At 37.2% G+C, this 121,896-nt stretch overlaps 2 protein-coding genes across 3 annotated transcripts; both read left to right on the plus strand.

Annotated features, from left to right (window-relative positions):
* Positions 1-60,836: 60,836 nt before the first annotated feature.
* On the plus strand, positions 60,837-105,394 carry LOC115633164 (Down syndrome cell adhesion molecule-like protein Dscam2). Of its 2 annotated transcripts, none has more exons than XM_030530575.1 (20): positions 60,837-61,116; positions 61,209-61,370; positions 62,185-62,331; positions 62,451-62,568; positions 65,794-66,242; positions 66,318-66,462; positions 86,365-86,516; positions 89,562-89,834; positions 91,391-91,678; positions 96,179-96,298; positions 97,071-97,244; positions 97,452-97,602; positions 97,671-97,951; positions 98,010-98,498; positions 98,760-100,076; positions 101,725-102,012; positions 102,067-102,210; positions 102,305-102,465; positions 102,981-103,107; positions 104,060-105,394. In XM_030530575.1, exons 1-20 carry the CDS (start codon positions 60,837-60,839, stop codon positions 104,869-104,871), a joined length of 6,078 nt encoding a protein of 2,025 aa, XP_030386435.1. In that variant the 3' UTR covers positions 104,872-105,394. The 2 variants fall into 2 exon arrangements, with proteins under 2 accessions (XP_030386435.1, XP_030386436.1); XM_030530576.1 differs by lacking the exon at positions 104,060-105,394 and adding an exon at positions 103,708-103,779.
* A 4,852-nt stretch (positions 105,395-110,246) lies between these two features.
* On the plus strand, positions 110,247-110,957 carry LOC115632954 (mitochondria-eating protein). The gene has a single exon (XM_030530254.1). The coding sequence runs from the start codon at positions 110,319-110,321 to the stop codon at positions 110,880-110,882; it is 564 nt and encodes a 187-aa protein (XP_030386114.1). The 5' UTR covers positions 110,247-110,318; the 3' UTR covers positions 110,883-110,957.
* Positions 110,958-121,896: the final 10,939 nt, after the last annotated feature.

Raw genomic sequence — 121,896 nt, forward strand, 5'->3', positions numbered from 1 at the left:
GCAGCCGCACAAGCGTACAACAACAAGAACAGGAACACCCACGTTATATCCAGCAATTTACAAATGTGTGTCAAAATCTGCACACGTATACACATACTACTCGTATATACAAGTACACCCATCTACCTACCTACATATACAGCAACTCACGCCCTTTTGTTGCCTTTTGCCTTAAAGTGCCAGCACATGGGCCCAATTTTCATTGACGAGGTCAGTTCTTAACAAAGCGATAGAGTGAACCAATACTTGAGTTTCAGCAGCAGCAGCAGCAGCTGCCACAGTAACAACAACAACAACAACAGCAGCAGCCAGAACAACAACCACCACCAGCATCATCATCATCATCGTTGTCTGCTTAAGTGTGTCACACACTCTTACATATACGATACATATATGTATATATGCTATACATGTGTATATAATATGTATGTATATGTATGGCCTTTATATATTTGCATTCGCTTCAAGTGCTTTTTTATTTGCATTTGATTATTGCTTTTGCTTTCTTTACATTCTTATTTTTGATGGCCATAATTGATTTTACATTTCATTTGCATGCGCATGAGCTTTCAATTGCGTTAAATTTGGGGCTTATTTTATTAAAGTTCAAGTGTGCCTGTTGTTGGCATCGCCATTCAAGAAGTAACCAACCAAAGAAACCGGTGTTGTTCAAAACTGTTTAATATACAAGTATGCCGGGATAATCAACAAATATGGTAACGAGTTGAGTTATTTGATTAAAAATCACTTTCAACTGAAAGCTAACTCGGTCACAAAAGTAGAATCTATTTTATTATTAAACTCGAAACAAAACTCGAACAAAATTTAAAATATTAATGAGAAATTTAATAGTCCAAGCTTGCATTTCAAACAAATTGATTCCATATCATTTTGAAACAGCTGAATAGACGGACCAGATTTTTCATATTGTAGGACTAAAGCTAGGAAGAAAAACATAGAATGAATAGAAATATATTTCCATTACTTATATTACTAACTTCAAGTCTATTTATCAGGAAACCGCCGATTTCTCACATTTTTTTCCAAAGTCAATAAAATATTTAAAAATATATTTATTTGATTTTGCTATCTTAGGAACAACTTGATAAGGACTAATATAAAAATAAAGAAAAATTAAAAATAAAATATTAATAGTGAAAACTTGTTGCAGAGCTTGTTATTAATATCTGGGCGTAGCTTTAAGAACTCTGTTTAAAAATATTTAAAAAAAAAATGAATGAAAATTTGTACTGGTGCTAAAAGTTTGCCCATTATCGCAGAAGATTGGTTTTTGTGTTGCATACGTCAGACATATTACAAAATTACGGACATTAAACATATATGTTTACGCACATGTTTATACAAAAATGTATTTTGCGTTTCTTACGACACCCAAGCGTCTCATAAAAGGGAGCGTGCGCACAGAAACACACAGAAACCGCCAGTAAATGAGCTTAGCGGGGCAACATTGTGATACGCTTGAGGGGCGGAGGGGAGGCTGGGTACGTAGTAGTAACCAGTGGTTTGAGAGAGGGGGTGTTGGGAAGAATGGAGACATGGGTGTATGGATAAAGTTGCTTGTCAAGTAAGCTGTGGCATTTATTAGAATTTTGCATCGCCAATACGCCGCATAAGCTCATGTCAAACCGTCCGTACGTCGCTCCTTTGCCCGCTAGGATGTGGCAAGCCAAAAGACTTGGACGCCGGCACGATGTCTTATTGTTTTCTCAGGATATCCACCAGCCAGCTAACAAGCAGTCACCCAGCCAAATTCTATTTGCATGCAAGGCGCTTCTTCTTCATTTGCTGGTGTTGCTGCTGTTGCTTGTCTGCCATGCAGATGTCTGCAGTGCGACATGCCTGACTACAAATATATGTACGGGTTGGCCGATACAAGTAGGCAGCTACACTGTTAAGAAAACTACGCGAATTTGACAGCAAGCTGGTAGTATTTTATTTCAGCTACAACTCTCTTCTTGTACAATATAAACGTCCCTTTTGTTTGTGCATAAGTCGACCTGTTTTACGTTCCGACAAAATATCGTACCATTTTTAATATGAAATCAAAAAACAATATAATTATTTATTAAGGTATGAGATGGATGGATGAGATCGTAATATTTTACTGAAATAAGTAATATATTAAAGTGCTCATAATGCAGAATTTTTAAGAAAGGGTACATGCATTAGCTTTGAGCAAAGTATGTTATCGGAAAGTTGAAGTAGCTTCAACCCCAATAAGTATGCGGTCATCTTTATTTCGGATTGACCAAACTTGGTTTATGACTCTTGGAACCCTTAGGCAACACGAGTATATTTTTTCTTTGCTTTTCCCCCTTTTCAATGCTACAGATTTTGTTCAATACGGCTAACAATTCCAAAGCATCATAAAATAAATCGTGCACTCAGAATTTAAATATAATTCTATACCTTATTTTTCATTCAAATAGTTTTAGCTAACTCTTTTCACAACGGGTGACAATCGTTTAATATTTGGGAATCTTTCATTATTTATTATTTACTTAGAGTATTGTATTCTTTATTGTATATGTGTTTTTTTAACAAAAGGCTTCGAAAGTTAAAAGTTACAATTTTCCCCAAAGAGTTTAAGTAGTTATCACGTTTCCGTATTTTTTGCATTAATCAATTTAACTTGTTCTATTTTCCAAATGTGCGATTGAAGGGGGAGCATGCCTTCGATAGTTTTGCAATCACAATGAAATTTATGTTCCGATAATATAATATTGTTGTTGACGCATTTTTCGCTATCTGTGGGTGTATAATGTGGGCAGATGCAGGACCTCAGATACAAGGAATGACAGCAGCAACCTGCGACAATCTGAGTGAATTTTATGTTGAAAAGAGTAAAAAGGGTTGGCAGCAGTCGCGACTCCTAAACGTATGCAAGTTTTGGCAGCAACAAGTGCTTCGAGTATTGTGCAAGTCCTCATCGTTCTATCGTTCTGTCGTTGTGTAGGCGGGCGCCCCACCCACATATTTGCATTCCGTCTGGCAAATTATGTAAATGTGCACACAACATCGGGCGATGCGCCCAACAGGCACAAAACGTCAGTTTTGTGGAATAGCTCTCTGGCTTAAGTTAATTGAAATAACAAATTCACGTAATGGCGGCTTACTTAACATTAACGCATTGAGTGCCGCAGTGCATTTAATAAACTCTCCCTGGAAGCGAAAGTGGGGCTGCAACAAATTGCGTGGCGTCTGCGTAAGCAATAAAAATGGTGCCACCACCAGCAACAACAGCAGCAATAACAACAACAACAACACCAACAACGACGACGACGTCACTTGCGGCAAATGCAATCGCGACTTTGTAGTCAAGCAGCAGCCATTTGGCCAACGATTCGCCATCGCTTGCCATCATTGTATGTAATTAACTGTAAAACTCAATTGCAGTCAAGTACTGCTTGTCTGAGTTTGTGCGTGGCAGTCGTAAAAAGATATGGCGCACACATACATACTATACATACCCGCACATACACTTCTTTATACAGCGATCCATGATGCACTTATGTTCCCCATTTAAGTTTCTGTAGCAAATTATTAAGTACAAGCCGTTGAACAGTTTTAATGTCGCACTGATTCCAAAGCCAAACTAAAGATGAAGGCGATGGTAATACAGATGCTGATGCTTAACCCAACTATATCTTGAATTTACCGCAGAGCTAGGCCAGTACTTCAACAAATAGGGCTAAACGTGGCAAGAAGTTGTTGTAAATTCAACTTTTATTTTCAATTTGAAATGTTCTATTGCGTTAGACCAATGAATTCCTATTTTTGTGGTCTGACTCTAACTAGACAAATAGACAAAGAATATATAAATACATTTCATAAATTTCCTAGATGGTTTTATTTAATGGGAGTAATGGTTTTTTAGAATGCAAAAGCTACATAACAAAACTGTTACTTTGTACATCTATTCAGAAATACTATATATGTACATACATATGCAGTAAAATTGGTTTCAAACAAATGTTCGATTGTATAAATAACATACAGAGACACACACACATACATAAATATAATATATATATATGTATACATTTTTTAAATATTATATTGATTTTTGTTTCTCATAAATAGTGTTTGCCTCCTAACGCTAATCGGATATAAAATAGTTGGCAAAAATTGGCTCTCGTGTCGTTAAACGAAAAAAAAAAAATAAGTAATAGAAAATTGCTGCAAACGAAAAATTTTAAATACAAACTTGAAAAGTTATAATTAGTGGGAACTATTGATTAGTCGCCTATTTTCAAAAGCGGAATTATGAACAACAATCTGTTTTGTGCTTTTAATAAATTAAAAGTATAAGTCATTTTGTTCAGTACTATTTATTTATTCTGCAATTCTGCTTAGCCCACAATGTCCCCAGACGTCTTAGGTATTAATGGGTTAAGCCAGTCAAAACGTCAACCCTTGTTGTTGTTGGCCGCAAGTTGCGTCAATTAGAAATATTTTGCGCCATAAACAACACTTGCTGTTGTTGTTCCTATTTTGTTTTCGAGTTGTTGTGCCCTTTTTATTAAATTACAGCAAGCAACGTTATTTTGTTGCCATCGTCATTGCTTCATAACGTTCATCGTCGTCCTTACAGTCCTTTCTCTTTTCTTTTTTTTTTGTTCTTGTGCAATGCAATAAAATATGAGTCGCACAGCTGACGTTGGCATTTCGGTTTCGCCTGCCCGCTCTACATATTTTGTGGCGTTAATTAGAAAGAATTTTAGCTTTAATGCCACACACATACTCGTACACACACAAACACACCTACATATATCAACTTGAACGTAATGCTTAGTCAGCAGAAACAGCTTTCCTTTTCGGTTCGCTCTCTAAGGCCTTCGCCTTTCGCCTTTGGCACGCCTGCTGCATATTTAATAGAATTTGACAGAATAATCCACATTGAAGACATGACCGAAAATCCTGGCACTGGCCGGGGCTACTTTGTAGGTGTGTGTGTGTGTGTGTGTGTGTGCGAGAGTGCAAGTGTGCCTGTCTGTGTGTGGTGTGTGTGGCTTCTGTTGTGGGTTATGCCTGGAATTTTAAGCATAATTTGGCGCATATTTGCGTTAGTGTATTATTTAACCATTAACGTTCAATTGCCTCAACGATTTATCGTTCAGCTTAGCGGGCAGCATTTTTTCATATCTTAAAGCTGTGCGTGCTGGCATGCAAGTCAGTCTGTCGAGGTAATCGTGGCTGTCGTGGCAGCCGTGGTAGCCGTGGCAGTCGGGGCATTCGGCACGGACACTTAGACAGACAAGGCCTTGTGTCTGGCACTGTGCTGTGCACGAACAAAAAGGTAATTCAATATCTTAATATCCGCATAGATCAAGTGCAGGTACGTGCAGGTTGGCTCAGCTTGACTTGGGCGCCGCTCCGTGTTCTCCTTTCCTAGGGTTTCCTTCTTAGTCTTGGTATGTGCCGTGCTCTGACATGTGGGCTGCTTGCCTTGGAGTTGTGCAGTTGCCTTCGATTCGCCGAACTTGGCTGTTAGTTCGCATTTACTATCAGTATATCACATCTCCTTAAAACTTACTATGGATACCTTCCTGTCGTGTTGACTAAGAATCACAGAATTCTTATTGATTTTCAATGTCTTTTCTGTACCTAAAATATCCGATCCACAGCGAATTTGTTAATTTCAATGCGTTTTCAATCCAATTGTTTTTCTGAACTCTCCGATTCGATCATATTTTAAAACTCGTTAAACTAACTAGTGTTAACTATTTGACCATTTATTTGCTTTTGATTTGAAGTTTCTATGTCACTCCTGACTTATTAGGTTTTAATAGTTTCGGCAATATTATAATAATATATATGATATAATAATAATCTTTTAAAATCTGAAGACATACAAACGGAAAACTTCCGATTGTTGAATCAGTTCTGGTTTTGCTGATTCAATGGCCCCAAAACTTCGACGAACTAATCCTAAGTAAGCTGACACACCTGTGGGTGTCTGGGTGAGTGTCTGTGTTTGTATGAATTGTATAGAAAGCGTCGGAGTGTTGGTTGTAGACATGCCGCTGCGCCTGATTAGAGCCGCTTTGCATTTGCTATGGCTGCTCAAACAATTTTATGGGCAAACAGTGACGGCTGATTACCTGGAATCCAATCCCCTCCTCGCACCTCCAGCTGGCAGCTGTCAACGCTATTTTGGCGATAACTAGACGCCTCGCAGCTAAAGTGAAAGTGTGGGTGTGTGTCTTTGTGTGTGTGAGTAAGTTTTCATAGTTTGAGTTCAAGACAAATTTAATAGCATGCAGGCATACTACTTGAAGGTTTTTTTTTTTTTTTGGAAAACGCTTGCGGTTATGGCCCCCAAAAAGTTGGTCGCTTATTATTTTTTGTCAACGACAAAAATCTCGTCGAAACTTTTGCAATAAAACTAAAAGTTTCAACGTTTATTGTTGCCAACTTGAAAGTTGAAACAATGCGCGTTGCGCTCAGCAGTTCATGAGTAACATTTGGTTTTGGTAGCGCCGAGGGGTGACAGGATAATTAAAAGCCAAACTCAAAAGTGCTTGCTGGCCCCCAGCGGTAGTTTGCGGGCTTCAAAAGTTGATAAAACGTTAGTTTTTGTGTGAACGGCCATTAAAATAAAGCGCTCAATGATAAGCAGCACACACACACATAAAAAAATGTAAGCCGCTTAAATATTATAAATTATAAAAATAAATTAAAAAACTCATTAGAAATAAGGAAAATAAAACTAAAAGCTCGCCACAAACACATTCACATTAATATATGAATTCCATTTAAAAGCGACAAATTCTCTGCTGTTGACATTTTTATTGACCCACATGCGAAAGAGGCCTCTACAACTTTATGTATGTATAGTATATGTGGCCATGCCGTGTGTGTGGGTGTGTGTGTGCGTGTTGGTGTGTGTGGGTGTGTGTCAGGGTGTCGGCGTGGAAAAAATGACAGCTAAAATTGCAATTTGTGGAATGACAACTGTATGTATATACTACATACATGTATATAGTATATACCCACACTTATTCACATATATATAATGTAAAAAGAATTTTATATTTTGTCCGAGTTTTTTTAGCTTAAGCACAAACGATTTATTTATTTAGCTTGTTGTTTGCAATTCATTTAAAATGCAACACACACATACATGTAGTAGATATTTGCATACAAACTATGTATGCATGAATTACATTTGATATTGGTAGCGAGAACAAAAGTTGACTTCATATTAAAACGCAATTTTTCCACTAAAATTTATGCATTTTAATTGATTTTCAACCATCGACTATGTCTTTATAATGGGCAGAGATCTGTGCAGAAACCAAAATAATGCAAAGCCTTCAATCCAATTAAAAACTGAAAATGCAATTAAACTTTTATTAAAAAAAAAAAACAGAATTCATTTTAAATTGTTTTCAAAAATAATTCGGATTTAATTTATTAGTAAGAAGCTTTTGGGTTTTATGCAAAAGTAAAGTAATTAGCAAAATATATTTATACAGTCTTACACGATTTCCCCGAAAATCCATTAGAGTTAGTTAGTAAAAGGTTGAACATTTTGTATTCTAAAACTATTTACTTAACAGTGCATGTGAATAATTTATTTTAATCTAATCTCCGCTAGTAGGTTTATTTTAATAATAAAGGCGTAAATATTATTTTCTCCAATTACAGAACAATTAATTCTACCTGAATGGACACGTAATGAACATCTTTGCATAATATATTAAAAAATCAATACTTCATTTTGTAAATTTAAGATTATAAAATATTAATGGCCATGTAGAGTAAGTGTATTAAACGCCTTTTGTAAAATAAAGTCCCTCCTTCTATAGCTTCACGATTACTGGTTCTTATCCAAATTTCTAGTTATGATTTCAAAATCCAGCTGCTGTAATGAAAATGATGAACTACTGTTTGCATTTTCATGAAATATAATTATCACAAGCACAGATGTGGCTTTTTTAGGTTCTGCTTAAAACTGATAGTTTTTGTCAAAACAATCCTTTGTTCGAAGTTATTGAAGCTGCCGAACGTATATCGAAAATGTTGTTGTTTTACTGCATAATTAATTACACAATTGCAAATAGACCAACTGAAAAATATTGCAGCCAATCATTTGAAATTTCATTTCAACTTTGTATTAAATATCAAAGGCAATTATTAACTTACCAACTACACCAAAAATGTACATGACATGAGTATTTAAATATTGAAGAGCTCGCAAATATAATTGAAAATGTATTGCTTTTAATTATTAGTTATTAAATGTGAGACATAAATATACGATGTGTGTGTGCAAATATCGAACGGCATCATCTAATCTCCGTTTGTAGTCATTATCCACGCCCAAAGAAACAAAACTAATAACATCCGTTGTGGACTTTGTTTGATGCTTCAACATGGTTGTCAATTACACGCAATTAAAGCGAATTTCATGTTCATTGCTGGATTTCATTTCCGTTGGTCGGACCACACACACACACACACACACACACACATACGCACCGCATATAAACAAACAAAATTTCCAACGGTTTTATGTTTTTATGTGCACACAAAACGGAAATTAATTTCATTTTTATTTATTGTTATGGAAAATCTGATTTATTTAGCCAAACAATCGGCCTTTCACATTCAGTGCTTGGAGCTTAACGGCCGCCATTTTAATTTCGTTAGACGAGAGGGCATTGAACTTTCCCCACAAAACTGTGTGTATGTGTAGAGTCTTCAGTTGATAAGCAAATTATTATAACAAGGCCGCAGTGAGGACGATGGCGATGAGACTGATTTCCTTACAAAGCCCAAAAGCACATAAAAGACATTGAGAGAAGGACTGAGAAAGATATCCATGGACTGTATGCCTAACAGACTGAGAGAAAGAGAGGTATGAAATGTTTGTGAGCTGTGGAGATAAGAGCCATGAATGGCAAAACTTTTTGATATATTTTGCAAACAAAACGCCAATAGGAAATTGACAACCGGACAGATGGAACGAATGACAGTCAGTCAGTTGGCTGACTGGCTTAGGCATGAAACGGACACTGGCCAAGATAAACTGACAGATTGAAGTACAAACAGTGCGCGGCGAATACGTCCAAATGAATGAAAGAAAACAGACAGCCAGGCCGAAAGAGTGAGAGTGAGGAAGGCAGAGCTTCGTGTCTCTTGGTCTAAAGTTGCAGCTGTGCTTTGCATTGAAAGCATCGCATGTCAAAGCCGAGACGGACATAACACTGAGGATTACGCAAACACAACAACAACAACAGCACTCTAAGTCCATACCATTATGCTAAGAGCGTGAGCTTCAGTTCGTTCCATGCCCACTTGGTCTAAACAAAAAGTAATACAATAATATGCAGCTTATATACATCGCTGTGCGCCGTTCATGTCCACCACTTGAAAGGCAGCCAGCGGACCGTTTAAGGATATGTTTAGACCAGGTCTGCAGAGTTCGACAAACTCAATGAAACCTTGTTGAAAATTCGTATGAATATTTCCATAAATGATTTTAGATATATGTTATTAATCTTTAGATTTACAAAGCTGATACCAAGAACAACTAATTTTATAGTTTGTAAAAAAAGCAGACTGACAAATAGTTTGCATATATTTTTTAAAAACAATTAAATACATGGTCAGACAGACAGATAATATGTAGATAAATTTGTAGAATTCTACAAGTTTATAATGATTTTAATGTTACTTATACTTCTATACAATAAGATATTTTCCCTATTCGAAAACTTTAAATTCAATTTCAACACTGACTTTCACAGCTGAGAAATTTATATGCCTTTTCGACATAAGCAGTGGCTATCAACAGATTCGCTGCGGATGTGTTCTCTTTTAGATCCTCACACCTGTCTTTCAGACGGATATGCCAATTGTTAGAAACTTTATCAAATTTGTTTGCTCGTCTGAACAAGAAGTTAACAAACATAATGTCTAGATGTCCAATTGAATGTTGTACAGTCCTTGTCTATTTGTATATTTGTCTGTCTAACCCATGGACAGTCTGTCCGGTTTGTGTTTGTATTCCTGCTGCTCAGAAACTTTCGCTGGCAGAATGTCTGTATATAAGTACAAACACACAAAAAAGTTGAGCATACATTAGGGCGTGTTGAAGCGCATTGAATTGTGTATTGGGATTTGTTTACAATGCAAAAACTTTTTACGTTCGCTTAGCTAGCAGCATCAGCAGCAGAAGTCGCAGCAGGAGGGGAAGAAATGCCGACAACCCGGCTGTTGGACAACTTTCTCGAAGTTGCCAAGTTAAGCAATTGCTGGAACGCAGTGTTGGGATCTCAGTTGGCATTTATTAGATGCATGAACATCTTTCCCTAGACCCCCTCCCAATGGGTCTGTCGACTATGGCATAACTTTGTGCCGCAACATTTCGCTTTGAGTCTGTCTGTCGTCGTCTTTTTGCGGTCTTTTTTTAATTTATTTAAAATATTTTGCATGTTCTCACTATACTCTCGAAGTAAACCAACGCAAGCGACATACACTGTTCTAACCAAAATGTCAGCAACAAGTGAACATTGCTGCTCCGCAACGCCCCGCCCCGCTCCCCCCGCCTGATTACTCATTCAATTGCGCTCTTGTTGCTAAGCAAAATTATGCAAATGGAAAACTAATACGTTTCTGCTTTCTGCAGTTTTCCTGCTCGGCCATAACTTGATGGCATTTACCAGCTTCGAACCGTGGCAGCTTCTGCTCGATGCTGTCATCTAGAGTGTCTCTGTTCGCCGCTTCCTTGTTTGTCTATTAAGCAAATTAGCCACCCACTTTTAATTAAGCATATTCACGAAACTCTTTTGGCTACAATGGCCAGTCAACTCTATGTAAAAGGCGACTATCCGGCTAAATCGAGCTATACAAGTATAGAAATACATATGTATATACATATACATACAAGTATATGTATATTGTAAAATGCAAAGTCAATTTGCTTTGCCGGCAGTCAATATCCTGTCTCCTGTTTCGAAAATCGGCAAACTATCTACACTGCGCAGTAAAAGTTTTGTTATGAGCTGTATTCAGTAATTGCAACCGACCATTCATTTAGTTACCAAGAACAAATTTGTATTACAATGTATGAAAATTGTGTGAAAAATAACAGTTTAATTTAAAAATATACTTGGCTTTTGAAGCTCAACAACAGTACGAACGGAATAAGTATTAATAATTTAAAATTTTTAGTTTAGTCGCTAATTGCGTTATCATTGTCACGTTCGATCCATGCTGTTGTTGTTATTGTTTCATGTATTTATTTATTGTTGCATCAAAGGGTGTTTCCTAATAAGTTTTTAAATAAACAATCGATGCTCTTTCTTTGTTTGTTCTATTTTTTTTTTAGCAATAATGGCTGGCCTTGCCATTTAAGTTACTATGATTAGCATAATATAACAATATTATAATTGATTCAATTTGTGCCAATACTTTTGACAATTGGTGTACACTATCAAAATTTTATTTTGGTTTTAATTGCGTTTTCTAAAAGGGCGCCGGTTTCAGATTTCTTGTTTTTTTTTTTTAATCTGCGCAGCTAATTTTATTTTGCACTGCAATATTAATTATTTTTATTGTCGCTAGCTCGGTAATTGTAGTTTTGTTGCCTTTTGCCCAAACTTTGTCTAGTATGCGTCATAAATTTACAAAATTGCTTTTTAGTGTCCTTAATTAGAAATGCAATTTCCTATTTTGCTTATCGCTTAAGCCGTCATTCTCACAATTGTCGTCGGCTGTAGTTTATTTACACGACTTCTACTAAAACAACAACAATGATAGCTGATGCTTGGGGCTTATTTCTGAGGCTGCTGCTGCAGCTTCTTCTTCATAATATTTCTTCATCATCTGCTGGGATTTTCACATCATCTGCTTCTACTTCCTCATCATCTGCTTCTATTTCCTCATCATCAGGTTCTACTTCATCATTATCTGCTTCTTCTGCATCTTCTGCTTCTTCTTTATTTTGTCATGACACCTGCAAAACAAGTCTCAGTAACATCCCTCCAAGCTACCTTGGCTTCTTAGTGTCGAAGCAGCCTGACTGCCTGATGAGATTAATTAAGGAAGGCAAACAAAAGGATTTCAGTTTCATGCACACGCACTATGTAATGTCATAGTTGTTGTTGTTGTTTTTGTTGCTGTTGCTGGTATTGTGCCAGCCTGACAGGCAGCATTGGCGATATGCCTGCTGGCATTTTTATTGAAAAGGACACATTAATTACTCAATGACATTGTAATCAAATGTAAGCATTGCCTGAAACCACTCGTACTTGTCAATTTTGTTGTTGCTGCTGTGGCTATGCTACATCTTCTTCTTCTTCTTCTTCTTCGTATTCCTCTTACATTGTTTAACTAACATAACATGATTGTATGTGTTTGTTTATGTGTGTGTGTGTGAGTTTGTGCGCGTGTAAGTCAAAGTTCCACGATGCCTGTAAATCTTTGCTGCTGTCAATATTGCGCATACGCCACCGTCATCATTAAGCCGCAGCCAGGATTGCCGTGCACTTTACGTCTCCTTGCGTGCGCCATATCTTATTAATTGTGTAATTATGTAACAAATTAAATGCAGGCAGTGAGCCTCGCCGGCATGCTGTGCCCACAAATAAACATTAAAAGGGTTTGAGACACTCAAGGTGATTGCTTAGTGCAGATGAAGGCTTCTGGAAGTTTAATGAGCTTTCAAGGGGCATTGTTCGGAGCTGATACCAAGGCCAATTGTAAAGAGGATAATGAAAAACTATCAAGTTACTGGAATGTTAATGACAACGTAGAGCAGTAAATGATTAAATGTGTTACTTTGTACAAAAAATAGGGATTTTCCAAAATCAGCTTTTTAAATAAAGAGATTTAATTGTTTTATTACGAGCCAAATCAATCAATTATGTTTAAATTATATTCTTAAAAAAATCCAATGTGGCCCCATAAACAAAATTTTCAGTATCTCTTAAAGAATTATAAGCATACACAATATTTTCTTAGTTGCTCATTAAGCATTTGACGTATACAAATCCGAAGTAGAGACAAATAAAATATAGTTATCTGACGTTGGCAATATTTCCAAGTGACATACCATGTGTAGGCATACACAATAAGTATATAATAATATATATACGACTTACCAATGTATGTAACAACGGAATCAACTGAAAGTTAAAATCAATTCACAGTCTGGGCACGAAATGCTTGGTTTTTCCATTTTTTAATTAAGCACAAGAGTTCCGCTGCATTACGAATCATATTGCTAGTCTCACACAAATCCCGGCTGGGTACTACCCATTGCAAAGTTTCCTAATTGTTGCTCGCACCTCAGGTTGGTAGCACACACTGGCATAGTTAGGTGGCAGGCGGGCAAAACGCGGAAATATTTAAAAACTTTGAGCATTTCATACGCCACATTTGTCTCATTTTTGCAGCTGTGGCAGAGTGGCGCCTGCCTTGAGACTTCGAGTCTTCCAGTCTTGGTCTGGGGTCTGGTTCCGTTTCTGGTCTCGCATTACGCTGTGGCACGCATTTAAAATCCAAATTAAATATTTCCGCATGAAACTCAAATCTTACAACAGATTAAATAACCTACGTACTGAATGAATGAGCGGGATGGCGAGAAGGAAGGCGAGTGTTTGAGAAGGCAACGATGTCGTGGCGTCTCTGACGGATGTGCTGGTTGGGGCGCAACAGAGCCGCGAGGTAAGTCAAAAAGGCAGCCACGCAGTATAAGGCAATGAAAATGGCAGCAGCAAAGGCGGCGGTCATGGAAAAGGAGGGGGAGGTGGGGTCGACAGAGAGCAAAAGCAGCGGCGACAGCAACAAGAAACGAGGCAAATAAATTGCGACAAATGTGTTAAAACTATGTAATGTGTGGGCATGTGTGTGTGTTTGTATGCGTGCGTATGTGATTGGTAGCCTTAATATATCGCTACACTGCCAAAATTGTGGGTCTGTAATATATGTTGATGAATTAATGTACCATCAAGAACAAATATTCTCTACTCGGCTAAAGGCTACCAAATTATTTCAAATATTTCAAAACCACTTAATTCTTTTATTCAAATTGTTTTATCTATGAAATATTTGTACAATTCCGATATATTCGTACATTTTATTTGATCGGCAGGCGGCTTTACAGATTTCTAAGACGATTTATTTTCCTTTTTAATTTTATATTGATGCTACAACATATATCGATATAACTTTTTATTTGGGAGGACCCTATTATTATATTTCAAATTCGTTTCACAGACACATTACCATACCAATAATTATTCCATGTGAACATTGAGTTCCGTTAATACATTGGTTGAGATTATACCTAATTTTGCAAGTCTTCTTTGGTACCAGAAAGTGAAAATTGCGGTGATCAACTTTTAATGACACTTTTCATAACTTCTGCACACGCCAGTTGCATTTCCAAATTATTTAGAACTTCTCTAGCTTCTCTACTTTTTTGATTTGCCTTTTCTGATTCGCCGCTAAAACCAAGTCAAGTTAGGGGAATATTTTATTTACAATTTTAATTATAATTTGCTTTAAATAAATATTAAGAAAATGAGTTTATATTTTTCGTATGTATAGGTATATACTGCCACAGAAGTTTTGTAACTACATTTTGATGTAGTGGTTGAACATTATAATTTGTTTTCTCTAATGATGTTTCCGTTCTTCAGTACTATCCCATTGACTGAAGCTAATTATTAACTAAAAATAATATAAAGATTCATTTGTAAATTGGTTCTTCTAAATTACCAATATGGGGTGAAACAGGTGGTCCGCTCTGCCAATTAATTGAATTTCGTATTATATCCAATCAAAAAATTTGCGGTAATTGCTATAAATCAATATGATTTTGTAAGTTGGCATTGAGTTGGGAATTTAAGGTAAATAAGTTAGTGGATCTCGATCTGGAAAATGGTCTCAAAAATGGATCTCAATCGGATTGATTAGTAGCTAGAGGTGAAACAAAGCTTACAAATCTGCTAATGAGGGGAATATCCTTTTCATATACACCATACACTTTATGGTCGGCGCGTTGTAAGTGCCGCTGTATAAATATAATACTAAATGCCACGCATTTGCTGCTTTCCCCCTTTCTTCCAATTTGATCTTAACTGAGCATTACTTCCTACACGTACACTCTACATATACTGGTACACTTACTACACTACCATACACTACTTAACTTAACCTTTCCATAATATTATATAACAATAATAATAACAATACTATTTAGTATATTTTAATCTAAATAACCAATTCAACTTTCATTTCTTTATTTGCATCATTTTGGTTATACTTTACAAGTATTCTTCTAAAAAGGGAAAAAGTAATCGTACATAAACGCTTATTCCGCATATTCTTGAGCACGAAACTGATATTGGAATTATTACATACTCCAGCTCGTATTTGAAATCCTTGGGATTTTCAAAGCCGCTGCTAATGTTGCCTAATTTTCGCACACAGAACTTAAGAACGATTAAAGCGAATCGCCATTATATTTGCGCTATTCTCATCAACTTAAGGCAACCAGCACTCACACAGCTGGCCTGGTCGAAATGTGCAACACTTCCGGTTCGTTAACTCTGATGTAGATGCAAGCAACGTGCGGGTCTGCCACTCAATTACTTTAAAGAGATACTATACTAATTAAATCTCTGTTTTGGAATATTTCTCCAAGTGTATAAATATTTTTTTACGTTAATATGGCTTTATATAAGTAACGTTCTTTCTTTCTGTGGCATAGAGACAGCTGGTCTCAGTGGTGCCTCTTTCTCCTGCTATGTGTTACAATTTTTACCATTTAACAAAATCCTACGTTGGTCCTGTCAGTGTACCCCACTCCCCTCCCTTCCCGCCACCCTATCCCCACGCCCTTTAATTCCATTGTTAACTCTGCTGACTCTCGTGGTAATTGTGTTGTTTGTGTTTGTTGCTGCCTGGAAATTTAAAAAAATCCTCATTTGTGCTGTTGAACAATAAACATGGCTAGGTGCGTTTGCATGATTGTGCGTTTTATGAATGAATTCTTCTTTTCGCCTTGGCTGCAAAAACGAAAACGGAATAGAGGGAAGAAAGCGACTTGAGTATGTTGAGCCCTCTCTCCTTTTTTGATTTTTATTTTCATTTCGTATCTCCTGCAAAAAAAAGGGCAAAATGGAAAATGACAATGAAGCTGAAGCTGATGCCAGCACCAGAGAAAACTTCGTCCTTTGGCCTGGATGGGCGTTTATCTGCCATTGCTCCTGTCGCTCACTCGCTCATTGCTTACAGTAACAACTTTTTGTAGCCCCAACTCGCTTCCCTCACCCTCACCCTCACCTCACCCTCACCTCACCCGCACAGCAGACGCGTTCGTTGTGGAAAAGTGAAAATCATTTGCACGGTAAAACGTTTTTCGGTAAACTTGACTTGACTTAGATTGTGGAATATAAAATAAAATTACCAACAAATTGAAAATTGCATCCTGCGTGTGCAGTGCACGGGTCGATCGTGTACTCGTACACGAAAACTTTTCTATTTCATACCCAAGGATTATGCTATGAATATAAAATCTTGCAAAATTACACGTACACCAACACACAAACACACACAAGATAAATAGATAGATGTAGCCGTACGTATATGGAGTTGAAGTTGCGGCTGTACATTTGCAGCGAGCGTGGCTCAAGTCGGTGGGGTGTATATGTGTGTGTGTGTGTGTTGATTGGGGTTATACTTATGATTCAGTTTGCTTGCACTGCAAGATATTTGGATAATTCTATGTCAATAATTTTGTATAAGTAAGGCCAATTATTTATACTTTTTCTCATAATTGGCTGCTTCAAGAAAAAAGAACAAACTAAAACTATTAAATAAAATATGCAATTTAAAAATTAATGTACTCTAACAAGGAATAAAGTAAAAAAAGTAATCAATTTATTTCATAAGTACTACATATCAAATGAATTATACAAGTAAATATATTTATACATACTTGTATATATAAAGTCGACATAAATATTTTATATGTGATTTTTTAAATAGCTAAAAAACAATTATTATCATTTAAGAATTTTCGAAAAAGATTTTAAAAACGTATTAATTAGAGCTTTAACGATTCCTCTGTTTAAATAAATATAATAAATTCAGTTGGACTGTTTTTCTATTTACTGTTCAATATAACTTTCAAAATAATTTTATTTAGAGATATTTCATGGCCCAAAACTAACAATTATTTCTCAGCCTGCATTTAAATTATGGGGAAACCAAAAGTTCATATAGTCTCTTCCCCATTTATCAGTACTAACGACAACTTCAAATTGTGGGTCATAAAATAAAAAATCTACCTAATAATCTATCGACGCCTCAGCTGCTAAATGAACACAATTTCTGATCAAAATTATGGACCACATTTGTTGGCAAAATGTTGAAGGCGCAGTGTAGCTTTTCAAATTTGCTGCAATTTAAGCAACTTACTTGCAGTTTTGTTGCAATCCACCTAGCCACGTTAACTGGCTGGGTGGTCAGTGGGTGGCTCGCTGGATGGTTGTTGGTTGGCACATCTGCCATAAGCCCAATCATAACCCTAACACCTAAGCACGTCAACGGCAGGCAAGAGTAGGAAAGGCACGACCACGACTATGCTCATCAACAGCAACAAATGCAACAAATGCAACAACTACAATAACAACAACAAAAACAGCAACAACTCACGCTATTTAGTGTGAGGGAGCAAAACTTTGTGCAGCTATAAGTAAAGCTAAAATTTGCCAGATCATTGCTTCCGCTACGTGCAAGGATTCAGTGAGGCAGCAGAAGCAGAAGGGCAAGCAAGTTGCTTGCGTCCTTGTTTCCTTGGCACGGATTGTCGACTGCTGTGCTGCATACATAAGCGACATCTAGCGGCAAGTGCTAGGAATCACACGAGCGTACTACGGACGGGTTTACGTTCCTTCTCTCACCTCTCCCCCCATCCCTCAACTGTAGTTGAGATGTTGTAATGTTATTATGCATATGTACATACCAGTTGCTTTTGTTGCTGTAGCTATTGTTGTTGTGATAGTTTTTGTTGTTCTTGTTGTCATTGTCACCCGTAGAAACTTGCTTGCATTGTTGGCAAAAGTTTTTGCTACGCTTGCTACGTGTTCTGTTCGCTATCTGTCTTTCTATGTCCCGACTTGGCCCAAAAGCCTTTAAGCCATATGCATGTAATTGTAATGCGCTTCGCTGCTTCGCATGTTCATTTATATTCGTGAGTGTATGTGTGTGTGTGTGTGTGTGTGTGTGTGTGTGTGTGTGTGTGTGTGTGTATGGCTGTGTGTTCTCTAAAGTTTTGCAAATTAAATGTTAATTAAATTGTTATCAGACAGCAGTAACAAATTATATAAATTCCAAGCGCTAGTGTCGTGCGTATGCTATAATAATATACCCTGAATAGTTTTTTTTAAAAAAAAGCTTAAGAATTGAAAGCTAATAAAATAAGAACAACTCGTTTCTATTTTAAATTTATCGTTCCTATGGTAGCTTTAAGGTTGTTGGTACGGCACGTACATATGGAAGACAGAGTACTGTAATGTGGCTATGCATTGATTGCAATTAACTCGTTCTGGAATATGACAAGTCCATACTGTTGCCGTTGCCAGCTATTATATCAGACATAAACCGACATTCATACCAGCAGACTAAAGACATTCACTAGGATTTATCTATATAGATTTGCCTAGTCTTAGTGTTCGTATATGTACCTGTGGTCTGCGACGCCCTCTTCTGCCTGTTGCATACGTTACGAACTTATTGGCATACTCTTTTATTTTTTGAGTATAGCGTATAAGAATGAGAAAAGGAGTGCTTAAACATGGAAACTGTTCGAGTCTGTTTGGAGTCGTGCTTGAAATAAAATGCACAAATGTTTGGCAAATTTGTATTTGGAACAACAATTGTTGTTGCTAGATCTCTTTCGCAGTGCTTCCAGTTTTATTTTTATTTTTGTGCGCTTTGCAAGTAAAGTTAAACATAATTTCTGCACGAATTGCCACTCGGTAGTTGGCAAAGCTAAAGCAAAGGCAATAAGCTGCAGCTCATAGCCGACTCATAGTCAAGTCTCGCCTTGCTACTTGAGCGTAAATTGCGCTCCATGCTCCGTGCTCATTGCTCCGTGCCCGGCCAGCGTACAAAGCGGGGCAGTCAGGCGCATAAAGGCAAGGGAAGCTGAGCGTCGAGCAAATGAAATAAATGTAAAAGCCCTGGCAATAAGGGCAGCAGGACGATGCCAGGGCAGGGCATGCCAGGGCAGTCATTGAGGCACTACAAAACTGCAATGAATGGTTAATCAAGCAACCAACTTGAACAGCTTTTGGCTTCATTTTCAGTGGGTGGCAACGACACCCATGCAACTTGAGCTCGAAAATATAAAGCGTCGGAGTGGGATAACCGAAGGAGAAGGAGTGCTGGAATGGTGGCTGCTTAACGCTAGTAAAGTATATAATGTGTAAAACGCATAAACAAAAGTAAGCGCAAAATAGGCCGAGTGCAAAAAACGATGGAAAAACCGGTTGAAAAAGGAGCTACGTTCGAGCGGCTTACTGCGGCGGCTCGGTTGATGACAGAGGGTCAAAGAGATGGATGGCAGTAACTGTAGGGTACATTATATGCCTAGGATTAAGTTGATATGCTAATAAGGGCGGTTTGCAATTGAAACTTAATCGATGTGTCGTTGCTGGGCAAATGAATAGAAGTACATAAGCAAGTACAATGCCCAGGAGAATGGGAATGGGAAGGGGTCAGTCAAAAGTCAATAGAGGTATGTGAAGTAGCAAGCGCAAATTACCAGACAAAAGTGTTGACCCTTTTCAGTGGTAGTCCGATAATGGGGTGTCTAATGAAACCCTTGGCAGTGCAGCTCTTAAAGGAACTTTTTTTCTGCAGTTCATTTTGAACAATTCCCTTTAGGCGTAGGACTTAAATTAGTGTGGGATTAATTTACTCTGAAACTAACACAAATGAAAAATATATGTATTTAGTGTAAGCAAGTGAAAAAAGAAAAATTGATGTTTAAAAAATAAATAAAATGAAGTGGTTTTTGTAAGAAACTTCAATAAAATGAATTACAATGTAATTAATGTAAATAGTTTAATTAATAATAAAATAAATAAAAAATAAAAATAAAATAAAAAGGATTTAGTTCAATTTAAAATTTATATAACATAAAATAATAGCTTGAAAATAATACAACAATTTATAATTATTTTCTGTCAGCTTAATAAAAGTTAATAATACAATTTTAGTTATATTGAATAATTTACAAGTATATAAAAAATATATATCAATAAGTTTTGAATTAAATAAAAATGTAATATACATTTTTAATTAAAATGATTTTATTTCATATAATTATTAAATAAAATTTAGTAATAGTTTTTAAATTTATTAATAATTTTAAAACGAAATTAAATAAAAGTCTTTAAATAAATACAAATACCAGTTTTTAAATAAAATTTAATAATATGTATTTTTAAAATTAATTAATTATTTAAATTAAAAATTGCTTAGTAATATTTTAATATATTTAAAGACATCTTTTTAAGCAAATCTTATACAACTTTCGAAATCAAATAAAACAGCAGCAGTTTTTTTATAATCAATAGATTAAAATAATATAATAAAACCTGTTATCCAGCATTTTACATCCAATCACATGCTCGCACTAAACAATAAGAACTTGGTTGTAAAATTCTTTTAGATTTTTTATTATTAATACGCTATACAGAATGCCCGGCTTTTCATGTCTCAACTCTTGTCTAAACAATCCCAACATCTAAACTAATCCAACAACATGACAGCATAATCAACATGCCCCAACCAATTTTGTGCAAAATTACAGCAAATAATTTACGACTGTTGAAAGCAGCTTTATGAAAGCGAAAAACAAATAAATAAAGCTGCGGCTCAAAACTATAAACTCAACTCGACAAACCTTTAACAGACCCGCACCCCCCAACTGACAGTTTAAATACGTGCGAGAATTAAACAGAAAAAGGAAGAAAAAAATAAAAGGAAAAGGGAAGGGAAGGGATGTAAAGTTCAAAATAAATTTCAGATTTTATGGACTAAAAGCTTCAACGTTGAATTTCTATTAAATATCAGGCTCATGTGCTATCGCCGCGTGCACACGTCGTATACGTAATATCAGATTACGTTGCGGGCTTAAAGCGTACAGCGTACAGCAAACAAAACAAACAAACAAAATAACAAAACAACAAAGGTAAATAGCAGAGCAGCAGATGGGATAGAGAATTGGGGAGGGGCTGGGGAGGCAGTGTGTATAATAAAAAAATCTGCAGCAAACAAAAAGCGCGCATAAAATAAAATGGAAATTACATACCAACAAACACGCATATACTTGTAGGTATGTGTGTATATGCATTTATATACTCGTATATGTCGGTATGTTTGTGCGCAAACACACACATATATAAACAAATTTTTATAGAGAGCACGGCTATGGCCTGAAAACGTTGGTAGTTGGCTGCTGGCTGCCGGCTGCTGGCTAGGTGTACGAAGGTGCTTACGCTTTTTTAATTACCTCGTTTAAGGCAGGGGATTCACAAATGTGTGTATGTATGTATGCGTGTCGATATGTAATAGTGTATGTGGGTGTGTGTTAGTCGTCTCTGTTTGCGCGAGCTTCGCTTTTATCAACTCGTTTCGTTTCGTGTTTTTACTCACTCGCAGACGTTGCCATAAGTTTTAATTAAAATTACTTTGCTGCCTGCCACCGACATCGTTGTTGCTGTCGTTGTTGTTGTTGCCTCATGTTGCCGGCTGAGTGTTTTGCCGTGTGCTTTTTGTTATTTGCTGTTTGTCTGTTTGCATTGCCTTCATTTTACATCCCACACGCTGCCTGTGTGGATTTGTTTTATTCCTCTACCCCTGTTTTTTTTTTCCTCTTCTACTTTTGCGGTTGTTGTAGCCGCTGCTGTTGTTGTACCGCTGTTGCCGTTGGTGTTGCCACTGCTGCGTGCAGCCATCGCTCTGACATTGCCAATGCCAACGACTGCGTTGCAGCAACAACTTTGCAGACAATGGCTTGCAGGACTTTTAGAGTGCTGCCTTTTTATTTTCCCATTGCATACTTTTAGGGCCGCATTTTGTTTTTATCAATATAAGAGTCGCCGCAAATATTGCGAGCGCCATGCATAAAACGCACATTTATTGAAATATGCACGACTTTTTTACGACTTTAAGTAGCAATAAGAATTTAGAAAGCGTTGAAAGGCTTTATGTATTCGGTTGTACAGATAAAGAAATTCATGTTTTTAATCAAATGAGCAAATGTTTGCCTTAAACTTATTTCATGTCTTATTTTAAGGACACGTTCGTAGCCAAGACAATGGCTTTTAATTTGTGTGTTTTCTCAATGATCTTATCATATAAGGAAATCATCAATTTTAAATTGAATCGGTAATGATGCTAATTAAGCGCATTATTAAAATAAAAATTGTACTTACATTAGCTGGACTTTAAAAAAAAGTGTTTACAATCTTTTTTATCAAAATTCATTATAAACTTTCATATTTTTAGTTTTCTGTTAATTGTGATATTGATTCGTATATTCTTACATAATTTAATAGGCCTGAAGGTTAGAGCTCGCTTTTATATCGAGTGATCAGTATTCTCAATCACCTACTTGGGAATTATAGTTATTTTATTCCTCGATTTTGAAAGCGATTCAATTCAATTTTTTGTCACTTTTCTTATTTTCCTAGTGAATGTAGCTTTTGCGTTTGTAGGTAATAAAAATTTGATATGACATGAGAAATTCGTGGTTGTGCATTCTACAATATACATTCCGCTTAAAATGAAACTTTGTAATAAATTCCAATAAAAACATACAACATATATAATGGTATATTGTTATCTTATGAGTTTCCATAAAATTTAAAATAAATGTAAGATTGCAAGATATTTTCATTTTCGGTTTTTCTCCTATTAATGAGAATGAAATAAAGAGTTGACCTCTGCTTAATCCCGTTGCCAATCAACTCTTAACAGTCAGTAATCGCCCGGCAAAAGATTTCATGCGGCAATCCAAATGCATGAGAAACATCAAAGCGGATCGAGGATAAACTCTACCGCCATCATTCAAACAATCAGCAGACTGTGAAGCACAAACGAGCGGCACAAAACAGTTTTTGGCGCTAAGCGCGCATTTCAACGCTCGACTGCAGGCGGCGCCACAGACTTATATGCCACACACCATACAACACGTAGGGGAGAGGACTATTTGCCACATGCTGATAAGCAGACATAATAATAAAAAATGTATGAGTTGCCGCTTCGGGCAGAGGGTAGAAGCACAAGCAGATGTAAAGGCAGTGGCAGTGCCAGTCATAATAAAATGTGCAAAATAAAATGAAATGGCGAATGGAGAACGACGCCGACGACGGCGACGACAACGACGACGACGACTATCCTGACGCCGGAAACCTGCCCAATTTTGCGTTGCACAATTTTGCGGCGACAACGCGCCAGGCATAATGAAGTCAAAGTTGTGCCGCACTGCCAACTAATGGCAGCTGTGCTGTCCGCCTTTCTCCTGGTACCACCCCCCTTCCCTAGTCCCAATCTCTTTCTCTTTTTGTTGGCAACCAGCACAGCAGCACAAAAGCCTTGAACGTTTTGCTAATGAGCCAAAAGACTGTGCGGGCAGCGATTATGCCAAAAAAAGGACTTAATAATGGGTCAGAGCATTAAAAAGGCGAAAGTCCAGGTTTACAGCAAAGGTATTTATTATACATATGTTTGCAACACTAGCGACCACAGTTTAATTGTAATTTAATATCCAAAAACACTAGGAACTCCATGTCAGTATTATGCGAAATTTTATTATAGTATGATATTTAACGGTCCATTAAGTTGAGTTTCAATTTGAGGAGAATGCCTAAAAATGCAGCCACAGATGATAATTTTTTATTAAATAAATTTCCTATTAGCCTCAATTTGATAATTCATGGAGATATCAAATATATACATAGCATATACACATGTATGATCTTGCAATGTTGTACACAAACAAAAATTATTGCACTATATATGGCTTAAAACTATAAATTTCAAATGTATTTAAAATATACTTTAAGTAAATAAACTAAGTAAGAATAATTGACATATTTAAGTTTAAGGAATAAATTGAAGCTGCTATCTTTCGGATGTATATGGAATGATGTACAGTTTACTTAAATCAGATGTATCATACTTGTAATTACGTTTGGGAGGTATGCTATAATATTTATTTATTAGCCAAATTCGTAAATTATATTTCTTACCGGTAGCTCATTTTAAAGGCGATGTTGATGCACTGCCTAGCCACTAGTGGTGGCTTTTGGTTCCAACTAAAATAGGGGGTCCTATAGAAAGAATATATTTTAGCATTTAGAAATAGTCTTTTGTGCGATAGTGTATTGCATGCCCGTCGTCGGCTTTATCAATGTCAACATGGAAATGGCTAGAAAATTGAAATATTTATTAAATAAATAGAAGACGCAGAAGGATAGCAGTGACTAGGGCAGGGAATAAGTGAGAGAGGACTACGGCAGTCTTGCTGCCAAAAAATATCAACATTATGCTGTGTGTTGTCAAAGAGCTGCGGGATATTTTTTTAGCGCTACTCACACTGAAATGAACACCGAGGAGGACTGAAGAAAAAGCAGCGACAAGCAAGCGACAACATTCATGGCCTTTGGCATTAAGAACCTTCATAAATTTCAGAGCAGCGGCATGCCAATGTATTTGGGTGTGTGTGTGTGTGTTGCCATTTTTTTTTTACGAGCAGTTGCAAGAAATAGGGGCAGGAGGTGCTGTGGCTGTTGCTATTCCTGCTCCTGCTCCTGCTCCTGCTGATGAAGACAAGGGCGAGAACGACGCCAGAGCTTGTGTCTGCATTTGATTGATACTTGATGAAGCGTCATCGGAGCGCATAGGGGGACAGGGGGTGGTGGTGGAGGGTGGAGGGTGGTTATGGCATCAGTGGGTAGCCAAGACATCTTGTGTGGGTCAAAAAAATATGCGGGCAGGCGTTGCTGTTGCTGATACCATTGTTGTTGTTGTTGTTCCTTGATTGTTTGTTTGCTTTTCAGCTCTTGGCATCGTCGCTGCCGCTGCTGTTGTTGTTGTTGCCATAAGCAACGCAATTAAATAATAGATTCATTACATACAAGCACAATATTAGCAGCATCGTGCACACAAACACACACATACAATGCCGTTCAGCTAAATAGGTGCAAGGTGGTGCAAAAGTATCATGAAAATAAGACCATAAAATTGAATAATAATATTATTAAGGAAGAAGAAATAAACGCTTCAAAGGTAAGAACTATGAGCAGCTTACCTTTAGCTTTGAAGCCAGCTCTTTCATTCAAAAGGACCAATTTATCAAAGGGTTGGAACACAGCTTCGAATACAGCTTTGTTTTTCAACAAAGCGCAGAAAAACTGAATATATTTTTTAAAACGACATTGCTGGTAAAAGAAATTCAAAGGAAATCTATCCAAAATATTGAACAACAGATCTGCTGCAATCAGCCGTACCCATTGTTCAATTTGTTTCTCATTTCAATACCATTTAGACTAACTTAAACTCAAACTTATGTTTTTTTGATGAACATTTTCTTTCTCTATGACTTAAATTTAAAGTTGTAATAGGAGTATTAAGGCAAATATTTTCATTTGGATTAATTTGGTTTGTCGGTGGGGATTAATGACACCCTTTTTATCTAGGTTTTTTGAGCTAGCGTAAATGTTTATTTCTTTATTTCAATATTTGTTTAAAAATGGTCAAAAAATTCAACAATATTTGAATGCCAGATACTTTTTCATAGAAAGAAAAATATTCTCTGATTTGTTTAATATGCAAACCTGTAGTCCTATTTAGTTGACCGCTTCTGTATGAAATATATATACAGCGCCAAAGCCTGACAACATGAAGGAAAAATAACGCCACATTTTCTGGAGCATTTGAGGGGCTAAAGTATCAAGCGTATCATTATGTCAACAAAAAATAAGCGAGTGTGTCTCTATACTTGTATAATATAATAAATTGAATATATTTTCATCAGCAATAACACAACCACAACAACAACAGCAACATAGCGTCAACAAAAACATGCTGTTAACCAAATGGCAGCAGCAGAAATTTGAATTGGTGTGGGAATAAATAAGCGACAAGTGATAAGCAATATTTGTAAACAACAACAACATCAACATAAGCAAATAATGATTAATATACTGTATATGCGAGGTCTACGAGATGAGTTTATCATCATAATTTCGCGAAATAACAACAATACAATTACTAAACAAAAATTGAAAATAAAATTGATAGCGCTGTGAGAAAATCAATAAATATCCTGGGTAATTGAGCGGATGGAATGTCTGTTGATGTCAAGTTGTTGTGCTTTTTCAAATTGATATTTTCCATTCTCGAGGTTATTTAAGTGATTGCTAATGCTCGAAAATGTGTCAGGTGAAGTAAAGAAACAAAAGATTGGCATCTTCGACCTTCTGTAGTGTGCATACATAAGGAGTACACACTGTACGCAGTGCACTCTTAAGAACATACACTGTAACACTTTATTGCAGTGAATAAATTAATTCAAAAAGCCAAGCATAATTCGGACGCGATGTAATATGATCGCACATGCATTGGGCGACATAAGTGCAGCGTCAGTGCAACTAGTGTCAGCCACCTCAAGTGCACATAACATTCTCCCTCGCGCTCTCGCTGCCAACAGCGCTGAGTACAAATACATAAGTAAAATACATAATGCGGCCGCTCCGCTGCCGGCGTCTCTGGCAGCGCAGCTACGAGGCCTTAGCTAAGTTCATTTTAAGTAAAATGTAAGAAATCAGTATAAGTTCAAGTTTTAAGATTGAGTGTCATAAAAGTTAATAAATAATTAATAAAAACTCATAATAAAAAGTACGTATGTTATTACATGGCGACCGTGACAGTGTCCTACATAGGACCGTGATAGTGGTCCTGGAGGACCAAGGACAGAGGAGCTGATATACCATAAAAACGACCATAATAACGGCAGGAGGACAACTTTAAAATTCGGAAGACGGAGCTTGGCATGGACATCAACACAATAAAAATACTGAGTGAGTAGAGTGCGCGAGTGATGGGTAAACGCGGAGGTGTGCACAATAAAATTAATAAGAGAATAGCACATTTAAAGTGGCTTTTATTCTCAACTGCAACACCACCCGCGTGGACAACGGCCCAAAAATTGCAGGCAGAACTTGACTATTTAAAGTCAATAAGCAAAAATGCGAAACCCGACTCCGCAACTCGCTCCACTCGTATTGAAAATATAAATAAACGTGAAATAATTTTACCGCCTTCACCCAAGCAACTGCCAAGGAACGCAAAAAGCTGCCCAACGGACTGCGAGGGACCATTGCACACCCCACACTGCGAGTACACGTGCCGCCACTGCACGATACGCAATTAGGAGCAGTAAGTGTGAAAGGCATAGGACCGCCTTTTGCACCACCGCTGGAAAAACGCCGACGACAACTGTAAGTGCGGGAGGCAGGCCGCCCCTTGCACCAACGAGGGAGCATCAGCGTGCCACACCGGCGACGCCCAGCTGATGCGGGAATACACCACATCAAATAGCGACAAGTGCGGGAGGCAAACCACCACCAGCGACAACGAGGGAGCATCAGCGTGCCACACCGGCGACGTCCAGCTGATGCGGACGCCACAAGACGACAATCCCAAAAAGGGACACCAGAGGAAAATTTAATGATTAAGCAAAGATAAAAACTTATAATGCAAAATTTGTAATGCATATTTAAGTTAAAATATATATATGTAAGAAAAATTGTAAAAAAAATAGCCAATAAGAAAATTGTAAAATAATTAATAAGGAAAATTGTAAAATTGAGCGGAACCTTTTCTGCCCGATTAGAAGTACAGCCCGTAAAGCTGTACGAACAAATAGGCAGGAAAATTGTCAATCTTTTAATAGTATGAATGAGGAGCAATAGTATAAGTAAGATAGATCAGATAGAAATATATAAGCCATATAAAAGTGGCATAGTTACCGATAAAATAAGTAATATACCCAAAATGGGTTTGATAGACACTAAGGTAGTAGATTCCACTGCAGGAATTGTCAATAAGGTGGAATCACAGAAAGTAGATGTAGAAATGATAAATATCCTGTTGGTAGTAATCGTTGTGTTAATGAGTGCGAATTTGTTTTTTAAGCTGTATAAGCTACACAATAAATGCCTAAAAAAAAGAATTCTGAGTAAGGCAAATGACTTAGATAAAATATAAAAAAAATATACAGCGATTACTGCCAGCAGCAAAAAAAAATTATTAATAAATAAATATAAATAAAAAAAGGACATTTTTCACCAATGTAAAATTATAATATCAGGTATGCCCAAGAGTGGAAAGAAATCCACACCTAGGTAGAACCAACCACTATGCACAATGGGTAGATGACCAGGACAATAGATTTAAACAGTAAATAATAATTATGAAATATAGGAATAGAATAGAAGAAACATAAATAAATAAAAATTAATAAATAATAAATAAAACATAAAAATTAAAAGTAAAAAAAAAGAAAGGGTGTTCAACTTAATTACCTAGGAGTCCAATGAAAAAAAATCTTGCTGAGCATCAAAATTATCCATAATACATGGACTGGAATGCTATATGCGGGAGAGTGCAAGAGCTGAGAGCTGAATTTGATAAATCATACAAAAGCCTCACTCAAAATAGGCCAATACAGATTGGTACATTGAATAAGCACACCATCAAATTGGTGCATTATTATAACGAGATCCGAGAGATATTCCTAGAAAACAAACCTAGGCTCACGGATCTCCATTGGACTCAGGCTTCAGACGTTGTCAAACGTCTAAGAGAACAGCTGCTCGCTGTTAGGGAAAGACATGGCTTGGATATACACTTGCCAAATGTCATAAGTAGCGCGGCGACATATATAGCTGTGGACGAAGATGAAGTAATGTCTATAAGTCCCAGGTCAAAATCGCCAAATACGGCATATGTCAGCATAATTTCGGAAGAAGATTCCAAAAGCGGACTTACTCCCAATAACAGCCCCGCAAGAAGCGAACCGGCTGACAGCCTCAACGCAATAGTAAACAGCCCGCAGTTGCGAAAAATGTCGCAGACACAGATACAATTCTTAAAAACGGCGTCATCTCTGATACCGGAGTTTGATGGCAAAGCCGAAAATTTGAGAAGCTTCTTGGACGCGTTGCAGTTGGTGGACTCAATTAAAGAGACACACGAGTCAACGGCAGTCCAATTAATAAAAACAAAGCTCAAAGGCAACGCACGCAATTTAATTAGCACTGAGAACTCAATTGCTGAAATTGTTTGCAAACTTTCTGCCACTGTAAAAGGTGACTCAGTTGAGGTTATTACAGCCAAACTGATGAACCTTCAACAGAAGAGCAAGACGGCTAATCAGTATACCCAAGAGGTAGAAAAACTGACAAAGTCTCTAGAGAGTGCATACATAAACGATGGACTTTCATTGGAGATAGCCGCTAAATACAGTACGCAACATGCTGTAAAATCAATGATGAAGAATTGTAACATTGACAGGGTAAAGCTGGTAATGGAGGCCGGCCAATTCAACAATATGAATGAGGCTGTCTCCAAGTTTGTCAATAGTTGTACCGATGCAACTGGACGAACAGATACAATTTTGTATTATAAAAACCAGCAAATAGACAGACGCTTCAGTAATAATCATAGAGCCAGAGGTAATAATAACCATCGCGTTGGAAATAGCTATCGTGGTGGAAATAACTATCGCGGTGGAAATAACTATCGCGGTGGAAATAACTATCGCGGTGGAGATAACCATCGTGGTGGTAGAAACTACCAGAATGGCTACCAACGAAATAACAGCAATTATAACCAAGTCCGACTGGTGCAAACCACGTCGGAAAACCAGTAAAAACCCTTGGGATAAAGAAAACTGTGGAACAAACGGTTCACGCAATAAACCTTAATTTCAATCTTTATGTTACACTAAAAAATGAAGCAACACATAAGTTGTACACATTGCTGGTTGATACAGGTGCAGATGTGTCTTTAATAAAGGAAGATACGGACTCGTTTGATAACGTCAATTATAATAATATTACTCAATTGTCCGGTATAGGTGAGGGAACAACCAATTCCAAAGGATCGGCAATGATAGAACTCCTATCAACATGCTATGCCATCCCTCATGACTTTCATATAGTAGATTCAGACTTTCCGCTTCCATGTAATGGAATAATAGGTATAGATTTTATGAAGAAATATAATTGTCAAATAGACTTAAATCAGGAGAGTGATTGGCTCATACTGAGACCTAATAATATTGATCACTCAATAAAAATCCCAATACATCATACACTTCAAAATAGTTACACAATTTTGCCAGCAAGATCCGAAGTCGTCCGAAAAATTTCCATAAATACTACAAGCAAGTATATATTCATACCAAATCAAGAAATTCAAAACGGAGTATACATTGGGAACTCCATTGCAGACTCTAAAAATATTTTTGTCCGAATTTTGAATACCACAGATAAAAATGCAATCATTCGGTTAAACGAAGTAAATTTTGAACCATTGAGTGATTATGAAATAATAGAAACAAATATGAACAGCAGTCACATTGAGGTCTTGGACAAACTAAGTAAAAATTTCCCACCACAGTTCGAACACGCTCTTACGGAGATATGCACCAAGTACATTGACGTATTCGGAATAGAAACCGAATCGATATCAACCAATAATTTCTACAAACAAAAGATAAGAATGAAAGATGATGAACCAGTTTATATTAAGAACTATAGAATTCCACATAGCCAAAAAGAAGAGGTAGACAAGCAAGTCGAGAAGCTAATAAAAGACAAAATAGTAGAACCGTCAGTCTCAGAATATAATAGCCCATTATTGATAGTTCCAAAAAAGTCATTGCCGGGTTCTGATAGTAAAAGATGGCGTTTGGTGATTGACTATCGCCAGATCAATAAAAAAATCTTATCCGACAAGTTTCCGTTGCCCAGAATTGATGATATTCTCGATCAATTGGGTAGAGCTAAGTACTTCTCATGTTTGGATCTGATGTCAGGATTTCATCAGATAGAGCTTGAGGAAAGCTCCAGAAACATAACGTCTTTTTCCACGAGCAATGGCTCTTATCGCTTCACGCGATTACCATATGGTTTAAAAATAGCACCAAATTCATTTCAAAGAATGATGACAATCGCATTTTCGGGTATAGAACCTACTCAGGCATTCTTATATATGGATGACCTGATTGTCATCGGGTGTTCAGAAAAACATATGATTAAGAATCTTACAAGCGTTTTTGATTTGTGTAGAAAACACAACCTTAAATTGCACCCCGAAAAGTGCTCATTCTTCAGGCACGAGGTAACCTTTTTGGGCCATAAGTGTACTGATAAGGGTATTTTGCCAGACAGCAAGAAATATGATGTCATAGAAAGGTACCCAGTCCCAACGGACGCTGATAGCGCTAGAAGATTCGTTGCATTCTGCAATTATTATAGACGTTTTATAAAAAATTTCGCCGATTATTCGCGGCACATAACAAGATTATGTAGAAAGAATGTTAAGTTTGAGTGGACCGGTGAATGTCAAAAAGCATTCGAATATTTAAAAGTCCAGTTGATGAAGCCTACGTTGTTGCAGTACCCAGATTTTAGCAAAGAATTTTGCATAACGACGGATGCGAGTAAACAAGCTTGTGGAGCTGTACTGACCCAAAATCATAATGGGACACAACTGCCAGTAGCGTATGCATCAAGATCGTTTACAAAAGGGGAAAGTAACAAAAATACAACGGAGCAAGAACTGGCAGCCATCCATTGGGCAATAAACCATTTTCGACCATATATTTATGGCAGACACTTCACAGTCAAAACCGATCATAGGCCCTTAACTTACTTGTTTTCAATGACGAACCCGAGCTCAAAACTGACGCGCATGAGACTTGACTTAGAGGAGTATGATTTCACAGTTGAATACCTCAAGGGAAAAGACAACCATATAGCAGATGCGTTGTCGAGAATAACTATAACAGACTTAAAAGATATACATAAAGGAAACAAAATACTAAAAGTCACTACAAGAAATCAAAGTAAACAGAAAAATCTCTGCGCAGAGAAAGACAAAGTAGATTTGCATAAGCAAACTAAAAATAAAGCTTCAAAGCCCAACGTATACGAAGTCATTATAAATGACGAGGTACGAAAAGTAGTGACCTTGCGTACGACAGATTCAACATGTTTACTAAAGCATGGAAAAAAAGTCATAGCAAGAATTGATGTTAGCGATATGTACTCCAATGGAATTCTCGACTTAGGTCAGTTCTTCCAAAGGCTTGAAAGGCAAGCCGGTGTGCTTAATATCAGCCGACTCAAAGTGGCACCGAGCGAAAAGATTTTTGAAACAACTTCAATAGAATCTTTTAAAGAAATGGGCAATAAAATATTGAAATCATTAAGAGTAGCGCTACTCAAGCCGGTGACCCAAATAAATAAAGAAAAAGAAAAAGAAGCAATACTGTTTACATTCCATGACGATCCAATACAAGGAGGCCATACGGGTATAGCAAGAACAATGGCAAAAATAAAAAGGCATTATTACTGGAAAAATATAACAAGAGACATTACAAATTATATAAAAAAATGTCGAAAATGTCAAAAGTCGAAATCGACTAAACATACCAGAGCCCCATTGATAATAACAGATACGCCAATAAAGGCTTTCGATAGGGTAATTGTGGATACGATCGGTCCACTACCTAGGTCAGAAAAAGGAAATGAATACGCAGTAACTTTAATCTGCGATTTAACAAAATACCTTGTAGCCATACCAATAGAGAACAAAAGTGCAAAGACAGTAGCCAAGGCTATATTTGAACATTTTATTCTGAAGTACGGTCCAATGAAGACGTTCATTACGGACATGGGAACAGAGTATAAGAATTCAATAATTGAAGATTTATGTAAAAATCTAAATATTAAAAACATAACATCTACTGCACATCATCACCAGACTGTAGGAACCGTGGAGCGAAGCCACAGAACATTTAATGAGTTCATCAGGTCATACATCTCAGTCGACAAATCAGATTGGGATGTGTGGTTACAGTACTTCGTATATTCTTTTAATACTACACCCTCAATGGCACATGATTACTGTCCATATGAGCTAGTTTTTGGTAGAACCTCAAATTTACCAGAGTATTTCAATAGCATAGATAGAATAGAACCACTTTACAATATAGAAGATTATGCTAAGGAATCTAAGTTTAGGATAGAACAAGCTTTGAAAAGAGCAAGATTAATGCTAGAGTCAAATAAACATAAACAGAAAATTAGTTATGACAAGAATAGTTTAGATCTGAAGTTAAAAATAGGAGACCAGGTTCTATTGAAAAATGAAACAGGTCACAAGCTAGATTTTAAATATACAGGACCATATAAGGTAGAAAAAGTAGAAGAAAATAATAACATAATAATATCAAATAATAAAGACAAAAAACAAACAGTACATAAGGATAGGTTAAAGATTTTTAATTCGTAACTTGAAGTATGGCCATACACAAGCATAAATACATATATATAAATATCAATAAATAAAAAAAAAAAAAAAATATACATCAATTTTCTATGATTCCATCGAAAAAAAAAATAATAATAGAAAAAAAATATATATATATATACATATACATATAAAAAAAAAAAAAAATAAAATAAAATAAAAATAAGATAAAAAAAAAAAAAACAAAATTTATACATACAAATAAGTATATACATACATATATCAATTTTCCCTTTTAAAAACATTATTAAACAAACAAAACAAATAGATTAATAAGAAACGAATCATAAAGATATAAACATATTTCATAACTAGATATACATGAAATTAATAGATAAATAATTTAGAAAATAACTTCATAATATTACGTTATTTTTCAAAAGGAGGGAGATGTAGTGTGCATACATAAGGAGTACACACTGTACGCAGTGCACTCTTAAGAACATACACTGTAACACTTTATTGCAGTGAATAAATTAATTCAAAAAGCCAAGCATAATTCGGACGCGATGTAATATGATCGCACATGCATTGGGCGACATAAGTGCAGCGTCAGTGCAACTAGTGTCAGCCACCTCAAGTGCACATAACATTCTCCCTCGCGCTCTCGCTGCCAACAGCGCTGAGTACAAATACATAAGTAAAATACATAATGCGGCCGCTCCGCTGCCGGCGTCTCTGGCAGCGCAGCTACGAGGCCTTAGCTAAGTTCATTTTAAGTAAAATGTAAGAAATCAGTATAAGTTCAAGTTTTAAGATTGAGTGTCATAAAAGTTAATAAATAATTAATAAAAACTCATAATAAAAAGTACGTATGTTATTACACTTCAGCATTACCTTTATTTAATTATTAATGAAATTACTTGTTCATTAATTTAAATCATGGGCCAGAAGTTATGGGCTTGACTTTGTGATAAGCAAGACTCCTGGGATTTTGTTCGCATTGGCAAACTTAAGCCCGCTACAAACATAGACATGGTGGAAATTCTTTCATTAATATGCGATAACATAATAATTGTGTTTGCATTTGATGAGCAGTGAAGGTGCTTTAATTTAGTTTATGGCATTCAATGTTTAGCAATGGATAACATTTCATCAAAGACATACCAAATTAAAAAAGCATTTTATTTCATATTTCCACCAAAAAACCTAAAAAGAACACAACTAATACATTTCACAATGTGAAACCTCTCATTTTCTATGCATAATCTAATTTACATGTATTTGTTCATATGTATTGTGTAGGTACTTTTTGGATATTTTATCAATAAAAAAGCGTACTGTAATGGTTGCGTGGTTATTCTCATCTTTCCACACAAAAGTAAAGAAAATAAATTAATATTTTTCACACATATACTTTGATACTTTTCTACTTCAATCTAATCTGATATTTTTTAACTCTCAAAAACATGAACTCAATTAGTTTTAATTGAAAATGTATTTATCAAGCTTATTTGCTTTATTGTTACTCTGTGTGAAATTGTTAAACTCTATAGATTTAGTTTCAACAATCACTGATAATGTATAATGGTTGATTAATACGATGTGATGGTAATTTCTTTAACTTTGAGGAAAGGTCATATTTGTTAATCTATGAATTCGTAAGCCACATGCTTGTTATGCGGCAATAAAAGTGTCATGTCACATAATGTTAAGCTGTGAGTCAACCCTCGTTTGAGCTGTCAATTTTCTTGCTCTGGCCTCGAGTATGGTGGCCAAAAGGGAACCAAGCAGTTCAGAGAACTATACACACAAATATTCGTATGTGCATAAGTATGTAGATATGTGGAAGTGTCTGCATCTGTCAGTTTCGCAACGAAATTCAAGGCGATGAAGCGCTAACATTTTTGAAGTTTATTTGGCAGGCCGCTACCCAACCTAACCCATCGACTGCTCGGGAAGATAACGACAAACCGACCGACATACCAACAAAGTCAATGCCACACACATTTCAACGCCACGCCTCCTGTTTATCTGTTCCTGAAGCTTATTATCTTCGACTCGCAGGCAGGCAAAAGGCATTCGTCCATCCGACAGCTTCTTTTCCTTTTCACACGTCCCTGGCGGTTCGGCATACAGTGGGTTGGCAGGCAATTCTATCGCCCAAAAATAATGTGATAATGCCCAACTCTAAAATATGGCAATGTATTGATCACATTTGGTGCTAAATCTTGTTAAAAATTAGGGTGAAAATTATTGCTTAGAATATATCCGTAGTAAGGTCAAGTTTTCTTTCACATAGTATCTAACCACAATAAAATGTTGTAAAAAACGTTTCAACGTTTTTATGAAAAAAGTGTATAAGATTGTTATTATGAAGGATATACACTGCGCTTCATCAGGTTAGCGCCCCCCTTTGTGTTCTCACTTAATGTTGAATATTTTATAAGCCATATGAAATAGAGTCTTATAATTTTTATTCATTAAACTTTTATCTATCCTTTTTAAGAAAAAACAGCAACAGCACCTGTAACATTTTGCAAAAGGTTTTTTTAAATTTTTTTATTAAAGTATACAAAAATAGCGTGGCTTAAATTTGGTCATCAGGATAGCGCCCCCTACACTAAATTCATTTTTTTTTCAATTTTTGAGCTACAAAAGTTTGTCATAATGTATTTATTTTATTCTTTAAATATTTTTAAGCAAAATTAATAGTGTGTAGTCCCGCCTTTGTTAACAATAACTTCATAGATTCGATTGGGTATTGAATCATACAGTTTTCCAATGTTATTTAAGGAAATGGTGGACCAAGCGTGTTTTATGCCTTCGATTAACTCCTCCTTTGTTTTATATTGTTTTCCGGACTCGTACACTTTTCTAGCCAACCATCCCCAGACGTTCTCAATGATATTTAGATCAGGCGAGTATGGTGGCCACTCAAGGATATCTACTTTTTGGCTTTGAATCCACGTTTTTACGATTCGGGCTGTGTGGATTGGAGCATTATCGTGCTGGAACCGCCATACCAGATTTCTTAATGTAGGGAAACGCAGTTTTTAGAACGCTGGTGTAGTTTTCCGCATTCATCCGTGGCGTTAAAAACTGCAGTTCGCACGTGCCATAGTAGGATACGGCACCCCACACCATCACACCCCCCACTCGGCTATGGAGGCGGGCCAAATGATGCTCATCCTTACGGAGATCGTGGAAATAATAATTATAGCCATCGGGCCCTTCCAAATTAAATTTCTTTTCGTCTGAAAAGACCACATAGCGCCACTCAGAAGTCCACGACATGTGCGCGCGAGCAAAATTTAAGCGCATTTCTTTTCGCACCTTATTAAGTGGAGGTTTCTTTTTCAGTTTTTGTCTTTGTAAGTGTGAAGCTCCCTTTATAACTCTTTGGACCGTTGATAAGCTCGCCTTAACACCAGTTTTTTCTCTTATATGGGCGGAAGAGTCGTGCGAGTTTGAGGCTTCTCGTAGTATGGCTCTTCTGTCTGCTTGTGAAACTACTTTTTTCTTGCCGCCTTTGAAGTTATTTCCATAACCCTTTTTATTTCGAAGGAAACTGGAAATCGTTTTTCTATGTCTTCCTATTTTTTCTGAAATTTTATGTATTGATAGCCCAGACTCAGAGTAAGCTTCAATTTTTGATTTTTCCTCAGCTGATAAGACTGTTCTTTTTCCCATACTGAGCCTCAATTAAAACGAACAAATCAATTAAGTAACAACAAAAATTTGGTGTCCGTACGTGCCAAATTAAGCGAGATAACTAAAATTGTATTTGGGGGCGCTAATCTGATGACGCAAAATAAGTGCAAGCTTTTTCGTCGAAAATAAAACAAATCAACAAAATCATATAACGGTTCTTCTGTCGGGCTTCATTTTTTTCTCAGGGAGAGCACATAACTGTATCGTAAACACACAAAAATAATACGAAGTTTCAAGCAAATGAAAAAGAGTTATGACCAATAACAAATAAATACGTTGGGGGGCGCTAACCTGATGACGCGCAGTGTATGTCGCTACTCGTAAACATTTTATATGTACTTTCATTTTATTCAAAGAACAGCAAGGCTTTTCAAGACAAAATATAAAAGCAATTTATTACGTACAAAAAAACACAAAAGTTGATCTTATGGATACCGAAAATTCGTAATTACAAAGCAATCCAATTTTACTTCAAATACCTGCACAAAATACATTATACATAACATAATACATTAACATTTACTCATATTGTCAAACAATTTTGATCCACCGTGCGTCTGATGTTGGTTAGAACTTTCAATAAAAGTTTCCAGCGCTTGGCATAACAATTTTATGCATTGCGTCAAGAGTGTGTGTCTGTGTGTGTTTGTTTGTTTGTTTGTTAGTGTTTGCTCCGATATTTTATTTATTTTTATTTGTGCTCCTTTTTTGTGCGCTCTCTACTTCTAATCAATTCCAAATCATTTAGCACACGCATGAGCTGTCACCCGACATTTTGCGGCTTAAAGCCACAGCGGCCTGGCGAGACGGCGCCTTTAAGTACTATATGCACCACAGTTTGAGTTTGGCAAGCAAATTGCGTTCATAAATCAGATGAGAAATAAGCCGCACAGTGAGAGGGGTTGGTGCGTGACAAGGCACAGAAGCTGACCTCGAAGCTGTGCGAGTAATTATGGCTAATTAACATTGTCGTCGGGCGGCACACGTTGCATTTTTATGGCTTCGACTTTCGGTGCCGCCTCGAGCCGCTCCGCACGTATCGATAGCAAGGTCCAACGGAACAGAATAGAAAATAACACAAAACTTATTTTAATAAAATCATAAAATTTGCCGCTTGCCATCGCATTCCGTTGCGTGCGGCATAAAAGGCATTTGCGGTCGCCAAAAAGGATACAACGTGAGAGCAAAAACCAGGACCAGGAGCTGAAGCAGCAGCCATAAAATGGCAACCCAGTCAATGTCAAACAGCACTTTGGTATGCGACACAACAGCCCAATGATGAAAAAGTGGACAAGGACTGGGACTATGGCCAGGGCGGCATTTATGGCGCACATGTGCCGGCCGGGCACTTGGCCACATTTCGAAATGTAATTTAAGTGGCGTAAATTATGGTCAAGAGCTTGGGTTAGGCGGCTGAATGGGGAGCGTGAAGATTGCTTGATGGCTTGAGGAAGGGGAAACATAGGAGCTGGGGGCATTGAAAATGAAATGTACTTGTATGTGTTGAACAATGGATCTGGTCTCGGGGTGACCAATGCTTGGCACATTATTGCCGACACTGCCGCTGGCGCACAGTATACAGGACTAGAAGGAAAGTGGAGAGGAATAATCTTTTACGTTGTCAGAAAATGGAAATGAAGAATTTTTAATTTTTTTATGATTTATAATAATTTAAGTGACATGTTTATGTTTAAAAAATGCTTGTAATTATCACATTTTCAGCACAAAAGTTCAAAGCATTAAATTAATTAAATTTAATTAAATTTTTGTTTTTTGAAATATGTTCTATTCTCATGGTATCAAGATTGCGTTGTGATCGCAAATCCCATTTTTAATAGTTTAGTCCTTTGTTATCATTTTACTTTGCATTTGAATTATTAAGGACCATATTTCTTTTAAGCAATATTGATTTTAACAGCTCTCATGGGAGAGAATCATCATCCTGTTTGAAAGGAGTGGAAGTAGCCAGATTTGCTGACAAATTTTTCTTTGGATCAGAGACTATCACAACAATTTTTGTAAAAGTATTTGTTGACTTTCTTAGCCATTTTTGATTATTTGATTCTATTTGTTTTTAAATGGTTTGTTTGTATGACAAATTTTGACTACATTGTGCTGTGAATCGGTGCATAGCTGGCCTTTGACCTTTAAATAAATAAATAAAGTTAAAAAGAAATATGCAACAATGCTTATATAATTGGTGTATTCGTTGTTGTTTTTTGCAAATGTGACTATTTAATTCTTCAATAACACAATGTGGTAGTCTTCCTCCTTACTGTGTTTTTACAAAAACTGAATAAGAGACAACGAGCACGACTAAAGTTTTGCGTTTTTCTACCTCATTACAGTATTCTTTGTTTTAATCAACTACGAGGCCGTGACACACTGTGCAACGCCTTGTGGGTTTCAGTGCTTTGTCATTGTTGAAGCTCACACATGAGGAAGACCCGATGTGAATCCTTGGACCTATTCAAAGCAATTTCGTGCAATTTTATGTGCGTGCCAGCAGAAAATATGACAGTCGGCCCGAATACACACACACACACACGCACATACACACATTTCCTGCACTCATATAAAATGTAATTTCTGTTAACAGAAATTATAAACTGGCAAGTGCTCGGAAGGCGAGTGGCGGCGAGTCCTGTCGCATCCTTGCCAAAGTGCGCTCCATGACATTTTTCACTTTACTCTGCTTATTTACTTACTTGTGTGTTGTTGTTTCTTTTTTTCGCACGCTGCGACGATGTCAGTGTTCTGTATCGCATTGTTGTTGTTGTTGCGGTTGTGTTCGTTGTTTGCCTCCAGGGTGTATTAGTTTATTGTCTGGCGATGTCTCGAAGAGTATATCTTGTACAACAGTTTTCTCTCTCTCGGTATTTTTTAGTGGTAGCGGCACAAACACGCAATTCAGCACGTTCGCTGCCTTTGTTCATAATAAATGTTCATAAATAAGTTGATTAGTTTTTTATGTGGTTAATAAAAGTGGAGCTGCGCGCCACAGAGCGGCGTTTTGTTGAGTGGCATGTGGCATCATTCGAGGGCAGGCGTTGTTTTCGGAGTAATGCGACTGCGAACCTCTCAACAGCAACGGCAACAGCGTAAATGAAAATGGTGCTTAGTGATTATTACTTACGTATAGATTTATGTTTGTTTTGTGATGGTGCATATAACAAAAAACAAAAAACACATTACCAGCATGATTTTTTGGCCATTCACGTTCTTTATTATATATTATGAGCTGTGAATTTTACGGAGATGGAGCTTAAAAAATGCCCACTAAGCGGCTTTCTCCTTTGATCCCTAAGGCTTTGCCAAGCAGCGTATAATTGTTATAGTAATTGAACTGAGTTAGGGAAGCTATAATGATGCCTGTGATGCTTTTTATCGCAGTTATGGGTTACATCAGAATTGTTTATTCGATGCTCAAAAAGGAAGCAGGCTCGAAATAATTGTATTGCTAAGGGGAACTTACTTATAGCTTTGTTGTAATTCAACAGCAAACTTAATCCTTAAGCTATCGAGAGAACTCAAGAATCGTTGTGATATCGAAATAAAAGTCTTTTTTTCTGAGAGCGTATGTAACATATCACTTTTGTAGAATATACAGTATTTCATCATATTTCCAAATACTTAAACACTCTAGTTAAATCATCTCTAAACAAACAGATGAACTTCTTTGGTAAAGTTTATGACTTGGCAAGCAATGCAATTAAATTGTTTCTTGAGTCAATAACGATTTAATATTTCATACGTTATATAATTTGTATAAATTACTCTTTACACTAACGCTAAATTAGTTTGTAAACGGCTGCTTCATAATGGCATAATTTCTTTTTATTTCATAGGCTCTGTTGTTGCCTTTAATTCAATTAACAACATCTCTTAGTAGGATCGTTCAATAAAAATGATTGTCATGCGTTTAAAATCCGTTTTAAACGAATTCAGTTGACGATTTGGTAGGACAAACTTTTTTGTATTTAAACTTTGTCTAAAGTATTTTCGGCTCCAGTTCGGCACTTGAGTTGGCGCCATTTGTCGATTTTCGCCTGTAGCCTAAAGCGGAAACTAAGCAGCAGTTGTTAGTCTATGAATCTCTGTATATTTCATCACAATTTCCGCTCGCTGGATTGTTCTTGTTATACGGAAACACGAAGGCCCCTCGATGACCCCCTTCCCACACATACTCCTTCTATCCAAAAACTTGCAAAACTTTCGTAGCCTTACTTCAAGTTTATATGCTCGACAACTACTTGGCAAATTGTTTTGCTATTGCCATTTGCCATTGCCATTTCCGTTTGATATGCTCGTACACAAAATGATTGCAAAGTAATTTGTTTTTTTTTTTTTTTATAGCAGGAGCAGCTACCAGTTGTTTATTATTATTTTTTCTCGTTTTTTGTTTTATGTATCGAACTTTTATAACTGTTGAGATGGCAGGCACAAAATGGCAAATGAAGTGAGCAACAAATTGTTGACTACTACATACTTCATATATTTTTGTGTAATTGCATATTTAATGAGCAACATGTATTAGTACTTATCAACAGCTTACAGGGTAACAAAAATAATGTAACCGATAATATAGGGAGCCATTATGTATAAAAAATGGGAAATTTAAATTATTTGTGGTTATTTGGTATAGAACTTTTATAATGGACTGCTAAGGAAATACTAATATCTTTCTTTTACTAGCTAATCATTTTTCAGCTTTTTTAAAAAAGTCTTCAGCTCATCTTAAAGGAAAAGAATTGAATAGGCAAGGTGAGAATTTTCGAGTTTGAGGCTAACTTTAAATGTAAAGCCACAACTTGTTAATTAACAACTCGCTGCCTTGGCTTAACAGTCTTGTTATAATAACTAACGCCAATTAATTCCATGTTTTATTGAAGGTAGGTAAGGTTGCGATGGCTGGAGTCATGATTCACGCTTCTGTACTTAGGCCTGAGGAGGCCCATTGAGTGCTGGACCTTAACAGTCTCTGCAGCTTATGCAGGAATCATTTGATAGGATGTAAGTCCACAACATTGGATACTCAGTCTTTTTAGTTTGATTTTGAAGTTCACAGATCGAACACACAGATTTGTGTGTGTCCCTGTCGATGCGTTGTTTTGTGCCCAAGACCTGAAGGGAGTCCCCCCTTCCTTCCGCGTCGAATCGCTTGCAATACGTATACAAGTATAACGTTGACATTGACCTGTTGGGGAATCGCGTTAAGAGAACTACGGCAGTCAGTGTTGATCCTCGAGTTGTCTTTATTGGTAAAAAATAAATATAGTAGGCTCCAATTGCCTCTTCTACAGCCATTTAAGGATATGCAGTATACCTTATTGGCTTGTAGTTGCAACTCTGAGTTGGGTTTCAGATTTCTGTTGTATCGTGGATTATTACTGAATATAAATGAATCTTATAATATCATTATTTAAAAGCGAGAAAAGAATAATTTTTAAATTTTTTTTATTTTAGACTATTCAATATTTTTCTTGAAGTTTGATTTAATCACTATTGTAAGTGTACATTTTATAATTGAAATACGTAATTTTTGTTGGGGACGCTCGGTTTTTGTCAAACAATAAAAGTGCTAAGAAAGATAGAATTTAGTTTCAAAAGATTATTCAAATTGGAAGTCCCAAGAAATTCAATCCGATAACTGATTGAAAATTGAAACCTTTTCAATATGATATTTTCCACCACCCTGTAGAAAGCAACAGTCTCTGCATCATTGTCTAATCGTCTACTCCGCGCATTCCTTGGACTGTAAATGCATTTTGCATAATTTGTTTGTGCGCTGAGGCGTAGAAAACGTCCTCATCATCATCAGCATCAACTGACACATTCCATTTGCATGACTGTGTAAGTGTGTGTGTGTGTGTGTGTGTGTGTGTGTGTATGTCGTGCCACAACCCTCGCACTCACACTTGCCACGCATTTCCACTCTCACTTTAATTTGTGTGCCAGGCCCACTCCCTTTGTTCCTGTTCCTGTTGTTGTTGACTGACGAGCTTGACGAGGATGTTGTTGTCGTTGTTGTTGTCCCCAAACAATGTCACTCCCTTTTGTAAGCTCACGTGTTACATGCAAATGCAGAGTCCTGACTAAAGTCCTAACTGCGGATGGAAAGCAGAAGCTGCTAAGAAACTGAAGCACGTCCCCCATTTGTGTTTTTATACTCTCTGACTGGAGTGCGAAAGAGTATGCTTAACAATCTGAGCGTATGTAACAGGTAGAAGAAGGCGTGGCGACCACATGCTATGGGTAATCGATATATAATTCAGAACTATAGCCCCGAGAATAACCTTCGGTGAATCGTTCAATCGTCCATTCAAAAGTCTCACAACAGCTGTCATGGAATTTTTTCTTACAATATACATTGTTATATTAAGATAATTTATGAGTCCAGTACTTATAATGTATAACTAATTTGTAGCGGTTTCTGTTATTCTGGGCAGTTGATTCTATACACGTATGCTGCTTATACACTTTGTAAATCAAACTATCTTTCATGAATCAAGGCATTGAATCTTAAGGAAACGTTGCTAGGTTTATTTTGTGATATTATATTAAAAAGCTAAGCACTAAGGTTCTTTTATGTATATTCTTTTGTGTATCAAATTAAAGCCTTAGCATTAGTCCAAGAATATAAGTTGAGGCGAAATTTCTTTCTGAATATTGTGAGATATGTGCGTTTGGCCCATCTAAACTGCATTATACTTGTATGTTTTGTAAGTATTATAATTAGAACATAATACTCGGAAAGGAAAGGATTGTGCATGGCGTTAAGTAGAAGAGGCAAAAAGTTCCATATTGGCCTGGAAGGTACAGAAAGATGCATACGACTTAAAAACATAGAGGAATCAACATGCAATTTGTTACCAACATTTTTAAATATTTTCAAAAATTTTTTACAAAGTCGTATAGTGTTAAATTTTTGAAGATTTATTGAATGACTAAGGAAAGTACAGGGTATAGAGGAGTCAGACTCATGCGCACTTAACTTTCTACTCGTTTTTCTTTCAATATCACGCCTGCCCTACGGCTTGCGGGCCAAGAGTGCGCGCAAATAAATATTGTAATGATGTATGTGATTTCTTTTGTCTCTGCATGTTTTCTTTCATTCCGTGATGTGGGAGGACTTGGCTGTATGGCTGTATGGCTGGAAGATCGAGTGGTTGCTTTATGTTTTATGTCTTTGCATCTCAATGCAATTGTCTAGCCTGCAGGCAAATTGAAATCGCTTTAGCTCTCTCCAGCTGGCTTAAACGAAATTGCGGACGGTTGAAGTGGCATGTGGTAGCATACGAGTACTTGAGAATTGGTAACATGCGGCAACGTTTTCATATTTAATGAAGTAACAACTTGGCAGACTCATTAGGAGTAATAGCAAAAGAAAAAAACAAATGTTAATGCATGACACAAAAATCGATAAACAATCAGAAATGTCATAAATGCAAAATCTCAAGCTCAAGTCTGTAATTATGTTGATATTTGAAAAACGCCGCGCATGTCAAAGGGAATTTCTTTTTCTTGCTTGTAAACTCATGTAAAAGTTAATGAGTCTTGTCGCACTCAAGTGTCTTGGGTGGGGCCAACATTCAGCCATGCAGCACCCATCCACTTATTCACTGAGTCGTTAACTCATTTGCGTGCTTAAAGTGCTACCAGACAGATGCGCTTTAAAAACGGCAGCGCGGAAAAAAAGTGAATGTATACCAATTAAATGCAGCGCGAATGGACAACGCCCAAAAAAGTATGCTACAAAATGCAAGAGTGTGTGTGTGCTGCTGTGTGTACAGCTGTGTATGTGCGATTGTATGTGTGTGTGTGTGTGCTTGTCAATGACAAAAACAGCAACTGGCGAGCGACAGAGCGCAAAACTGACGTTGTAGGCAAATATAAAACACAAAGCGCTTGTAAAACGCGTAAAAATGAAAATCAATAGTAACGCGAATGGCGAATAAGTGGAAAAAAATATATATGCCGCATAGTATATGTATTCATATGTGTGTCTATATCTCTGAATCCATGGATGTGTTTGATGTGTTGCCAACTGCAATTGCAACATCGTACAGTGATCAAAATAATATCCCCAACTAAACAAAACTATACCTATTTTTGGAAGCTACGTCGAGTATATATATCAATAAATACACATCAGAAATACAAGTACACTACTCACAAATATTTACATTTAATCTAATCATAAGTGACTGCAGAATTGATACTAAAAGTTGACGAAATATAACGTCTAAGCTGACTTTCAAAGCTCAGAGCACAAGTGAGTTTGACGCCGAAAATTATCATCACAAAACTCAAAAATATATATTTTGTTCTAAGATTAACAGCTGCCAAATTTTTTTATCCTTTTTCCTCCACTTGGAAGCTTGGGGCTTCTACAAGAACATTTTTCCATCTTAACTCTCTATTTCTAGCCATCTGTCTGTCTTGGCTGTATCCCATGTGGTGTTGTTTCTGGGTAATAGTACCTTAATAAAATACTGTTTGTGGATTTGAAAGATACTTTTATGTCCTATTTATACTATACTTTTGAAGCTATACTCAAACAAAACGCTGAGAAAGCAACCCTAGATAAAATTTTAGATTTAATTCCTAAATTAATCACAATTTATTTGTGGAATATGCTTATGAGTGATATTTTATAATTATTATTTATATGCGTTTTTTTTTTTTTTTTTTTGTTTGTACAAATAAGGTAACTGAAAGATCTCTATAATAAATTCAATTTAATTATCGAACTAGTGGTATGAAAACTGCCCAGCTTTAAAGTCGTTTATATTTCTGATATCATTGAAGAATTTCTGGTAAAGAATTTTTAAATTTTCTGTTTATATGTTTAAAATTTCATCCCTCTGTATTCGTACCCACGTTAGTATTTATTTTCCTTTTTTTTCAGACAAAAATATGTCTACTTTTGTCCAACGAGCTTTTGAATTCGGGACCACTGTGGGTTGCCCGAAGCGTTTGTTTGTCGCGTCGCACAAATGTGTGCGGCTATGTGTGTCAGTGTGAGTATGAAATTGGTCGGCTGCTGGTGCTGGTCAGCTGCGAGTTATACATAGGCTTGCTTGTCATAAGAAACAACAACAACAGCAATAATGATGCTGCAACAACAAGAGAAACGTTGCAAGCCTGGGAAACAAACACACGGGAAACGGAAACGGCCATGTTGACGTCAGTCAGTGTGCAAATGTTGACCCACATACAAACGCGTCGAGCGCTTGTATGCAAGCAGGCGCATAAATGCCACGGCAACACCAACACCAAGAAGAACAACAACAACCAGAATAGCAACAACAACAACAGTTGGGTAAACTGCAATGCGGCCAAGATAAGTTCGCCAGCTGCCAACTGACAACACGCATTGTTTTAGTGCCAACCATAGCTATATAGTTATTGTTTTTAATGCCCAACAATAATAATTGTTATGTAGATTTATAGAATTGGGTTGACAAGCGGCCAGCAGGCATACAATATCATTATTAGACGAAACAACTAGATGATAGAGCATCACAAAATATTGTTGTGCGCTTCATTGTGGGGTGTGGGACGGCGTGGCCCTCTAGGGTCCACAAAGTCACTGAAAAGTGCTACAGAACAGTGTACCAGTTGGCAAGAAACCCGAACAACTTAGAGTTAATAGACATATCAGATCTGCTAATGAAATACTACGAAAAATATGAAGAAAATAAGGAACACATTTGTTGTTATTGCTACATATATGTTACTTTAAAGCAATCATAGGAGTATGCCCATTCGAAGTTTAAATTAAATAACATAATTTCTTTTTCAATAATATATTTTTTATATATTGGAGCAGATATTAAAAAAATATATGAATGAGCACCAAAGACTTGTGATCCAGCCTGCATTAGCTCTTTTTAAAGTTTATCCTTAAAATATTTTGAATAAAATAAAGAAGCTAATTCGTGTAGGCCTTTAGTGGTCTATCTTCAAATATTCCGTATGCAGATTTAAATTTACTATAAAAATCTGAGTAGATTCCTTCAACGTTTCATTATGGAATGCCTTGTCGAAAGCTCGTCAAGGTTTTCAATTTCATTCTCCAATATGCTGAGAAGCTGTTGCTGCTGCACTCTTTTATTCAGTTTTTTTGTTGCTGTCCCTTTGTGCATTGTGGCTGCCACACTTCATCTTGTGTTTCTCAGGGTTGTGGCAGGCAAGGCAACGGTACCTGCTGCGGCTGTTGCTGCTGCTGTCACAGCACACACAATTGACAATGTCTAATGATGATGAAGCGCGTCGAGCTTCGCACAAAAAACAAAACAGAAAAAAAAAACAACTACAGCAACAAAGGTGGCAGGCAGGCATTGCCTGTCGCTGATGCTGTTTACGTGTAGACACGCACACGCATGTAGAATGGTGTGTAAAAGCAAGCAACCAGCTATCTAGGCAGGACCCAGCCAACCAGCCAACCAACCAACCAAACAGCCAACAAACAAGCGCACGCTGCTTGAGCCAGAGAGAGAGAGAGTGCGGCATTAGTTAGAGATGAGTGCGGGACACGAATAAGTGGACAGATTGCAAATTCAATCACATCCAACAGTAAGAAATGTATGTATACTACGATAAGAAAACTACAACTAATCGTATTTTATAGATATGTACATAGTTGTTAAGTCTCTCAATGCAGAGAAACTACTTTTCCTGTAGCACGTAAAAAAAAGTCGGGCTAAATTAATAGAATGGAATGTAACAAATAGAAGTACATTGAGGATGAAATAAACAAAAGGGTTGTTTACAAAATAAATGTTTGTATTGATTGAAAGAAAATGTAAAAAATGGATCCAGAATCCTGTTTCATCAGAAACATATCTTAACTGCGACATGACTTAGGCCTTAATTTTTAAATTATTAATGGCAAGTATTTATAGCATATACAATCGAGTATAAGAAGGAGTATAATAAACCCCAATTTTATTGATTGCAAATATCTCTGAGTCACTTTGTTTAATAAATTTAATTTAATTTGCAAAGCCTCAACCACCCGAAAAAAGTATAACATACTTCACTTATTTCCGCAAATATAAATAATCGTTGACCATGCAGTCCAATCGTGAATGCATAAATCAATATCAAAATTCTTATATTCATCTCATATTATATGCATTTAATTAGGATAATATATTATGACACTAAGGAATGCAATTCGTAGGAATGCTTTTAATAGTTGGCCATATTATATTTAGTTTTGCATTTTTATAAGGCGTCGCGGCGCTGAGTGTAATTTGTTTAGCATAACACAGTCACGCGCATCTCTACCCTTCGCTAGAGAAACACGCCGGAGGTGAGCTTTGGAGAATGGGAAAATCGCTGCGGCTGGGGCTGCTATAACGTCTGTTGCCACAAAACTCAATGAGTCAATGACTTTTTGGTGTTGTCGTTGATGCGCGCCACAGCGTTGTCATTAGTAACAACGACACACACACATATAAATACATGCATACGTGCATAGAAACATATATATGGACACACCTTTACAGATACTGAGGTATGGCGCCAAATGCTGTGTTGTTTGGTCGGTTTGGCGCACATTGTTGGCCATGTGGGAAATAAACAAGCAACGTGCCGCTGTTGTGTATCAAGTGCGAGCTTGTGTGCGTGCGTGTGTGTGTGTGTGTGTTGGTTTCACTTACCAACAGCAAAAATAAATTTGGCAAACAAACACGTTTTGGTTTATGTTTTATTGTTGCTGTTGTTGCTGCTGTCCTTGGCGCTAATGTTGCACCAAAGTGTGTCAACAGCAGCAGGCATTGCAGTCGCCTCATTGTTGGCTGCGGTTATGCTGCCGCATTTTAGGCTTTTTTACAGCGCTCACAAATTAGCCGCCGCAATGTCAGTACCAACAACCAACACCCAACACCTAAAGGCATCAGCAACAACAAAAAAACAACTTATATGTGAAACATACATATTACATAGTATATACATGCATACGAGTAGGGTAATTAAACGTACTTTACACGAACCTTTTTTTATGCTACATCCTGGTCGCATGAGATACACCCACGGGGCAGACCCACACACTCACGCTCACATTTATAAGTCCACATTTGTTGGAGGAACTTTAATATAACGAACATGTTTCTTCAACAAACATTACGACTGCGCAAATAATTTATGTATCCATATGAAAACCACTTCAATGACTTATACATAAATAATCTAATATGTAAATTATGGCATATACGATTCCTTATTATTTCTCAGAGATATTATTCATCTCTTGAATTATTGATCTACATAGCTCAATTTTTTAATGATTTTGTCCGGTTTTTTGTTAAAAACATATCAGTACAACATTTCTGCAATTTGTACATACTCATGATTTCAATTAATTTTTTCGCTATTTTCTTTACTTTTATAGAACATTGGGAAAAGGGATTTATAGGCCGATACCCCTTAAATAAAAAAAGGTTCATAAAAGGTAATCATGATAGTTATAAATTGTTTTTCTCTTGTTATTTATTTGTTAGGTATTTGGGGCAAATATGTAAAGTATACTAACTAATTGATTGATATGGAAAATTTCTGGAATCAGAGAAAAAATGCTGACATATTGTTTGAATACATTAGCTAGTAAATACGATACATAGTTACCTAATCTATTAGGTATATAAGTTAAATTAAAATGCATACACTTATCAATTCTATTACTCGTTTATCAAGATTTATGCAAAGCTGTTAAGGAGAAGTTAACCTATTCTTAATTCAGGTAGCAACGAAAATTAATGTATTTATGAAATAATACTAAGAGATCTCAATTGTCTAAAATAATTCCATAAACCTGAAGTAATACTTATTGCAAGCTTATAGGTTAGCGGACTGTAGCAATGTTTTGGCGAACTGCAAATGTATTAAAACCATAATCAGCATGTCGATACAGAAATGCTCACCCGCCTGTACTCTCCTAGTCCTTATTATTTGATTTTTTATCACTTCCGACAGAAGTGAAAAAAGAAATGTTATGAACTAGGCTCACAATTTCTTTTTTATTGGGTCAAATTACAGAAAACTTGTTGTGGTTCATTTGACTTGACACTTGCGCTATTTTTACTTTTTTGTATGCTGCCATCCGCCCTTTTTTTTCCCAATTAATTTGCTTTCTGGCATATTGGGCGCGTGTGGCGCCAAAAAGTAGACTAATTTTCTTGAAAAATTATGCACAGACACACGGCACAACAGCAACAAGAACAAGTATAACAACAAAGTAGACGAATAAGTGTGAAATTGTTTGCGAAATTTAAGTGATATTATGTAAATATATTAGAGGCGCACGAAATGTGCGCTGCTTATGTCTAATATATGCGGGCTAGTTAATTTCGATGGCACAGACGACAACGACGCCATAATAACAACTGTTGAGATAGAACAAGAAGAAGAACAACAACAGCAACAAAAGCACGTGCAGTGTGGAAAATGCGTAGACAGGCAAATGATTGAAACATTAAACAAAGCAGCGAAGAGTATGAAAGGCAGGCAGGAAGGCAGGCAGGGAGGCAGGCAGGGAGGAAGGCAGCGAGGCGACAAGGCAACAAACTGGACCAGTGTGTAAGGCGAGGAAGGGGAGGGGACTCAGCTGTTTGTCCATCGTCCTTAACCACAGACAACAAAAAGCGCGCGCTTCTATTCAGGCGCATGCGTCAAGATTTTTGGGACTGTCCACTCGCTGCCGGCGAATCACCACAACAAAGAGGAATGCGAGAGATGGATAGGACATGGCTTTGGAGCCCGGCAACCGTTCCAATCAGTTGCTGTTCGAGGCTCGTAGGATACGCACGGCTCTAGCGGTTCGAAAATGCTGGCCCGGAAATTTCTCGCCGCATTGTTGAGTGTTGTTGAATGTTGAGAGACTGGTCGTGTGGCAAGTTCAAGTGGCAAACACGTGTGGTGTGTTCTGGTAGTGGCAGCTATAAAGAGTAACAGGCAGCTAAGAGCGTGTGCAAAGAGCGTGCGTGTGTTTTGGCCAAGTCGTGTCAAGTTTAATTCGCAGTTCAGTCAAGTTGAGTTTGTGAGCGCGTGCGGTTGGCCAGCGGCTTCGTTCGGCTTCTATGTCCATGTGTGTGTGTGCGTGCGTGCGTGTGTGTGTGTGAGGCGGCACTCAAGCCGGCGGTTTAAGTCAGGCAATGCACAGCATTTCTAACGCTTGATCAATTAAATCAAAAATTTCCATTAAAGTCCGTTAATCAAAAAAAGAAAAGAAGAAATTATCAAAAGTGTATCAGAAAACGTGAGATCAAAAATTGTGCCAAAAAATTATTTATTCTGAAATGTAAAGCTGCTGCAAACAGCAGCAAAACGAATCAAAATATCACAAAAAATTTAGCAATAGCATTGCACAACCAAATTTAAAATAAACAACCAAAAAATTGTAAAAAATTCAACGCCAAGTAAATCAAAACAGAAAACATGTGGATTAGTAGCCGCCTTTTTGTGACTTGTTTGCTGCTCAACTTAAGTATGTTTGTAAATATATATATACATATATATGTATATGTATTTATGTTTAAGTGTGTTTATTCTCACACTCTCTCTTTCTTGGCCGTAACAAGACTCTTAAGCTGGCAGCACCTCTCGGCTTGTCAAACATTTGGTTTTTGATTTGCTCCGTGAAGAATGCAAGGCGAGCGCCTTGAAGTATGCTTAGGTTTCTTTTCTCCTCCATCTCCTTCTCGTTCTCCTCTACTTATACTTCTCTGTTTGTTTCTGCCATGTTTGTCAACAGCTGTCGGCTTTTTACTGCTTTTTTGCGCCCAAGCAAGCTTATTATGCTTCCAACATAATGTGAAGCAAAAGATAGAGGAAAAAGAAGACGGGCCTAAAGCTCAGGAGATTTTCGGCTTTAAGGCGGCTCTGACAAACTGATGAAAATGTCATGCAGATTGTGTCGGCAATTCGTAATCTGCGTGTGTGTGCGTAGATAAAAGTGTTTGCTGTTATTGCGTATTATAATTTATAGCCAGAAGACGCACACTCCAACTAACTGCAAACGACTTTCTGACTTGTCCGCTTTATGGCAGCCACTTAGAAATGCCAAACGTAACTCGACAAACCCAAAACTATATCTGTATGTGCAGCAACAGTTTATTCAGCCCACATATATATACTTGTATGTACACATGAAACCGTTGTGTAAGTAGGTAACTTAAAAAGTTATTCGAAAATAGGAGAAATATTAGACCATTCCATTTATATCAGATTATGCTCAAAAATATTAAATATTTTCCATCTTCTAAAAGTTTTATCATGCAAAATTAGTTTTCAAAATAAACTTCTATAGTATTAAAGAAATAGTATATACAAGTAGTAGTGACAATAAGCCAATTGTCGAAAAGTGATTCTTCTTTCATTGGTAAAAGGGTTTCCTTTTAGTTCCGATGACAACAGCAGTTATCTACTGCTGAGGCCATAAATAATTACTCTTGACTATTAAATTGGCAAACATTAACTTGAAGTTCCACAATGATAATTGATATTTGAATCTTTTCTATGGATGGTCATCATCAGATAATGCAGAAAAGTTTTTATCACTTTCTAGTTAAGAAAAAAAGTAATTGTTTAAAAAAAAACCATAAACATAAAACGACAAACATTACATTATTTTTATAAGTTGGCCGCAATGCTTGATATCCCAGGTAGTAGGTGTGTTTTGATATATACGAAAGATCTAACCTAGAAAATTCCTTTAACATTTTTTTATTGCTTGAACAGGAATACTACTCACTTTTATGTTTATTATTTAAAATAGTGCTTATCGCCAGCTCAGCTATATTGTCTTTATACGCTATTTTTGGGAAAAACATTTTATAGTAAATAACGGTGAACTTTGTATATTTTTTTTAAAGCTTTGATGAAAAAAAATCGTTCTTGCAGATTGAATAATAATTAAGATTCTATGATTTTGAAAAACTATGTTTAAAAGAGGTTTCATCAATAATTAAGATAATGAAAATAAAATAAATAACTACCAGTAAGAGAGTCTAATATTTAAAGAACATTATTTTGTTATTACTATATTATTTGAATTCAATTTAAATTTTCATGCAACACCACTCTGCGCACACCTGATTAGTTTTGTAAAACATTTCCCATACGGCCAATCAAAAATAGTGCTTTAAGATGCTTTCAAATGTGCCATAAATAGCTATGGGAGGAATATTCTGAAAAGCAATATTAAATCGCACAACATTTTGTGACATTTTCTTACTTCTGTAATAACTTTTAGCATTCAAGTGCATTACGTATTATGAATGCCATCCAATGCCAATCAATTGATGCATACTCGTATATGTATTTCTTTATACATATTTTTGTTTGAGGTATAGTCTAATGAAATGTGTCAGCAGCAGAATCGTTTGCACATAAATGGAAAGAGGGCCGTCATGAAATTTGATATTTTCCAATTTTCATTGCCAGCTGCCAGTTTGCATTTTATGTCAATATCTACATATCGTCTGTGTGTGAGTCTTTCTGTCTGTGTGTGTGTGTGTGTATTTCACTCCAAAAATTACACCAGAAATTTCATATGGGTTTTCCATTTATTTATTTTCGCACCCACGCCGAGGTTTAGCAAATGAGAAATATGCAAATGAAATTGTTGATCACATTTTTCTTTTGCCCTTACCAATCTATATACTGTACATAGTATTTCAACATTGTTATTTCATTCCCATGCAGATAAACATAAAATATAATGGCAAAGCATAAAATCTAAAATATAACAGCAAAGAGGATGGTGGTAGCAGCTTAAGCGAAGAGGGCGTTCGGGTTTTTGGGAATTTGTGACAAGAAAATTATGAAAAATTATGCCGAGAACTTTTGGCTTTGATTGATTATGTTTTAAGTCTTTTTTGACAAACGCTTTAATATGCTGCCCTTTTTGCCGAATTAATGAAGTAGATGCCAAATGGTCCGCTTCGAAAACTTCTGCCAGGAAGTCAACTGTGTCCTTTCTTCATTTGTCTGCAAATGGGTAGTCCGGGGGAAATGTAAAAATTAATAGCAAGTATGAATTAAGTCGACAGATGGTTTCTTATTTGTTTGCAATCTATGCTTAGATTATTTTAAACGTGATTCAGTATAATATTCATATATTCAATGGCTATACGAACACATATTAGTAAATTGTGGTAGAAACTATCATAATTAGCAATTTAAATTAAATTTTATCTCCTTCTTAGATAGTTGTTTTGCAAAATATGTTTATTTAAAACGAACTTTATTTAACAAAAAAGAAAAAAAGTCATTTAAGTCCCTGAACAAGAGCATAACTGCAGCCGAAAAAAGACAAAGGGAATGCAGTCGCTCTCACAATTCCTGCCTCAAACAAGTACTGGACTCAAGATTTAGAGTTCGCAGGCTTGGTGTTAGTGATTTTAAAATCATAAATATATAGAAATGGCAATTTCTAATCAAATTTAATTTGATTAGAATTTTGTAATTGATATTAAAACTACTTCACTAAAATAAGTTATTGTTTAGAAATATTGACACAAAAGCGACGGAAAACGCTGCTACTTTAAATCAAGTTTTTGTAGCACAAACAGATAATAAATTCTAAATGACACTCGTTTTGTTCAGCTAAGGGGCGTCCTCTTATATTGTTGACATGATTCTTATTTTTAATAAATAATTTAAGTTATTCATACACTTGTCATAATATTTATTTAGATAATTTACATAATCTATAATTTAAAATTTAATAATCTAAAAACTTATACAATTAACATAATAAAACAAAGTTAATAGATAATGTTTAGATTTCAAATTTGGAAAGCGCTTAGAAAAACTATGAAAACTTTATTGGTTTCCAGTTGATATGGAAAAAGGCTTCAAAAACCAACTTTGTCAGTAAAATATTCTTGTAACATATACTATTCAAAAGCTAATAAATTGCCACTTTATTGAATTGATCGCTTAAAATGTTAGTATTTCATAATAAACTTTCACATTTATTTATAAAGAGTTTAATGGGGGCCTGAAAAACGATACAGAACAAAAAGCATGGAAAATATTGATTTTGCTGTGTTGTTAGAGTTTCTTTGTATTGCGAAAATCGTTTCAAATGTTTATCCTGCTTTGCTTATATTTGGAAAACAATTTGCGACAGCATTCTCTTGTCTTGTTATCCGCTGGCCTTTTCTTAACCTTCTTATTTGATTTTTCTGTGCCTCTTTGGCCGGCCTGCTGGCCTTAAATGTGCTTATGGACGATTGGAAAACATTTTCTTGTTATTGTACCTTTTTTTGTACAACTTGAAGCTGCATAGGGCAACAAAAACGAATCAAGTTATTTACAATTATTATTGTGGCGTCTGTTGTTGTTGCTTCTGTTCTCCATTTTGGCAACACACGTTCAACTGTGGATGTGTGTGTAACTTCTTTCAAGTTTTGGCCGCGAACAGACAGTGTTGACTCAAGTGTGTGTGTTTGACGTTCTCTTTGCTTTCGTTGGCGCATAAAAAAAAATTGAATTTCCTGTATATTCGGCTGATTGCGCAGATCGTTCGGCCCACGATTTCCGTTTAGGGGCGGCACCGGCACTAAATGGCAGCATTTTGTCAGCCAAAGTGTCTTGAAGTGTTTGTGCAACTGCCGCTCGCTATTGACTGGAGCTGTGTTCAAGTTCAAGTGTTGTTGCCCCAAACATAAAAAATCAAAAAAGTAGAGGGGAAAAAACACAAACTTAAAGTGGTTTTAGTTAAGTGTGGACTGCATTTCATATTTCCTTCGTTTTATGACCGAATGAAACCTAAAATGCCCTCGACTGGGCTCCTAATACGTTACTTCATATGCCGTGACATGACTTGCCATTATAGAGATAATGTCTGCAGCGTCATAAATACAAAAATCCACGTACTAAACCAGACAGGGGCAGCACTACAGAACAACAACAACAACAACAGAAACACAAGTGGAAGCCCATAGGCTAAGAAATAATTTTAAAAAGTGCCAAAAGGGCATAATCCAAAAAAAAGTCTGAGCCTTTGCCAAGCTCACACACACACACACAGCCCCTTGAAGAGCAACACCAAGTGGCAAAATACACACACACACACACACACACACACACAACACATACATAGACCCATTTGAAATGAAAGAAGCGAAACGTACAAAACGAGCGGAAATGCGAGACCTAAAAGGATGGGTGGGGATTGTGATTGTGAATGAGAGTGGGAGTGGGAGTGGGAGTGGGAAAGGGCTGCAGCTGAGACTGAAGTGCAGGTGGCATTGCAACGAGGAGCCGAGCAGCCATTTGGAATGGGTTTGCGCGCACTTTTGGTCGAGGTGACAAGTCAATGCGCTTTCACATTACAAAAGAGTTCAAATATGCACCTGACCTTCTAATATTATGTCAGAGCGCTGAAATAAAAACTGGTCACCGTAAGCTTGAAATTTCAAAGCATTGTAAGAGTATATATAAATTCAGTGATGGAATAGGGAATAGGTCCGAAAGAGCTAGTTCACTAAATTAATCCATTGTTAATAATATTGTTAGTTATTAAGTAAATAGCAAAGTGATGAAGAAAAACTCAACAAATATCTGTACAGTATTTTTCTATTACATTATATTCAATTTCAAGATTTTTCTTTCCACTTTTATTAAAATAAATTGAACCTCACAAATGCAAAGAATTTATTCACTTATTTATTCACAAGCTGTGAAGAAAGCTGTCATGATCCCATTTTCCTCATACCCTGTACCTGATTTATTGTTTAAATTGATTTCGGAATGTTTCCTTAGCGATTGATTGAAAATGATAAAGACATAAAAAAACACAGCAACACCCCTCGTTTTCGTTCCAACAAATTAAATTTAGAAGCAACTGAAATACATCTTAACAATCGCTGGAAATTACTTAATAAATGAAATAACATGTTGATGGAGATATCTTAGTATATTTCAGAAAGAGGTTCCTAACTTTTTCCGATACAATAGATACAAAAAGATAAATTCGGCCATGGATATATCGGTAAAGTCTTGTGCCATTTGTTGGAGACAACTTTAGTTTAATAAATGTTAAAGTGTATATGTCTCAATTTCTTTCATCTCTATTTAAGTGTATTTACTGGAGAGACGTTTTAATCCGGTAATTATTTAACAGAAGTGTATAATTATTAGGTAAATAAATAACAATCAGCTGTCGAGACGCATGGAACAAAAATGTGTATGTAAATATTATTATTCGCATTATTATACATAACAGGTGGCAGCCACAGAAAAGATGAGAACAATACGTAATTCTAAAATTTTAATATTCAACTAAATAAGAGTTGTAATATCATTGATCTTAAAATAGGAAGATAAGATAATCGGATATTCCAGTACCGACAAGATTAATTTATTTATAAAATTTGTCTGCTCACAAAACAACCACGAAACACTATTCATTTAAAATAAAAGAACTTAGAGATAAAAATTGTGCTTCTAAGAACAGTGCGATGAAATAAAATTGGAGTTGTTCATCACATATCTATGTGTGCATGCATTTGTGTGACGTGAATTCGCTTTTGTACCTTTAAGATAACTTTTAGATAATTTGTTTTTAATCTTTTTTGCATTTACAACTTAACTGAACAATTCAGCTAAGTATTCCGATTTCATAGCAAAAAGTTAAAGCTTGATGGAAAGTGTAGCGCAACAAAGGAAGAAGAAACAGAAACGCGTGGTCGTGTTGAATTCATCATTTGAGCCGCAAGAATAAGCAGGCATAGGCATGGGATAAAGGGAAGTTGAGGAAACGACCACCCATACATACACACATACACACACACACACACACATCAACACAGCTACACATATGTGTGGGCTTGTAAAGAAACGAGGCACACACGCACAGGGCTTGCGGCGTAGACTTTTTGTTTCGCAGGAAAGCATAAAAAAAGGAACAAGTGGATGTGCACTCACAAACACACACACACACACACAAGTGCGTCCAATATACACATGTCAGCTTTGAGGCACATAAAACACACACACACACATCCCACCATACCCTTTCTTCGCAGCCGAAATGAAAAAAGTGCCAAGCATACTCAAGACATACTTGCAATAATTTTATGGCCTGCCAGAGGAGGCTGATATTTTCAGCCGCACGGAGGCAGCCATGAAATCAGGAGGGAAAATGAAATAGAACTCACAAAAACCGAAAGAAGTAACATACAAATCCGTGCGCCGAGTAAAACAAAAAGAGTCGAACGGCAGCGACACAACAGAAATAAGGAAAAAAATCAAATACAAGAGAAGGCGAAAAGAACAAAAAAAAAAAACAAAAACAACTCTAATTGCAGACACAATGACTTGGTGGGTGGGTTGGCCGAACGGAACGAGTTGCAAGGATTTGCACAGCGCCGCAAGGCAGACGGCGAACAAGGATAACGGAGAGGGACAGAGTGGGACGATGTGGGACAGACGGACGGCGCATTCATGTGGAATATGGAAGCGAAATGTCAATTTGAGTAAAAATATAAAAATGGAGGCGCAACTTCAACCGAACGAAGCCCAAGACCAAAAATGTTATTCTAATTTAAGATAAGGCACAAATCTGTTTGCGCTGCGAATATAAGAAGGAGATAGAGTGTGTGTGCGACGGAGAGGGAGAGAGAGCGAACAAAGTAATGGGCGTACAATTTTCATGCGCGTGTGTGTGGTGGGGCTATAAAAAATTGATGCGCTTATTAAAGCGTGCAGTATTGTATTACACATACACTATGTGTATGTATGTATGTATGTACTATAAAAGCCTCTTCATATTTACTTTTATCCGTATATATGTTCATATGTGTATGTGCGATTTTAGGAGAAAGGGTTTAATATAAAGCATGTTGGGACTCTAATAAAAATATTGTGCTTGAATCACGCCTTTTGGGAAAATGAATTCCAATTTACTGCACAAGAATTACGAAATGTGGAATATACATACTTGAAGAGAACAAGAGGAAAAGCTAAAATCAGGAGCCCCGATTTTGAGATACTCTGTACCTATGTGCACAATGTATATAGAAATGTATGAGCATAATTGCAGCTCAGAGTTAGGCCAAAGCAGCTGCAAAAACAATAGTTACAGGCAGAGCTTGGACCGAGGTTATATATATAGCTGTAACTTTCTTTTCTAATCTTTTCTAATTTCTAATCATGTTGGAAGTTGGAAACACTTAGTTTCTAAATGAGTTCAAAATGGTCAGCTCGGCTATATCGGGTCATTTTGTCATGCTTACCAAATAATTTATATACTTTGTGGCGTCTGCCAAGCCTCCTTCTGCCTAATACTCCCTTCACTTGGAACTCTTGCACCTTTTAATTTAAGAAACATGAATATTGTATCCACAATCACAATTAATCAAACAATTAATCTACTAATTTTAATTAATAAATATAAACAAAAGTACACAAAAATATGCCAACCCATGAACTTATATTTCAATTAGAATGGTAATCCATTTTCATTTCACTTTTAAGGCAACAAGAATGTTTTGAAGTTTTTTAAAGCACAGAGCTATGAACCCATAAGAATGCTTGTGAAAATGGTAATGTATTTTTGGCAGCTACTATGGAATTAGGGTCCAACAAATTAATCCAATGATTGATGATAGCTCATTCAGCTTCTTCATAATTGTTTATTTATAGGACTGCATAAAATAATTAAAATGACTAAGAGACTGACACAGTTTAACAATAATACATATTTTTTAGTGCATGTGTTTTTCAATAAGTAACTTAAATGCGTAACTTTAATTGTTGTTTGACTGATTCATGGGTAGGTTAAAAGATTTCGCCGTTTAATAACGCGTTTCACGCTGGGATACTTGCTGTTCTGGAATCTTATCTCTTCAAAAAGTTTAATTACAAAATGCAATATTTTTTATAATCAGCTCAAAGGATTTTTTTATATTGAGCTGAATATTTAATTTGTTCTTGTAACTAAATTGAATATAAATATGTTACACAGTGAATACTCTCTTAATGGACATCTCTTTTGTCCGGACAATCTCTTCGGCGGACACTTTTTCTAAAACATTCGATCGGTGTATAAAGCATTTAAGTATCCCCTTAAGCGGATACTCCCCTTGGGCGGACTAAAATTGGCATACGAACGGATAGACGAATGATTTACACACATTCGCACAAAACTAGTGTACCCTTTGGTTACAGGGTATTAAAATAGAGCTCAATAACTTACTACCTGTGTTCGGCATATTTCCAAAATGTTGTTCTAATAACAAACAAAATTATATAATCCCCACAAATCCAATCAGTGAAGATTTATCTAAATGGCAAAGAATGTCTCTCAGGAGAAATACAAGTATTGTCGATTTTACATTTAGGGGTCTTCAAATGAGTGTTCATTGTCTAAATGCGCCCCACACAAATATTTCAGCTCTCTTCATATACTTTATATACATTTTTTGTTTCTTCTTGCAGATGCCGCCCTCTCCGAACCCTTCGAGACACATTTACGAGGCCCTGGCTTTGTCATGGAGCCACCGGGTCGCGTGGAATTCTCAAATTCCTCCGGCGGCTGGCTGGATTGCTCGGCCTCGGGCAGCCCGCAGCCAACGATCGACTGGGTGCATGCAGATGGCACGGCCGTGACGGAGATTCACGGCGTGCGGCGAGTCCTGCGCAATGGCACGCTCGTCCTGATGCCGTTCGCAGCGGCTGCCTATCATCAGGACGTGCACAATACGATCTATCGTTGCATTGCCAGCAACTCGGTGGGTCGCATTGTCTCGCGCGATGTGCAAGTGCGGGCGGGTGAGTAGCAGACAGCAATTGAAGAGGACGATGCTGATGCCGAGGGGAGAAGGATTCATAATGATATGAAATGCATATTTCGTATTTCGTAGTTGTGGCCCAAGCGTACAAAGTTGATGTCGAGGTATTATCAGCATCGCGAGGCTGCACCGCCATTTTGCGCTGCGTGGTGCCGACGTTTGTCAAGGAATTGGTGCGAGTGGTCTCGTGGGTTCATGAACCCGCTATCTACATCTATCCATCGTTGCAAGGCGGTAAGTGGCGAGCCAGCGAGCAAACGACTGTCTGCCTCTGCTGCTGACAGTGCAGATGTGTCTAGATGTGTCCGTGTGTGTGTGTGTGTGTGTGTGTGTGTGTCTGCAGCAAACAAAGTGCATTGTTTGTTTGGTGCATTGCCTCATGTGCAAACACTCCGAAAAATGAACTCAATTTAGACTTTGAATGTGAAATATTTGGCATTTTACAACTAAATGTCTTAAGTTCTGGTTTAAAATGAAGAAATTGATTCCAGTAATGTTTCTATTTTATTGAATTACTTAATAAGGCTTTGTTTTTTTTAGTTTCCCAGATGTATGTTATTGATATAAAATAAATGAATGAAGAAATTAATTCCAAAATTTGTGCAGTAATGTTTCTATTTTATTGAATTAAGATGTATGTTAATAATGTGAAATCATCCCTTAAATGATCGTTAAGAACGTTTTTATTAATCATACTTTTTGTTGTCTAAAAATGTCATTCTATATGTAGTATCTTATGGTACAAGAATAGGAAGATTTCCCAATGTGCCGACATTTCGAATTATTTTATTTTGTTTGTGTTGAATTGAAGTTCAGTTTGCTTTTTTTCGCAGTGTATTTCCATGCATTTGTGCAGTGTGGGAGTGCGCGTATGTGAGTGTTTCAGTCGTGCGCTTTGTTGCATAATTAACATTGTCCTTTGGCAAGTTTAAGCCTTTGCTTTTACGTTGACTTATATTGTTTTTAGCGCGGTCTATGTCAGACTTTTCTCCGCCTGTCTTCAACTTTGTGCATTTTTAATCCCGATTCCCTCCCCTGCTGCTTACAGATGGAAAATTCCATTTGCTGCCCACCGGCGAGCTGCTCATCCACAACTTGCAGGAAACCGATGAGTCGCAGTCCTTCCGATGCCGCAGCATGCATCGCCTGACCCGTCAGGTCGTTGTCAGCTCACCCACACGACTGAGAATCAACTGTAAGTAGAGCTGGACCTTGGGCAACAAAAATCAACTGCCTATTCCGTATTGCTGTCATTTTTCTCACTCACTCATACTCCTCTCTCTTTCTCCTCCTCTTTCTCTCTTTCTTGTACAGCACATCGCGGCATCATCTCGCCGAGCGTTGTGGAGCACACAGCCCATGTGCAGGTATCGCAGGACGAGGGGGCAGTGTTGTTGTGCGTGGCACAGGGCTGTCCTTCGCCTGAATATAGGTAAGCTATACTGCCAGGATGATGTAGTGTGGAAGAGAACGGAGGGGGTGGGCGTTGGCGTTGGCGCTGGCGCTGGCGGTAAATGTAGACTTTTGGCACACATTGCAAACTTTCGACGTTGACAGCTGCCTGTCTGGCTGTTTTCCTATTAGTTATTAGTGCCGCCTGCTTGACAGTCTATGGTCGCTTTTGTCGATGTATGTTGCATGTGTCTCTGTGTGTGTCTGTGTGTGTATGTATGTGTGTGTGTGTGTGTGCTAATTGCAATGCACACAGGCACGAACACAAGTGCTCGTTCACATACACCTCTATAGTGCGGTTCAGTTTCATAGATGTAGGTGGTTTGTTTGAACGCTTACCTTTTTATGTTAAACAGAGTTTGGCTTAGAAAAGAAACCAAGTGATTTAATGAAAACTTGGTTATCTAAGCCTCTCAGAATATATCAAAACTGATCGTTTAATATCTAAGTGATAAAATAATTAGTTTTCTCTTTAAACAAGCTTTGTATGCAGATCACAATCTTTATTAAGTAGCTATCAACACTAATTATTATTCGTTCACTATGTCTACTTCAATGAGTCTCCTACCGCTCGTTTTGCCTTAAATCTGTTTCCTTGAGAATTGGAAATCTTATCAAAAGTACTTCATCCGTAGAGCTGAATGTGAAACCAATTTAAATCCCAGTTTTTATATTTTTTAATTAGGGACAGAAGACAAAAATGTTTTGTCTTGCTATTGCGATTTTTTTTTTTTGTAAAAAGTCCTGACCCTTTTCAAAGTATTCAACAAACATAAAATCGGAAATTGATGCAGGTGGACAGTTATGTGATTTGAATGATTTTTCATGTCTCACGCCATAGAATGCTTACCGTGTTTGTTTTTTTATTTTAATTGTAAATGTGACTATTGAACAGTTCTTCTGTTCTATAAGTAGAGCTTGTTTGGGAGAAAACTGAAACCATTTGCAAAAATATTTATTCTATGAGTTGTATATTTATATTATTCGTTTCTAAAAAACTTCAAGTATGCCAAGAAAGTAAATCTAATTAAGTAAATCTATTAACAAACTTATTTCGTCAACGTAAGAAAAAGGGAAATTAGCTTCATTTTCGCTCTTTAATTGGAAAGTAACTGCTTTGTCCACAAATGGCACCCGTGCATATTTTTATGACCTGAAGTGTGTATATACAGGAATGTATGCACGTTTAGCTATTAGTTCGTGTTTACTTGGGCGTTTATGGTTGCAAAGCAAATAAATAAACAGCAACACATTAATTTTTAGAAAATGTGTCAAAAGAGTTTTTCCACACACACACACACACACACACACACACACACACACACACACACACAGAGAGAGAGAAACACACACATACTTAAATTGCTGGCAAGCCACAAACTAACAGACTTTCAACCACTCGTTATGTGCGTGAGTTTGAAGTGAAAGTATGTGAGTGTGTGTCTGGGTGTTGTGTCTGTGTCTGTGAGTGTGTGTCTGCCGCCTTATGTCCATTAATTGAAACGTGAGCTTCTCTAATGAAATTTCTGGAAAACTTTTAATGCTGTTCGCTGCAAAACTTGTTTTCATAATGAAGCGTACAGTGCGTATGTGTAATGCATGTAGTATGATGTATACGCCATGTTGGGCACACATTCAACACAACAGCGGACAGCAACAGCAGCGGCAGAACAAGAAAATAAAGACAAAAGAATAGGTAATGATGTGTGTAGTCGTAAATCTGTATGAGGCGGGGGTCGAAACATATGTGCACACATAATTACGCTTTGATAAGCAGACAAGTAATAAAAACTTTTGCTCTGGCATGGGAATAATACTCCTATGCTGCCTCAGCCGACTTCGTAGCTAGAACAAAAGAATTCAAGCGACCAGCACCAACCAGGGCAGATAGACAACGAGGCGGTGGCAGCCCAGCAGGATTACGAACGCGGGCAGAAAAACGAAGCTAAACAACACAACACAACACAAAAAAAAGTATTGTTGCCATTTCATAATTAATGTGCACAGAGACAACGGAAAATGAGCGACGAGAGGTGGGACTAATGCAGCATGCGCTAATGGGCGAGAGAGCAGTGATAAAGGGGCAGAGGAAGTAGAACCAGACAATCAGACATTCAATGATATGCAAACAGTCAGCTTATCAGACCTTGAACTCGCACATGGGCTTTAAGTTTCAGCAATGGAGAAAGCTGGAATATTCTATAGCACTAAAGAGTTACTGTCGAAAGAATAGTTCTATAACTGAAATGCTGTTAGGCAGTCAGGAAGCCAGGCGTGTGTAGAAAGATAAATCGAACCACTTTAATTATATATGATGTATAATAAATACTACTATTCTTCATTCTACTTTATTCGATATGCATTTAGTTTTAGATGAATCAACAATGATTCAACTTTATTCGATATTACTTTATTCGATAAACATATAGTAAGCTTAGTCTAAAAGTTTGAATAATTAGCTTTTATTACTAGCCAATGATTCTTCGATCTGATATTTCATTAAATTAATGCTGACCATTTTTATTCCGTTCGATAAAAACTTTCCATGAGCGCTTTGTTTAAAAACTCTTTCCAGTTCAAAAACTTTAGTCTGTTCAGGGGTTACTAAGCTCCTTGTTTAATCCAACTTAATAAATACAATTATAATTATACTTGTATTATTTATTTATATGGGCTAGGCCAGAAGTAGATTAAAAAAGTTCAGAATAATCCAATTCTTTGATTGGCTCCTAGAGTTCAAACAAGCAGATATTTTCAGCAAAATCTTTTCTGCTCGTTTCCAATTAATTTCTGACTAGAATTGAGGCCTCAAAATCATATTCTAAGTTGTGGTGGAAATGAAGCCATAATTAAATATTTTTTATCCACACATAACTAACTTAACGAAGCCTGGGAACTAAATCCGGAAGACACAGAGAGGAAAAGGTAGAGTTGAGAATATTAGACATTGAGCAATCTTATCTACATTATTAGTATAAAATAGAAAGGTTACAGAAATTTATTATAAGAACAGGCCTAGAGAATGGATTTGATAAGTCACAGACTATGGCTTAGAGCAAAGTAAATTGAGTCCTAAGTATAAAAAAGGCAATCTAACATAGTTGTTGAGGGGTGCTTGAATTGAGAATTAATGATTTAATTTAAAAGCTATGCCACCAAAGTCTTCAACTCATACGGGCACTGACGAACTCTCCACTCTTTGCAGCTGGTACACCCAAAACGGTCCCGGTCCTCTGCCCGTTCTGAGCGGTCCACGTGTGCGTCTGCTCGGACCCATTCTAGCCATTGAGGCCGTCACTGGTGAGGATTCAGGCGTCTACAAATGTACGGCCAGCAATGTGGGTGGCGAGGCCAGCGCCGAATTGCGCCTCACTGTGGCCACACCCATACAGGTGGAGATCTCGCCGAATGTATTGAGCGTCCATATGGGGGGACAGGCGGAGTTTCGCTGCCAGGTCACTAGTAATGGCAGCCCAGTGGGCATGCAGAACATACTTTGGTACAAGGACGGACGTCAGCTGCCCTCGTCCGGGCGCATTGAAGATACATTGGTGGTGCCACGTGTCAGTCGTGAGAATCGGGGCATGTATCAGTGTGTGGTGCGACGACCTGAGGGCGATACATTTCAGGCCACAGCGGAACTGCAATTGGGAGGTAAGCTAAGCAGGGAGATATTTCAAGTGGATGTGATTTAAATATTTATTACTATATTGTTTTCAATTCCTACAGATGCGCCGCCGGTGCTGCTCTATAGCTTCATCGAGCAGACACTGCAGCCAGGGCCAGCTGTGAGCTTAAAATGCTCAGCAGCCGGCAATCCAACGCCACAAATTTCATGGACATTGGACGGATTTCCGCTACCATCAAACGGAAGGTAATTGAACTTGTTGAAAAGCGGCGCATGAAATGAAACCAAGCGCTATTTTTCCTCCCTCCAGAGAGAGAGGGCGGGAGAGAGAGGGTGAGCGCGGGGGCAGTAGAGGGTTGCAGGGGATGTGGGAGAAAGCGAGCTAAACAAATGCGCGTGGCAATGGCAACGCTGCGGGCGCTCGGTCGGTCTGTCAGTCTGTCAGTCTGTCTGTCGGACGGTCGGTCGGTCGGACGGTCGGTCGTATGTTCGTTCTTCCACTCGGCTTGTCTCGGCACAACTCGGCGAGACGCGCCGCGACGCGCCTGTGGATGTGCTATGAATATTTTTTTCAGTTTTCCCCCATTTTTTTCTATTTATTCTCTTCTTTTTTGTTGTTGTAGCTGCATTGGTAGTGGTAACCATTTGCCGGCTGCATTTATTGCTATACTTCTGTTTGCATCCAGCCAAATGGGTATAATAACTTTAGTTAGTTGTTTTGTAACGCAATGATGGACTTGGATAGTCGGTGATGAGTTCCAAAATATATGATCTACCTATGTATCTGTCGGAGATGAATTTAATTGTGATGCATTATAAACACCTTGCTCTCAGCTGACCTGCTCGACTAATCATTTTGTGGCTTAAAGTAGATTTAAGAAGAAGTTTGCGATCAAAGTATAATGAAAAATAATATCAAATATAATACGAGCTTCTGCAGTGAAATTAAATGAAATCAATTCCATTGACGCTTTGGTTTGTCAAGGAATGTTAACTATCCATCTTCAAAAGGTCTTTGTTATGTTTTCTGTTATTTTATGTCAGGTTTGTGTATAATTTTGTATATGGAAAGCAAGTCTTTGAGAGAGCGGTGACACAATGTTATCTTCAATATTTAAGTCGTTTCTATTAATATAATAATAAATCCCATTGAAGTTGTTTATGTGGTTTTTAGATACATACTGTGAACACTCTAAACGCATTTCTGAATCTTTTAATTTTGTAATAAATTTCCCGCCGTAACAAATAAATAAACAAATAGTAGTAAAATGAAATAAACTAAAAAATTTTAAGTGTTAATTATAAAATAAATAGCTAAAATAAAAAAAGTGAAATGAAATACAATAGATTCTATCGTCACATAAAAGAAAAATACAATTTTAAAAAGGATATATAAATTGACTAACATAACTTCGTGAAACTCAGAATGTACAAATTAAATATTAAATAACAAATTCGCATGTAGGTAAAAGTATTTAAATAAAATAAATAAATAAGTAAATCAAATAAATTAACAACTTTAGAAAAATTGAAAAAAATAAAAAACAAAAAAAATAAATTAAATAAACAAATAATACTTGTATATATAAAAAAAAATAACTAAAACAAGTAAAAAAGCTATAATAATGAAACTTGGCATACTGACACATAATCACTAACTGGGGGTATTTGCCAAATTTGTGGTCGAAATTCGAATCAAAAAAGTAAAACAAACTCGTATAGCGTACACACAGAAGGCATCTTTGTGCAAAATTTGGTGTCTCTAACTCTTATAGTCTCTGAGATCCAGGTGTTCATACGGACGGACGGGCAGACGGGCAGACATAGATCGACTCGTCTTGTCATGCTGATCAAGAATATACACTTTGTGGGGTCTGCCACGCCTTCACACTTTTTTCAGCTCACGCAAACCTGATATACTCTTGTACATTTCATGTACAGAGTATAAATATTAAAAACACATGAAAAAACCAATTACTATAAATACAAAGAAAAGAAATAAATAACTAAAACATATAACTTAAATAAATATATTAAGTAGCAAAACAATAAATTAATTTAAATAAAATACGATTTATTGACAAGTTCTTTTCCATTTGCCCAGAGCTCAACAATTATTGATATCGAAACAGAAATTTATAATGCATTTGTCTAGGGTATATAGTTTTCGGTGATACAAAAGGCGCAGCAGTTCTTGTTTCCTTTTTGCATGTTTTTGCTTTTGGCTTTTAAAAATGTTATACACACACACAAACATACCTCCATATATCTACAACATATAGAAAAGGTCCATGGCGGCAACTGGCAACTGCAGCTGCCAATGTGGTTGCTGCGCCTACCGGGCCCAAACGTCTGCTTCAACGTTCATTCACTCGCTGGCTGCCTTCCTAGTTCCTGTTGCCTGATGGCTGATGCCGGCCTGGTGCCTGATGCCTAGTGCCTAGTGCCTCCTTCCCCTGCCTGCTTGCCGGTTGCCTCTTATAACATGCTCCCAACGTCTGTTGACGTTTGCCTTTGCGCTTTGCGTTTTGCATGTGAATTTGTACAGTTGTGTGTGTGTGTGTGTCCTCTGTCTGTCTGTGTGTGTGTGTGTGAGAGTGGGACTCTGCATTTGTATTTGTTAATTAAGCCATGCAAGTCTATGTTGCCAGTTGGCCTGTCCCTCCTCAGGCCTTCAGCCTTTTCTTACGCATTTAATTGCATTTTTAGCCAGCCTAGTTGAATCGCTCATTTCATTTTGGTTTATTAAATGCAAAGGCTTCTGCTAAGCATCCTGGCTTTAATGACATTGACATCTATGCCAGACTACCAGCAAATGTACTAGTGGCTAAACAAATAGTGGAACTAAAAACCAACAACAACGAAAACAAGCAATCGCGGTGACATCGATTGATTGCCATTGCCACTGCCAACGAGTTAGTGAACGAAAATTCATTTGATTTTTAGTCCACTTCTTTTTTGCTCGTTGTCAGTATCCCAAGTCCCCCTCCCGCAGATCATGGGTATGTTTGCCAACTGCCACTAATTGTTTGACTTGCGACAGTAATGATTTGCAAGTCAAAGTTAGTCGCCGAAGTTGCTGTTGTTATTGCTGTCGTTGATTAAAAAATAGCTGCAACTCTTCTCTATTCTCCTCCTCTTCGTGTCTTCCTCTCCATTTTTTTTATTTGCACGGCTTTGTTGTAATTCCTCGCTGTTTACCATGCAAAACAAATGTCAAAGAGAAATAACAAAAAAGTGGGAATAAAAATGTTGGGAATAAAAAACAAATCAGACAACATCGCCATCATTGAAGAATCACAGTCACTAGTGCCAAAGTCAACAATGTCCTCCGGAGAGAGTTATTGTACAAATTAAGTGACAAAACGTGGTACAAAAGAAGGTTTAGCAAAATCAGAAATCACTCCCAGTCCTTGGTTCCTGGAATAAATACTATAAATTTACTGTGCTTAAGAATAAAATAAAATAAGCACGGCTTATAATCAGAAATTGAGTAACGGAAAAATTCGCCCTCCTAATTTGTTCAGTAAATATGGTCAGTTGTACCTACAATAATGCTTTATAAAGCTCACCGTAAACTGATCACGTATTCTTAGCAATAAGTTTAAGATAAAATATCCAGATCAATCCAGGAAGTGCTTTTAAGAGAGGACCGCAATCTGTTCTATTGTGAGGGTGCAAGTATTTTGACCCAAATAAAATGAGTACTGATTATTATGGACCCTATTGTAAAACTTCCAAGGGAACGTGCTCATTTATTCTGGACGCGATCGTAGGAGTGCAACTCTAAAAGCCTTGCACTCAGCCGACTGCCCATGCGCAGCTGTTGCATTCCAAAGCTTTTTATTTGCCAAAAATAAGCTTTCCTAATCTAATTAGATTTCCGGCTTAAGCAGATGATTTATTTCTGCTCAAGTCTTACTCAAGATCGGATGCACGTCGCTCTAAAGCACTTATAATATTTAATAAGGTCACGTGTTAGACCCAAAATATTTAATCGGAAGACATCGTCTCCATATAAAAACTGTGCGATTTATTCGAGGTGCCGGACTATTTTAATACCCCCACCTAAGCGCGCCGCCGTGATTATTTTGATTGTTTTTATATTTTGGTGCAATTTGGCATTTACACCAGGTAAGCCTCGTGCAATAATGTCAATAATTTAATGCTTCTAACAAGCATCCCTTTACACCAGTGAAACTGCCTCGACATATATTGGTGGCTTTTGTTTTGGGCTACCAACGCATTTGCGAAATTTTGGTACGCTTACCCAGCCCAGACCGCAGCGTCGGTGCTAGGAACACGTGTGTTAAGGCCCAGCATGGGCAGGCGTTAGAGACACTCCCGGCTAGCTCAGTTGCCAGAGCATGAACTGATGCTAAAGCCCAACACCAGCTCTACTGAACCCCAGAATTTGACTCCAATGCGCGCACTATAAGCTGATCTTTCGTATTAAAACATGGCGCTTGCCAAATCCACCTCCAGTTTAAATGGTTTTAGATCTGACCGCACCTAATTGAAAGAGACACACAGACCACAATCTTTGTATCGATGGGATAAGTCATATTTGCCAATAATCTTAATTTAATAGGTTAAATCTAATTCTGTTTTCTTTTTACGTCTTATAAAGCCTCGGTGCGCTATGAGTATATTGTTGCAAACATAATATGCCAATTTGTATCAACAGCCAATCATCGTCAACAGGCCTGCTGACATCGATGGACTCTGAATGTTGTAAGTACGGCACCGTCAAAAATATTAAGTGTAAAAGGTCATAAATTGAGTGCAACAATAGCATAGCAATCTGCTAGAAAACGTGTTTACTTAAAACGCCTATAATTGAATGCGGCGTACATTTTGTTAGTATACTTAACTATTCACCTTTATTCTTGTATATATCACTTCCTAATTATAAGTAATTTTGTAAAAACACTTCTTATTTTCCTTATTTTACTTAAACTTCCTATCTTAATCAATATGAATTGTTTCTAAAGATGAATTTTCTTGAATTATATGCGGTTATTTTTGAAGAAAACATGATATAATTTAATTTCCCTATGGGCACCTAAAGTATCTCACACCTCAATTGCAAAAAGGGTAGGATCCTATAATTTCTCCGATCCTACAGGTAGGGAGGGTATAGAAGAAGAACACTTCCATCTTGGTTCTTCAAATACATAAAGTAGACGCATCTCAAGGTAATACAAGTGGCTTTTTGGATTCATTCCTTATCTGTCTACGAATTTTTATTTATGTGACGGCCATGGAGTAAGCAGCACCAAAGAACCCCCCCATTAGCCCTGAGCACGGCTGGACCCCTATAGTAGACAGAGGTGTTGCCGAGACCGCATGATGTCGTGCACGTTACATAAGATAAAATGGCGCCCAACGCGTGGGGCCCGAAGAAGAAGAAATTTTAGGCTTCATGTCTAAACACCCCGCGCTTCCCAAAATTCCCTTCTAAATTCCCTTTTCTCCGTAAACCACGCCTAATCATCCAACGTTCTTTTATTAGTTTCCGACCGTATATTTTGAATCTAGCTAGGAGAAGCTGACTTTAAGGTTATTGCCGTAGTCAGACCAGCAGTCAATTAATACGAGATTATTGTAAGTTTATGTCTGCTGTAATAAGCAGTCATAAATCTTTCAAGTAAAATATTACGTTAAATATCTCATTGCTTAGGACTATTAGATCTGATTGGTAGTCGAATCTTTTCCAAGTAAAAAGTATTTAAGTATTATATTTCATTCTAAATAGAATCGAGATTGTTCAAGCTGGATATTTTCGGCATGTCCCTCTTCAATTTGGAATGTAATTCTATTTGATTTTTAAGTAGTTTCAGTATTTTCCATTGAGATGCCCTGCTTTATGCATGTATACATAAATTGTTGTGTGAGTGCTTATGGATAAGTCCCATTTAATAAATTTTTCGCAACTATCTTTTATCTATCGATATATCAAGATTGTTATACTCTTATAAGAAAAAAAAATTTTTTTCATTAATTCATAGTCATGGCTGTACGTCGTAGTACCGAGGACTTAGTCAGCTTATCAGGCGTACCGAACGAGTCTGTTATATGTACCATTTGTAATGACACAAGTTCAGAGATAGGTTTCACCGAAACCGTCTGCAAGCATAAGTTTCATAGGAACTGTCTATCAGAGTGGTTGAGTAATAACAACTCATGCCCAATTTGTAGGCAGCCTTGTACGCTCGCACAGAGCTCCGATAATCTCTCGGCACAACCTAGGTCAAATTCTGGAGGTGTCGTTGGGAGACCTCGTGCTCCAGTAGGTAACACTCAGTCAAGTGCCGCCCCTAGAACTCGGCAGGCAACGAGAGCACAAAATAGAAATACTCCAAGTAGAGTAAATATGCAGCCATCATCTAGTTCGCGCATAAGGCATGCACCAGGTGTTCAGGCTTCCGAGACTAATACCATATCCGAAGACCGTATTCAACAAATAATTGCTAATTCTTTAGAAAACTATCGGCTAAATATTACTGCGTCAGTAACTGACCAGATCAGCGCCGCAGTACGGAATTTGTCTTTGTCTGGCCTTTCAAGAGAAGCCCGAGAAGAGCCACAACTTTAATGGGAAAATGATATTCATTTAGGCGGTCCGCGTTCAGTCATTGGACACGACCATAGTCAAAGAAATAGAACGGCCAATGTTCGAGCCACTACACAGGAATTTACGATTGATCGTCCCGATAGAATTTCAAATGTTATTTCTAATTGGAAATTAAAATTCTCGGGATCTGCAAATGACATCCCAATCGAAGATTTTATATACAGAGTAAATTGTTTGACTTCACAATATTTCGATGGAAACTTTGAGTTATTGTACCAGTTTGCAAATCTATTGTTTTCCGGACCTGCTCTTTCTTTCTTTTGGAGAGTTCATAGGACCGTAGGTCATATGGATTGGTTTGAGTTGTGTAACCGCTTGAGAGAGAGATATCAAGATCAGCGAACTGACCGAGATATTAAAAATGCAATGAGGTGTCGGAAGCAAGGCAATAATGAGAGCTTTGACGAATTTCTCGATGCAATGTTAGCAATTGCCGATTCATTAAGAGATCCCATGTTAGAAAGTGACATAATTATTGAAGTTAGACATAACTTAAAGCCAGAATTAAAACTTGAATTATTGCACGTAAATACACCAGACTTAGCCACTTTACGTAAGGAATGTCATCGCCACGAAGAATTCTATCGTCACCTTCGAACGAAACCATATCCCAAGCGATTTATTAATTCTATCAATCATGAAGAGAATTATGATGAACCACCAGAACAAGATTTTGAAATTGTCGATCAGGTCTGCGCGATACACCAAGCAAATAAGTTGAAATGTTGGAACTGTGACGAGCAAGGTCATAGATACCATGATTGTTTAAAACCTCGTCGTGTTTTCTGCTACGGGTGTGGCTTACTTGATACTTATAAGCCCAACTGTGTTAAATGTACACCGATATCGGAAAACTCAGCACAGGATGTCCACCGTGTTTCGATAGGGGATGTCCGACGTTAGCCTTGGGTTCAAATACAGTTTCATCTCAAGCATTACCAGACATACCATATAATACACCAGACGTAACACGTAATTTTCCATTCAAACCATATCATATACGATTACAAGAATTTAGGCAACGGAAAGCTGAGATTTTCAATGCTGTTCCAAAGCATCGTTCTTCATTACGCATGAGTAAATTTTGGCTCAATAGACACCGGTTAAAACAATTTAAAATATCTTCCATTGTATATAAAAGTAACGATATACGCCCTTTTACTAGCATAGAGATATTTGGCACCTCGTATTTGGCACTTTTAGATAGTGGGGCCAACAAAAGCGTAATTGGTGGAACACTGGCGGAACAAGTTATCTCCAAACAAATGCAATTTAATTATATAAAAGGAGTAGTACATACAGCAGATGGCCACAAGCAAAGCGTTGCTGGAACGATAATAATACCCTTGACGTATAACTCAGTTCAAGAAGACTTTGAATTTCTAGTAGTACCGTCCATTCAACAGAATGTGATTTGTGGAATGGATTTCTGGAAAATATTTCACATTTCTATTTTACCAACTTGTTCTATAAGCGAAATTAATGTGGAAATAAACGAAGATTCGAACCAATTATTACTATCCGATGTTCAGAGACTTAAATTACAATCTGTCATTAATTACTTTCCCTCATCTGAACGTGATGGATTAGGGGAGACCTCATTGGTTGAGCATACAATTGACACGGCAGATGCCAAACCTATTAAGCAAAGGTTTTACCCTTTATCTCCGGCTAAGGAGAAACTTTTGTGTGAAGAAGTTGACCGCATGATCAATTTAGGTGTTGTGGAAGAAGCTCCGTCATCGCCGTGGTCCTCTCCAGTCACACTCGTCGTCAAGCCAGGAAAAGTTAGGTTCTGTCTTGATGCTCGTAAGGTTAATGCAGTAACCATCAAGGATGCATATCCAATGCCAATTCTAGAGGGCTTGCTTAGTAGACTGCCTCCTGTGCATTGCATTTCAAAAATCGATCTAAAAGATGCATTTTGGCAAATTCGATTAGATCAGGATTCTCGTGCAAAAACAGCTTTTACTATTCCGAATCGACCCCTGTATCAGTTTAAACGAATGCCTTTCGGCCTCACAAACGCTCCACAAACCATGTGTAGGTTGATGGATCAGGTTATACCATATCAGTTAAAATCACATGTATTAGTATATCTCGATGATTTATTGATAATGTCATCTAATTTTGAAGAGCACTTAGAGCATCTTGCTACAGTATCCACACAACTGCGCAAAGCTGGACTTACCATAAACGTTAGTAAGAGCAAGTTTTGTTTAAATAAAGTTGATTATCTTGGATATGTTGTTGGCGAAGGTACACTTCAAATTAACCCTGATAAGATTCAAGCCATTGAAGAATTTCCAGCGCCTAAGACGCGCAAACAACTTAGAAGATTCCTAGGAATTACTGGTTGGTACCAGCGATTCATTTCCCAGTATTCATCAGTAATTTTTCCGCTCACGGAATTACTGCGTGGCAAATCGTTCGAATGGAATGAGCAAGCTCAAACGGCATTTGTCGATATCAAGCATAGACTATGCACAGCTCCATTTTTAGTCCATCCGAATTATGAAAAAGAATTTATTGTACAATGTGATGCCTCAATGTATGGCGTGGGTGCGGTTTTAGCTCAACTGGACGAAACAGGATGCGAGCGACCTATCGCATATATGTCTAAGAAATTAAATAGAGCTCAACGTAACTATACTGTTACTGAGCTTGAATGTTTAGCTGTAGTATTAGCTATAAAGAAATTCCGTATGTATGTTGAAGAACACTCTTTCAAAGTCGTCACTGATCATTCAAGCCTTCGTTGGCTTATGAACCAAGCTGACTTGAGTGGAAGATTGGCGAGATGGGCAATTAAATTGCAGGGATTCAATTTCAGCATCGAGCATCGTAAAGGAAGCGAAAATGTAGTAGCAGATGCGTTATCTCGTTCATTCGAAGAAAGTAACGAAATTGCCGCAGTAGAGATTGAACTCTTTCCAGAAATTGATTTAGATTCTGAAGCTTTTCGGTCCCCCGAATACAGTAAGCTTAAAGATAACTATTTGTCATCTAATCTACCAGACTTTCGAGTAATTGATAATTACATCTATCGGCGTAGCAGTTTTCATGAAGGAAGTGCAGATAAAGAGGACAGTTGGAAATTGTTTGTTCCAGAAGCATTGCGTAATAACGTGATAAGCTCCGCTCATGATCAACCATCGTCAGGACATTGTGGTATTGCCAAATGCCTTGAACGTATTCGACGTAGATTTTATTGGCCAAAAATGGTTAGTGATGTGCGGGACTATATAGGCAAGTGTGATATATGTAGAACATCCAAACACCCGACATGCGCACTTAAACCACCCATGGGAAATCAAGTGTCGAGCGAAAGACCCTTTCAGCGATTATATATTGATTTCATTGGTCCATTTCCTCGAACTAAAAGTGGAAAAGTCGGAATTTTTATTGTTCTTGACCATTTTTCAAAGTTTACCTTTCTTAAGGCAGTGAAGAAATTCACGTCAAAAATCGTTATAGACTTTTTGAGAGAAGAACTATTTACATGTTTTGGAGTACCCGAAGTAATTGTAAGCGATAATGGCACTCAATTTAAAAGCCATGATTTTGCGGCATTTATATCCAAGTACGGTATTCAGCACATTTGCACAGGCGCATATGCTCCACAATCAAACGCTGCAGAAAGAGTCAATCGATCTATTAATGCAGCGTTAAGAGCTTATATACGAACCGATCAGCGTACATGGGACGTATATTTACCTAGTATTAATTCGTCGTTAAGAAATTCAATCCATCAGTCAATTGAAATGTCGCCATACTTTGTAGTATTTGGCCAACATATGATAACTCACGGTCAAGATTATAAGTTGTTAAAGAAATTAGACTTACTCAGCGAAGGAATTGAGAAATTGGGAAGAGCTGATGATTTTCAGAAAATTCGTTCAACGATAGGAAAACAGTTAACGAAAGCCTACGAAAAGAATCAGCGAACATATGATTTGAGAAGTAGACCACGATCATTTGAGGTGGGGCAAGAGGTAATAAAACGAAATTTTGCCTTGAGCAATATGTCTACTAATTTCAATGCAAAATTAGCCCCAATAGGAACCAAAGCCAGAATTAAGCAGAAGCTTGGCCAATCTATCTATCTTCTCGAAGATCTTAAAGGAAGAGAATTAGGAAAATTTCATGCCAAAGATATTTGGTAAAGAAGATTCGAAAAGCACCCTTTGTTTTTTTTCAGCTTTTATCTTAGGCTGGTAGCCAAGATTAAACCTGTGGTGTGAGGGTGCAAGTATTTTGACCCAAATAAAATGAGTACTGATTATTATGGACCCTATTGTAAAACTTCCAAGGGAACGTGCTCATTTATTCTGGACGCGATCGTAGGAGTGCAACTCTAAAAGCCTTGCACTCAGCCGACTGCCCATGCGCAGCTGTTGCATTCCAAAGCTTTTTATTTGCCAAAAATAAGCTTTCCTAATCTAATTAGATTTCCGGCTTAAGCAGATGATTTATTTCTGCTCAAGTCTTACTCAAGATCGGATGCACGTCGCTCTAAAGCACTTATAATATTTAATAAGGTCACGTGTTAGACCCAAAATATTTAATCGGAAGACATCGTCTCCATATAAAAACTGTGCGATTTATTCGAGGTGCCGGACTATTTTAATACCCCCACCTAAGCGCGCCGCCGTGATTATTTTGATTGTTTTTATATTTTGGTGCAATTTGGCATTTACACCAGGTAAGCCTCGTGCAATAATGTCAATAATTTAATGCTTCTAACAAGCATCCCTTTACACCAGTGAAACTGCCTCGACATATATTGGTGGCTTTTGTTTTGGGCTACCAACGCATTTGCGAAATTTTGGTACGCTTACCCAGCCCAGACCGCAGCGTCGGTGCTAGGAACACGTGTGTTAAGGCCCAGCATGGGCAGGCGTTAGAGACACTCCCGGCTAGCTCAGTTGCCAGAGCATGAACTGATGCTAAAGCCCAACACCAGCTCTACTGAACCCCAGAATTTGACTCCAATGCGCGCACTATAAGCTGATCTTTCGTATTAAAACATGGCGCTTGCCAAATCCACCTCCAGTTTAAATGGTTTTAGATCTGACCGCACCTAATTGAAAGAGACACACAGACCACAATCTTTGTATCGATGGGATAAGTCATATTTGCCAATAATCTTAATTTAATAGGTTAAATCTAATTCTGTTTTCTTTTTACGTCTTATAAAGCCTCGGTGCGCTATGAGTATATTGTTGCAAACATAATATGCCAATTTGTATCAACAGCCAATCATCGTCAACAGGCCTGCTGACATCGATGGACTCTGAATGTTGTAAGTACGGCACCGTCAAAAATATTAAGTGTAAAAGGTCATAAATTGAGTGCAACAATAGCATAGCAATCTGCTAGAAAACGTGTTTACTTAAAACGCCTATAATTGAATGCGGCGTACATTTTGTTAGTATACTTAACTATTCACCTTTATTCTTGTATATATCACTTCCTAATTATAAGTAATTTTGTAAAAACACTTCTTATTTTCCTTATTTTACTTAAACTTCCTATCTTAATCAATATGAATTGTTTCTAAAGATGAATTTTCTTGAATTATATGCGGTTATTTTTGAAGAAAACATGATATAATTTAATTTCCCTATGGGCACCTAAAGTATCTCACACCTCAATTGCAAAAAGGGTAGGATCCTATAATTTCTCCGATCCTACAGGTAGGGAGGGTATAGAAGAAGAACACTTCCATCTTGGTTCTTCAAATACATAAAGTAGACGCATCTCAAGGTAATACAAGTGGCTTTTTGGATTCATTCCTTATCTGTCTACGAATTTTTATTTATGTGACGGCCATGGAGTAAGCAGCACCAAAGAACCCCCCCATTAGCCCTGAGCACGGCTGGACCCCTATAGTAGACAGAGGTGTTGCCGAGACCGCATGATGTCGTGCACGTTACAGTATTTATAGTCCATTAAATTAATAAGTATCTCTCTCTTAATTTATTGTTCAACAAACTAATTCATCTTATGTCGAAAAAAACTCTAATCAACACAAATATAAATACCGACATGTTTAGAAATGTTTACTTACAATCCCGGCAATACTTGTATGCGAAAAGTTGGATTGCATTAATGTTCAGTTGGATGATTAGAATTTTAAAAATTGTTTTTCCCTCAGTTTCAAACTAAAACTTTCTAAATGTAATCCGTTCTACATTTTTTTCTAATTAATCTAAAAAGCATATCAGAAAGGGATTTGAACGTGTTTGGAAGTGTTTGGCATAACCCTTCAATGTTCATTTCTTTTAGTTTAACTATCAAAACGTTAGTTAAATCAAAAGAATCACGTTTTAAACGAATTAGTGTTCTGGATACTGAAATAGAACACCATAATAGTTTATAGATTTTTGGCCTTCTTTTATAAATGTGTATGAATTACTTCTAGACTGTCAAAATGATCCGAGTACTGTATTCTTTCAACAAAATTGTGAAGGTGCACTGAACTTTAACCTCAGAAAAATTCGATTAGACTCGAGCCAGTCGAGACCCACTTTAGACATCTATATATAAAAAAGGAACGGCTTCCGTTTCACAGAGTTAAAATGTAAACGAAAATCAAATAATAGAAGCGGTATGAAGTCGACAAAGATTTACACTGCATTTTTTTAAGAGTACTTGAAAACAACTGTTTGTTTAAAGCAAAACTATTTTGAACAGACAAACAAAGAGAGAATAAAGCATGAGTGTAGACCTCTTCACTTTCCATATTGTTCTCCACTATACATATTTCAGTATTTTATGGCACATTCACTAACAAGTTAAGCTTCTTCTTGCTATTTTGTAATAAAATTTGTAGCTATTTTTATTTCATTTAGCTTAGTGCTCTATTCTTGTACAATATTTAACTGGCTTTTGAACTTCTGCCAGCTCTTAAGCTGCAAAGTACACTAATTTTTGAAGAACTTGCTGTCTTCTCTTACCTACTACTTACATACATACTATATATATATTGGTGCATTGTGACCTGAAGAGTGCAATATTGCGCCAGCTGCATATTTTAATTAAAACTTATGCAATATACAGCATATTGGACAATATACAGCGAGTGGACAATGTAGATGAAATTTGCGTGAAAAATAAAAACAAGCACTTGACTGGAAACTGCGTAGAAAGGATGGACGAAGGATGAAGGGAGGACTACGGGATGACTACGACACTTTATTATGCATGTAAAGTGCAGCAGCAGCTGGCAGTTAAAGCTGCCGGTTTTTCTTTTTTTGCTGTGGTCTTGTAATTTTTACTAGAAAGTTAACGATGTTTCTTTTCACTTACACTTCATCGTTCTTCTTCTATGATTACAAGTGCCGCACTTAACTGACCTAGGGGCAGCGGCAGCCAACCAAAAATTGATTACCAGAAATTTGCAATGTGGCTGGCTTCTGTGAAAATTTGTGTAAAACTCATTGCGGGTGAGTGTGTGTTGGTGTGTGGGTGTAGACATGCACAGTCTGCCCTCCGGCTGTAATTTAAAAGTTATTTCAGCAACACAATTTTGACACTTGAAACCGCAGGCGAAGATGTCGGTGCCTGCAATGAGAAACCTAATTTGCCAGGATAAGGAAATGTGTAAAGTGAAGTGTTTTGCATAAATTTTGTTTAGAGTTTTAAGTGGTTTACATTATTCAGTTTAAAGGTATGTGTCAGAGCTTGGAAAGTGTATTTATTTAATATACATATACGAGTACCTACGCACAAGTTGTAACACATACTACTTCAGACATCTACACACACACACACACACACACCATACACACATACGTAGACGCCCTTGGGCGGAAATTAAATGATTGCGCGCACGAGGTAGCTCAGCGCTCAACACTCAAACGCTCATTTTACGCCATTTTGAAAAGTTTGTCTGTAAGGCAGCCTCGGATGATGTGCATGCATGTGTTGTGTGTGTGTGTGTGTGTAAGTGTAATCTTTCCGTGTGTGTGTGAGTAATTTTGGTTTTAAATAAGCGTTAAGCGGCAGTTGGTAGACGACAACCGCAATGCGGAACAACGCACAGTGGATGAAATGGAAGAAACCAACGGTCAAAAGATGACACTGTTTTTACCAATCAAGCATTTAAAAACATTCATCATCTTCTGATGACTAATTTTGACTATACTATATTCAGTGGGATTTTCCATAGGCACTCCCATTTTTTTTGTTCTCTTAAGGAAGACCTCGGTTTGGATTTAAAATGCATTGTCGGAGTAACAAAAGCCATATCAGTTACAGTTGTTTCACGTGTTTGCAAATTTATTTATTTTATTTTTTTGTCAGTGTCATAGAAAAGCTACAATTACTACGACTACTAAGTACATGTCGTTCTCAGTTTTACGATAGATTTGACTTAATCATGGTTGCTATTCAGAATATTGCACAATCAATCAGTCGACAACACAATCTCATTTCCATCACGAGGTTTAATTATTATCGTTTGAAAATTCAGTTAAACATATCCTTTACCAACAATTTGCTTCGTCAATAAACTCTAAGATATAACCTTATAACTTACCATAATGAATCACATTGTCATCAGCATTATAATTAAGCTTTTCAGGGCAACTAACTTTCGTCTCTACCTACTAGAAATGTAATTAATTTAATTTAATTTACTAAAAGTAAAGCAAAACATGTCTACTCTGGCAGAAATTATTTCTTTATTCCTTCCAAGCATTTGTGCTTTTTTCACTTCTGTCTGTTTAAGAGTCATATTTTTTATTAAAACACTAGAGCTGTAGTTTTTATGGGAAAATTATTGAACATGATGAATCGATGAAAATCGCTATTTGGACTGTCTCTAATGAGGAATATCACTATTATATGTATTTTTACAAGGAATTTAGGTTTGATTTCAATTTCCAATTCCATATACTAGGCAATACGAATAAAATGAATTTAAGGTATGACTCAAATAATTGATTAATCTGACCTAATTCATAAATGTATTTCAATTAAAATGACATTCAAACATACAAAAAACTTCTTCCAACATGTATTGGAACTATGGAATATGGAATACTCAAATTTAGTTCATTTCACAAAAACCCATATACTTGTACGTATGTTTTAGAAGGGTCTGCTTACAAATCTGATTCTTCATAGTCGTTGCATGAAATTAATCTTAAATTCTTTACAAATTTTTAACACTTTACGTTAAAGGCTTACTGCTTAAGTGCCTAAAACAAAATTAAGAGAGTTTTGTGAAATTAAAAATGTTGACGTAAATAGATGATAAGAATTGAACTTCATGTCCAGTTAAATACTTAATTTACTACTAAAGTAAAAGCTATTGGAACAGCACCAGAAATATTAAATACCATCTGTTCCACGTAATCAAAAAATCAAACATATTTATTAATATTTTTTGTATCTAAACGTATATTCCGATTAACTTATTACGTCTTTAGAATATTTTTGTCAACTGCAAGTCAATTGCAAGTCCCTTCAACAAGTTTCTTTGTTAATGCTACATTTATTCCCATTGTTTAAAAGTGTGCTAGTACTTACTTACATTTGCGCAGCGTAAACTCAATTCACACAAATTGAAATTCATAATTTGGTAAGTTTGCAGCAAACTTTTGCAGTCGTTTTAAGTTGTTCACTTTAGACAAAATTACCCAAACACACACATTCGAAGCTATAAAAAAGAGCCAGAGATTCTCAGCAAGGGCGCACAACAATCGGATAAAACAGCACACAAAAGCCGCGCAAACTATTAGGTTTGTATTGTTGCAGAAAAGCGTTTTATGCCAGCGTGTGTGAGCGTTAACCCCCTTAAGCCCCCGTGCACTCGCTCAACCACACCCACACCCACACGCTCGAGCTCGAGCTGCAGCTCTGCCGGCAGATTCAAAAGTTTCACCGAGCCGCTTAAGCGTCCGCCACAGCAGCAACAATTTTGAGGGTGTGTGTGCAGCTTTGTTGCAGTCTGTCCCTTTTATATTTTTGTTGCAAATGCAAGTGTTGCCACTGCAGTTGTATTGTTGTTGTCTTCCCTGCCAGTTTCATTTTCATTTAACTGCATAGTACAGTTGTTTTGCCCCGCCTTGCGTGTTTCCCTGAAGTGCCCGAAACTCGGCGTCGTCGACGTCGACGTCATCTTGGCCCAAAAGTTGATTCGGCCACTTTCTGGGGAAATCAGCGCAATTTGAACAACTGGCTTGCTTGCACTTACTTATGCCCGTGAGTTTTGTAAAATGCTTGAGCCCGCAAAAATGTTAATTAAAATTGTAATTACTTTGGCTTTTAGTTTGTCCAGCGTCCACTGAAAATTGTGTGTTGTGTGTAGTTTCCACCATATGACAAGGTCTTCCCCGCATATAGGGTGTTCATATCTACTATATAGAATTCCCATTTCAACAGCCTTTTATGGCTTTTAAGCTATGGAGCCAAGAAAATTCAAATGTTTATAATTATATAGCTAGTTCTATAATATTACGGATAAGATTAGATTAGATTTAAGATTTGGCAACATTATACAAGTAACTGGCACAGTGGCTTTAAATATCAATAGGATTGGTGGCATGCCTGGCAGTCCAATTAAATTCAAAAATGATTTTGGATAAGCAGTTGCTTCAAGCCCTGATTTTCCAGATACGATGCACTCTATTCAATAATTTATTTGTAATGATTGAAGGGGGCATTTGAGAATGTTAGAGTCAGAATAAATTACTGTGTAAAAGAATGAATTAATGACTATGAATAAATAGACGAACCCATAGTGGTACACTCTATTTATAAATGATTATTTATTAATAAGTCATCTATTAAATAATTGGCGGAGCTGAAAAATAAATTAACGAGGTAAAAAATCAAATAAATGACATAGCTGACATACTGATTAGTGCCTTAGATAGGAAATAAATTATTGAATGAGATAAGAAATGAACGAATAAATATACGAATGACCAAATAAATTACTCTCTCTTTCGACAATGTTTATTCAATTATTGATTAATTTATAATTGATGCTATGTGTTAAATAAATACTGATTAACTGATATGTATTGTCAGATGCTGCTTAAAGCTTTATTTTATACTATCAGGAGCTATATATTGTATTGAGTTATGTGCATGTATGTATGTGTGTGTAGGTATGTTTGTTGGAATAGGACGTTGTGCAAAAAGGGGCCGAAAAATTTTAAATTTAATTACATTTTCAAATATATAATAACCGTGAGATTGGTCCGCCAGAGCAGGGGATCTGAGCTTTTTTTAAATTTACAATGATGCTTACATTATTTCTGTTTATGTTTGTATTATTTTCAAATATATTTTCTTTTTCATTAGAAAAACTAGATTCATGTGCGATAATTAAGACAAAATGGCTTCAAATTAAGCCCAATCGCTCTAGCATTTTTAACTTAGGGTAATATTGTCAATTAATACAAAACGAATTCTTTAAATGCTTACCACAACTTATCCTCAATGAAGTCAATTCAATGGACTCCTAGTGAGGTTTTGATGTGTTGCCATTTAATTAAAAGTTGCAAAGCTCGTCAACAAGCACCCTTTACGTATAAACTAATGAGGCAGCGCTTTACTTCTGTAGTTATATAATTGTGCATATGGCAAATATATCAGTAAAGACAACAACAACAACAACAACAACAACAATAATAATAAGAAGGGAGACGGCAGAAGCAGCAAATTGTTACAATTAAGCTCACACAAAAGCCGCATGTGTGTATGTGTGTGTTTGTGTGTGTGTGTGTGTTTGTCTTTGTACCACATGGCGTATACATAACAATGTTTGCTGTAATTAATGTCTATGCCAATAAGACGTAGCAAAATAATAGCAACCGCAGGCAATAGAGCAAGAGAGAATCTAAGGAAGATTATGTGGGAGGGAGAGAGATGTGGATAGAGTGAGAGAGACACTGACAGACAGCAAACTTAATGCCAGCTTGAGCACTCATAAAATCCTTTTTTCATTATTTGCACACACATATGTACACACACACACACACACGCAGATATACGTAAGGACTTCGTTTGGTTGCGGCGTAACGTGGCATTTTATGTGCGCATTAAGCCGCAGCCAAAGTTGTGTGGTGTGGTGTAATGCGATGTGTGTGTGTGTGTGTGTGTGTCCTGTTGTTGCTGTAATCTGTGGGCCCATGGGGCATGGAGGCGTTGAAGCTTGGGAGCTTGGGAGCTCGACTGCTGCTTTATTTATGTGCACAGAAGTCAGTTTCAGTGTAATTAAGCCATATAGGGGCGTGGCATGTGCTTGCCTTCAACCAACCAGCCTCTTCAACTATCTTCAAATGACATTGAAACCATGCTTAACATTTCTCCACTCATATACACATACTACTTATATGTATAAACTATACTATATATACACACTGACAACCTCTGACAACCTTCATTTCAAACTAAATAATGCACGAAGCTTGCAGCACGTATACGCCGTGTTGTGTCAAACAACAAATGAAGCCTAAAAAACGAGAATTTTTGCAAAGCTGCTGACGCTGAGCTGTTGCTGATGTAGCGGTATAAAGATTTGTCAGGCTTTCGTTATTTGGGTCAGCTGCATATGAAATGTGCCTAAATGCAATGTGTGAGAGCACACATACAAACAAACATTTATATCTTTATGTGTACACTGCCACGCAGCCGAATAGGTTAAGCAGCTTGTAATGCAATTTGTAGAACCTTCCTCTGATATGAATGCAACTATTTTTGAAGTAAAGAATGATTGATTGCCTTAAGAATTATATTGTATTGTCCATCAAAATTTATACTTAATCTACTTTTTATCCGCTAGTTGAGCCTAGTATTTAAGCTCACTTTTAATTTTGTGTTAATGTGTTTATGATTAAGGACTGCATATATTGGACTTATTGCTCTGTTTCATGTAAATGTGACCTGGATCATCCATTAAAGTACTATATAAACCTTTTTCACAATTTCCACACGACAGCATTTTTATTAGTTTTATGGCTTCATGCTTTAAAGTTTTCTGATATTTGATATACAATTTTATATAAAAGGCGAAGTTATATCTCGAATAAACAGATTGAACTAAAAGCATTAACATTGTTTGAGAGTTCTACTTTTAAAATATTAATTGAGTCATAAAAAAAGTTATTTCTACAAAAAATTACGTTCTAAGCAAATAATATATATATTTTTAAAATAGTCTCTTCAGTGTTGGTCGAGTAGTTCCAAAGGTATTCTAGAAATATCTCGCACCTATTGAGACAGTCGACGATGTATGAATATCCATATATCATAGTCGACTTATATGTGCGTTATGGGTGTGTGTGTGTCAGATCATTAATGCGCACCCAAGTCATGGCAAAAGTTCAAGCTTGCAATTCAAATGGCAGAACGCAGAACAATTAAAATGTTCGCCTCGTTAGTTTGCACACTAAGTATATGCCGCACGGCACAAAATGCGTTTTATATTAATGCATTTGAGTGCACGTTTTCATCTCGCTTTCTTTTTCTGTGTTTCTCTTTTTTTACAGATTTATGATCGGACAATATATCACGGTGCATGGCGATGTAATTAGTCATGTTAACATCAGCCATGTCATGGTCGAGGATGGTGGCGAGTACGCCTGCATAGCCGAGAACCGTGCTGGAAGAGTTCAACACGAGGCCCGCTTGAATATTTATGGTATGGCATACAGACACACAAACGCAAAACTAACACGAATATTTGTGCACATGTGCAGCTACTTTACAAACACACACACATACACAAACACACACACACATACACAAACACACACACAAACACACACTTACAAGCACTTAAATGTTTTGCTGGTTTCACGAGTTTTCGTTTTTCCTTTTTTTTGGGTACAGCTGCAGCTGCTGTTGCCTACTTTTGCTCGATTTTGTTTTACAACACATTTTCTGCCTCTGTCTGTTCAATGGCATACATGTTGTTGTTGTTTTGTGCCTCTCAATGCCCTTGCAAATCTGTCTGTTATGAGCTTTGCAACGCCTTTGAGCTACTTTAGTCGTTATATTGTTTTTAGTGAAAAAAAAAAAAAACACATCTTGTGGAATGCATAATGAGTGGACAAAAAAGCGTTGTTAAGGAGCTGAATTAAAGAGTTTTCGCAAAAACAGTTTTGGTAGCAAATGTCGAGCGTATGGAAAAACTGTTTATAAATTGGTAAAAGATCTACCAATATATGCAGAAAAAGTCATATTTCTTTTAGCTCATTTTCTATTCTATCCAAATGAATCAGGAAGAAAAATATTAGCAAAACTAGAAGAGCAATATGAAACCGAAGAATGTCAAGAACATATGTATAAGTATCAGTATTTACAAACAAATCAAAATCAGTTCACAAAAAACAGAAGGCATGTGCACGATAGTACCGACAAAACAAATTGTTATTTGTTTTAAAATTTTGATTATTGTACACTTTTTATTTGTTAATAATTTTATTTAGTTGTTGGTTCTCAATACTAAGCTAATAAACGCGTTTCTATCTTAACTTGGCAACCACTTCTAAATATTGTTTGTATGGAATTTTTTGGAGCTTCTTTGGTGAATAGCTACTTTGTGATTTAATTGTTAGTCACATAATTGGGTGAACAATTAATACATTTTATATTTTATTTATTTATTGAGACGTACAACATTTATATTGCTGAATACTGTTACAGTAGGTAGTAATAAATATAGAAAATATTCCTTAGATTTGTTTTTGATTGAACCCGCAAGTTTTGTCTTTTACTAAGCAGAAAATGTTAACAGGAAAACCTTAATAAATTTAACAAATTTATTTAATTTTCTGTAAAATAACTTCAACTATGTTTCAAAGGTTCTCGTTTTAGTTAAATTTCTTATTCTTAAAAAAATTATAAATAATGAGCTGAACAGAAAAATCTAAAAAAGAATAGGAAAATAGAAATAGGACACCTGTCGGCCACCATAAAAAGGGTATAGAGGCTTCTACTTTCACAATCAAGAATTTCTATCCACTTTTTCCTTGTGCCTTTTCTGCATTTTTGTTGCATGCCCAACGAACTTTTTTCCAACATATCTGCAGTGTTTTTGCAAGTTCTTTCCTTTTTTGTTTTCTTGGTCCTCAAATTTTTTTGTTTGTTTTCGCCATTTTTGGTTGTCAAGAAATCAAATATTTTTGTGTCGCTAAGCAAACAAAATGGCGTTGCCAGGCACACACATACACGTGCTTACAAACACAAATGAATGCACACCAACAAATTGCGCCATGTTTGCTAAATGGAGGTAGATGCCATGCAGTTTAGTGGTAAAGAAAACTTGCAGTTTAAGCAGAAAAAAGGGAAGGGAAGAGAAGGGAAGGGAAGGGAAGAAGTGTGGCGAAATCGCTGGCACCTCTTTAGGCTTTCAACCCACGTGCGTTGATTACGCGCATGGTAATGGCGGTGATTACAAAAATCTCGCAAAAGACTGGAGTCTGCGGCTCACATACATTGTACAAAATGGCTGAAAGGATGTGAGAGTGTTGTCTCAGCAGCTCCTCTGTGGCTGTGACATGTGCCGGCGCACTCAAAATTATGCATATTCTACAGAAACCAAGCCACGAGAGCAGCAGCAGCAACAACAACAATAACCAGAACAACAACAACAACATCAACAACTATAGCAATCTCAACAAACACGCGCCAACGTCGCGCGCCGGCATTTGCTGCATTGCTTCCTTCCTGCATTTTGCACGGCACGGCACCCAAAAGTGTTTTGCAGTCTGGCAGATTCCCGAACTCAGGGCAAAGGCACAGTGGCGGAAATCAATATTAGGTGGCACAAAAATGAAAACAAAATGATGATGATAGAAACTCATTTTGAAGCGGTTGTTGAAGGCGATCAGCCCTTCTTTATAAACTGTTTTTCAATGTCTATAAACATTTACGAAATTGAGAAATTTCCCTTTAACATAACATTTGTTTTACTTTAATGTTCTTGAGTCGTTTTGGCAGATTTCTTACTAAAATTAAGAACAGTAACACAAAAAGAATTCGTAAGCCTGGGCAATATAAAGATATCAATTTTTCAACTAAAGATACGCTGTAAACATTTTAGAACTTCATTTAGATTATAGTAAGATGTGTAATTATTTATATTAATATTTATCTGAATCGGAAGAAATAGACTTCATCTTGCAAAGAGTTAGATTAATAGGGTTTTTCGATTTGAAAGACACATTACAAGTAGAACTGCAGCAATCAAAAGTTTACATTTTGCTTAATAGAATTGATTAGGAATTATAATGGCATAATGCTCTGAATAAAGGAAACTTACTTGAAAAACCCTTCAATATCCTCACGATATTAGAAATTATCGCGTACAATAGTTGCATATTGTTGAGGTAGATTTGAGTTTAGCACCACTGTGCAGCGGAAAGGCAGAAGAGTTTGTTTTGCTGCAGGATATGCATATTACATTGTGAGCGCTGCTTCCTGCTTGCCAGGCTGTTTTGTTTGCTGCCTTTTCGCGTTTGTTTATACGTACATACATACATAAATATGTATATGTACGAGTATATATATTTATATATAGATCTACGTAATTCGCCAGCTGCATTATTAAAAAACAGAAACAGAAAACAACAGCAAAAGCAAAAGCAGCGGGGAGAAGGGCGCACACGGCGCAAATCTGTTAAGCACCCATATCAGCTCGTCCTCCCTCTATCTCATGCACATTTTATTCATTCCCTTGCAGGTCTACCCTATATACGGCTCATACCAAAGGTGACCGCTGTGTCCGGCGAGACGCTAAATCTGAAATGTCCCGTTGCTGGCTACCCCATCGAGGAGATACACTGGGAGCGGGGCGGGCGGGAACTGCCGGATGATATACGGCAGCGAGTACAACCGGACGGATCGCTGACCATTAGTCCGGTACAGAAGCACACGGATTCGGGCGTATATACATGCTGGGCCCGCAACAAACAGGGTCACAGTGCGAGACGGAGTGGAGAGGTTACGGTCATAGGTTAGTATGGTAGGGGCTTGACAGGGGGCTGCCGGTTGTCTCTTCTTACAGATTTCAACGCAAAAATGTGCAAATTAAACAAGTTGGACGTGGCGGCTTGACAGCGCGTCCCAACAACAACACCAACAACAACTACCACAGCAATAGCAACAGCAACAGCAAAGTTAATGCTAACGAGAGCGACAACAACAAGCGCGACATGCTGAACGAAGTGAAAATTGCAATTTAATTATTAACAGCAAACTAAGTAGTTTCGGCTGTCAGAGCCGCACCCAAGAGTGTTTAAAATTTTTACATTTTTATTTTGCTGTGATTTTGCGTTTTTTGTTTTTGTTTGCCTTCTCATTTTGTTGTTTGGTGCTGTGTAATTAAATATGCGCAATAATCTAAGCTTAAAAGTTTTTAAATTACACAACAAGTACAAAAAAAAAAGCGGGGAAGGCGCAGCAAACTGACAAGTTCTAAAAAAACCCTTCGCTCTCAATTTTGGTTTTGTTTTTTCGCACTCGATTTTGCGCCCACACAGCATTAGAGTTAATGAATTCCGGTCCCCGATGCAAAACAGTCTTAATGAAGCGCGAGGCACTGATTAAATTTTCATAATAATTTTTCAGCATTAACCTTTTTTGAACAGCCTTTTTTCGCTTACAGTATCCGTCTGAATTGAAGATTTTATTGCATTGTTATGTCACGCCTTCTAAAGCTGAAATTAATTTTCGTTTTTAATTTTTTATGATGCGAATGATGCTCTTCGTTGGCACTTAATCAACGTTTTATGACTTAGAAGTTTGTAACTTCATGTTCGTATTAATGAGACGCATTTTTTAATCCCCGGGAGAGGGAAAAGGATTTGAAAATAAACCAAAAGAAGAATATGTGCTTCTCCGAAATAAAAGTATACTCGTATATAGTAAATGCTTGGACTGTTGTTTGTCATTACTGAATTCGTATAGGTCTTGTTTTTTTTTTTATATATATTAACCAATTTAAAGCCGAGAAAAATTACACAATGAATATGCTTTACAAATTTGAGGACAAGTTTAGAAAATATGGGAAACACAATTGAACTATTTATTTGTATAAATTTGTGTTCTTTAATAAATTACAAAATTATAAATATAGAAATATAGTTTAGGATATAAAATCGCTCAAAGTTGGGGCTTAGAATCAGTATAGTGGGAGCTGAGATTACTTGAAGCATTTTGTATAATATTATTCAATTCGATCTTCATAAACTTCTAAATATTTTTTTTTACTCTTTGATTGTCAACCTCCAACAATGTATTCTGAAACGTGTATACAAATTTCGATTTCAACAGTGATGTATGGGCGCTTACTGTACTAAGGAGTAACAGCATCACATTCCCTTCTAATTTGTTACCGCAACCACTTCCAATTCGGCGTCACACTTAAGCGGCGCACATAAGTATGCTACTCTTTTCGTATTTTTATTTAGTCCCTAGCTGCGTCTATTGCTGCGTCTTCTTTGCTACGCTTTTGTATTGCTGTTATTATTTTTCGCTTTTTAACCAACAACGCCCAACAAAAACTTGCAGTGCCACCGAAGCTTAGTCCCTTCCAAACATCCATCTTGCAACTGAACATGGGCGATCGGGCCTCGTTGACCTGTTCCGTGGTGAAGGGCGACTTGCCGCTCACGATCAACTGGCGCAAGGATAATCGGCCGATTGACGCCACACAGCATATGTCCGTGAAACAGGTGGACCAATACAATAGCATACTGGTCATTGAGAATCTGGGGAGTGATCATACGGGCAATTATTCGTGTGTGGTGCGCAATTCGGCGGCCGAGGTGGAGAACTCGCAAGCACTGCTGGTCAATGGTAAAGAAATGAAGGCGGTTCTCTCGAATGTTTAGTTGAAGTAGTATTTTGTTTTTGTCATGCACTTCAATGTAAACAGCAAGTACACAAAAAGAAACACAAGCACAAATGCGGCACAGTTAGTGCGCTGGTTGTGGCGCGTGTTTGTTTTGTCCATAATGCTCGTTCTCTGTATATATTCAACCATCTATTATTACGTATTGAATACTCTGTACAAAACTACTAATATATGATTATGTTACTGAAAACGGAATTTAGTTATTTCCACTACTACTACTACTACTACTACTACTACTACTACTACTACTATAATATCACTTTACTTCCGAACTTGTTCAAATCTTTTGGAATGTTTGTAAAAAGACCAAAAAGAAAAACAAAATTCAAGTAGTGTTTTTCCCATATCAAACAATTTTCATTTATTTTTCGATATTTAACAAAACTGCGAAGGTTTAGATATTACAAACCCATTGACAATAATAATAGTTCAAACAGCAAACAGCAGCTACAACAACAAAGAACAACAAAGAATCAGCGTGGGACTCCCAACTGTCGGGATCAACCTGTGTATATTGTGCAGTTCTTAACCATTTTGTATACTCTTTCAATTACAGTGCCGCCGATCATAGAGCCGTTTGCCTTTCAAGACGGCCTCGCCGAGGGCATGCGCACACGCACTGTCTGTGGCGTGTCACGCGGCGATGCGCCCCTCAAGCTGATCTGGCTTAAGGATGGTGAGCCGCTGCCAGAGCTCCTGGGCGCCAATATCACCATGCTAGATCAGTATAGCTCTCTACTGAGCATACCCTCGCTTTTGGCCACGCATTCGGGCGAGTACACGTGTGTGGCAAAGAATCCGGCAGCCGAGATCAAATATACCGCCCTGTTGCAGGTCAAAGGTAGCGTAATAGGTTGCAATGCCTGAATTGGGGACAAGTCAACTAATCACACGCATACACATACACACTCACACACACACACCCATAATTATATATCCAGGCTTATGTCACACTTACACTCATAATAAATTCTATTGAAGTTTCACTGCGTTTTAAAACTGCCCCTCAACTTTTTTGCTTTCTTGCTGCCCAAAATCAAATATCAAATTACAGCTTCTTACTGATATTTAGTTTTAATGTTTTATTTCTTGTTGTTGTTTTTTACCAAATGTTGTATTCATTCTCAAAAGAACATAAACTATTTTTGTTGCTTGTGTCCTGCAAGCTCAGCTGTAACTCAACGTTGCCTAACTCTCTCTCTCTCTCTACTATCTCTTGCTCAGCAAATGGCGCTTTGAATTTTTGACTCTCCTACATGAATATACTCTTTAAAAATATATCAATATAATAATAAATATTCGAACAAGAAAAAGAACGTTGAATATGCTTTTAAAAATACTAAACAAACTGCCCTGCTTAAACTTAACCCCCGACGAGCTTATGAACAAAATGTACCCCTATACTAATACCCTTAAGTCGCTTTGGCACGCTGTGGGTTTTTTTTGACAACAGTTCTCACCAGGTAACCTTTTAAACTGCACTGCTTTTTATGCGCTTCGTATTCATAAACCAGCAACTAAGTATAACTGACTAAATATTATTAAATTACTGTTTTTAAGTTGCCAACATCATTTTATTCAAATGCTTCTTACATCGAGATATCACTTAAGGAGTAACTATGGCTTGGCCATAGCTTAAATGCGCTTTTCAGAAACTCCTTTTGTGTGCTATTGTGTAGAATTTCCAAATTAAATATTAATTTAAACCAAACATCAAATTAATTCGAACTGATGGTGTTGACGGAAAATCCCAGTGAAGAGTACAAAATTTCCATTTAAGAAATCAGACACTCTTGTCCTAATAAAGACGGACAAGCTGAAACAAATATGCTGTAACAATTTTTAAAATAAAAAGCTTAAATATAAAAATATTAAGTACTGAACCGTAAAATTTTAACTGCGTCAAAATTTAAGATAAATGCACAAGTGTTTCATTATTTTTTTTTAAAATATTAATACGAAATAAATGGCCCTCCTTTTTCATAAATGTATTGAATGTAACAAGTTAAGGATACGATAAATATGCGTTGCTTTTTCTCGACCTCCAAAGTATCCTAACTCAGCAATATTGAGTTGAGGCAACCAACGCCTTCATAAGCACACAAAAAGGCTGACTTCAGTTTGAAGAGCGCATTAGTGGCGGCCTACCCCCACAGCTTCTTATATTTATATTTTCGGTGTATATACAAGTGCATATATAAAATAAAAACATAAGCTGCCTCAACATTAATTTGCTTTTTCGCTTACTCATGTTTTTAATTTTTTCTGTTTGCTTTGCTGCTACGTATAACAAATAACATACTCTCTGTTTTTTTTTTTTTGCCCTTTTGATTTTGCTACAATTTTTTGACTTGCAGCTTCAAAACTTAGCGCACAACGGCTGCTGTTTGCAAGAAAAAAATACAATAAACAAAAAAGATAAGCTCCAAGAACAGCTGCCCAAAATGAATGGCTGTGCTAAATCTAAATGTACTGTGCTTAATTAACAAAAAATAATAATAACAAAAATGCAAATAAGAACGAATCCGAGGAGCACAGAGAAAGAGCAACAAATCCCGAAATCCATAAATCCAGAGAAGACGTAAATAAACACGCGCTGCTTATGCTTCGATTTGGCTTTTTCCTGCTTTTGTTAACGCTTTATGTATAAATTTTTGTAGGCCACTACTAAACAGATTTTTGTGCAGCCAAATGCATATATAACCGATTTTTGTATATAAACCTATAAACAACCAACAAGCAGAAGGAAATGAAAAACGAATAAGCAAAACCAACTGAAATCAAAAACATATATGAACTTAAAGCTTCGCAGTATTTGCTAAAGTAGATGAATGATTTCCGATTATAATTCCTAGATCTTGGCATGTTATGGCAGCCGAAATTGGCCGGCAGTTTAGCATTATTTTTGTCATATTTTGGCATGTGTAGTTATTGCATGGAGCAGTTTTGTTTTTGTGCTCAAACTGAGAAAGAAATTTGATGATTTCTTTTCATTTCGATAGCTTGGCTGCATGCGCGTAGCTCTAGCCTAAGAGTTTTTTATTTCCTTACTTATAATTTGCTTGCTAACTATTCTCTGTTCTTAAGCAGATCCTATTATTGTGATTATATTTTGCTATAATTTTTTAAATACTTATTTAATGCCAAAATTAAAATGCAATAAATTTCTCAGGCTGCTGTTGTGTGCAAAGATTTTTTTGTTTTTTTTTTCCAGACCAGCAACAACATGTTTTTTAAGGTGCCTTCTGCTTCCCAACACGCACACACACACAAACACATACACACACAGACACATAATGCTTTTTAATTAATGTTGTGCTCATAGGCTGTTAATTTGATTTTGTAAGCATTTTTAATGCATTGCTGCAGAAAAGCCAGAAGGCTGCCAATTAAATGCAACGCCCCAAATAAACAGAATGCATTCCAATTTATTGGCCTTATTATTTATTAAAATTCAATTTTGCGCTCAACCGACTGTGCGCACGCTTTTGTGCATTTTTTAAACTAATTAATGGCATTATAAACATATATGTATGTGTATATGGAGAGATTTATATATTTTGGCCAGCCTTTGGGCTTAGCTGCGGCAAATTGTGCGTGTCCACATTAATTTATATATCCAGCATATTATGCATATATATATACTTATATATTAAAACGTTCTATTTTTGTTGCAAATTATTTGATTTCCTTGCAAATATTTGGCTTGCGCAATCGCTTTTGGCATGCCTTTCCTTTGTTACTCCTTTCCTTTATTTATTTACCTTTTTACAAATTCATTTATGCGCCGCAAACATAAACACACATACGCATTTGCATTTATATTTACCAACAACAACAAAAACAAAATGTAATGAATCTGCAACTGTTGTGCAACAAACAGGCGCTTGCACCACAACATGAATTAATTTGTGTTTTCCCATTAAAACAAAAGGTTCGAATCATAAATAAAAGCATCAACGTTGCTTAAACAAGTTTTAATTTCGTTGCCATTATTCTTATTTCGTTTCACTTTTCGACTAAGTTGCATAAAATCTTTTTTGTGAGTAATTTTTATGTTTCGGTTCAAACAAAAGCCAATTAATACCAATATTATAACATTGTATATTAGTTGAAAGTTGCTCTGCCTCCTTACTCTCTCTTTCTCTCTCTCTCTATATATATATCTCTCTCATCTTACCATAAAATACCAAAGAAAATTAAGAAAATAGCAATTTGTGCTAGAAACCAAACCAAAAAATTATTTTGTCGTTATTTTATACTTTGGTCAATCAATTTACGTACGCAACTTTTCACTTTTCCTCTGACTATGCGAAGAAAAAACTCTTACTGTATGTCTTAGCGTTTTTAGTTTTATGTCGAAGGTGTTTTTTCCGTTTCCTCTTGGCTTATTCTGTGTGTAATGTGTAATGTATTTCCGATATTGCCCATACGCCCCGTAGTGCCGCCGCGTTGGATTGTGGAGCCCGCCGATGCGAATGTGGAACGTAATCGCCATATAATGCTGCATTGCCAGGCACAGGGCGTGCCCACGCCCAGTATTGTCTGGAAGAAGGCGACAGGTATGTGCTTATTTATTTAAACACAAGCCAATCAAATTGTCACAATTCACGAAAAGGCTTCTGAAACACTTCAGCTTAGAATTCGCCCTTACATGTATTAATAACGACAAAAAAAAAACCCTTTTCGGCTTCTAATTAAAACCATTCACTAAACTATATTTGCTCACATATGTATACGACATTTAATTATTATTTAACTAGTATCCTGCCTGCTATGTGACAGTCTCATACGTATACGAGGAAGTCAATACACTTGGAAAAGAAAACGAATAAAGTTTCTTATCAGATAAACTAGCATTTTGTCTGTTAAACAAAAATAGAATATTATTTCGCACATTTTTAGTTAGCAGTGAATGATATTAATGATTTTCATTAACATTTTTCCTACCAATTATATTTGTCAACCGGTCTTGATGGCATTCGACTTATCTGATTTCTAGAGGACTTTACTTTCAAATCCAACAACAAACAGTTTCCAATATTTCTCAAGTAAATTACTGATTTGACAGAATTATTTTGGAATTTTTTGAAAGCAATGTTTATACAGAATTTCCAGAAATAAATTAAAAATAATGTTAACTAATTTTCCCAAAACGGCCAACAACAAATAATTAGTTTTAGGATACTTGTACTTTCGGCTTATATGGAAAACGTCTAGTATATTAATATCTTAATAGTTTAAAGCTTGCGAACTACCTACAAGTAGAACTAAGAGTCTGAGATAGTCTTGCATTTCTTTATACCACACTGTTAATCTCTGATTGTGTTATAGGCAGTAAATCTGGCGAGTACGAGGAAGTGCGTGAGCGTCCCTTTACGAAATTATTGGGCAACGGCTCCCTACTGCTGCAGCACGTAAAGGAGGATCGCGAGGGATTCTATTTGTGTCAGGCGAACAATGGCATCGGTACTGGGATTGGAAAGGTCATTCAGCTGAAAGTTAATTGTGAGTATTTGGACAGGGAAATTGCCAGCAACTTCCGCTCTCCACTCATCGAAATGCGCCAATTGTTCAAAAATGTGTTTAATTGCGCTCTCAGCTCTCCCGGGAACCAATTTGCGCGCAGCGTAATTAAACAATAATAATAATAACAAAAGGAGAAGAAGATGAGCAGCCACAAATAATTTCCACCACTATCCCCTCTACTTACAGCCTCGCCATACTTTTCATCCACATCGAGGTCGGTGACGGTTAAAAAGGGCGACACGGCTCTGCTGCAATGCGCCGTCAGCGGTGACAAGCCGATTAACATTGTGTGGATGCGTTCAGGCAAGAACACATTGAATCCTTCCACAAATTACAAGTAAGCCAAGCAGGAATCCCGCAAGCATGAGCCTTTTAATGTAATGAGCTGTCGTCTATTTGCTCCAGAATCTCTGTTAAGCAGGAGGCCACGCCCGATGGTGTCTCGGCGGAGCTGCAAATCCGTTCCGTGGATGCCAGCGATAGTGGGCCGTACTTTTGTCGAGCCAGCAACTTGTATGGCAACGATCAGCAGTTGGTGCAGTTGCAAGTCCAAGAGCCGCCACAGCCGCCGAATGTCCTCGAAGCAGCCATGATATCCAGTCGTTCGGTCAACCTCAAGTGGCAGCCAAAACCGCTTAACACAGGCGATGTCTCCAAATATATTGTGGAGTATCGTGAAGCGGATCGTAAGTTACACATTCAGACTTAACCGAAAACAGTTTCTTAATGTTACACTTTCTCTAGCAGCCCTTTTCATCGAGCAGTGGCAACATTTGGAAATCAAGGACCCGCCCACCTACAACGCTCTCATCGAGAACCTGAAACCGGCTACCCGTTACGCCTTTCGTGTCATAGCCGAAGGCACTGCCGGACGTAGCGCTCCCAGTCAGGAGCTTATAGTTCGAACCGAACCCCAGCGCCCAGCTGGTCCGCCTCTAAATCTCTCTGCCCGTCCTTTGAGCTCCACCGAGCTGCTCATTAGCTGGGTAGCGCCGCTGCCCGAGCTCCGCCACGGCGACATTCAGGGCTATAATGTGGGCTATAAGCTGGCTAGCGCCGGCAATACTGCCTATAACTTCACCTCAGTAGCTGGTGATGGCGAGGGGGGCACTGGGGAGCTGCTCCTGAGTGGACTGCAAAAATTCGCACGCTACAATGTCGTTGTGCAGGCCTTCAATCAGGTGGGACCAGGACCGCTTACCGAACCCACATCTGCTCAGACAATGGAGGACGGTGAGTTGTGTTTTCAATTCAAATTTCGCCACTAATGAGATTGTACTTAAGTCCCTTTCCAGAATTCAACTCGAATGAGTCCTAAAATATAGTTTATATTTTTAAGTAGATTCTATAGAAGTTACATCTGATTTCTTTGCCAACTTAAGTCCCTTTGAGGGGAATTTTTGAATGTGCAAAATATCGAAAGTGCATTACTAATTGTATAGACTTGAGATCTTTTTCGAGCTCCACTTAGTTTAATCTCTGTATATTTTACAGTTCCCAGTCGCCCACCGGAAGATGTTCGTTGTGCCGCCTTGACCTCCCAGTCCCTGCAAGTTTCCTGGCAACCACCTCCCATTTATCACACCAATGGCCTGCTGCAAGGATATAAGCTCATCTTCGAACCCATCATAGACGATTTGCTCCTCAGCAAGGACGAGGTAGAGTCGAGGAAAACGACTGCCCTGACTACTGTACTCACCGGCCTTCGAAAATACACCAACTACAGCATTCAGGTGTTGTCCCACACACGCATGGGCGATGGCGTGCTCTCCAATCCGCTCTTCTGCCACACCGAGGAGGATGTGCCTGAAGCACCTGCTGATATCAAAGTCGTGGTTAGTTCCCCACAATCGCTCTACATTTCGTGGCTGGCACCAACGGAACCTAACGGGGTGATAACGAAATACAGTCTCTACACACGTGTTGTGAATGGACGCGAGGAGCTGAATAATGAGAAGCGCAGCCTTCCCTCCCAGCAAGCCTACTACGAAGCCAAGAACTTGCATCCCCATATGGAGTACCAGTTCTGGGTGACAGCCTCAACCCGAGTGGGCGAGGGCAAGAGCTCTAGGGTTGTGTCCCAAATCACCACTAATCGTGTGCCCGCACGCATCATATCCTTTGGTGGCCCAGTGGTGCGTCCGTGGCGGTCCACCGTCACCCTACCCTGCACCGCGGTCGGCAAGCCAAAGCGCGAGTGGTACAAGGCCGATATGATATTGCGTCAGGGAGGTGTCCACAACACCCAGTTGCTCGAATCGGGCGATCTCATTATCTCCAGTCTCCAAGTGACAGATAGCGGCAACTATAGCTGCCAGGTGGACAATGGCATCGGCACGGATCGGCTCACGCACATGCTGCTGGTACAGGTACCGCCCTCTGCCCCAGTCCTCTATGTGACTAGCGCCACGTCGGGCAGCATACTGATGCATTGGAAGTGCGGCTTCACCGGCAATGCACCCATCACCGGGTACACCCTCTACTACCGGCGATCCACTGGCAACACAGACGAGATGCAACTCTCACGCCACGCCTCCAGTCACGAGCTAAAGGGTCTGGTCTGCGGCAGCACCTATCAAATCCATTTGACTGCCCACAATAAGGTGGGAACCTCGCCACCCAGTACTACTCTCCATGTTCGCACACAGGGCCAGGCACCAGGCATGCCAGCTACGACCAGTCTACTGGCTCCCAATTCGACCTCGGTCCTCATTCGACTCCACACCTGGCCAGACAATGGCTGTGCGCTACTGTTCTTTGTGCTGCAATATCGAGCTATAACCGATGATGGCGACCATGAGTGGATTTTGGGTGAGTCGATGACAAATGTTGAATGTTTCTATGCAAGTTCAAAGTCGGAAAGATCGATTGCGATTCGCGTCCCTATTCCAAATTTACACCATCGATAATATAGATAGGGTTTTATAGTGTTCGCTATAGAAGATACATTTTTTATACATTTTTATACAATTTTCCAAATTGAGTTCAATTTTCTCGACTTCAATTATCAAATCTAAGTTCTTTGATGGGAAAAAAAACCCCTCAAGTTATGCGGTGTGTACATAATAAGTTTTCTATATAGATTTCAAAATGGTGCGTATACCGTTGCTAATATTTTTTCCAAAACAAATTGTATTTAAAGTTTTTAGTTGGTTCTTCTCTTTACCTAATTGAGGACTAAAGACTGATAGTCGCAAAATACACCAAAGACTTCCTTATTCAAAACAAGGCTATCGATACCACCAATTGGTAGTAGAATTGAGGAACAGGTCTAAAGAGTAACAAAGGCTCTTCAAGAAGACTTTAGCTTTATTATAGCTTTAGTTTATAGAATATTTGTTATGTTCAACGATTTATTGTCTTTATTGTAATTTAAACTGAATTTGTAAGCTGAATCGCAGTAGTAATAAAAAAAAAAACAATAAGAACAAGGCTGAGCTCCATCTCTACAAGTATATAGTACGTGTATATATAAAACAGATTTTCCTGACTGACTGACTTACTGACTGACTAACTACGTTACGCCTTTCGTGTGTTCCACGTATAATTGTAATTATTATTAACAATATCCCAAGAAAGAGGGTGAATGCCTCCTTTATCACATGGCATGGTATTCCAAAAGCACGAATCGGAGGATATCAAAACATTTGTTCGTCAAAATAATTTACTATACTCTACTAAAATATAAATGGCCGTGTTGGCACAAAGACCTGCTGTAGGGTAAAAAGGGTATATTAGGTTTTTGCAAAGTATGTAACATGCAGAAGGAAGCATCACCGAACGCATAAAGTATATATATTCTGAATCAGCATGACGAGAGAAATCGATCTAGACATGTCCGTCCGTCCGTCTGTCCGTCCGTCTGGATGAACGCAAGGATCTCAGAAACTATAAAAGCTGGAACAACCAAAGTTGTTTAAAATAATTTATCCAATTCGGTCAATGTTAAGAAAAACCATTATTATTAGCGAAACAAATTCTCTCTAGTAGAACCCCACCAAACTTCAGCAGCAATGTCGCTGTTCTTCTTCCTTTTGCCTCTGCTCATATACTTGTACCTCAGTGTCTGTAGTTTACCTGGGTACAGGGTATTTCACTGTAGGGCTTCCTCGACTGTGGTGTTCTCTCTTGTTTTGATTTTTACTCGGGATCGTTTAATAGAGGTATTCGCTTAAGCTTTTAAGAACTCTTCCAAAATTGCCAACCCCAATTCTTCCCTAAAAAGAATTTGGAACGTTGCTGCCTATTCTGCGTTTTTTACGATTTTTATCAAATTTATTGGAAATTTGCTTTAAACTGAATTATTGGCCACTGCCTTGTTTAAGGTATTACTATTGATTCGTGATATTTGTTTATTACCTTTAATTGCTATCATTGATTTTGTTTCCCCCCAATAAATTGAACATTTTTAATTAGAAATATCGTGAACGGAATTTGTGAATGTGCATTTTTTTTACAGTTTCGAATGCGTTGAAGCCTCAACGTCGCGTTACTATCCCTAATCTACAGCCCTCAACGCTCTATCAGCTACGAATGGAGGCCCACAATGTGGCAGGCGTCTCGAAGGCGGAATTCACGTTTGTGACGCTGACCAAAGACGGGGATCCACCACCACCAGAGATTGTGCAACGGGGCCAGAGGGGACCAAGTGTGTTCTATGGAAACATCAATCTGCTGATACCGACCATAGCAGCGGTCTCGGGCATGGTCTGCACCATTGTGCTGGTTATTCTGTGCTGGAGATATAGTGAGTAGAAGCCGAGTTTTAAGTAAACTGCCTATATTGCTTTAATTACTTCAGCCGTCCACCTCTCTGCTGCAGAACAAAGCAATCACATACAAAAGGAGTCGCTTGAGAATCGCGCCAATTCCGAGGCGGCGCAGCGGGAACGCTATTATGCCACCATTCACAAGGTTGCCATGCAGAACAATGAAAAAATACCGGGTATGTGGAGTTGAATAGTGTTTGGACGTGCCACTTGATCAGATGGCTGATTGAATTGAGGGCTGATTGTTGTATTGCAATGTTGAATTTGCAGAAACCTCCGAGGATATATCGCCGTATGCCACCTTCCAATTGTCGGAGGCGGGCAACATGTCGCAGCAACACCATGGGGGACCGGCCAATACGTTGCTGCATTCGTTTATGTACCACGAGCGAGCCCTGGCCGAGGGCTGCTCGTCGCCACCACCAGCTGCGGTACTAAAACCAACCACCCATCACCACCACCACCACAACCACAACCAACGTCCACAAAAGACAATTCATAATTATTATCAGACCTCACCGTTTCATAATATCGTGCGTTTGTTTGTTTATTCATTTCTTCTGATTTTAGCTCTATACTTGTATGCCCACCCGAACCACGGGGGTTTGTCTGCCAATTACAATTACAATTACGATTACGATTACGATTAGTCCTAGTAGTGATTTCTGTTCTCACTACGTGCTTTTTATGTTGTTGTTGTTGTAATTGCTCGCCTCTTCAGTTCGTTTGAGTGCAACGCCCTAGAAACGAGGAAACGCTGCCCTAAAAAATAAAGCGTTCACAACGTGTCATCACTTTTTAAATGATTTTTTGTTTCTCAACATTCCCTTTGCCGCCCTTGAGTTATTTAAAGGCGTTTCATCCCCAAGCGCTGTAGTAGACCCCGCTTGAGTCCCTCCCCTCTTCAGCGCAGCTTCACTTACTTTCCGTTCTTCTACACACACAGTCCAAGAACCGGCGACGCCACTCACGCAAGACCGAGCCGGAAAGCGAGGAATCCGAGTCGGATCAGGATCAACTAACTTCCAGTCGTACAGAGTCTTCCAATCAGCACGAGGGAAAAATCAAGCACAGTAAGTAAATCACTCTATTTTCACGCTTTAAGAACTTTAGTTGCCTTTTAAGCTCTGTTCAGACGATGATGTGCTGTAGGGAAACTGAAATATAAAGGAGTAGGAGGCTGACAAGTTATTTACTTCGTTTGTTCATCCGCTCTATGAACATCCAGATCTAAGGAATCATAACTTTCAATGCAGCTCAACATTTTTACAGACGAACGATCGGTTGAACTTTCTTTTTTATTCCTTATTGTGTTTTAAATGCTCATCAGAATCTATTCACTATATCATATAGCTGTTTTAAGAATGGGAGAACTTTTTCCTTTATATAATTTTTTTAATCAGATGCATCACCCCAAACCTGCTTTTATACGGCAACATTTTTTTATTGTCAAGATACAGGGACCAGTTTTTGATAGCATATGAATACTTTATGTTTACTCAAAATTTGAATATTTTGTAGTTAGCTGTCATCGTACTTGTAGCAACCCATTATGAAGTCGATCGCTTTAGAACTTTTTTTGTATATCAGTTAAAACACTCACCAATCTGAACGGGGCTTAAGAGAGTCAAGTACTTTGTCTGATATGCCTGTGTTGTTACTTTATTTTACAGACTCTAGAGTTATACAGCAATTTCCAAATCACAACATATCGATAACTTATCTGTAGTAGCCACAAAATAAACACGACTATATACAAGTACGTGTATATAGACCACAGAATTAGAGCAAGACCAAAAACAAAGAACCCAAAAGACTTCGACATAGTTTTCAATAAATCGAAACGAATGAGTTCGTAAACACACACAAGAGTATAAGTTTAAAGTTAGTTTAGCCCAAAACTGTATACCTCTTCCCCTATCTTCCTCTCTCGCTCTCTGTCTATCTATCTGTCTGTCTATCTATCTATCTATCTGTCTGTCTATTCCTCTTCTTCTCTGAAATTTCGTTTACGTTTTGCCGCAGGTATCATCTACCATGGAGCACAATCAAGCACATCCTCCGATCTGTCACCAATGTCCGAACAAAAATCATTGCCACGTCGCGGTCGCTCCAGGTATCATCATCAGCAATATCAGTTTTCCACCAATACCACACCGCGCCACCACAACAGTAGCAAAAACAGCACATCAAATACAGGCAACAACACAGCCACAACAACATCGAACAATCCGGGCAAAATTCTATCACCCCGCAATGGCAATGGGAATGGCAATGGAGCCGGCACCGGAGCCGGAGCGGGAGCGGGAAATTTGAAATCCATATCGAGTACATTTAAATCACAAGATTCCATACAGTGTCATATACCCACATTGGTCAAGTCGCCATCGATAACCACACAACAACAGAAACAGTATCACAAACAACAACTACAACAACAGCAACAACACCAGTCGAATAGCAACTCCCAGTGTAGTGCCAGTAATAACAGTAGTTTGAAGCAACAGCAACCCCTATTGATAACCCCAAAGCTCCATCCGCACCAGCTGTCCGCCACCGGCGGTGGCAACAACAGCAAGAGCTCCTCGCTCGAGCCGCATGCGAATGGCAACGAGCTGCTCGGTGTGGTCGATGGCAGCTGTAGCAGTAGCCCCCTAGCATCAGTCGTCCCCGTCACTTGCATGCCACCCTCCTCACAGTTTCGACCCATTCCCCATAAGTCTATAATGCCGACCCACGCCGAAATGGCCGCCTCAGCCGGCCAGAGCACTCTCTTGAATCCCTCGACAGCCCTGCTGTCGTCCAAGTTCTTTACAGCGCCCACGCTGCCCAAATAGGATACGGCCAATGGGGGGAGTGAATGTGGTGATAATAGTTTGATGGGGTGCAGTAGCTTCGGCTACGACAGCGGCGAGATATCCTGCACCTACATGGACCCCATAGATCAGACATGAGATTTAGCCTATGGTGAGGTGTGTGGACCCGAGGGAGCGCATTAGCAGCGACAACAACACCTCCACATTAGCTCACCACCACCACCACCAACAACAACAAAACAAGAACAACAACAACAACAACAACCACCACACAACAACTAAATCTTTAGTGAACGTTCGGGCGTGGTTGCTGCCAAGCCACACTAAATATAAAAACGAAAACGAAACCAAACCAAACCAAACCATCAACCAACTCTGGACACTCTTCTCCCCCTCATATTCCATAATATTCCACATGCAGGGCTGGCATTTTGCGAACGCTGCATCCGCTGCAGCTGCAGGCCGAATGCAATTTAGTGCCAGGGGCTGGAGCCGCCGCCGGCACCGCTGGTGCCTTCCACCATCAGCTCTCCAACGAGCCGGATCTGGGCGAGCGCATCGAGCTCGCGGAGGTCGAGTGCGATGTGGACACCATAAAGAAGCTGAAGCTGGGCGCACGCTCCTCTCTCTGGTCCAGGCCGGCCTCGACCACATCGCAGCTGCAGCAGGAACATCAGCAGCAGCAGCAGCAGCAGCAACACCAACAACATCATCAGCAGCAGCAACAGCAACGCCAACAGCAGCAGCAGCAGCAGCAACCACTAAACAAACGTGCGCATTCAAAATCACCGCAGCCGCAACAACAACAACTACAACAGCAACGGCAACAACATTCACCCGCTCCAGGCCAAAAATTGCTAAGCGAGAAATCGGATTATTCGATATCAGTGTGAGACATTGGTAAGATCTGATCGCAAGATCAGGAGGCAGCATGAGGGCAGGCCTATAAAAACAATTTGGACTACTTAGCTAGAGAGACAGCGAGTCAAGTGCTTGTGCGGATGAGTGCACTCATGGAGGTAGTTGGCAATGTATTCAAGAGTTTCAGTTGAGTGCACTTGAGACTGTGCTCATGAATGCACGCACGAATACATTCATGAATTTAATGAAAGCCTAAGATACCTCGATAAATACATATTCGCGAGTGCACTTATATTATATGTGAGTGCATTCATTACATTAGTAAGTGCAATCCAGAAAACATGCACAAGATTGTTAATAGATGCGCTCACAAATGTAATACGGTTATGGACTCATGAATGAATGAATGAGTTTAAATGAATGAAAGCAAAACCTGAATGCAAAGAATGCATCTATAAATAAGTTACTTAAATGCACTCCTGAATTTAATCAGTTTGCTCATGAGCACTTATGAATGAATGTGTGAGTCTAGCGCAATACATGCAATGAGGAAGGAATATACTGAAAACATTCATGAATGTATAAAATGATTTTTATATTGTTATCAATTCGCACTTGAATGTAATCCGTGTACTTATGAATGGACTTGTGAATACCGATTTGTTGATAAATGCAATCATGAATGAAATGAATTGCACATATAAATGTAATGGATATTATCAAATCCTTTATGAATATATGTTTTCGTTTTCACACATTCATGAATATACTGAATGCACCCTTGAGTGTAATGAATGCGCTCATTTCACATTTTGAAGCACTTGACTCTTTGAAGATATATACCCGTATAGGCAATAAATCAACTCACTCAATAGTTGGGTCGTTTTTAATACAAATATCGTCTAACCCCAACAAACAATAACAAACTGTTTTGTACATTTTTGTAATGCATTTGTTACCTAACCACAGAAACCCTGTATTGCCTCACAAGCCCCTCCCCCCACACTCCACAAAAACAACTACTTGGACACAACAATAAACAACAACTTTCGGACAATCAGTATATCAAAATTTTGCGCACCCATCCAAACACTCGCACACACTCCCATAATATCTCTCCCATATATGCATCATATACATACTCGTATATAGTACTTATATATAACAGAATGAATATTGACAATTCGTGCATGTCCAGGCATGTCATCCAAGTAACGTTTAATAATAAAAATAATAATAACAACAACACCAAAGGAATCCCAGGTCTGTTGTCGAACTTCCAAACGTTGTACATAAATAAAGATACATACATAGATACCATAGAGATACTACTTACAGTATTGAGTACTATATTCGTACTACTTATGACTAACAGTGTGTGTATAACTCGTAACTATGAATCGAACTACTAACACGATTGACTACTCGATACTAAACTCAATATATTGTAACGCATCGTATTTTACTGTTTTTGTATGTAGAGAGGTTGTACTGTACTTCTAGTAGTATGTGTGTGTGTGTGTGTGTGTGAGTGGTACGAAGAATGTCGAATCGATCGAGTCAGATCGAATCGTTTCATTTTGATAGCCCTTTCGATAATATGTATTTGTACTTGTACTGAACTTTTGGAATCTGAGCAATACTGAGTTATACTTGTATTGCGACGCTAAGTACTTATTTTTGTAAGTTAAAGCTCCTCCTCTCTACTATTTATCCTTTTTCGAGTCCACAAAACGAGAATTGAAAATTGAAAATTGAAGAAGAAAACCAAAAAAACTCAGACATATGCTGTGTACAAATTTATACTATATACTTACATACAAGTATGATGTCTAACGATATATAATATACGGGCGATTATGTGCTCATATGTATATACAAATACGGACATACACATACCTAGACCTCTAGCTGTTAGTGCCACTATATATATACACTCATATACATACTTATATATACATACGTACTCGTATATAGGTATACAAGTATTTTGTAAATAAGCGAGGGGCGAATAAAACCAAATTGACTGAAACTGAACAACAAGAACAAATAATAAAGAACAAAGAAATTCAAGAAAGCTGAGGCGATTTAAAGAACATGTTAACTAAATGTAATTGATATATAGCTGATTTATATACATATATACATATAAACATACACACAACCATACAAATACATGCCAGTAAAGCAAGGAAGGAAGGAGGGAAGGAAGGACGGAAGTACGAGTATTCAATCCATATAGCCTCTACTATATACGATACCAGCAGCAATTAGTGTTTCCATTACAATAAACTGTCGTTCGTCAAATTGTAGATAAATGTTTTAACCATTCGAATCAAATAGAAAGTCGTAATCAAATCTCTCTCACATACACACACACACACACACACACACCCAAAATCCAATCAAGTAAGGCAGCAGAAGACAAACAAAAACAAACTACAAATTAAAATTACGCCTAGTCGGTACTCACATACATAAACGTACAAGTACGTATATATATATATATATATATATATATATATATATATATATATATATATATATATATATATATATATATATATATATATATAAATAAATATATATAACTTAGCTGTATTTTTAACTAGCCTACAAAGCGATATGCAAATTAGCAGCAGAGACAGACAAGATAAGAGAAGAAAAGCAAAGTAAAGGAATAACAAAAGATTTAAAATGTTTCGGAACCATGTGCCAAAATTTGTTTTAGATAAAATAAAAACTGCATATTAAATTATACAATAAATAAGAGAGATCGCAGAACACACACACTCAGACACACACACACACACACACACACACACACACACACACACACACACACACACACACACACACACACACACACACACACACACACACCTACAAATAGGCAAAGAGCATACATTTAAGCAGAAAAACAAACAACGGATAATACGAATCAAAAGGCAGTCTAGTCGGACGGCAGTTGGGGCTCCACAGATAATGCGTATTTGGAGAGAGCGACTGCCGTTTCAAATTTCGTTTCAAATGCAGCGCCAGTTCCACAAAATAATAATATTAGCAAAAAAAAAAAAAAACAGTTCAGAATGTTTTTCATTTTTGCCAGCATTTACAAACACATTTGTGCAGCACTTTCGAACTTTCATTTGAACGCTGCAGAAGCTCACTTTTTTATACAAATACGAGTACACGTATGCATTTATTTACACGAGAAACGGTTTTTAAATTCAACATCGAATTTTACGAATTTATTAAAACACAAAAGCAAAACTAAATACGAGTATACATATAACAAGAGGAGTTGCCAAGGCACCAATTACACCAAATGTTGCAAAATCAAAATCAAAACTCAAACGAAACGAAACAAATGAAAAATAAAAAACAAAAAACACAAGCAAGTAAAATACAATCAAAACGCAAATAACAAATAATTGACGAATTATTATGAATATGAGAAAATGAAGAACAACAAACTTTTATGTTTAACAATTAATTAGCACAAAACTACAAATAAAACTAATAATGTAAAAAAGGGAAATATAAACAAAATACAAAAACAATCGAAACCTCTTTCTCCTCAATGGGTGGATGGTTTTTTTTTATTTTTATTTTTATAGTATTCTAGTATCAAGAAGCTGAGCAGACCTTTTTTTGAACTTACAAACATTTATATTTATTTATTCAAAAGAACGCCTTTTCTCTACCCAGAAGCATTTCAAAGGAATGTTTAGGACATAATTTTTGAATGGGTTTGACGTTATTTTAGCGCTTTCTTTTTCATGGACAAATGCAATTTTCCAAAGAGCAATACGAAGGCAAATCAGGAAAAAAAATATATATATATAATATAGAATAGTTGTCAAAAAATCAGTCACACTTGTTGACATTTAAATAATTCTCCTGGAATCTTAAAAAAAAAGAAATCAATATGCCCAACACTTTTGACTTCACCAGACGATTCCCTTTGGCATTTCGTCGCTTGATTTCAGGATCGTCGTATTGCAAACACTTCGATGTATACCCAGTCACAATAATATATAAGTTGCTATTTATTTCTTCCAAGCTTGACCAAATTGTTGAACTAACTAACTATGAAGGGCCGGAGTCTGCGGTGAATGCTATTTCGAGGGAAGCGATATCGAGCTAAGAGGGGACTATGTAGAGAAATAGAAATAGGTGTTCCCCTTGTTTTTCATGTTTTCATTGCTAGAGCATTGTCAGGACAGTTTGAAATACCACAGGTATGCGAAATAGGAACATATTAACGCAATACCCGAACAGCAGACATGACTATATTGAATTGTGATTTCATCTTCACATCAGAAGTCATACTACACCCCTCGCTGGGTATAAAAATAGCGCCTGACGTCATCGACTGATAAACGTTTAAGCTGTCGAGCGTGCGGCGCGCACGTAAAGCAAACGAAACGTTTGCCGCCACAGCCTAAACGTTTGGCGTCGACTATAAAAGCAGCCGCCGACCCAGTCGAGCCATCAGTCGACAACCAGACCGCGTGAGTCCACAACAACAATTCCAGTTTCGTCGCAGTTCTGCCGCAGTAAGTGACCTTCTTTTTAGTAAATATTTGTAAAGCGGTGCCAAAATGTCGCAGTCCGATAAAGTGGTGCGTGCGGCGCCTCAGTTATGCGAGGGCTGCAGCGGCCTGGAGCCCACAGCTGCCTCCTCAGCTGCAGTTGATATTGAGGATATGGCGGTGCCCGCCAATGGAGAGCAGGAGCAGCAGCAGCAGCAGCAGCTGATGAAGCTGATGAAGCTGATCCGCAAGGCCAGCATAGCTCAGCAAATGCTGGCCGATGTGATGAAGCAGCTGACACGCCAGCAGGCACATGGAAGGAGTCGCAAAAGCAGAGTCCACCCAGGTAATAGCAATCGATGCAGTTTGAGTTCCAGTTCCAGCAACAGCAGCCACAGCGATTGCGAGGTAGTTGGCGTGCAAATGGAGCCCAGAGTTCGGACGAAGCACAGAGGTAGAGGCAGAGGCTGTGCAGATAGAAGAAGGGATCGCTCCCACTCACGCGGTCACTCACGCGGGCGCTCACGTGGTCACTCACGTGGTCGCTCACGTGGCCGTTCCCGCTCCCGCTCCCACACACATGCTAGAAAAAGAAGCCTACCTTTGAATATGCCGCTGACGCTTTCTGTGTGAGTAAACTTTATTTTAAAGCTACGCCTATTTTTATTCAAGTATTTCACAAATAAAAACAATTTAATTTTAAAAAAATATTAAAAATAAACAACAAAAAAAAACAATAAAATCCAAAAAAAAAACGATAGTAATAATCTCATTAAAAAGATATTATTCAATAGTAATACGTTAATATAGAATTATTTCTCAATAAAATACAATATTTAAATGTACACAAAAGAGTGCGTTTCATTTATGATTTGGTAGCTTTTCGTAAAATTGATTTTGGGGCAAAATATTCATTTCACATTTGCAGTGAGTTCAAGAATTGGAATCTATACGTTTGAAGGGTATTTAGCAACATTGCGAAATAGTCTAATTGGGACAAACACCATTTCTGGCAATGCTATAGCGAGGCCAGCAACCACTGACTAGGTCCTCTGCTTGACTCTTTGATGTGAATTTTTGCGGCAAGCAGTGTATGTTGCAGCATTTGCTTCGCAACATTTTCTATAACATGTTAACTTAATTCTGTTATCGTTTCTCACCCTATACTCGTTTTATATCTGTTAACATATTTGAACAGCCCAACGCACTTTTGCCAGTTGTTAATAATATGATTTATAACCAAATTCATTTTGATGAAAATATGGATTTCATATTTTAGTGAAATCAACAATTGGAATGCAATCTATACAAACGTTTCAAGGTATTTATATAACATTGCGAAATAGACAAATTGGGCCAAATACCATTTCTAACAATATAATAGCGAGTCTCACAACCATTGGTTCACTGCTTGACTCTGCGATTGCATTTTTGTCAAATGCAGTGCATGATGCTCTACAATAGTTTTCATAACATATTTCAACGGCATCAACAGTGTTCATACTGCTTCGTTCAACATGTTAACTTAACACTGTTATGGTTTCTTAGCTTATATTTGTTTTATATCTGTAAACATATTTTGCCAGTTGCTATTAAATAGTATTTACTTTATGACAATATGTATATCGATGGAAAATATGTATTTTACAATTTTAGAGAAATCAACAATTAGAATGCAATCTATACGTTTAAAGATAATTTACTAACATTGCCAAAACAGTCTAATTGGGACAAATACCTTTTCGAGCCATGTTATAGCCAGTCTCACAACCAGAACTCCACTACTTGTTTCTTAGGACAACCAGTTGTCCACTGCTTTACTCTTCGGGCAAGCAGTGTACGATGCAGGAAATTATTTGCAATGTGTTTCTTAAGATGTTACGACAACAGCAATGTGTGTTCCAACATGTTAACTTAACACGGTTAGCGTTTCTGAACTTAACATGTTCGTTTCAATTTTTCTTAACTGTTTTAAAACCCACACATAACAAACATGTTTATGCAGCAAAAATTTAATTTGATTTGATTTGATTTATTTACAACGTAAACTCGTGAAATTAAATAAAATAAGATATACATGGTCAAACCAGTTCAATTTTGAAATAAAGGGCAGTAGGGGACCAACAAAAAAAAAATCACTTTTTGTACCAACAGTTGCAGTCATGGACATTTTATACTGCTTTTTACAACAATTTACACTTACCTTTTGATGCACTGCTTATGCAGTGCAGCTTAACATACTTGAACAATTTTTCACTGCTTGTTGGAACAGGGTTATTTCATGCTGTTAGCAAACAAGTTGTACATGCAACTTTTTTTGACGTTCATACAAAATGTTGCATACTGCTTTGTATGTTCTGCTTCACTTGGTTAGAGCTGGTTACTTATAACTGCTTTAAGCAATAGGTCTAAAATTGCATTCAGGACACAATCCACACTCTAATATCCAAAGCCACAAACCATTGGCACAATCGCTAAAATCCACAAAATACTTGTGGAATTTATAATTTTTTAGAGTCGGAAGCCATCAAAAGCAATTACGTTCAACACTTTACGGCTGATATTTCCTTTAGCTACTATATGCTATATAGTTTAGAGCTATAAATGTATGTACATATGTATAACATTTTTCCATTTGGAGAATGCACAACTTCAGAAACCATCGGCGTTTTTAATGAAAGCGCGGAACTTTCAATAAACAATTAGTTACAATAACTCCGCGCAATTAGAAGCGAAGCGACGCGCTCAACACGTGCAGTTAAACTGAAGATTGTTACTTAGTTACTTAGTAAACTGCTCTCTCTTAATGTGAAGTGAGAAAAGAGAAGGAATCGTTATCGTCATTAAATAAGTAACTGTAAGTCTGCAACTGACATCCAGAACTCTCATACCACTACACTGTACATGTAACAAAAAACGTATTATTATTTATTTATTATTCTAATAAATTGAATAAACAACCAAAACTGTAATTAATTTATTAAATAATACACAAATTTCAAAAACAATACATACATATACATTATTTTAAAATAATTTAGTAACGCATTTATTATGGAACTTCAGTGATGCCAAGGTTCCTTTCCTTCTAATACTGAATCCCTATGTGAATAGATTATTCATAAATTGTATACCTGACATCTTTGTAGCGTTTTTTGTGTAAATAAAAGTTTAATAAATGCAATAAGGTTTGGCGTGCACTGTCGTTCGTTCTTAAATAAATACCCGAGGCTGTGCAGTAATCGACGTAATTTTATGATTGTAATATCATTTCAATCTAAATGCCGAATTTCCGTTAAAACGACACAACACGCGAGTTTTACGCTGCCGAAGTGATTTTAGTTAAATTTTACCTAACTTGTCTCTAATGTGTGCGATATGCCGATAATGCTATTAAGGCTATTGTGTCATAGATGACTCAGTTAGCCCGCAATGTGGCCCAAGTATATTTTGCGATATATGTATTTATAAATTGAATATACATATTTTTTTGGTTGCTTTTTGTTTTCTCCTTACTGGATGTGTGTTTTGAATGTGAAGTATTTTGTGAATAAATTTACGAGGCTGTGTGGAAAATTCATTTAATTTTTAAAAGCATAAATAAGTAAATATTCTACAAATCTAATTTGTTTTTGTTAGTGTACATTCTTGTTTGTATTTCAGTATTATATATTTATAAAAAAAAAACCGATTTCGCGTTCAAGCCGATATGTATGGCGTAGGGTGGGGCAGGTGGGGGAGGGGGGTGTTGACACCCCTACAAAAAATTTCGCCATATGAACTCGACCAAAAACATTAAAATGGAACTAAGTTGGATTTGTGGAAATTTTTCTATTATTCATATACATCACTTGTTATTTTAATGCATCGTGCATTATTAAATCCATATTCAAATGCTTTCTATTTTTGAAAATGTAGACAAACTAGACAAATGAATAAAAAAAACTATCAAAATCCTGAAAGGCGGTTAGAAAGAGAGAGCGTTGCGCATTTAGCTATTTTTTATTTCGGAAAAAACTGTAAACCTACAACTGACGAAATTGGAAGTGCTTTTAGAAGTACGCTTAGCCATTTCTAGCTTTCTTTATTTGCTGTTGTAGCTTTTTGTGACTCTCAAGAATTGGCTGCTCCCTCTGATAACAACGAAAAGAACACATTCTCTTTTGTTTTGAATGCTTAAATGCGTAGCCACTGTTCAGAATACCTGTTAGATTGATTAGCACTTACTTGTATGTATATTTCCAATTTGAAGGTAAGCTGTTGGTTATTGCATTTCATTCAAAATATGACACTACTAGTTGTACTTATCTCAATTCCCATTTTCATAAACCAATTTTGCGGCCATGATGTAATCCCGAGCACGTTTTATTGATGCAAATAATTTACGCTGCCTGACAATATTTATGTGTGGATGGGTGTGTGTGTGTGTTTCGTAATTTACACAAAATTTGTATTTATCACTTTTTTAATTATCGTGCCGCACGCAAAATGTTTGTTCGTATATATGGGAGGTATTATTGTTATTACTTTAATTATTGATATCAATGGCGAGTATCGCAGGGCTGTCCATTATTGCTGGGCCCAAAAGTCTACAGCTGTTGTTACGATGCTGGCTAGAATGCAATGCATTTATAATGTTGGCGATAATTTCAACAAATAATAATGATTGGAGGGGCAGAGGGGGAGGCTGCCAAAAATTATTATTTGCCAATCGGCAGCTGGCGGCAATTTAACGGCAATTGTTGCAAGAATTTATTTCTATTGTTGACCTGAATGAAGCGTCCCAAATTATTTAACACGCCCTCCCCCACACACTCGTACACTATTTGGAGCGGGCGGAGGTAAACAATTACCGAATATTTTGTGCAAATATGCCTAACTGAAATATTTGGTAAAGTTTTGAGTGCCACGCTTTCCATTTGCCTCCAAAATGGGACTGAGTGTGTGTGTATTTGAATGAGTGCACCCCAAATGTGGCACACATTAAGGAAGAGATTGGCCCAATAAGTGGACGCACACACACACACACACAGAGTTACCACCGCATTGTTGAATTTTGGTTTCTCGCAAAGTGATTTACGCAATTAAAATAATTTCATTCAAATGGTCTATAATTCAACTGGCATTTCGTGCCCCCTCATTGCCACTGCCACTGCCACTGCCGCGGTCAGTTTGCCAACACACACACACACAGACACAGCGGACACGCCCTCAAAATGGACAGAAAGTCCGCTGACAATGCACAAGCCATAAATCTGTTTTAAAAATTTACACTCCACACACACACACATATTTGCAGTCTCATCCATGCATACTTTCCGATTCTAGTTCAGAATCTACTTTTCTGCGCTACTTTGGCGCTCTAACAACTTGCCCGAGCATCTGAATTATTAAACTATTATTCTGTATATTAAAGTATTGTATATTAAAGTATTGTATATTAAAGTATTGTATATTAAAGTATTGTATATATTTTTAAATTATAACTCAATTTTTGGCCCGTATTTGAAACGAATAGAAAATGCTTCTTCGCGCATTAAATATATTATTATTATCACTATTTTTAAGTAAAAGCCTCTTTCAATTAAATCATCCATTAATTTCAGAGGTAAGGGAAATTATCATTTTCTTTTGATTGCAAATATGTTTAGAAAACCACTTTGGAAATACTTTTCATAGTTGTGTTCCTATTATTTTCCTATCTAACCACATTTTCTGGCACCCATAACACTTTTTATTTGTGTTTTATTTTACACTCGCTGCATTGTTATAGAAATGGAAAATGTCTTCTTTAAATCTGCGTTCCGAATTCTTCACAAGCTAACTACAACAGAGCTTTCATATGATAAATGATATATGAATGAGAAAAGAATCAGGGAATACAGATGTTTGGAAATTCGAATTAAAGCCCATTTGTGAATGATAGCAAATCGAAAAGGCAATGCCTTTAAATTATCCACCCGATGGAAGTAATATCCCATTTGTGTTAGCAGTGGACTACATTTCTTTATCGTGAGAATAGCGCCCACATACTCCCTTCACCAGAACAACATTTCCTTTGAAAAGTTAACAAGCAAGCGTTTCATCTCCTTATTCGACAAAAATATTACACTTAAGTGGCTTATTGGTAAGCAATTCAAATTTATTCCTTAATTAAATCCATTGTGCTTGAATATCACAAAACATGAACTACAAGACTCTTAAATAATATAATTATTGTGTTGAAAGTTTTGTGTAACAATAATTGGATCAAACAGATTAATAAATAGAGTCAGTTTTGAAAATGGCAACAAATTGAAAACTGTTCACAATTTATGTGTGTGTCTATTGAATGGAAGCGAAAGACATACTTGCATCCCTAGTAGTAAAAGTCATTTCTATGTTTATAACCTTATCCAATTACCAAACACCCCTTCTACCTTGTTCCAACATTACTCTTCAACTGTAAAGGTCACACAGCTCTCTGATATGCCTTCGAGTGCTGCTGTGGAAGCCCCTATCTGACGTCGATTCATGTGACGGCTTAAATCAGATGCCATTAAAAGGCTTTCAGCGTTGTGTGTATATTTACAGGAAAATTAGCGTGCATTTTGTAGAAATTGTAGGAGAATTAGGGACGCAGACGAATTGTGAAATGATTGTCAAATGCTATTTGGCTTTTGCCACGCACACGTGCTTTTCAAATTTAACATTGTTTTCGCCACTTCCAATGTCCTTAAATCAATACGAGTACGAACCAAAAATAGGAAATTGCAAATGGCGCTCTGCGGTCGGACTGGGTCGAAGTAGAGGAGGCAGGCCAGAAAGGGCAGGCAACAAATGCGGCTAATGCCGTGCCATTAAGTAAAATCTATCGAGCAAAATTACATGGCCACAAAAACAACAAGAGCATCAAAAATGTGGCGCACAGCTTGCCACTGCGGTTGCTTAGCCAACAAAAAATTTGCATAAGCAGTCGCGCATCAAATTTTTGAGTGAGACGAGCGTATAAAAATTGTTTTTATGTTCACGCAGTTGCCGACAAAATGGACGAACGCATCAGTCATCTATCTAGATGGCCCATTGCAATGAACCCAATGAACATACTTCTCGTTTTGTGGTCACACACACACACACACTGACACATGCACATAAAAACACGTTCATTATTTTATAGCCGTCCATTTGTATTTTTCAGTGTGTGTGTGTGTGTGTATGTGTGCGGCATGTGGATTAGCAGGGATTTTGTGGCCAGTTTTAATAGAATTACAGATGCATTTCGCAATTGAGTGCGCACCTACAATTATTACCCGTACACCCATCCGTAGCCACTATTTTCCGTCACTTTTCCGTCTGTTTGTTCGCGTTAATTAATGAGACGCCCACTTCAATTGGCTTAGTGTGAGATTCCATTTGCGATTTGATTTAAAGCACGCACACTCATCCTTGAGCACATACTCGTACTGCGTTTATGCTGAGGGATTTCACTTCTCGAATTAGCCGTCAACAGGTTCCTGCAGTGTGGCTCAGCCTCTTTAAAACATTGTTTCACCAAAATTGACTAGAACATGGCAGCTGGTTGGCTTAAGAAGATCAAATATCTAAAAAACTAAAGAGTGCTTCAAACTTCCTGCAGTTAATAAAAAATAAAACAGTAATCTAATAATCGATAGAAAAATGTATGTGTGTTTTTTAAACAAAAAAGTGAGGGAGTACTTCGGTTGCGCATCCGACCTCTTAGCCCTCTCTGCACATGAAGAAATCCATATAAAGGCCCTCTTTTATACATCATTCGGCTGATCTTGAACAAGCTCCCAAAAAAACTTCATACACTGCTTTTATGCAAGAATTAAAATATAACTTAAAAGGCATGTAAAATGATACAATAAATATTTTAAAATCAGCTCGGTATATTAAGTTGTTTCAGAAATAATAACAATTAACAGTTTGTAACATTTATGTTACATTGGAATACAGAGTCCATACCAACAGCATGACACATTTTTGTATCAAACCATTATCCTTTGTTTTTTAATTTTTCAAATATAAATCTTGCACATAATTCCAATAGAATGGTCTTCTGTGTATTAACTAAGGATGAGAAAGCTAATCAGCTACTTCAATTTCAAGTTGATGTGAAGGTTATCTGACAATAAGCCGATAAATCGTTCTATTCCCAGTCAGAGGACGAATCGGATGGAGCAGTCACTAGTCTCCATCATCATCTAGTAAGATTTGCAGGTGATGGTACTTGGCCCATTCAGTCGTTGTAGTTGGAAACGCTAATACAGTTTAAATTACGAATAAAATACGTACAGTCTTAAATTCCGTAAATGTGATCTCCTCAAAAAATTACAAACTGTATTGTTATGGCCAAAGCTGCGGGCCGGTTCGCAAAACAATAACTAAAAATTAAAAAAAATGATTTTAGATCTATCTTTTCTGACAAATCATGCAATAATTTGCCGCATAAACGTGGTAACAGTTACTATATACTTACAAACACAGGCAATACACATGGAGAAATGTGTGTAATAATGAACGCAGCTGTTGCCATCCAACGAGGCACAGTGTGTTTTCTGTATGGAATATTTGATGAAAATTTGAAGCATTTGTGGAACTTTTCTAAACTACCAAGTTCGACTACGTTATCACATTCCAAGAAAAGGTTATCTTTTTCTCAAGCACATGTAATAAAAACCATTTTATTTATTTCAAAAATGTGACGACTTATGAATAAATTTTTTATTTTATTTTGTAGATACTTATCTTAACCATTTTTTAACATAAATTTCAAATCACCTACGCATCCACCTTTCAACATTTCATTGTAAAATTAAAAATATTTTTGTTTTAAAAACACATTCTGTTAATAAAAATGATGTTTTGTGGCGGGAATCACACGATGTGAGTTTGTTCCAGAGTAGGTTTTTTGGGTTCGAACCATGCCTATTATACTTGTATGGCAAGAGTTCTCACAAAATTTAATAATTGTCAAACCAAATCAATGTCTTACATTGCCAGAAAGACTGTGTAATGTTCTTTCAAGGCAGTTGCCATTCCAAGCAATTATTTGCAATACTCTTCAGTTTGATAAATGGGTGCATCTGAGCAATCTTACCTTTCCTGATTTGATGCACTGTGCGAGGATGCCTTGCTTATACACTCAGCTGGCGCTTATGTTTTAAATTTAAAGCCCCATTCGATTTATTTGGTGACCCAGTTTTCAGCGGCCTGTCTATAATCCAACGATTACATGTGACACACGCATACGTTGCAGATTATTTTTCATTTCTTCGACTCTAGCCTGTCGTTACGCATTTGCTGAGCGGACTGCAATCGGCGATGTGCAAGTGTGTGGGTGGGTGGGTGTGTGTGTATATGTGTATGCTATTTGCATAAATAACGCCTCCACACCCCACACCCCACGCACCACCCTCCATAGTAGGCGTGCATGTTCATTCAGGTTCATTCATGTGTGCTCGCACATTTGTTGTTTGGTTGCTTGCGACAGATGTAAAGTTTTTTTTATAGAAGTCTATAATGTCAGAGCAGAGTCCTCAATTAAAACACGTCAAAATGCATAATTTGTAAATAAAAAATTTATTCGTTTTTCATTTCGTATTTTATGCAGACAATCGTACTTATTTTGCTTTTTGTGTTGTTTGTCAAAGCAAATGTCGCGCCTTTTTGTATGCAAATAAAAACGGCAATTTTGCTGTTATTTCAATTTATTTTATTTTATTTTCATATTTATATTCACACTCTCAAATTTGCTGGCGACATTTGCATATGTTGTTTATTGTTGCTTTGGTTATATGTAATGCTATTTTTTCCGTATTGTTTTTATTCATATTGCTATTGTTGTTGACTTCCTTTGTCAGACAATCGCATGTGTATTTGAGTAGCATGTTGTTTATGTTTATTTAACAATTAAAAGTAATGAGTTTAGAGTTGAAGGTTTATGTCGATTCGGTTTTTTTTCCTTCCTTCCTTCTTTACAATTCAATTGCTTTATTTCAACTAATAACTATTCAATATGTATATGTATGCATGTTGCTTACAGACTATTTCGTATAATTCGACGCATTCATTCTAAATCAGAAACGCACCCACCCGTTCGTTCAGTAATTAACTTTATAATACACGAGTTATTAGCTTACCTATGACTTACATATGTCTCTATAATATTTGTATAATATATTAAACTTTTGTAAATACATATCCTTGTTCTGTGTTGTGTGTGTGTGTTCACAAATCGTCTGACATATATAGTACATGTGTTGTGTTTACAGTTGGGTTTAATAAATACACATACTAAGTATATATGCCTTTAAAAATTTATCTATTTTATTTTGATTGGTTAGCTTTATCAATATTCAATCGTATTTCAACGTTTATGTCTGCATGTCCTTCACAAAGCTTATAAGTGAGCTTCAAAGCGTAGCTGATAATTATTCAACGATGTTATTTGATGTAACAAAGAGTAGGCTCAAGTAATCGGAACGAAAAATAGAGGGATATACTTGTATTCGGATAGTATTAATTTGAACCCTTGATAGTCTTTATTTAAAGTTAAGCCTCTCTTTATAGGTGGTTCAAGCTTGCCACGTTGAGTAAATTAAATATCTCCGATACGCATTGCTCTTACTTTTGATATTCGTCAGTAAAATGAAAATAGTTTTCTACTTAGGTCAGATTTAACAACTGATATTCGCGAATTAAAAAAAAAAAATTATCAGGTGTACTTTCTCGATGGTATTGCTTAGATATTCTCCCCATAGAAGAATGGGACTATGGACTTTATGAATTCAACTAGTGTTAATCCGAATCTTCATAGCTTAATCGATTGATTATTTCCAAAATTTGTTTGCCTTAAAATTTGTGTACAGTTTTTCCTTTAACTCATATCGTCTATAAAGCTATGGTGTTGGCTTGATGTATTGCTAATGAGCTAACAATCGGTTCTTATATAGTTTTCCTTACGAACATTTATCCAACGACTTAGTCACCAAATAAATAAATCAAATCAACTTCATTTAGAATTAAGAGAATTCTTTTTTTAAGAAACGATGAACGATGATGTGTTTTGTAAATATAGCTCTGAAATTTTTGAATCTTAGCTCTCTTTGTGTAGTTCATGCAGCTTCGACTAGGCCGAGGTAATAATTATATTCTGCCTATGTCTAACACCCATCAATTTGTTAATGAGTCATCTTTTTACACAATGCTGAAAGCTTTATATTGTATTTGATAATTATTACAATTTTTACAGCTTGATTCATTAACGCACTGGCAATAAATTGTTTGCATTGCAGCTACTTTATCATTAAAAAATAGAATGCAACAAAATAAAAAAATATGTATAATGCCAGATTAGATAAAGTCTCATTATTAAATGTTGTCCAATCTACTATAAATTTAATTACATTTTTCGCATAACCAAAAAGCGATTTAAAGCACATTTTATGCGGCGCGTAAAATGAAAGTGATTTTAGGCAATTATTCGATTTAGTTTTGTGGCTTTCTTTTTTCGGCCGTGTTCGACAAATGTTCGCGAAATTATTAAAATGTTATGGTGCGGCAAATGTTTTTTGTTTTTTTAATTATAGCAATTATGAAACACAAATAAATATGTATGGTTATTATTATACATTTTCAGTATTTA

The sequence above is a fragment of the Scaptodrosophila lebanonensis genome, unplaced genomic scaffold (assembly GCF_003285725.1).
Source record: "Scaptodrosophila lebanonensis strain 11010-0011.00,11010-0021.00 unplaced genomic scaffold, SlebRS2 tig00001415-arrow-pilon, whole genome shotgun sequence".
Lineage (NCBI taxonomy): Eukaryota > Metazoa > Arthropoda > Insecta > Diptera > Drosophilidae > Scaptodrosophila > Scaptodrosophila lebanonensis.

What these genes read in the sequence shown, in the direction of transcription:
- LOC115633164 (XM_030530575.1), top strand. Translation starts at nt 60,837, where the DNA reads ATGGAGCCACCGGGTCGCGTGGAATTCTCAAATTCCTCCGGCGGCTGG. An exon ending in CCGCTACCATCAAACGGAAG is followed by an intron (nt 66,463 to 86,364) that starts GTAATTGAACTT and finishes CTTTTTTTACAG; the next exon opens with ATTTATGATCGGACAATATA. An exon ending in CGTCGCCACCACCAGCTGCG is followed by an intron (nt 102,466 to 102,980) that starts GTACTAAAACCA and finishes CTACACACACAG; the next exon opens with TCCAAGAACCGGCGACGCCA.
- LOC115632954 (XM_030530254.1), top strand. Translation starts at nt 110,319, where the DNA reads ATGTCGCAGTCCGATAAAGTGGTGCGTGCGGCGCCTCAGTTATGCGAG.